The following is a 144,179-nucleotide window of genomic DNA, read 5'->3' on the forward strand; positions in this document are numbered from 1 at the left end:
GATTAGAGCTTCCCAGCAATGGCCCCAGAGCCATCAACCCAGGAGAAAACGAGTAGAAGACCCCCAAACAGCCAAAGAGCAAAAGTACAAAAATGGGGACTTAGTCAATTTTTCACTAATTTCCCAAATCACTCCGCGCGCGCTCTGCAGCTAGGCCCTAACTCCCCTCTGCCACCATGGATTTGCTTCAAACCTCTTGCAAAGTAAAGTATATATAGCCAGCAGTGAGCCCAGACCCCGAAACACACCCACAAACACCAGGAAGCCCCCCAAACAGGCCCCCGAAAACGCTACATTGAGCGAAATGTCAGAAATAGCCCAAAAAAAAATCGGCCTGGATTTTGTCCCAACCACTTCTACCCGGTATTAGACCATTCCAGGAATGCCCCAAGACCCGCCAACCCACCCGCCAAGAAGCATAACACCCCCAAACAGGCCAAAAGCAAAATCTCATACTTGCAATATTTCTCGGCCTTCGGTCCAAACGCGCTGCGTAGCTAGGCCATAAGTCGGGGTTGCCACGACGGATTTCCTGAAAAGCAAATGCAATCAAGATTAGAGTGTCCCAGCAGTGCTCCCAGACCACGAAACGGACCCACAAACAGACGGAACCCCCCCTAAGAGCACCTCAAAGGCAAGCAAGTCATCAAAAACAGAAACATTTTTCCGCCTGGGATTTGGTCCAAAACACTTTTATCCGGTATTAGAGCTTCCCAGCAATGGCCCCAGAGCCGTCAACCCAGGAGAAAACGAGTAGAAGACCCCCAAACAGCCAAAGAGCAAAAGTACAAAAATGGGGACTTAGTCAATTTTTCACTAATTTCCCAAATCACTCCGCGCGCGCTCTGCAGCTAGGCCCTAACTCCCCTCTGCCACCATGGATTTGCTTCAAACCTCTTGCAAAGTAAAGTATATATAGCCAGCAGTGAGCCCAGACCCCGAAACTCACCCACAAACACCAGGAAGCCCCCCAAACAGGCCCCCGAAAAGGCTACATTGAGCAAAATGTCAGAAATAGCCCAAAAAAAAATCGGCCTGGATTTGGTCCCAACCACTTCTACCCCGTATTAGACCATCCCAGGAATGCCCCAAGACCCGCCAACCCACCCGCCAAGAAGCATAACACCCCCAAACAGGCCAAAAGCAAAATCTCATACTTGCAATATTTCTCGGCCTTCGGTCCAAACGCGCTGCGTAGCTAGGCCATAAGTCGGGGTTGCCACGACGGATTTCCTGAAAAGCAAATGCAATCAAGATTAGAGTGTCCCAGCAGTGCTCCCAGACCACGAAACTGACCCACAAACAGACGGAACCCCCCCTAAGAGCACCTCAAAGGCAAGCAAGTCATCAAAAACACAAAAAAAATTCCGCCTGGGATTTGGTCCAAAACACTTTTATCCGGTATTAGAGCTTCCCAGCAATGGCCCCAGAGCCATCAACCCAGGAGAAAACGAGTAGAAGACCCCCAAACAGCCAAAGAGCAAAAGTACACAAATGGGGACTTAGTCAATTTTTCACTAATTTCCCAAATCACTCCGCGCGCGCTCTGCAGCTAGGCCCTAACTCCCCTCTGCCACCATGGATTTGCTTCAAACCTCTTGCAAAGTAAAGTATATATAGCCAGCAGTGAGCCCAGACCCCGAAACACACCCACAAACACCAGGAAGCCCCCCAAACAGGCCCCCGAAAACGCTACATTGAGCAAAATGTCAGAAATAGCCAAAAAAAAAGCGGCCTGGATTTTGTCCCAACCACTTCTACCCGGTATTAGACCATCCCAGAAATGCCCCAAGACCCGCCAACCCTCCCGCCAAGAAGCATAACACCCCCAAACAGGCCAAAAGCAAAATCTCATACTTGCAATATTTCTCGGCCTTCGGTCCAAACGCGCTGCGTAGCTAGGCCATAAGTCGGGGTTGCCACGACGGATTTCCTGAAAAGCAAATGCAATCAAGAATAGAGTGTCCCAGCAGTGCTCCCATACCACGAAACTGACCCACAAACGGACGGAACCCCCCCTAAGAGCACCTCAAAGGCAAGCAAGTCATCAAAAACACAAAAAATTTTCCGCCTGGGATTTGGTCCAAAACACTTTTATCCGGTATTAGAGCTTCCCAGCAATGGCCCCAGAGCCGTCAACCCAGGAGAAAACGAGTAGAAGACCCCCAAACAGCCAAAGAGCAAAAGTACAAAAATGGGGACTTAGTCAATTTTTCACTAATTTCCCAAATCACTCCGTGCGCGCTCTGCAGCTAGGCCATAACTCCCCTCTGCCACCATGGATTTGCTTCAAACCTCTTGCAAAGTAAAGTATATATAGCCAGCAGTGAGCCCAGAACCCGAAACACACCCACAAACACCAGGAAGCCCCCCAAACAGGCCCCCAAAAACGCGACATTGAGCAAAATGTCAGAAATAGCCAAAAAAAAAATCGGCCTGGATTTTGTCCCAACCACTTCTACCCGGTATTAGACCATCCCAGGAATGCCCCAAGACCCGCCAACCCACCCGCCAAGAAGCATAACACCCCCAAACAGGCCAAAAGCAAAATCTCATACTTGCAATATTTCTCGGCCTTCGGTCCAAACGCGCTGCGTAGCTAGGCCATAAGTCGGGGTTGCCACGACGGATTTCCTGAAAAGCAAATGCAATCAAGATTAGAGTGTCCCAGCAGTGCTCCCAGACCCCGAAACTCACCCACAAACACCAGGAAGCCCCCCAAACAGGCCCCCGAAAAGGCTACATTGAGCAAAATTTCAGAAATAGCCAAAAAAAAATCGCCCTGGATTTGGTCCCAACCACTTCTACCCGGTATTAGACCATCCCAGGAATGCCCCAAGACCCGCCAACCCACCCGCCAAGAAGCATAACACCCCCAAACAGGCCAAAAGCAAAATCTCATACTTGCAATATTTCTCGGCCTTCGGTCCAAATGCGCTGCGTAGCTAGGCCATAAGTCGGGGTTGCCACGACGGATTTCCTGAAAAGCAAATGCAATCAAGATTAGAGTGTCCCAGCAGTGCTCCCAGACCACGAAACTGACCCACAAACAGACGGAACCCCCCCCTAAGAGCACCTCAAAGGCAAGCAAGTCATCAAAAACACAAAAAAAATTCCGCCTGGGATTTGGTCCAAAACACTTTTATCCGGTATTAGAGCTTCCCAGCAATGGCCCCAGAGCCGTCAACTCACCTGCAAAGAGGTACAACAACACCCCCACAAGTGCTGAGTCTTTCTTCATTGGGCGTAAACCAGCCCTCTGGTTTGATGGAAATAGGAGTCTGGAGGAGGAGGATAGAGGAGCATGTTCTTCTGAACTTGTGAACCTGAGGAATGCAGACTACGGCAACTTCAAATCAATTAGCAAACCAGTGAAGACAGTTCTGCTGATGGGCTTGATTTTGTGATTATCTGATTAAAGTTTGAAATATATTAACTGTGCACAACAAAGAAAGACAGACACACAGGAATAAAAGTGAATAAGGATGAAAAAGAAAGTTATTGATTCGTTGTCTCATTTTCAGGGCTCAGTATCACGGTCCAGGAATAAGAATAAGGCTTCGTCATCATACTCTGCGATTTCAGGCAGGGTGAGCTCAGTGTCACCTGACAGAGTAGAAATTCCCTCATCTATGTTGCTGGCCACCTCCTCTTCATCCGGCACGCTTTCTCGTACTCTGAAATCTGGTGGTAAGAGGTGCTGATTCATCTTGATCTTGATCATTGTTAACCTCTCCACATTTTTGGGCGAGAGGCGGCTCCGTTTGGGAGTTACAATGCCACCAGCAGCACTGAAAACCCGTTCAGAAGACACACTTGCGAGTGGGCAAGACAAGTAGTTTAAAGGCAGGTTGGTGAGCTGTGGCCACAATTCTTTTTTCCCATGCCAATACGCCAATGGGTCAGAATTAACATAGACCTCTGTTGAGTCATTCAGATAGTCCTTCACCATCGACTCAAGGTCCTCATCCAAGGTTCCTCCACTTTGCTTAGCTCTTGCTGTGCCTCTGACCTTTTGAGAACCAAACCCACGCAGAGCTAGCCAATCCTCTTCAGCCTCCAATGTTTCTGTTGTGTCTCGTGCAGATGATCCGGTTGCCGGTGTCTTTAACGGCTGAGAGGTCACTTGTGCCACAGCCACAGGTGCAGAAGTGGATTGTTTTGACTGGGGATGGCCTGCTGATGTACTGCCATTTCCTTCAATTTCCAGCCGTTCTCTTTCAAACCTCTTGGCTGACAAGGCTAGCCAACGTTTGTACTTTGGAACATGTTCATCATCAAAAGGAAAGAATGCTTGGCCTGCCAGCGCCTTTTTGTAGCGTGGATCCAGAATAGTAGCACAAATGTAATGCTGTTCTGAGTGGATCTTTTTAAGACGTTCATCACCTTGTAGGAGCTCTAATAATTTCTCAGCCAGAAGCAAAGAGTCTTGGTTTTTGTAATCTTTTTCATACCCAGAACACACCTCCTTCAGTTGGTCCTCCAGCATGTACAACAATGGGATAGCTTTTCCCAAATTAGAGTCCTCCTTGCTGACTGCACGCGTGAAGAACTCAAAAGGACGAAGCATGCGTGTCAGGCTTTGAACTATGTTCCATTGCGCCGCACCCATCCTCAGCTCCTCTGTAGGAAATATTGATCGAGTTCCGTATACTGCTCATACAGACGCTCAAGCATGTAGAAGGTTGAGTTCCAACGTGTTACCACCTCCTGGATGAGTGCTTTCACTGGCATTTGATGTTGATATAGCAGGCTCCTCAGCTGCTTCCGGGCCTTAAAAGAATGGCTGAAATGCTTGCACATTTTTCGGCAGGTGTCCAATACACTGTACGCTGCACTGCCTTTATTACCCAAGAATTTTTGGACAACCAGGTTTATACAGTGCGCCAAACACGGCACTCTGAAATAGTCACCCAGCCTCATGGCCTTAACTATATTGGCGCCATTGTCCGTGGAAACATAACCAACCTGGCGTTTTAGTGGGGACAGGCAGTTAAGGACCTTTGTCTTAAAGACATCCAAAATGTTTTCTGCTGTGTGACGTTTCTCCAAACCAAACATGGCTAGTGTTGCATGTTTCCGAGCAGCTTTAAAAACAATGTCCGCGTCAACACCTGCGTTTAGCTTTGCTTTAGCCCCTGAAAAAGAGACCCAGTGTGCAGTGATGCACATGTAATCAGCGCCTGCGCCACTGGTCCACATGTCTGTTGTCAGATGTATAGTGTGAACAGCACTCTTCTGCAAAGCTGCCCCAATCACCTTCAGAACATCTTCATGTAGTGCTGGAACCGCAACTCGGGCAAAATAGAACCGGCTAGGAACCTTCCATTTAGGGCAGAGCGCTGCCACTAATTCTAGAAAACCAACCCCTTCTACAAAAGAAAAAGGGAGAAGGTCCAGAGCTAGCATTTTAGCCAGCTTAGTGTTATACAGACGCGTCAGTGGGTGGTTGCGTTCATATTGCGTTTCTGTAAACAACATCTTTTTAATGTTGCCCTGGACCAAGGATTTACGGGATGATGATGATATCTTCGACCCAGTTACGCTCGCTGATGAACTTTTCCGCATTGATGTCTCACTCTCTCCCACACTCTTAGTGTGCCTCACATGGGGTGTGCTGCTGACAGGGGTACTGGGTGTAAGTGAAGTGTTTGAATTGTCTTCTTCCTTCTCGTCATCATCAGATGAAAAATCAACGTTTTCATTACGTGCAATTCTGGCTTGCTTAAACGCCTCTAGGTGCGGAAACCATTGGACAGGGTGCGCTCTCTTAAGATGACCTCTCTGGCCTCCGGTACCATAGTTAGAACCAAGCTTACCACGACCAACTTGAACCTTACAAAGGCTACAAATGGCTATGTTTTCCATTTTTGGGCCAACACTAAAGAAGTCCCAAACTGGAGACTTGAAATGTCTTTGGGGGCCGGAGGAGGCGGCGATACTGGTGGTGGTGGTCCTGCTGCTAATGCCAGATGAAGTGGAGGATGTGGATTGCCGAACTTCAGTACGTTTTGCACTTTCACCACCACGAATTGAGGTCAAGGACGAGGTGGGTACCTTCTTGCGAGGAAGAAATATGGAAGCAGTAGGTTTTGGTGTACTACTTAACTCCAAATCTAATGATTCCATTTCCATTGCCTCCTCGTCGACATCATCATCACGCTCAGCAGCTTCTCGGGATAGGGTCAAAATGTCTCTTTGCTGCATGCCCAGTGGGGCTGCAGTGACCTTTGTGATGACTGGCTCGTCGTCATCGTGAGAGGCTTCATCACCAGCAGTATCTGTCACTTCTTGTTGAGCCTCATCACACTCCATAGGTATGAGTTTTTCGACGACCTTCCTTTTACGCTTAGGTACCTGTGTCAGATCATGGTGTGCCTCACTGTCAGACCGCAGTTGTGGTTCCCAAGACAGATCACTTGCATCAGAACAAGGTGGGCTTGAAGAAGATGTAGACACCCCCCTTGATATTTTCCTTGCTAGGGATGTGGAAGACAATGAATGATCATCAGGAGGAGTGGCTTCCAATGATACCTCGGCTTCATTGTCGATTTCCTGATGTGCCCCTACTTCGGGAGGAACAACTACTGTGGGCACTTGTGAACCTCCATGCACCTTTGCTTGCGCATCTCCTTTTGCTGCCTCTCCTTCCACATGTACTTGGGCGTGTACTTGCACATGGTGTTGTTGTTGCGGCTGAGGTTGTTTAACACGTGTCAGATGAGTTACAACAACCTGTGTTGATTCAGGGACATTGCTGCTACTTTCTTGCGATGAGCCAACATCACTGGTCAATGGTGATTGGAGAAGTACACTGACTGCCTCTGAAGCACTCAAGGGCTTTGACTTAAGTTGGCGTGGTGGTGGAGGCACTGAACCCAATGGAGCAGGGGTGCTGCTCCCAGCTTGGTCACCAGCAGATCCTGCTGCTGCAGGCGTACTTTTTTTTTTCTCCCAAAAAACGTGGCGGGTGGCAAACCAGCCTCCTTGGTAACTTGCTTCTTCTGCTCCTTACTAGCAACTTTCTTGCTAGAGGAGCTACGGAGACCTTTTTTTGGGGCCATCTTCTTCAGAGCAGGTCAGACAGCAGGCCGCAGTTGCACAAATTGTAGAGTTGTCTGAGGCCAGACGTGACGTCGCGTGACGTTATGCTGCACACACACACCGCTGCAGGACTTCTTCCTGGCACTGGTGGTTCTCTTGAGTCTTGTGCACCTAAAAACAATGGAAGACAGAGGAACATCAGTTCAGTTATACAGCACAAAAAAATCGAAAAACACTGCAAAATCAGCACAATCCAATTCCATCCATGCCCTCCATGATGTTTAAGTTCAAGACAGCCCACAGAAAGACTAGGCCCATGCTAGACTCAAATACCCCTGGTGAAAAGGCCACAAGTACAGGCCCAAAAAACGAAAATCACTGAAAAATCAGCACAATCCCAATCCATCCATGCCCTCCATGATGTTTAAATTCAAGACAACCTACAGAAAGACTAGGCCCATGCTAGACTCAAATACCCCTGGTGAAAAGGCCACAAGTACAGGCCCAAAAAACGAAAATCACTGAAAAATCAGCACAATCCCAATCCATCCATGCCCTCCATGATGTTTAAATTCAAGACAACCCACAGAAAGACTAGGCCCATGCAAGACTCACTACCCCTGGGCATAAATAAAGGTTGAAAAGTAGGCAAAATGGTTGCAGGCCTAACAACAAAGCCTGCATTCAAAAGGGCCACTTGCCTGCCAGCACATGGCCAGTGCCTGTAGCTGCACTCAAAATGGCCACCAGCCACATGGCCTGTCCCTCCCCATGAACACCCCCAAAAATCGAAAAACACTGCAAAATCAGTACAATCCCATTCCATCCATGCCCTCCATGATGTTTAAGTTCAAGACAGCCCACAGAAAGACTAGGCCCATGCTAGACTCAAATACCCCTGGTGAAAAGGCCACAAGTACAGGCCCAAAAAACGAAAATCACTGAAAAATCAGCACAATCCCAATCCATCCATGCCCTCCATGATGTTTAAATTCAAGACAACCTACAGAAAGACTAAGCCCATGCTAGACTCAAATACCCCTGGTGAAAAGGCCACAAGTACAGGCCCAAAAAACGAAAATCACTGAAAAATCAGCACAATCCCAATCCATCCATGCCCTCCATGATGTTTAAATTCAAGACAACCTACAGAAAGACTAGGCCCATGCTAGACTCAAATACCCCTGGTGAAAAGGCCACAAGTACAGGCCCAAAAAACGAAAATCACTGAAAAATCAGCACAATCCCAATCCATCCATGCCCTCCATAATGTTTAAATTCAAGACAACCCACAGAAAGACTAGGCCCATGCAAGACTCACTACCCCTGGGCATAAATAAAAGTTGAAAAGTAGGCAAAATGGTTGCAGGCCTAACAACAAAGCCTGCATTCAAAATGGCCATTTGCCTGCCAGCACATGGCCAGTGCCTGTAGCTGCACTCAAAATGGCCACCAGCCACATGGCCTGTCCCTCCCCATGAACACCCCCAAAAATCGAAAAACACTGCAAAATCAGCACAATCCCATTCCATCAATGCCCTCCATGATGTTTAAGTTCAAGACAGCCCACAGAAAGTCTAGGCCCATGCTAGACTCAAATACCCCTGGTGAAAAGGCCACAAGTACAGGCCCAAAAAACGAAAATCACTGAAAAATCAGCACAATCCCAATCCATCCATGCCCTCCATGATGTTTAAATTCAAGACAACCCACAGAAAGACTAGGCCCATGCAAGACTCACTACCCCTGGGCATAAATAAAGGTTGAAAAGTAGGCAAAATGGTTGCAGGCCTAACAACAAAGCCTGCATTCAAAATGGCCACTTGCCTGCCAGCACATGGCCAGTGCCTGTAGCTGCACTCAAAATGGCCACCAGCCACATGGCCTATCCCTCCCCATGAACACCCCCAAAAATCGAAAAACACTGCAAAATCAGCACAATCCCATTCCATCCATGCCCTCCATGATGTTTAAGTTCAAGACAGCCCACAGAAAGACTAGGCCCATGCTAGACTCAAATACCCCTGGTGAAAAGGCCACAAGTACAGGCCCAAAAAACGAAAATCACTGAAAAATCATCACAATCCCATTCCATCCATGGCCTCCATGATGTTTAAGTTCAGGACAGCCCACAGAAAGACTAGGCCCATGCTAGACTCAAATACCCCTGGTGAAAAGGCCACAAGTACAGCCCCAAAAAACGAAAATCACTGAAAAATCAGCACAATCCCAATCCATCCATGCCCTCCATGATGTTTAAGTTCAAGACAACCCACAGAAAGACTCAGTCCACCCACCACTGAGTACCCCTGGGCAAAAGGCCCCAAAACAGCCAAAAAATCGAAAATTCCAAAATTTTAGTTGCAGCAACTGTAATGCCCCAAACAAACTTACTTGTAAAATTTCTAATCCAACAGTGATCCAAAGAAAGTCAAAAAGGCCTCAAATCCAAAGATCCAGCAGCATCCACAAAAAGTAATCCTTCCAGCTCCAGATCCAAATGAAAAGTGACCAGGAGATGGACAAAGCACTGGGAGGAGCCTGCTGAACAGGAACAGGAAGTTGAAGACTGTGGGGCACTTCCTTCCTCCCACCCCCTCCCCCCCTCCCCAAAATGCACTCCTCGCTAAAAAAGTGCAGGCAAATGTCAACCTAAGGAGTTATTCAGATAAAAATCATCATTTCAAGAAGGTTTATGCTGCTTGCTGGTGGATTTCTTGTGCAGAATTGCAAATTTTATATTTTCGCTTGTGCGAGATTCTTGCTGCTCGCCGCATCTCAAATCTCGCAATTGCGAAGTACCGCAAGACGTGATCTCGCCGTACTCGCGTTGACAAACTATCGCTGGCAAGCCGCGATGACGTAATCGCGCTCGCCAATTCCCGCGGGATCACACAGCAAGATCCAAAATGGCGCAGCACTCGCAAACTATCGAGAAAAACAACTCGGCAAACGATGATAAACGCCGCGCGCCGCAAAAATTGTATCACCAACGCCGCGCGCCGCAAAAAAAATCCGCTGCGTGCGAATTTGCGGATTTTGCGGGAAATTCGCAAATCTCGCGGATTGCGAATTTCCCAAAAATCCGCAAAATCCGCGAGTGAAACGGATTTTCCGCCCATGCTTACACAGGTTGTCCTTTCACTGGTGTCAGCTGCAGAAGATCACCAGAACAATGATGTGTTTGCCACCAAATACCACATCATACTCTGTTTTAAGAACTTCCTGCATTCTCAAATGCACAAAGGCAAGCATGACATTGGAAACCATGCTTACTTCGTCAATGATAAGAAGTTTCATCTTCTTCAGGACTCTAGATACTTCACAACAAGCATCTCCCGATAACTTGTGGTATTGTAATTTGTTATCATGCTCCACTGGCAGCATCAGTAGCCGATGCAAAGTAATACCTTTAATGTTATGTGCTGCCAGTCCAGTTGGAGCCGTGACAACACAAGACAGCGATGACTCAGTCCTTTTCTGCAAATAACATGAAATTGCTTTAATGAGGAAACTTTTTCCAGTTCCCGCTTCTCCACTCACGTACAGTCGGACAGTCTTCAACGACGTACATGAGCACTCTTTCTTCTCATGACTTAATCCATGATCAATTTGGTTGGTAGCTTCGTCATATATTTTCCTCTGCTCAACGTTGAGTTGTCTTTCCAAGTCTTCTAAGTTAACCGCATCCTCCTGAGCATGTGCCATGGCTCTTTCCACTTCAATCATAGCAGTGGCAGCTTCATTTTCGATAACTGGTCCTCCTAGTGGATCCTGACTCAATGAAACAGAACTCTGACTGTCCTGAGAACTGTCTCTAGCAATCTCGGCAGCAATCGTTGCTTCCTGCTCGATTTCCGAATTTAACATTTCTAGATATTTGGGAAAAACAGGACATTCTATGGTCTCTTTGGCTGCATTGAAAGAGTCTTCGTAACAGAGGAAATCTCCAAGCAGTTCCTCTTCTGCACGCCAAGGCTTGAAAAGTTGCAAAAGAGCTAAATAGAAAAACTCTTTTATTTCAGGAGATTCACCACTCAATTTTCGATGATTTACCAATTGGCATTTTCTTTGCTTGACAAGACATCCCTCACTTCCAATTACAGCATACACTCCTTTATCAATATCTTCTTTGATGTTCCTTTTGAATATGTAATTTTGCAGAACCTCATACAGACAAACATTCTCGAGGTGACTGCTTCTATTTGGATAATATGTATCCAACATGTTGGTCTTCAAAATATCTGTACTGTTTGGCTCCTTTTCCGCAAAATACTTAATTTCCCGTACAGGTTTCAGAACTCGATTACGCGTTGCAGCAAGACCATGACTCGCCCAAATGATACTCCTGGATTTGGCATAAAGACTTGCTGAAGACAACCGGTCAGAACATTCGTAAGCTCTGATTTCTCGATGCGACAACATCTTCAGACTGAAACTGTACAACTTCTTACTGAGGCTCTTTTCATGGGAAATGTCCTCCCACATATCCTTCAATTCTGTCTTTTCTTTTTTGGTGATGTAAGATGTCACATACCGAGCCACAGCCATACAGTTATCAGCCACAAACTGTATATCCATGTTAGCATTCCACATGGACAAAATCACTGGGTTGTAATCGTTGATATACTTGGACTCTTCGTTCCTTTTCAAATTGTATGTATTTTTGGGTGATTTCCTCGTCACATTATGTCGCAGAGAAGACATCAAATTGTTAACTCTTCCTTTAGATATCACCAATCGTGGAAATCCAAAACGACATTTTGTATAGTACTTGTTCTTGTTTCTGAATTTACGACAACAGTACTTTCCACAACGATGGCTTTGAAACCGTAAAACTTGTTCTCTTAGACTTTTGTCTTCCTTTGTCTTTGGAACAGCACATGTAGAATACTGTTCTATGAAACTCATCACTAAGTCATCTGGATCTGTTCCAAATTTGGGAGCATCTTTGATCTACAGCAGCATATGTATATGAGGAGCAACTCTTGCTTGGTACTCCTTTCTCCACAAGAAATCCAACACCTCTCCAAGAGGTGGATTTTTCTTGTTCATGATGAAAGACATCATAGCTTAAAATCTACGATTGAAGTACCTGCATACATTCACTGGATCCAAAGAGCACATTTCTCCGGGTGTCTTGAATTTGATATTTTCAATGTTTCCATTTGCCTCTCGTAGAAATTCAAGTAAGTCTTCCCAGCCATACTCGGCACAGCTGAGAGTGAGGAACCATGTGGGAGTTCCTAAGTTCCTCAGCATACATTTTAAATCACCATGACAACGGTACCAGTACTCATTAGTACCACGCTGACACGCCATGAGATTAATCAGGTAAGAATCCAAAATACTATCTTGCACATTGACTTTATCCATAAAGTCACTTGCCGAGATGTTTTGCATCTGTACACCACTTTTCAAGATGTGGTTCACTGCATATGACAGTCCAGACAGATCGCTTTCAAACAGTAGATGAAACAAATAGGGAATGCATTGACAAAACCTAGAATCTTCTGCATACAATCGTAAAGTCCGGTATTCAGAAGCAGGAATTTGAACAGGTCGCTCATCATATCTTCCTCCTTGACCTGTTGGAAATAGCTGTGGGAAACACTGAGCTTCCAAACTTTCCTCCCAAACACTAATGGGACTCCCTTTGGCTTGTTTCATTTGAAACAACTCAATAGCATTCCCCATGACTTCCTTAGAATGCAAAGGATGAACACTATAATGTTCATATATTTCTTCATTTTTAGAGGGTTCTACTTTTTCAATTCGACCAGCACACAAATCGCTATCCTCTTCTTCACTTACTTCCTCTTTTGCAACATATACATTCTTGTAGTACTTATTGTTTTTCTTCAAATACAATGTTGCCTTTTTTACTTTCCTAACATCCACTAAATCTTGCCATATTTTCTTACTCTTTGTCGGAACCCCATTAACTAAGATAACCAGAGGTTCCTCTTCCACTTTCTCTACTCCAATTGTATTAATATTTTTTTTTAAATCTAGAGGCAAATAAACAACTCTTCCCTATAATCCTCTCTATAAATCTGATGGAGGCAATTTCCCTGTCTTTGGCTCCATTCTTACAATAGCCTGAAAGGGATGCACACTTTGAATCAAAATAGATTCATAAGTATTTAAATCCTTCAATTCAGAAGGAATGTCAACCAATTCCAGATTATTATGAACCGCTCTAGCAGGCATCCAGTTTTGATTTAATTTGTTACAACAATAAGTACACACACGTTGATCCAAACCCAAATCAAAACAATTTTCTACCATCAAGTATGTTGCAAAATCCTTCCATTCACTATTATTTTCCCTTTCACTTTTCGCATATAAATCCACTAACTTAGTCTGATTCTTATAATAGGTGCGTCGACAACACACACAAGTGAAATTAGGCCTCTCACTTGATTTCACCTGAAACATGGCAATTTCCTTTTAAAAATTATCTGTACTGGAAACCTGTAAACTAGCTTCCACATTACCTTCTTCTTCTGGGTCAATTTCAACATTCTCCTCTTTACTTGTAAAGTAACAAAACTCAATTTCTTCACAAATATTCTTCACATCTACTTCAGAACCATGCAAAAGAGCAGTGCATAATTGTTTAAGCATAATTGCTGGACTCTTACCATAATACAACATTCTAACTAACTTCCTCACTTTACTATGATGCACTGCTAGCATCCTGAAATGATGAAAAACACTCTGGCATACTCTCCTGGAAAGACAAGCCAGTGAATGACCTTGCAAACCTGTCACTTCTCTCACTCTGCAAGGATCTAATTCTTGCAACAATTTTATTTTCTGTTTTAAACTTTTCTTATTAAATGTCTGTACAAAATCACAAAGAAAATTGATGGAATCCTGTCGCACACTGCAAATAGAACTACACTTCCAGGTATACACTGGTCCCTTAGGACGTCTCCCTAAAACTTCATTACCTAACACCTCTTCTGCCTCTGTTGACACAAGTTTTTCTTTTTCAACAGGACAACCATCTTTCACCTCATAAGCTCGACCACTGGTGTCAACTGCATGCACCAATTCATTGTCCTGAAAGTAACTCTCCTCATTGAAAAATGCCTCACAACTTGAACTATGCATCCATTCTCCTGAGAAACCTTCACAAAAATGACTACGATTAACTACTCTCTTCCATCTACTATTTGATTTGAAATCATAAATTACCTTGTTTAGTTTCCTAATTCTATTGATTACCAAAATAAATAACTTTAGCTTAATTTCAAAAGCCTGATCAATAATTTTCTCTACATTTTTCTTTCTCTTATAAAAATCTACTTTCTGTTGACCTTTCTTTAAATTTTTTAACAAATTGCCAATTATCCTGTTGCGGAACATTCGTCTACGAATGTCCCTAAACTGATTTTTCCTTCTACTGCCATGCACAGAGTTATCTCCTGCTCTACCAGTAACATTTTTGATTGTCCTTTCATTTCCATTTAAATTGGCTCTCTTTTTCTGGACTAAAACTTGTTCTGTAGTTATACTTTTGTTTCTTCAAATGTTTCTAAGGAATGATTTTGTTCTCTTACCCGGAGATTTCTTTGTGACTTGACGAGATTTTATTGTAGAGGACTGCTGCAAGCATTTCATAATCTGCTGTCTTTGTCGTTTTGTAGCTTTTCGGATTCTATCCTTAGACGGCATTGTCTAATTTCGAAATGATCTGCAGTTGAATCTGTGGTAAAATATAATAAAAAATGTTATTAACCACTATTACCAAACAGTAAATCAATAACAGTAAGGATTTGATTCAGCAATGCCATAAAGATGATTCAGTGAAATCTTCTTAAATTTACTGTGTTAGTTTTACAGGGCTTTCATGCAAATGACTGCCCACCCTGCAACAAAACGCCCACATGAAACCTGACGCACGTTAAATTGTATACTTACCTGCAATAATCCATATGCAAGTGTTTAAGTCCCTCCACCCTGCCCCTCCCGCTCCTTGCCTCCCTGCCCCACCGTAACTCCCTCCACGGCCCGCAGCTGCTATCTTGCAACATGGTACATCTTGTAAATCACTGCTGCATTATAAAAGTGACGCAACAGCAGCACAAAAGAGGCGCACAGCCATCATAAATCTGCCCCTAACACTTTAAATGATTGATTCAGGATGACGATAAGGTGTGGACTATCTAGAGGTTTGTTTGAGGTGAGGCCTACTCAGGGCTGCAGATTAAATTTAGGCTTGTTGAGAGGTGATAATACATGTGCAGGCCTACAAAGGAAGTGAATCATGTCCACTGCACTCTTGAACAAAGGCCAGACCTCCTCTATCTCCCTGAACACGCCTAAACCTCATCTGCACAATGTGATGCATAATGTTAGGAAACACAAGTGATATAATTGAAAAATGTGCAAATATTTTTGCACATTTAACAATCACATCACCTGTATTTCTTCAGCTTAGTTATCTCATTGTGCAGATGTAGTCTGTGTACTATGTAGAAGCACACCCTATCAATACTTAAATTAGCCAAGCACACATGGGGGCGTATTTACAAGGACATTGCACCACGGGGAAATGTCTTAAATTAAAATGGGAAAAATAACATCAAAGGGACTCAAAGGCCTTGGAAATATGCCCCAAACAACATATGAAACACTAGCAGTACATATCAAGAAACCTAATTGATTTCAAAAAACGTTTTTAAACTTTTTATGTAAAACAATTATATACCTACATTCATGGGGAACTGACTTAAAATGCCCTAATACATATAAAAGCTTTTTTTTAAGGCCCTTGCACCTTTTTCCATCACTTTTAACATGGCTATGTAACTCAAACAATCAAAATCAAAATTTGCCAAGCACACATAAAGGCGTATTTACAAGGACCTTGCACCACGGGGAAAGTGACTACAAATGGCCAAACACACATGGGAACGTATTTACAAGGCCCTTGCACCAGGGGGAAGTGACTTGAAATGGCCAAGCACACATGGGGACGTATTTACAAGGATCTTGCACCAGGGGGGAAGTGACTTGAAATGGCGAAGCACACATGAGAGCGTATTTACAAGGCCCTGGCCTTGCACCAGAGGGAAGTGACTTGAAATGGCCAAGCACACATAACGGCGTATTTACAAAGAACTTGCACCAGAGAGAAGTGACTTAAAATTGCAAAGCACACATGAGGACATATTTAGAAGACCCTTTCCCCAGGGGGAAGTGACTTAAAATGACCAAGCACACATAGGGGTGTATTTACAAGGCCCTTGCACCACTTATGCATCACTTTTCACATGTATACTGTGGAGCACCATGGGGCAAAAACAACACAGATGCATCATGCATCTGTTCCGCAAAAGCGACGCATTGCAGGAGTCACATCGCAAGTAAATAAATTCTCATACATTTAAAAAGCATTCCTTTTCCTTAAAAACAATTTTCTGGTCATAATTTGAAAACACAGCACATCTCATATGTACAACCACACCTTGTCAGTACTAATATTTCACATTATCACCAATTGCAATTTGTAAAAGAAGCAAAATCTTCTTGGAAAACATAATGCAAACACTTGACACAAAACATCATTTTAAATGCACAGCTGGCTTCCTTATTTTCTCCAAAAAGCATACTAGTCTCTTTCTAAAGTAAAGGAACCATATCTCACCTTAGCAAATGCTTTTTGAATTTCAAAACAGTCTCAGAAACACACCAATTTTACAAAAGCATTTAAAAAGGTATGCACTCCAGAGGCTGGAACCAACAAAGGCACAGAAATGCTGATATTCATGGCACATATCTCTCATGTCACCCAATCAAAACTCTTCCCTCACTTTTTTCAAATCAACACCCTTCCCCCCTCTGCCCTTTCTGCCCTTTTTCCATAGCAACTACCTCCTGACAGACCTCTCATGTGTACAAGTTCACACAACAATGTTTCAAATGAAATCTGAACTCTCACTACACCTGCTAATCCACTGCAGTGTTTCTTAAAATCATTTTTTATTAACCATTCAAATTACATATTTCAAAGAACACATCCATGCACCCTAACTTTCTGTTTTCAGCAATGGAAATCCACCAATCACTGCTAATGAATCATTAGCACTCAAACTCCACAGTTTTTTTTCTTTACAAACTCCACTGTTTCAACTGACATTTCATTCCCACACTTCATCTGACTGCAGCAGAACCTCCTCTCGCCATGTTTTCTGTCTGGATTCTTGGACATAGCTACATCCACTGGGCTCACTGGTATGCAGATAACAGAAATTTACACAACCTCAATTTACAAAATGTGGAAATCAAATGGATTGGGCAAAGAGGATTGAGATGTCACCATTTGATACCATTGGTGAAAACCTTTTTGCATTTGCCAAACCCTGACCTCACAATAGTGCACTGTGGAGGAAATGATTTGGGCACTTTGACTGGGGTAGGTCTGGAAATGCTCTTAAAGGACAGATTTGAGCAATTGATGGCACTTTTTCCTCAAACTGCCTTGGTATATTCCAATATATGCCAAAGACAAAAATGGAGGTGGTCCAATCAATTGGAATGGGCTGCATCTACAACAATAACTTGCGTTACTACATGCAAGATATCTACAGAGGAGATGGCGTGCACTTCTCAGATGAGGGGAACAGAGTTTTCATACAAAATTTAAGACTGTGTATTGGTACCTACTTATAAGTACCTAGAACTTACACAGAACCCAAAAGCTCTTTTCAGAGCTACCTTAACTATAATTACTCTTTAAAAATTTCGAATGTACCTTTTTTCACTAATTTTCACTTATGTTCGCTTCACGGTTCGCTACCCGGTTCGCGTACCGACAGCTAACCGCGCGAAAAATTTAAAAAAAAAATCTTTTTTCTCTCACATATGGGACTCCTCAGCCACCCTCAGAAAACCGAGGGGGTCAGGATACGTCTACTGTGCCCCCTTCTACCCATTCTGAACATTATTTACCCTCCATCTTGTATCTCAATTCTACCGAAACACAAAATGGAGGACTCCCGTAATGCTGCAGGTTCGCGTACCGGGGCACGCACTGAGAAGCGCTGGCTTAAAAAAGGTGGGAAAGTAATTTACAGAAAAACCACTGGAGACACTTTCACCAAATATACATTACCTCATACTACATACCAATCCCTACCATTTTCACAAATTTGGTTGGAATTCGCGGGGCCCTTTTAAAGCCTCCACATCAAACCTAGGGGGTCAGGGAGGATCTACTATGCCCCCTTATGGTCATTTCCCCCTTTGTTTTGGCCTCCTCTTGTCTCTCGATCCTACCGAGAGACAAGATGGCGGCCGCTCCGGACTGTTTAGAATGTTGGCAGACACCGGAGAGCCAATCAGCTTCGCTTAGCGAAGTTCCATTACGCGTCAGGTACGCGAACCGGAGCGCTACCCGGAGCGCTGTCACAGATATATATATTTTTTTGAACGTTAATTTATCAAAATCCACTGGCGCACATATATTGAGACATAGCAAAGGCACATCGGGCTAACAGTCCCTACAATTTTGCCAATTTTGCCAAGTTTCGTGCAAATCCATTCAGCCGTTCGAGCTAAAAGTGAGGCCAACTGCCCTATGGAAATTAACATGGGAAAAACGCGTTTTGGGACACCCCTTTTTTCTCGGCCCCCCCTTGATGAACCCCCCCCCCCCAAATTATCAGGGGCTGCTCAGAAACAAAATGTTCCATTTTCCTGAAAATTTCAGCCAATTCTGTCCACAAACGCCAAAGTTATTAGACATAGAATTTTCAAAAATACCATAGAGAAAAAATCCTAACTATATATACCTACTGGCGACCGCCAGTAGGTAATATATATATATATATATATATATATATATATATATATATATATATATATATATATATATATATATACTAGGTATTTATAATTAGGACCTAGTTACCATAGGAAATCCCGAACATTCTATTGGGAATAACTTTGGCGCTGATTGAGGGATCTGCCTGTAATTTTCCTTACATTTGCCTCGCTGCGCTAAGTTCCTTCCCTGAAAGTTTCGGGGGATTCGTCAAGTGGGGGCTGAGAAAAAAGGGGGTCCTAAAACGTGTTTTCCCCATGTTAATTTCCATAGGGACATTCTGACATGGCTACAGCTCGAACGGCTGAATGGAATTACACCAGATTTGGCAAAATGTTAGGGACTGGTATGCAGAGGTGCCTTTTGTATGTTTAGTGTAAATCCCTCCAGTAGTTTTTGAGAAAATCGAATTTGAAATTGAGTCCAATGCAATTTTTCATAGGACCTTTAGACACAGCTACAGAAGGAACGGCTGAATGGAATTACTCCAATCTTGACAAAATGGTAGAGCCTGGTATGCAGAAGTGCCTTTTGTATATTTGGTGAAAATCCCTCAAGTAGTTGTTGAGAAAATCGAATATGAGCAAATTATATATCTATGGGCGGGACACCGTGCGGGCACGTCCGCGCACCCGTCCGCAGGCCTTAGCGTGCGCGCGCAGAATTCTGATTGGCTGTTGGATGTCTGTCAACATTCCAGTCAGTCGAAATGAGGAAGTGTTTTCCGCCATCTTGTTTTTGTGGCAGATGATAGTAGTTGTAAACAGAAGTGTAATAGTTGAAAAGGAGGCAGGGTAGAGATTCCTGAGCCCCCTAGGTTTTGTCATGGGGTCTCTAAATGACCCTGAAGGTTGAAAAAAAACTGTTAAAAAAATCACGGGGTCCGCACACCGTGCGCGGACTTCGGCTCAAAAAGACAAAAAAAAAATACATTAAAATAACAAGTTTCAGTGTTTAGATGTTGGTTGAGTGCAACATTGAGTGATGACTCTTTCACCTTTGGGTTTAGGTAGGTGTTTTGTGGAGAGTTAGTATGGTAATTGGTAGAGAGCATTGGGGGTATGTTGAAGATTATGTGAGTTTGAAAGTGTTGAAAATGTGAACCAATTAAAATGTTACTTTGGTTTTGATTTTGTGTGTGATAAAATTTGATTGGCTAGGTATCTGAATATGTATGAGAAATGAGAGGGAAACACAGCCATTTTGAGATTTTAGTGTTTGAGGTATACTTCTGAGGTGTGAGATTGACACAGAATTTACTGTTCAACAGTTTTCTAGAAGATGAGTTGTTTATTTGTAAGGAGAACTCTGTTGTTCACTTTAAGTTTATAGGAAAAATGTTTTCTGTTAGTTATTTAATGTTTCTCTGTTATACTTATGAATTGAGTAGGGCAACATCAGATACAGTGTTTTATATTTCTGATTCTTGCTTGATTCTATACACTGTCCAGGGAAACATGGCCATTTTGTGACTATAGTGTCTGAGGTACTTTTGTGAGGAAATGTTGGTGTTCAATTTCTGGTGTGAGATTTACACAGTAGTAACTCTTCTTATAGAATTTAATAGTTTTTCTCTGCCCTATCTCACTCTTCCCCTGCACCATCTCACTGTCTTTCTCTTTCTTTTAATAGTACACTAACATCAATAATGGTTGAAAATAAAGAGTCATTTGACATTGTTATAGACATTTTTGTGACTGTTATTGAGGATGTTCCTGTTGATGAGAGTAATCCTGAAGGAGAGCTTTATGATGGAGGAGATGGCATGGTCGATTTCTATGATGAATCCTTGGATTCAGATTTAATTGAAGCTTTGGAGTTCATTGAGTTTGAGGATTCTTTTTGGGAGATTTTCAATATTGACATTGCTGATAATGCAATCTTGGACGATCATTTACATTTTGTAAATTCACAACAATAAATTTAAATTTAGTAAATAAATATTGTATGAGAATTTATACTTAACTAAATGTAATTTATGAGGTAGTAGCAAACTGATCATTTTTTGTGTTACATAGTAGGATTACTCATAAATACTTCCCTTCTCCCCCCAAATTTTCTTAAATGTGTATTTGACATCTCTTCTTCATATCCTGCATCCTTTATCTGACTGTCTGTCTCTGATGCACATGATTGCAACATAAGTAAGTTTGAAGAACAGCAAGTGTGTGTCACCAGAGCAGGAAATCATGCAGTAAGCGCTGTTTTTCTTTCTTTTAATAGTACACTAACATAAAATGATGAATGAAAATGAGGAGCCTACTAACATCTTCGTTGGAATAACAGCAACGTTTATTGAAGCAACTTATTCTGTGGTCTATAATGTTCATATAGATGAAACAAATCATGAAGAAGATACCATGGTAGATTTTTTCGACGAAACACTAGATATGGAATTAATGGAATGTGTAGACATTGTTGAGTTTGACAAATCTTTTTCAGACACTTTGACGGATGAAATTCCTGATGAAGAAATGCTACAAGTTCTTTTAGAATTTGAAAATTCTGCTAAATAAATTTTAATTTAGTATAGTAAAGAAAAATTGTTTGTAAAACTATACGTATTTAAATGTAATTTATGAGGTAGTAGCAAAGTGATACCATTTTCCGGATCAGGTAATGTTAGATGTTCTTTTAAATTTTGAAAATTCTGAAGATTGAGTTTTATTTTTTTTTTTAAATTCCCGTAGGTCCGCGCACCGTGAGTGCTCGGTGCATGCACAGTGAGTGCTCGGTAAAAGCACGGTGAGCGAACGCTATCGCCGCCATTTTGTGGTTTCAGAAGAGAGTAAAAAATATACGTTGAAAACATTGAAAGGGGGTAGGGTAGAGTGTCCCTGACCCTTTAGGCCTTCTCAGGGGGTGCTTCAAGGACTTCAAAGGTTAAAAATAATGTTTATCTTTAAAAAACTAACAACAAAAAAAAGGTCCGTGCACGGGGAGTGCACGGAAGGTGCTCGGTGCGCGGACCTCAGTAAAAATTAATAAGAAAAATAAAGTAAAAAATCATATTTGAGTGTTTACATGTTAGTTGGCTCTAAAAAGAGCTGCTGTGTTCATTGTGTTTTTTTTGGGACCTACAAGTAAGTACCAATGCAGAGTCTGATGTTACAGAGAAAGACTCTGTTCTCTTCATCAGTGAAATGTACACCATCTCTCCTATAGATGCCTTGCATGTTGTAAGGCAAGTTGTTGTGATATAAACAACTCATTCCATAGTCTCTCATGTATGCAGAAACAGATTTATTTCCATGTTTCCTTGCTTTCTCAATCTGTGGACAAAATTGGAATAGACAAAGGCAGTTTGAGGAAAAAGTGACATCAATTGTCCAAAGATGTCTTTCAATAGCATTTCCAGACCAACCCCAGTCAAAGTGCATAAGTCATTTTCACCACAGTGCACAATTATGAGGTCAGGGTGTGGGAGATGCATGAAGGATTTCACCAGTGGTATCTATTGGTGACATCTCAATCCTCTCTGACCAATCCATAAAATATCCACATTTGGTAAATCAAGGTTGTGAATTCCTTGTAGAGTACCTTTCAGACCAGAAAATGAAGCTGTGTCCCACAATCCATACTGAAGGCATGTTCAAGGCAGATCTGGTTGTACTCAGATGAGGGCTGTAAATGAAATGACAGTTGGAAAGCTTTCAGTTTAGAAAGAAAAGAGGATGACATTCACTGCACTTGAAACTTAAGAAATGATTGGTGGTTTCTGAAAATGCAACACAGCATATTAGGGTGCATAGTTTTGTTTTTTAAAAGAAGCAATTTTAATGGTTCAGAAAAGGTCATTGAAAGGAACATTGCACATGATTAGCTGTTTTTTGAAAGCTCAAACACCCTTGCTGGATTCATTTCCAACATTGCATGATGACCTTTTAACCTGTGTTCTTCCTTAGGAGGGAATTACCATGGTAACAGGTTGAATGAGCAGTAGGGGGATGGGTGAATATTATGTGAGTTTGAAAGTGTGGAAATGTAGAACCAATTGAAATGTTAGTTTAGTTTTGAAATAGTGTGGGAAGACATTTTATTGGTTATGACCAGATATATGTGTGAAGACTGAATGGAAAACTGTGCCATTTCAGGTTCCAGTGTCTGAGCTGCATTTCAGAGATTCTGCTTAAGAAAATCTGCTGTGTGTTTGATACTGTTCTATATTTCCAAAAGTGATTTTAAAGGTGAGTAATGGTTCATTTAATATAGAGAGAGTGCTGTTTGCAGAATTGGGAAGCATAACAAGCATATTGGGCTTCATTACTGTTGTATTTTGAAAATGAGTCAGGTTTCTGCATTGTAATGTAGTGCTCATTTAAATGGGCTGTGCTCTGTGTGTAAAATGATTTACCAAATGTGTTTTGATAACATGTGTGGCTTAAAGATTTTTGACAAGGATCACAGTGATTGTCTGTGTGAATTAAGGGATTATATTTTCACCTTTTTCCATAATGTTACCTGTATTTTCTGACAGTTTGCATCTCTTAGCTTATACGGTATTGTTTCAATTTGGAATGTGTCTTATGTTAGTATGTAATGCTGGGAAAAAATGAATGGTGCATATTAGAAATGACATTTTGAAATGAGTTACCTTACTGCAATGTAATAAAGTGCATATTTAAATGGGCTGTGTTCTGTGTCTAAAACGATTTACCATGCTAAATGATTTGTGGTAAAATGTATGGCTATAATATTTTTCACAAGGGGCACACTGTGTGTGTATGTGAATTAAGGAATGATAGTTTCATCTTTTTCCATAATGTTAGCTGTGTGTGCTTACAGTTTGTATCTTTTAGCTTATAGGGTAGACTTCTTTTTAAAGTGTTTTTCATGCTTGGATTCAATGCTGGTATAGAGATAGTGTAATGGTTTCATTGGACTTGTAAATATGCTCCTTTATTACAAGCGCTTTGTGCAACCTTTAACATGGGTGCAAGCAGTGAATGTATGGAGAGGCTAAGGAATAGCAGATAGAAAACAATATGAAATGGTGTGTGAGATGTTATGTTATGTTATGTTAAAATTTACTTATTAAGCGCACATACGCCCGTAGGCTTCATGGCGCTATCGGAGAGAAACGTAACACTAGTAATTACTCTAACAGTAAGCCTGTTTAAAAAGCCAATTACTCTAACAGTAGGCCTGTTTAAAAAGCAAAGTCTTCAGAGAGCGTCTAAAAGTAAGAAGATCAGGGCTCTGTCTTATAGGCAGGGGGAGGGAATTCCAAAAGATGGCTGCAAGATGATCAAAACAGTTACCCCCTAGCTGTTTTTTTTTTTAAAGGAAGGAACAACCAAAAAGCTTTTATGCGCAGAGCGAAGGTTTAAAGATGGATTGTACCTAGAAACAAGATTCCTAATAAATTTTAGACCAATGTCCTGCAAGGCTTTGAAAATAATACATCCAGTTTTGAACTCAGTTCTTTGTTTTACAGGTAGCCAGTGTAATCTTTCCAGGCCGGGTCTGATGGACTGCCATTTAGATTGTCTGCAAATCAGCCTAGCTGCTTGATTTTGAACAAGCTGAAGTCTTTTCAACTGGCCAACTGGGAGTCCCAGATAAAGACTGTTGGAAAAATCCAGTCGGGAAAGAACAAGAGCGATGACTACCTGAATAAGAGCAGATTGTGTCAGAAACTGGGCTATTTTTTTATTTTTTTAAGTTGGAAAAAACTAGCGGAGACTACTGTTCCAACTTGTACCTTCAGAGAAAGATCTGCCCTCAACGTGACCCCCAGGCTTTTTACAGAGAGGGATTTTATGGGTGGGACTCCCATGTCAGATGGCCACAAACATGGGCCCCAACTCAATTCACTTTTCCCAGGCAAGATCAGCTCTGTCTTGACTGGGTCAAGTTTTAGGTGGTTGAGGTTCATCCATCTCTGTATATGTTTCATCGTATTCTGGAATTCTGTCACGGAGTCAGCAGTGTTGAGTGGAAAGACAAAGATGCATAAAGGATTTCACTAATGACATTAATTGAGATGGAATATAAGATAAAGAGGGGCATATTTACAAGCCTCTTGTGCAATGTTTAACATGGGTGCAGGCAGTAAATTCATGCAGAGTGATAAAATTGGCACACAGACAAGAATATCAAATGGTGTGAGACATGCGTAAAAGATTTTACTAATGGCATCAATTGAGATAGAATATAAAAAAAAAAGAGAGGCATATTTACAAGCCCTTGTGCAATGTTTAACATGGGTGCAAGCAGTAAATGCATGCAGAGTGATACAAATGGCAGAAAGACAAGAATATCAAATGGTGTGAGACATGCGTAAAAGATTTTACTAATGGCATCAATTGAGATAGAATATAAAAAAGAGAGGCATATTTACAAGCCCCTTGTGCAATGTTTAACATGGATGCAGGCAGTAAATTCATGCAGAGTGATAAAATTGGCACACAGACAAGAATATCAAATGGTGTGAGACATGCATAAAAGATTTTACTAATGGCATCAATTGAGATAGAATATAAAAGAAAAAGAGGCATATTTACAAGCCCCTTGTGCAATGTTTAACATGGGTGCAAGCAGTAAATGCATGCAGAGTGATAAAAATGGCAGAAAGACAAGAATATGAAGTGGTGTGAAAGATGCCTAAAGGATTTCACTAATGACATCAATTGAGATAGAATATACAAAAAAGAGGAGCATATTTACAAGCCCCTTGCGCAATGTTTGACATGGGTGCAAGCAGTAAATGCGTGCAGAATGAAAAAAATTGCCACACAGACAATAATATGAAATGGCATCAATTGACATAGAATATAAAATCATTTACGCATCTCTCACACCATTTCATATTCTTGTCTGCGCAAGGGGCTTGTAAATATGCACCTCTTTTTTGTATATTCTAACCCATTCATTCAGTAAGACACATTTGATCACTCACTCGTACATTCAGTCAGGTACCCACTAAATCTTTCATCCAGACACTTATACATCCACTCATTCTTCAATATGTAAAACATTTTTAAACTTTACAGAAACACACAGTCACTGGATGTATTTTCAGTGTCTAAGTTTTCATTATTTATAAGGTAAGTATGAGAATCAAAAATACGATTGTTATCACTCTTTTATTGTGACAGAATAACTGCCTCACTCTTTCTCAGTCCCTTGCTCCCTCTCTCTCTCTACATGTCTCTCCCATACAGTTAATCTCCTTTGCTCTCTCTTTCTACCACTCCTCCTCTTTACCTCAGTCAGTTTCCCTCTTTCTTTATTTTTTTAGGTTTGATCTTAATATCCTTCCTTCACTCTGTTATCTGTTTCTTACCTGTTAGAAAACCTTCATTTAGTGGCACTCCACTTCCTCCAGTGCACTTCCTTCTCTCTGTTTCTCACACCTTTTCCCTTTTGTGTTCACTTTTGTTTACACTTCTTTGTGTTGAAAACAGTGCCACAGGCCCTTAAATATTCGTTAGTTACCACTGAACACTATTCGGTGGTAAATAATGAATTCCTGTGTACATGCACATCTGTGCATGTACATTTGTGCCATATGGCACACATACATGCCCTAAGACAATGTATGTGTGTGACATGGCACACAAATCTGAATCAGGGGTGCAACATGGTGTCAAAGTGACAACCTGTCCCCTTTGACAATTTGGTAATTTTACCGAATCGGTATTTACTGATTCGGTAATTGCCATTGATTCCTATTGGCCTCAAGACCCATAGGAATCAATGGCAATTACCAAATCGGTAAATACAGATTCAGTAAAATTACTGAATTATACAGATTCAGTAATTTCAAAAGATAAATTACCTACATCCCATTTACCTACTCTTAAATATTGAAGTGGTATGATTTGTTATTTATGAGTAGGTAAATCGAGACTACGTACATCTGGCCCATTGAGTTGTAACATTCTTATATACATATGTTACATTTCAGTGCTTTGGAAGTACTACAGTATACTATAGGTAAACACCTTATAGGTTTATACTGTACCACATCCTTATAGTTTTGCACTTTGATATTCACTATGACAAACTTTTACATACAAACATAGAAATGTAGTACTTTTTTTTTAACAAGTAGAGGTAGTTCGAAAAAGAACAGTTTTTTTGTTTTTTGTTTTTGTTTTGCTGGAAAAACAATGTAAAAAAATAAACTTTTTAAGGCAGATAACTGTTCAACCAGAACAAACTATGAAAAATAAAGAAAGAAATTATGCGGTGCATCTGTGCTTCCTGTTTTTTTGCAGGATACCTTGAATGGACTCTTGTCCAAAGGCTATTAGTTTCTGGCAACGAATGCATTGCATCATCAAATTCTTAAGTTCAGGTTGGATATTTGCAACCATTGATGCTTGCATTGGTGGTGCTGTTGCTTGAGAAGAAGTGCTGGGAGCAGAGCCCTGCTCCTCTGATGATCTTTTCATTACAGCTTTACTCCATTTGCTTGGGTGTATATTCCGGACATGGCGTTCCATGCTATGAGTTCCAAAGCTGTACTTCTTCTGTGGATCTCCTCTGGAAAGTACTGTGCCACAGATTTTACATGTGACAAAAGGCGCATTTACCTTTGTCTGTCCTTCTGGGTATTTAAAAAATTTCCAAACTATGGACTCTTTTGGTGATCTAGGGGTTTCAGGAACAAACTCTTCTGAAGATGAAGTAGAAGAATCCTCAAGTTCCTGGTGTTCAGAATGCTTAGGTTCTTGGTCTTCAGAATGCTCAGGTTCCTGCTGTTCAGCCATTTCAGTAGATTTTTCAAGAGCAAAGTGCTGATGAAAAAAGGTGGTGCTTCCTCGAAAGCCAAAGAAGAATGATGAAGATGGGAGGGGTCTTTCAAGAATTGGAGTAGGAAGTATTATAAACCAATAAAATCTTCTGTTATGAGGTCACATGGTTGGACGTAAGCTTACGGAGCGTTTACGGAGCCCTTACGTAAGCTTACGTTGAGTTTATGTTATATTTACGGAGCGCTTACGTTACCTTAAGATGCGCTTACGTGGTACGCACCATCGCAAGATTTATAATTGCTTAAATAAAGTTACATATGGTCCTTAAAAGTTTAAAATAAACATGTTCTTTATTGTCCCAGATAATGTGTACCTTTACATTGTACAATGAATACGTAGATATAACGATTTAAAGTTTATAAAACTTTCGGGGGTAAGAGCTCCAAACTTTTACGGTGCGCGGACGGAGCTCTTACATTGCGTGCACGTGCGACGTACCCTCGCGAGATTTGGTACTACTTCAAAAAGTAATATACTGTTGTTAAAATTTTAAAAAAAGCGTTTTCTACATTAAAGCAGATATTGTCTACTTTTAAAATCTATGTTAAAAACGTAGATATTATGTTTTAGATATTTTTAAAAAAATGTCGGGGTAAGAGCACAGAGCGTTTACAGAGTGCTTACGGAGCACTCACGGTGCGCGGACCCTGTAATCATATACAATAAAAAATTGAAAATAAAAATTATATATATATTATATTTAATATATATATTCACTGAAAAAACCATAGGTTTCAAGCCTTACATAGTTAGGAATTAGCATTTAAAAAAACCTTGCAAATTCACTGAAAAAACAATAGGTTTCAGGTCATATATAGTTAGGTATTAGCATTTAAAAAACGTGCAAAATCACTGAAAAAACATAGGTTTCAGGTCATATATAGTTAGGAATTAGCATTTAAAAAACCTTTGAAATTGCACATATATAGTTAGTTGCACTAACTATATTTTGCGCACCCGCAATCCACTGCTGATGATGTCACATATTACATAATTCATGACATGGTCAGTGACATCACTGATGACATCACTGATGAATTTCAGTGAACATATATATATATATATATATATATATATATATATATATATATATATATATATATATATATATATATCAAACTCTTAATAGGAGCTAAGAGGGAATAAGGAAAGGGTCGCCCTCCATTCAAAACCTGTAATACAACAACAGACCCAGTCCAAAGGCGTCAAGGCATATCAGTGACTCTAAAGAAGGGGCAGTCAAAATATACTGCTGCCAATCGCTCTCTTATACACTTTATAAGGAGGTGATGCGCTGTACTCCGCCCACGTTAAAAGACACACCTGTTCTCCCCGACAGTACCACAGAACAACAAATATTGTGATCCAGAAGAGTTGGTCGCAAGAGTCCACACAATAGTGTAGGACTGAATTCTTAATAGAAAAAATGTGTGAGAAGCAAGTGACGCCTCACGGAAACACCACCAACGGGGTAACTAGTATGTAATTTCCAGACAAGCCCCTGTCTCATCATCGGTAGTCACTTGCTTCTCAAAGAAAATAAGAAGTAAGAAAAGAAGTGTCCAAAACAAACAACAAAAATTGTGACAGACAGTGGAAAGCAGAAGTCTCTGCCAGTGACAAACACAAACATAAAAAAGTTTGGATAAATAATCTAGACAGCATTGCAGACTTACATTCCCTCTACTCCATGAACCTCTTGAAATTGCTCAGAACAAATCCCGAGATTCTGTCCCTAAAATTTTGGTTTTAAAAACACCAGGTAAGAATTTTTAAGGTCAAAAGGCAATTTCTTTTTGAAAGTTAAAGCAGAATCGTTGCAGAATGACCAGCCGTTTCTGGACTTTAAATAAGTTGTGTAATGTCCTGATGTTGTTGTAGGACCGTCATGAAATATAATTGCTGCAGTTACAAAAATCCTTCCTGATATTGACAACTGCGAAGCAACAACATTTTTTATTAAAGTTGTCAATTTTGTTCCATCAGTCCTACATCGTTGGAACATTAAAATGACATACAGGCCATATCTTCATAAAAATAAGGTTGACATCATTTCAGATTTGCATTGGCTACACTCCATGTTGTGATCAGCTGCTTTTACTAGCTTATGAAAGGACACTGATTTACAGTCTGGCAAAGTTAAATATATAAATCTTTCAGAATCTACACTAGTACAATTCTCGCAGTCATGCTGCCATTGATAAGAAAGGCCAAATAGATAATCTATATCTACACCCTCATCTTGCAATACATCAAGCATATACATTAAAAACTCCTGACAATCCTGCTGAATATTTTCAGAGAATTCTGTTTGACCTGAACATTCGTCTAACAGAAAACGAATTTCAGACACACTTTCTACTCTCGTTTTATCAGCACTACATTTCTCTAACACAGAATTCAACAAACAGCATAAACTTTGTTCCGAATTGATCACAATCTGTTCTTTGAAAGTCTCTAGTGAAAAGAGAACATTAACCACTACATTAGCATAGCAGTTGACACCAGAACTATTTTCAAATTTAAAACCAATAACATCTTCAACAGAATCCATTTTCTTTCTGCTTATAATTTCAGGTTCATCAACTTTTCATCTTTTTGCTATAACCTCCCTACTATTGGTCACATTTCTTCGTTTCCGGCCTACCACACGTTTCTCAAATAAAGGATATTGAGGCAAATGTGGCGCATACTCTCTTCTTAACCTATTGTATTCCTTAACACAATCTAGATCTGCACAAATGTTTGTGACATCACAGTCAATCAAGTACAATCCCGATAAAGTTCTAACTCGTGACAATGCCACATATGCCATACCCTCCTTGAACACAGAACTGCCAATATTCACTAAAGCACTATCTATACTTAAACCTTGCGATTTATGGATTGTCACCGCATATGCCAAGCAAACAGGAAACTGCTTACGGCGCACATATAAGTCTTTTACAAGCAAAAATCAAAAAAATTAGCTTTACTTCCTCAATGCCATCAAATTTAATTTTTAAAAATTCAATACCATCTCTATTTCTGTATTTTTCAAAATCAACAACATTACCCATTGATCCATTTACCAGACCTCTTTCAACATGTAAATTCCTTCTCAAAATGATTCGGCAATTTAAGCACACATTCACAGTCTTTTCAAAACCCGCAGTTTTAGATATAGTCTTCTCTAATGAATCCAATTTAGATTTCAAATTCTCAGACAAAATAATTGTTGCTCCCATATGCTCTATTTTGTCAATAGCTTCAAGTTTCACAATCTCTTGTTTTTCTAAATTCAACATTTTGTTGTTGAAGATGGCACATTCTGCAAGAGTTAGCATCAAACATATTCCAGATTTCTTCTCAGTAATTTTCTTAAAAATATTCTCAGGCACAATGCCTTGTTCTGGATATAAATTTGACAGTAATCGTGCATGTAAAGCTTCTTTCGCATACTCGGTCACTTTTCCACTTTTCCAATTCTAACATCTTGTAAAATATTCTTGTAATCTTCATCCTTCGCCTGACGCATATTTTCATGCAGTTCAGCATAATTGCCAATGCTCCCTAGGCACTTCCTGGTATCTTCATGCGTGAGTATTTTGAACACAGGTTGTCCTTTCACTGGTGTTAGCTGCAGAAGATCTCCGAAAACAATGATGTGTTTGCCACCAAATAACACATCATACTCTGTTTTAAGAACTTCTTGCATTCTCAAATGCACAAAGGCAAGCATGAGATTTGAAACCATGCTTACTTCGTCAATGATAAGAAGTTTCATTTTCCTCAAGACTCTTGAAACTTCACAACAAGCATCTCCAGATAACTTGTGGTATTGTAATTTGTTGTCATGCTCCACTGGCAACATCAGTAGACGATGCAAAGTAATACCTTTAATGTTATGTGCTGCCAGTCCAGTTGGAGCAGTGACAACACAAGACAGCGATGACTCAGTCCTTTTCTGCAGATAACAAGAAATTGCTTTAATGAGGAAACCTTTTCCAGTTCCCGCTTCTCCACTCACGTACAATCGGACAGGCTTCAACGACGTACATGAGCACTCTTTCTTCTCATGATTTAATCCATGCTCAATTTCCTTGGTAACTTCGTCATATATTTTCCTCTGCTCAACGTTGAGTTGTCTTTCCAAGTCTTCTAAGTTAGCCGCATCCTCCTGAGCATGTGCCATGGCTCTTTCTACTTCATTCATGGCAGTGGCGGCTTCAATTTCGATACCAGGTTCTCCTAGTGGATCCTGACTCAATGAAACAGTACTCTGACTGTCCTGAGAACTGTCTCTAGCAATCTCGGCTGCAATCGTTGCTTCCTGCTCGATTTCCAAAGTCAACATTTCTAGATATTTGGGAAAAGCAGAACATTCGATGGTTTCCTTGGCGGCATTGAAAGAGTCTTCGTAACAAAGAAAATCTCCAAGCAGTTCTTCTTCTGCACGCCAAGGCTTGAAAAGTTGCAAGAGTGCTAAATAGAAAAACTCTTTTTTTTCTGGAGATTCGCCACTCAATTTTCGATGGTTTACCAAGTGGCATTTTCTTTGCTTGACCAGACATCCCTCACTTCCAATTACAGCATACACTCCTTTCTCAATATCTTCTTTGATATTCCTCTTGAATATGTAATTTTGTAGAACCTCATATAGACAAACATTCTCGAGGTGACTGCTTCGATTTGGATAATATGTATCCAACATGTTGCTCTTCACAATGTCGGTACTGTTTAGCTCCTTTTCCGCCAAATACTCAATTTCCCGGACAGGTTTTAGAACTCGATTTCGCGTTGCAGCAAGACCAAGACTCGCCCAAACAATACTCCTGGATTTGGCATAGAGACTTGCTGAAGACAAGCGGTCAGAACATTCGTAAGCTCCGATTTCTCGATGCGACAACATCTTCAAAGTGAAACTGTACAACTTCTTGCTGAGGCTCTTTTCATGGGAAATATCCTCCCACATATCCTTTAATTCTGTCTTTTCTTTTTTGGTGATGTAAGATGTCACATACCGAGCCACAGCCATACAGTTGTCAGCCACAAACTGTATATCCATGTTAGCATTCCACATGGACAAAATCACAGGGTTGTAGTCGTTGATGTACTTGGACTCTTCGTTTCTTTTCAAATTGTATGTGTTTTTGGGTGATTTCCTCGTCACATTATGTCGCAGTGAAGACATCAAACTGATTACTCTTCCTTTAGAAATCAAAGGTCGTGGAAAGTTGAAATGACATTTGGTGTAGAACTTGTCATTGTTTCTGAATTTACGATGACAGTACTTTCCACAACGATGGCTTTGGAAACGTAGAACTTGTTCTCTTAGGCTTTTCTTCTCCTTTGCGTTTGGAACAGCACACGTAGAATACTGTTCTATGAAACTCATCACTAAGTCATCCAGATCTGTTCCAAATTTAGGTGCATCCTTGATCCATAGCAGCATATGTATATGAGGAGCACCTCTTGCTTGGTACTCCTTTCTCCAGAAAAAATCCAACACCTCTCCAAGAGGTGGATTCTTCTTATTCATGATGAAAGACATCATAGCTTCAAATCTATGATTGAAGTTCCTGCATACATTCACTGGATCCAAAGAGCACAGTTCTCCGGGTGTCTTGAATTCAATATTTTCAATGTTTCCATTTGCCTCTCGTAGAAATTCAAGTAAGTCTTCCCAGCTATACTCGGCACAGCTGAGAGTGAGGAACCATGTCGGAGTTCCTAAGTTCCTCAGCATACATTTTAAATCACCATGACGACGGTACCAGTACTCATTAGTACCACGCTGACACGCCATGAGATTAATTAGGTGAGAATCCAAAATACTGTCTTGGACATTGACTTTATCCATAAAGTCCCTTGCCGAGATGTTTCGCATCTGTATATCACTTTTCAAGATGTGGTTCACTGCATATGACAGTCCTGACAGATCGCTTTCAAACAGGAGATGAAACAAATAGGGAATGCATTGTCGAAACCTAGCATCTTCTGCATACAATCGTAAAGTCCGGTATTCTGAAGCAGGAATTTGAACAGGTCGCTCATCATATCGTCCTCCTCGGCCTGTGGGAAATAGCTGTGGGAAACACTGAGCTTCCAAACTTTCCTCCCAAACACTAATGGGACTCCCTTTGGCTTGTTTCATTTGAAACAACTCAATAGCATTCCCCATAGCTTCCTTGGAATGCAAAGGATGAACACTATAATGTTCATAAATTTCTTCCTTTATAGAGGCTTCTACTTTTTCAATTTGACCAGGACACAAATCGCTATCCTCTTCCTCACTTACTTCCTCTTCGGCAACATATACATTCTTATAGTACTTATTATTTTTTTTTAAATACAATGTTGCATTTTTGACATTCCTAACATCCACTAAATCTTGCCATATTTTCTAAATCTTTGTCGGAACACCATTAACTATGATAACTAGAGGTTCCTCTTCCACTTTCTCTACTCCAATTGTGTTAATGTTTTTGTTCAAATCTAGAGGCAAATAAACAACTCTTCCCTTTAATCCTCTCTGTAAATCTGATGGAGGCAACTTCCCTGTCTTTGGCTCCATTCTTACAATAGCTTGAAAAGGATGCACACTTTGAATCAAAATAGATTCATAAGTATTTAAATCCTTCAATTCAGAAGGAATCTCTACCAATTCCAGATTATTATGAACCGCCCTAGCTGGCATCTGGTTTTGGTTTAATTTGTTACAACAATAAGTACACACACGTTGATCCGATCCCAAATCAAAACAATTTTCTACCATCAAGTATGTTGCGAAATCCTTCCATTCACTATTATTTTCCCTTTCAGTTTTTGCATATAAATCCACTAACTTAGTCTGATTCTTATAATAAGTCTGTCGACAACACACACAAGTGAAATTAGGCCTCTCACTTGATTTCACCTGAAACGTGGCAATTTCTTTCTGAAAATTATCTGTACTGGAAACCTGTACATTATCTTCAACATTACCCTCTTCTTCTGGGTCAATTTGAACATTCTCCTCTTTACTTTCAAAGTAACAAAACTCAATTTCTTCACAAATATTCTTCACATCTATTTCAGAACCATGGAAAAGAGCAGCACATAATCGTTTAAGCATAATTGCTGGACTCTTAGCATAATACAACATTCTAATTAATTTCCTCACTTTATTATGATGGACTGCTAGCATCCTAAAATGATGAAAAACACTCTGGCATACTCTCCTGGAAAGACAAGCCAGTGAATGACCATGCAAACCTGTCACTTCTCTTACTCTGCAAGGATCTAATTCTTGCAACAACTTCATTTTCTGCTTCAAACTTTTCTTATTAAATGTCCGTACAAAATAACAAAGGAAATCGATTGAATCCTGTCACACACTGCAAATACTACTACACTTCCAGGTGTACACAGGACCCTTAGGACGTCTTCCTAAAACCTCATTACCTAACACCTCTTCTGTCTCTGTTGTTACAAGTTTTTCTTTTTCAACTGGATATCCATCTTTCACTTCATAAGCTCGGCCACTGGTGTCAACTGCATGCACCAAATCATTATCCTGGAAATAACTCTCCTCATTAAAAAATGCCTCAGAACTTGAACTATGCATCCAGTCTCCTGAGAAAACATCACAAAAATTACTACGATTAATAATTCTCTTCCATCTACTATTAGTTTTGAAATCATAAATTACCTTGTTTACATTCCTAATTCTGTTGACTATCAAAATAAATAACTTTCGTTTAATTGCAAAAGCTTGATCAATAACTTTCTCAACTTTTTTTTCTCTTATAAAAAACCACTTTCTGTTGACCTTTGTTAATATTTTTTAACAAATTGCCAATTATCCTGTTGCGGAACATTCGTTTACGAATGTCCCTAAACTGTTCTTTCCTTCTGCTATCATGCACAGAGATATCTCTTGCTCTAGCAGTAACATTTTTGAATGGCCCTTCCTTTCCGTTTAAATTGCTTCTCTTTTTCTGGACTGAAACATTTTCTGTAAAAATACTTTTTTTACTACAAATTTTTCTTATGAATGTTTTCGTGGTCTTACCCGGTGCTTTCTTGGTGACTTGACAAGGTTTTTTTGTAGAGGACTGCTGCAGTAATTGATGGACCTGCTGTCTTTGATGTCTTGTAGCCTTTCTAATTCGATTCTTAGTTGGCATTTTCAAATTTTGAAATAATCTGCAGTTGAATCTGTGCTACAATATAATAAAAAATGTTATTAACCACTATTACCAAACAGTAAATCAATAACAGTCATCAAAAACTTAACACCCTGCTTGTTATTTTAACATAGAATAATTTTTAGTGCATTGGCAAATTTAGAAATCACGAATAGTAGCAATTGCTAATTGTTTTACCTGTGCTGTTTTATATGTGATTGTAAACTAATTTTATGAGCATATTTGATTATTTTAATAAAGACACTACACACATACTATTTTTGAACTATTGTTTAATTTGAAATGAAATGGTTTACATTTTTACTACATAGGCTCAAGCAGATCTGCTTCCCACCCTATATCATACAATTCTGACAAATCAGCATTCTCATCATATTCTTCATCATCCTCAGGATTTAAATGATCTAAAGGATCTACTTCCACTGACGTTTCAATGACAAGTTCAACGATAAGATCGAGATCAACTGATTGCTCATTATCACTCATGCTTGATGTTGTTGTTATCTTTAAAAAAAGAGAACAACAATGAGATGTTGGAGACTAAGACACAAATCTCAGAAGCTAGAATAGTAAAATTGTTTAACAAGAGAACCATATTGCAGCTATTATTTAGCCATGTCCAGCGATGCTGAAGAGGTGAGGCCTATGTCTAAGTCTTCAAAAAACAGGACTCATCTCTTCTTAACCTAGGATAAGCCTCACCGAATCTGTGTCCCCTACACATACTTAAATGTATAGGGGCAGATTTATATTAACTGACACATCCCCAGGAATGCACCAGTTAATGTGCACCACTGCTCTGCTACTCATGGTGTGGCACATTTACATTGTGGAACACCATTGAATAAAAACAGCACAGATGCGTCACGCATCGGTGCCGCAAAAGCAACACATTGCACAAGTCACGTCGTAAACACGACATGTCTACTGCAATGCACAGGAGGAAGCCACACATTGCATGGTGCTTCACTCCTTATGCCTGTTTCAAACAGCCATAAGGATTTGATTCAGGAATGCTATAAAGCTGACTCAGTGAAATCTTCTAAATTTCACTGTGTTACTTTTACAGTGCTTTTATGCAAATGAATGCCCACCCTGCAACAAAACACCTATATGAAACCTGACACAAGTTTCATGTGGGACAGGACTTTACAGCATGAGACATCTGTCTAGATGCATCAAGTTGAAAATATGTCGCCACATACCAAATCTTTTGCACCACCGCTGCAGAGTACAGAGGAGATAATACATGTGAAGGCCTACCAATGAAGTAAGTCATGTCCACTTCACTCTTGAACAAAGGCCAGACCTCTTTTGTGTCCGTGGACAGACCTAAACTTCATCTGCACAATGTTATTCATAAACTTAGGAAACACAGGTGATGTAATTGAAAAATGTGGAGTTTCTTTTCCTCATTGCACAATCACATCACCTTTGTTTCCTCAGTGACTTAAAATGCCCCAAGACACATGAAAGTGTTTTTTTAAAGCCTTTGCACCATTTTTGGATCACTTTTAACATGGCTATGTAAATCAAATAATCAAAATCTAAATTTACCAAGCACAGGTGGGAGCATATTTACAAGGAACGTGCACCACAGGGAAAGGTCTTAAATTAAAATGGGAAAAATAACATCAGAGACACTTAAATGACTTATAAATATGCCCCAAACAACCTATGAAGCTCTAGCAGTACATATCCAGAAATGTAATTGATTTAAAAAAAAACGTTTTTAAACACAACATATAAATCAATTGTATACCTACATTCAAGAGGAAATGACTTAAAATGTCCTTAAGACCCATGAAAGGGGTTTTTGATTGCCCTTGCACCATTTTTTGGGACACTTTTAACATGGCTATGTAACTCAGAGAATCAAAATCTAAATTTGCCAAGTACAGGTGGGAGCATATTTACAAGGAACTTGCCCCACGGAGAAAGCTCTTCACTTAAAATGGGAAAAATAACATCAGAGACACTCAAATGCCTTATAAAGAAGCAGACACCATTTTTTCCTTGTGATACATTTTAAAAGCATTCCTTTTCCTCAAAAAGATTTTCAAGTAATAATTTGAAAACACTGCACAGCTCCTATGTACAAAAACACCCTGACAGTGCTAATACTTCACATTATTTTCAATTTCAATTTCTCAAAGAAACAAAATCTATTTGTAAAACACTTTAGACAAAGCAACATTTTAAAAACACAGCTTTCTTCATAATTTTGTCCTTAAAGCATACTATAGTCTATCTAAATTAAATAAATCTTTTCTCACCTTAGCAAATTCTTTATGAGTTTCAAAACAGTCTCAGAAATACACCAAATTGTCTTCAGCAGAACAAAGAGTATGCACTCCAGAGGCTGCAGCTATAGAAAGCACAGAAATGCAGATATTCATTACACATATCTCTCATGTTAGCCAATCAAAACTCTTCCCTCACTTTTTTCAAATCAAAACCCTTCCCCCCTCTGCCCTCTCTGCCTTTTTTGCATAGCAACCACCTCCTGAAAGACCTCTGATGTTTGCAAGTTCACACAACAATGTTTCAATTGAACTCTGAGTGCACCTGCGTATCCAGTGCAATCTTTCATTAAATGTTTTTTCCTTGACCATTCAAATTACATCTTTCAAAGAACACATCCATGCACCCTAACTTTCTGTTTTCAGAAATGGAAATCCACCAATCACTGCTAGTGAATCATTAGCACTGAAACTCCACAGTTTTTTTTCTTTACAAACTCCTACTGTTTCATCTGCCATTTCATTACCACACTTCATCTAACTGCAGCAGAAACTTCTCTCACCATGTTTACTGTCTGGATTGTTGGACATAGTTACATCTACTGGGCTCAAAGGTATGCTGAGAACAGAAATTTACCTAACCTCAATTTACAAGATGTGGAAATTAAGTGGTTTTGCCACAGAGGATTAAAATGTCACCAATTGATACCATTGGTGAAAACCTTTATGCATTTGCCAAAACCTGACCTGTTAATTGTGCACTGTGGAGGTAATGATTTGGGCACTTTGACTGGGGTAGGTCTGGAAATGCTTTTAAAGGACACCTTTGAGCAATTAATGGCACTTTTTCCTCAAACTGCCTTGGTATATTCAAATATATGCCAAAGACAGAAATGGAGGTGGTCGAACCAATTTTGTCCACAAATTGAGAAGTCGAGGAAGCATGTAAACAAATCTGTTTCAGCTTACATGAGAGACCATGGAATGGGCTCCATGTACATTAATACCTTGCGTTACTGCATGCAAGATATCTACAGAGGAGATGGAGTTCACTTCTCAGATGAGGGCAACAGAATTTTCATTTTGAATTTAAGACTGTGCATTGGTACCTACTTATAAGTACCTAAATGTACCACAAATCCAAAAGCTCTTCTCAGAGCTACCCTACATCTGATCACTCACAATTATTATTTTACTCTAACTTTTTTCACTAATTTTCAACAAACTACGCTCCCCGGAGCGCTACCCGGTACGCGAACCAGAAGCTAACCGTGCGAAATTTGTAAAAAAAAAAAAAAAATTCTCGCACATATGGGCCTTCTCAGCCACCCTCAGAAAACCTAGGGGGTCAAGATACGTCTACCATGCCCCCTTCTACCCATTCTCAACATTATTTTCCCTCCATCTTGTATCTTAATTCGACTGAAACACAAAATGGTGGACTCCCGTAACGCTGCTGGTTCGCGAACCGGGACGCTTCCCGGGAAGCGGTCCAATAAAAAAGGTGAGAAAGTAATTTACAGAAAAACGACTACAAACACTTTCACCAAATATAGATTAGCTCATACTACATACCAATCCCTACAATTTTCATAAATTTGTTTGGAATTACATTTAGCCATTTAGCCTGTAGACCTCTCTCAATACCCTGAGGTAAATTACTTCACAAAACACATCTGAAGTGTTGGAATTGACAACCAATGAAAATGTTACTTTCATTTTCAATTTTTTTTACCTGACATTTGATTGGTTATGTACCTGAATATATATAAAGAAAGAGAGGGAAACACAGCCATTTCCACTACTACTTCCTGAACTACATTTCAAGAACATTTTCACCTCCCTGTAAAGTAAATTGATAATTTGTAAGGGGCACTTTAAATTAATTTGAAAAAAACTTTTTTTAATAATTATTTACTGTCCCCCTGCTATAGTTATAGCTACAGATAGGCTCCTCTGTTATATTTATTGATTGACTTACACTTCTCTGCTATAATTATGAATTTACTTACCTTAACTTCACTGTTAAAAAAACAGAACTACCTGTCTGAACTTAAACCCAACAGTGCCCTAACTCTTCTAATATAATTATTTTTTATGCAATTTACAGCAAAGAAATGGAATGGGAGCACGAAAATATCAATGTTTCCTTCGACATTACATCTGAAGAGATTTTAAATGAAGAATGTTTAGATGAAGATTTTATGGATCAGTCTTTTGATGAACAATTTATTGAATGCTTACAAGACATAGAAACATGCATGTTTGAGGAGATTCCAGATGAAGTAATGCTGGAAGTTTTATTGAACTATGAAAATTCTGACCAATACATTTTTATTTAATATTTAAAAATTGTTTGAAACATTATTAATTGTTATATCTAATTCATGAAGTACAACCAAAATTAATAAAAAATAAAAAAAAAACGAACAATCAATAAACATACAATAAGTTAAAAGTCAATCATTCTTTTTTCCTCATAGTACGCTCCCCGGACCTCTTTCCGGTGCGCGAACCGGGAGCTTTCCACGCAAAAAAAAAAAAAAAAAAAATTTTTTTTTTGCCCCGCGGGGCCCTTTTAAAACCTCCTCTTCAAACCTAGGGGGTCAGGGAGGATCTACTATGCCCCCTTATGGTCATTTCCCCCTTCGTTTTGGCCTCCTCTTGTCTCTCGATCCTACAGAGAGACAAGATGGCGGTCGTTCCGGACTGTTTAGAATGTTGACAGACACCGGAGAGCCAATCAGCTTCGCTTCGCAAAATTCCGTTACGCGAAAAGTACGCGAACCGGAGCGCTACCCGGAGCGCTGTCACAGATATATATATTTTTTTGAACGTTAATTTCTCAAAATCCACTGAAGCACATATATTGAGACCTAGCAAAGGCACATCGGGCTAACAGTCCCTACAATTCTACCAAGTTTCGTGTAAATCCATTCAGCCGTTCGAGCTAAAAGTGAGGCCAACCGCCCTATGGAAAACTCAATGTTAAAAACGCGTTTTGGGACCCCCCCTTTATTCTCGGCCCCCCCTTGATGAACACCCCCCAAATTTTTAGGGGCTGCTCAGAAACAAAATGTGCAATTTTCCTGAAAATTTCAGCCAATTCCGTCCACAAACGCCAAAGTTATTAGACATAGAATTTTCAAAAATCCCATAGGGAAAAAATCCTAACTATATATACCTACTGGCGACCGCCAGTAGGTAATATATATACTTATCGTGTAACGGAGCTTTGCAAAGCGAAGCTGATTGTCTCTCCGGTGTCTGTCAACATTCTAAACAGTCCGGAGCGGCCGCCATCTTGTCTCCCACTCGGATCGAGAGACAAGAGGAGGCCAAAACGAAGGGGCAAATGACCATAAGGGGGCATAGTAGATCCTCCCTGACCCCTTATGTTTGATGTGGAGGCTTTAAAAGGGCCCCGCGGGGCCAAAAAATAATAAAAATAAAAATCATTTTTTTTCGTAGGGTGCGCAAGGTACGCGCACCGGAATGCGGTCCGGGGAGCGTACTATAAGGAAACAAAAATGATTGACTTTTAACTTATTGTATGTTTATTGATTGTTCGTTTTGTTGTTTTTTTTGTTTATTTTTATTTACGTAGCAACATGTAGGTACCAATGCAGAGTCTTAAAATCAATAAACGCCGTCTCCTTTGTAGATATCTTGCAAGTTGTTTCTGAAGTTTTTGTGGTATATGGAATTCATACCATAGTCTGTCTGGAAAGCCGAAACAATATGGAGGTAGGAGATGATAAGGAGATGTTAAATACACATTGGAGATAATATAGTGGAAGAAAGGAAGTAACTATGAGCAAACTTAGTATGTAACACAAAAAAGTTGAACAGTATAATTAAAGTCTGACTTTACATTATAATCAATTTGCTACTAGTTTACAAAATACATATAAAAATGAATAATGTGTCAAACAATTTTTGAATTATGAAATAAAAATTTCTTTTTCTGATTCTTTTTCAAAATTTAAAAGAAATTCTAAAAATTCATTATCATTTTTTTTTCATTTTCCAGTAGGAAATCTACTGCTTCCACACATTGCAGAAGTTCATTGTTCTGTGAATCATCATTGAATTCATGGTCAATTTCTGAATCTGTTTTGGTTCCTGCTTCAATTTCCAAGTTATTTTTCTGTTGTCCTTCCATTTTGTATGCTGAAAAATGAATTTTTAAAAAATATATCAGTACAGATAGGGCACTGTTGGGTTTCAGTACATACAGGTAGTTTGGTTTTTTAAACAGTGATTTTTTCGTTGGGCAGTGTATGGTATCAAACTGGAAGTAGAAATATGAAACAAATTATGAAATAAACTCTTAGTCAATTCTGAATTATACAAGACAAGTCTAACTCCATCCATAACTAAAACAGAGAAGTCTATTTCATTCTATAGGAATTACAGAGTGATAGAATATAACTATCAGAAAATGTTTTCCTAATTAGCTTACAGTACAGAACATACTTCAGTTTTTAAAATAATATCTTACCTTTTAAATACAACTTGAAGTTATCAGTTGAAATGTAGTTGATATGCACTTCAAGAAGTAGTAGTCAAAATGGCTGTGTTTCTCTCTCTTTGTTTATATATATTCAGGTACATAACCAATCAAATGTCATGATATAATAGTAGAAATTTATAGTAATATTTTAATTGGTTGTCAATTCCAACACTTCCGATATGTTTTGTGAAGTAATTTACCTCAGGGATTTTAGAAAGTTCTACATGCTAAATGGCGAAATGGAATTTTAACCAAATTTGTGAAAATGGTAGGGATTGGTATGTAGTATGAGCTAATGTTTAATTGGTGAAAGTGTCTCCCGTGGTTTTTATGTAAATTACTTTCCCACCTTTTTTGAGCGAGTGCTTGTCAGTGCGTGTCCCGGTACGCGAACCTGCAGCATTACGGGAGTCCTTCATTTTGTGTTTCGGTAGAATTGAGATACAAGATGGAGGGTAAATAATGTTCAGAATGGTTAGAAGGGGGTACTTTAGACGTATCCTGACCCCCTAGGTTATCTGAGGGTGGCTGAGGAGGCTCATATATGTCGATGTCGAGAAAAAAAATTGAATTTTTTGCGCGGTGAGCTGCCGGTACGCGAACTGGGTAGCGAACCGGGAAGCAAACATAAGTGAAAATTAGTGAAAAAAGGTACATTCGAAATTTCAAAAGAGTAAATAAAGTTAAGGTAGCTCTGAAAAGAGCTTTCGGGTTCTGTGTAAGTTTTAGGTACTTATAAGTAGGAACAAATACACATTCTTAAATTTAGTATGAAAACTCTGTTCCCCTCATCTGAGAAATGCACGCCATCTCCTCTGTAGATATCTTGCATATAGTAACGCAAGTTATTGTTGTAGATAGCACCCATTCCATGGTCTCTCATGTAAGCTGAAACAGACTTATTTACATGCTTCCTCGATTTCTCAATTTGTGGACAAAATTGATTGGACCACCTCCATTTTTGTCTTTGGCATATATTGGAATATACCAAGGCAGTTTGAGGAAAAAGTGTCATCAATTGCTCAAAGGTGTCTTTTAGGAGCATTTCCAGACCTACCCCAGTCAAAGTGCCCAAATCATTTCCTCCACAGTGCACTATTATGAGGTCAGGGTTTGGCAAATGTAAAAAGGTTTTCACCAATGGTATCAATTGGTGACATTTCAATCCTCTTCAGCCAATCCATTTGATTTCCACATTTTGTAAATTGAGGTTGTGTAAATTTCTGTTATCAGCATACCTGTGAGCCCAGTGGATGTAGCTATGTCCAAGAATCCAGACAGAAAACCCGGTGAGAGGAGTTTTTGCTGCAGTCAGATGAAGTGTGGGAATGAAATGGCAGTTGAAATAGTGAAGTTTGTAATGAAAAAAAAACTGTGGAGTTTGTGTGCAAATGATTCATAAGTAGTGTTTGGTATATTTCCATTGCTGAAAACAGAAAGTTAGGGTGCATGGATGTGTTCTTTGAAAGATGTAATTTGAATGGTTATTTAAAAATGTTGTTATGAAACATTGCAGTGGATTGGCAGGTGTACTGAGAGTTCAGAGTTCATTTGAAACATTGTTGTGTGAACTTGTAAACATGAGAGGTCTGGCAGGCGGTAGTTGCTATGGAAAAAGGGCAGAAAGGGCAGAGGGGGGAAGGGTGTTGATTTGAAAATAGTGAGGGAAGAGTTTTGATTGGCTGACATGAGAGATATGTGTGATGAATATCAGTGTTTCAGTGCCTTTGTTTGTTCCAGCCTCTGGAGTGCATACCTTTAATCTCATAGATGCTATTAAACATTATTTCAAATTATGATCAGAAAATCGTTTTTAAGGAAAAGGCATGCTTTAAAAAATTATGAGAATTTATTTACTTGTGATGTGACTCCTGCAATGCGTCGCTTTTGCGGAACAGATGCATGATGCATCTGTGTTGTTATTGCCCCATGCTGCTCTACAGTGTATATGTGAAAAATTATGCATAAGTGTTGCACGGGCATTGTAAATACTCTCCTATGTGTGCTTAGCCATTTCAAGTCACTTCCCCCTGGTTCAAGGGCCTTGTAAATACGTCCCCATGTGTTTCTGGTCATTTGTAGTCACTTTCCCCGTGGTGCAAGGCCCTTGAAAATACGCCCCCATGTGTGCTTGAAAAATTTTGATTTTGATTGTTTGAGTTACATAGCCATGTTAAAAGTTATTGAAAAAAAGGTGCAAGTACCTTAAAAAAACGTTTTCATGTGTATTAGGGCATTTTAAGTCAGTTCCCCATGAATGTAGGTATATAATTGTTTTACAATTATATATTGTGAAATCAATTGCATGCACACCAGAATCGGTATTTTACCATCAAATTGGTTTTGATGGTAAAATACCGATTCATTAAGGCTCCTGGGACTCTAAAGAGTCCCACCTACATATGGGTGGCTTCAAATGGGTATATTTAGCGATGTTTTATTTTACCGAATCGGTAAAATTACCGATTCGGTAATTTTACCGATTCGGTAATATATTGCCCCCTACATGCCAAATTTTGTAAACCGGTCGGTAACGGCCGAAAATACAGTTTTTCGACCGTTACCAACCGACCTACATCTGGCCCTTAAAGTCTTAGGGGCAGATTTATGATGGTTGTGCGCCTCTTTTGTGCTGCTGTTGCGTCACTTTTATAATGCAGGAGAGATTTACAAGATGCACCATGTTGCAAGATAGTAGCCACGGGTGGTGGAGGGAGTTACGGTGGGGCAGGCAGGCGGGGAGGGGGAGGGGCAGGGTGGAGGGACCTAAACACTGGCATATGGATTATTGCAGGTAAGTACACAATTTAATGTGCGTAAAGTTTCCTGTGGGCTTTTTGTTGCAGGGTGGGCAGTCATTTGCATGAAAGCCCTGTAATACTATCACTATCACAGTAAAATTAAAAACATTTTACTGAATCATTTTTATAGCATTGCTGAATCTAATTCTTACTGTTATTGATTTACTGTTTGGTAATAGTGGTTAATAACATTTTTTTATTATATTTTTTATTATATTTCACCACAGATTCAACTGCAGATTATTTAGAAATTAGACAATGCCGTCTAAGGATAGAATCCGAAAGGCTATGAAACGTCAAAGACAGCAGATTACTAAATGCTTGCAGCAGTCCTCTACATTAAAATCACCTCAACGCACGAAGAAAGCTCCAGGTAAGAGAACGAAATCATTCCTTAGAAACATTTGTAGAAACAAAAGTATAACTACAGAACAAGTTTTAGTCCAGAAAAAGAGAGCCAATTTAAATGGAAAGGAAAGGCCCGTCAAAAAAGTTTCTGCTAGAGCAGGAGATAACTCTGTGCATGGCAGTAGAAGGAAAAATACATTCAGGGACATTCGTAGGCGAATGATCCGCAACAGGGTAATTGTCAATTTGCTAAAACAATTTAAGAAAGGTCAACAGAAAGTGGCATTTTATAAGAAAAAGAAAAATGTAGAGGAAATTATTGATCAGGCTTTCGAAATTAAGCGAAAGTTATTTATTTTGGTAATTAATAGAATTAGGAAACTAAACAAGGTAATCTATGTTTTCAAATCAAATAGTAGATGGAAGAGAGAAGTTAATCGAAATAATTTTTGTGAAGTTTTCTTAGGAGAATGGATGCATAGTTCAAATAGTGAGGCATTTTTTAATGAGGAGAGTTATTTTCAGGACAATGATTTGGTGCATGCAGTTGACAGCAGTGGTCGAGCATATGAGGTTAAAGATGGTCGTCCGGTTGAAAAAGAAATACTTGTGTCTGCAGATGCAGAAGAGGTGTTAAGTGATGAGGTTTTAGGGAGACGTCCTAAGGGACCAGTGTACACCTGAAAGTGTAGTTCTATTTGCAGTGTGCGACAGGATTCCATCAATTTCCTTTGTGATTTTATACGGACATTTAATAAGAAAAGTTTAAAACAAAAAATAAAGTTGTTGCAAGAATTAGATCCTTGCAGAGTGAGAGAAGTGACAGGTTTGCATGGTCATTCACTGGCTTGTCTTTCTAGGAGAGTATGCCAGAGTGTTTTTCATCATTTTAGGATGCTAGCAGTGCATCATAATAAAGTGAGGAAATTAGTTAGAATGTTGTATTATGCTAAGAGTCCAGCAATTATGCTTAAAAAATTAAGCAGAGCTCTTTTGCATGGTTCTGAAGTAGATGTGAAGAATATTTGTCAAGAAATTGAGTTCTGTTACTTTGCTGGTAAAGAGAACAATGTTGATATTGAACCACTAGAATAAGGTAATGTGGAAGACAGTGTACAGATTTTCAGTACACATAAGTTTCACAAGGAAATTTCCACCTTTATGGTGAAAACATGTGAGAGGCCTAATTTCACTTGTGTGTGTTGTCGACGGACTTATTATAAGAATCAGACTAAGTTAGTGGATTTATATGCAAAAAGTGATATGGAAAACAATAGTGAATGGAAGGATTTTGTCACATACTTGATGGTAGAAATTGTTTTGATTTGGGAGCACAGCAACGTATGTGTACTTATTGCTATAACAAATTAAACCCAAACCAGATGCCTGCTAGAGCGGTTTATAATAATCTGGAATTAGTTGACATTCCTTCTGAATTGAAGGATTTAAATACTTATGAATCTATTTTGATTCAAAGTGTCCATCCCTTCCAGGCTATTGTACGAATGGAGCCAAAGACAGGGAAGTTGCCTCCATCAGATTTACAGAGAGGATTAAAGGGAAGGGTTGTTTATTTGCCTTTGGATTTGAAGAAAAACATTAATACAATTGGAGTAGAGAAAGTGGAAGAGGAACCTCTGGTTATCATAGTTAATGGTGTTCCGACAAAGAGTAAGACAATCTGGCAAGATTTAGTGGATGTTAGGAAAGTCAAAAAGGCAACATTGTATTTGATAAAAAATAATGAGTACTACAAGAATGTATGTGTTGCAGAAGAGGAAGTAAATGAAGAAGAAGACAGCGATTTGTGTCCTGGACAAATTGAGAAAGTAGAAGCCTCTAAAAAGGAAGAAATATATGAACATTATAGTGTTCATCCTTTGCATTCCAAGGAAGTCATGGGGAATGCTATTGAGTTGTTTCAAATGAAACAAGCCAAAGGGAGTCCCATTAGTGTTTGGGAGGAAAGTTTGGAAGCTCGATGTTTCCCACAGTTATTTCCCATAGGTCGAGGAGGACGATATGATGAGCGACCTGTTCAAATTCCTGCTTCAGAATACCGGACTTTACGATTGTATGCAGAAGATCCTAGGTTTCGTCAATGCATTCCCTATTTATTTCATCTACTGTTTGAAAGTGATCTCTCTGGATTGTCTTATGCAGTGAACCACATCTTGAAAAGTGGTGTACAACTGTGAAATATCTCGGCAAGGGACTTTATGGATAAAGTCAATGTGCAAGACAGTATTTTGGATTCTCACCTGATTAATCTGATGGCATGTCAGCGTGGTACTAATGAGTATTGGTACCGTCGTCATGGTGATTTAAAATGTATGCTGAGGAACTTAGTAACTCCCACATGGTTCCTCACTCTCAGCCGTGCTGAGTATGGCTGGGAAGACTTACTTGAATTTCTACGAGAGGCAAAGGGAAACATTGAAAATATTGAATTCAAGACACCCGGAGAACTGTGCTCTTTGGATCCAGTGAATGTATGCAGGTACTTCAATCATAGATTTGAAGCTATGATGTCTTTCATCATGAACAAGAAAAATCCACCTCTTGGAGAGGTGTAGGATTTCTTCTGGAGAAAGGAGTATCAAACAAGAGGAGCTCCTCATATACATATGCTGCTATGGATCAAAGATGCACCCAAATTTGGAACAGATCCGGATGACTTAGTGATGAGTTTCATAGAACAGTATGCTACATGTGCTGTTCCAAAGACAAACGAAGACAAAAGTCTAAGAGAACAAGTTTTACGGTTTCAAAGCCATCGTTGTGGAAAGTACTGTCGTCGTAAATTCAGAAACAAGGACAAGTACCACACCAAATGTCGTTTTGCATTTCCACGGTCGGTGATATCAAAAGGAAGAGTTAACAATTTGATGTCTTCGCTGCGACATAATGTGACGAGGAAATCACCCAAAAACACATACAATTTGAAAAGAAATGAAGAGTCCAAGTACATTAACGACTACAACCCAGTGATTTTGTCCATGTGGAATGCTAACATGGATATACAGTTTGTGGCTGACAACTGTATGGCTGTGGCTTGGTATGTGACGTCTTACATCACCAAAAAAGAAAAGACAGAACTGAAGGATATGTGGGAGGATATTTCCCATGAAAAGAGCCTCAGTAAGAAGTTGTACAGTTTCAGTCTGAAGATGTTGTCGCATCGAGAAATCGGAGCTTACGAATGTTCTGACCGGTTATCTTCAGCAAGTCTCTATGCCAAATCTAGGAGTATCATTTGGGCGAGTCTTGGTCTTGCTGCAACACGTAATCGAGTTCTGAAACCTGTACGGGAAATTGAGTATTTGGCGGAGAAGGAGCCAAACAGTACAGATATTTTGAAGACCAACATGTTGGATACGTATTATCCAAATAGAAGCAGTCACCTGGAGAATGTTTGTCTGTATGATGTTCTTCAAAATTACGTTTTCAAGAGGAACATCAAAGAAGATATTGATAAAGGAGTGTATGCTGTAATTGGAAGTGAGGGATGTCTTGTCAAGCAAAAAAAATGTCAATTGATAAATCATCGAAAATTGGATTGCGAATCTCCAGAAAGAAAGGAGTTTTTCTATTTATCTCTTTTGCAACTTTTCAAGCCTTGGCGTGCAGAAGAGGAACTGCTTGGGGATTTCCTCTGTTATGAAGACTCTTTCAATGCAGCCAAGGAGTCCATAGAATGTCCTGTTTTTCCAAAATATCTAGAAATGTTGAATGCAGAAATCGAGCAGGAAGCAACAATTGCAGCAGAGATTGCTAGAGACAGTTCTCAGGACAGTCAGAGTTCTGTTTCATTGAGTCAGGATCCACTAGGAGAACCAGTTATCGAAAATGAAGCTGCCACTGCCATGATTGAAGTGGAAAGAGCCATGGCACATGCTCAGGAGGATGCGGTTAACATAGAAGATTTGGAAAGACAACTGAATGTTGAGCAGAGGAAAATATATGAAGAAGTTACCAACCAAATTGAGCATGGATTAAGTCATGAGAAGAAAGAATGCTCATGTACGTCATTGAAGCCTGTCCGACTATACGTGAGTGGAGAAGCAGGAACTGGAAAAAGTTTCCTTATTAAAGCAATTTCATGTTATCTGCAGAAAAGGACTGAGTCATCGCTGTCTTGTGTTGTGACCGCTCCAACTGGACTGGCAGCTCATAACATTAAAGGGATTACTTTGCATCGGCTACTGATGCTGCCAGTGGAACATGATAACAAATTACAATACCACAAGTTATCTGGGGATGCTTGTTGTGAAGTATCTAGAGTGTTGAAGAAGATGAAACTTCTTATCATTGACGAAGTAAGCATGGTTTCCAATGTCATGCTTGCCTTTGTGCATTTGAGAATGCAGGAAGTTCTTAAAACAGAGTATGATGTGTTATTCGGTGGCAAACACATCTTTGTTTTTGGTGATCTTCTGCAGCTGACACCAGTGAAAGGACAACCAGTGTTTAAACTGCTTACACATGAAGATACCTAGAAGTGCCTAGGGAGCATTGGCAACGTTAACATATGGTTAAACTTCAGTTATGTTGAGCTGCGTGAAAATATGCGTCAGGCGAAGGACGAAGATTACAAGAATATTCTACAAGATGTTAGAATCGGGAAAGTGACTGAGCGTGGGAAAGAAGCTTTACAGGCACGATTACTGTCAAATTTATATCCAGAAGAAGACATTTTGCCAGAGGATATTTTTCAGAAAATTACTGTGAAGAAATCTGGAATATGTTTGATGCCAACTCTTGCAGAATGTTCCATCTTCAACAACAAAATGTTGAATTTAGAAAAACAAGAGATTGTGAAACTGGAAGCTATTGACAAAATAGAGCATATGAGAGCAACAATTATTTTGTCTGAGAATTTGAAATCTAAATTGGATTCATTAGAGAAGACTATATCTAAAACTGCGGGTTTTGAAAAGACTCTGAATGTGTGCTTAAATTGGCGTATCATTTTGAGAAGGAATTTACATGTTGAAAGAGGTCTGGTAAATGGATCAATGGGTAATGTTGTTGATTTTGAGAAATACAGAAGTAGAGATGGAATTGAATTTTTATAAATTAAATTTGATGGTATTGAGGAAGTACAGCTAATTGGTCGTTGCACAGCAAGGTTTTTGCTTGTAAAACACTTATATGTTCACCGTAAGCAGTTTCCTTTTTGCTTGGCATATGCGGTGACAATTCATAAATCGCAAGGTTTAAGTGTAGACACTGCTTTAGTGAATATTGGCAGTTCTGTGTTCAAAGAGGGTATGGCTTATGTAGCATTGTCACGAGTCAGAACTTTATCGGGATTGTACTTGATTGACTGTGATGTCACAAACATTTGTGCGGATCTAGATTGTGTTAAGGAATACAATAGGTTAAGAAGAGAGTATGCGCCACATTTGCCTCAATATCCTTTGTTTGAGAAACGTGTGGTAGGCCGGAAACAAAGAAATATCAGTAATAGTAGGGAGGTTGAAGCAAAAAGACCAAAAGTCGATGATCCAAAAATTGTAAGCAGGAATAAAATGAATTCTGTTAAAAATGTTGTTGGTTTTCAATTTGAAAATACTTCTGGTGTCAACTGCTATGCTAATGTAGTTGTTAATGTTCTCTTTTCACTAGAGACTTTAAAAGAACAGATTGTGATCAATTCGGAACAAAGTTTATGCTGTTTGTTGAATTCTGTGTTAGAGAAATGTAGTGCTGATAGAACAAGAGTAGAAAGTGTGTCTGAAATTCGTTTTCTGTTAGACGAATGTTCAGGTCAAACAGAATTCTCTGAAAATTTTCAGCAGGATTGTCAGGAGTTTTTAATGTATATGCTTAATGTATTGCAAGATGAGGGTGTAGATGTAGATTATCTGTTTGGCCTTTCTTATCTATGGCAGCATGACTGCGAGAACTGCAGGCTATCAAGTACTTCTAGTGTAGACTCAGAAAGATTTATATATTTAACTTTGCCTGACAGTAAATCAGTATCCTTCAATAAGCTAGTAAAGGCAGCCGATCAAAACATAGAGTGTAGCCAATGTAAGTCTGCAATGCTGTCCACGTTAATTTTACGAAGTTATGGCCAGTATGTCATTTTAATGTTCCAACGATGTAGGCCTGATGGAACTAAATTGACAACTTTAAATAATAATTTTGTGGCTTCGCAGTTGTCAATATCTAGAAGGACTTTTATAACTACTGCAATTATATATCATGACGGTCCTTCAACTAATTCAGGACATTATACAGCTTATTTAAAATATGGAAACGACTGGTCATTCTGCAATGATTCTGTTTTAACTTTCAAAAAAAGATTGCCTTTCCACCTTCAAAATTCCTACCTGGTGTTCTTACAACCAAAATTTTCGGAAAGGAATCTTGGGATTTGTTTAGAGGAATTTCCAGAGGTTCTAATGGCTCCTACTCTATATGGCCTTGTGGATAATTGTAGTACAGAGTGAAAACTGTTTGTGTTTATAAGCTAAGTCAAGCAGCAGATCAAAATAAGGAGTAGAGGAAATGTAAGTCTGCAATGCTGTCCATCGATTTCAGGAAGAATATTTTCAACTGCAGCTATTATATATTATGATGGTCCTTTGACAACATCTGGATATTACACAGCTTATTTGAAATATAAAAAAGGCTAGTCTTTCAGCAAACATTACCAATTGAGTACGAAGCAATGTTGCCTTTTGACTTGTTTACTGAAGTGAGAATTTAGGGTAGGTAATTGGACTATAATGATTCTAGGTGTTGCTGTAATTTAGTGTGCTGTTTTAAATTGCTTTGTATGTCTCAGTTTTCTTAAAACGATGGAGTTTATCTTTCAGAAAGTGGCGGGCAGAAAATAGTAACAGCACAACAGAGTATAAGCTGTTCATAGGACATCCTTTGACGTCATAGAACGTAAGTTACTTTTGAGGAGTTCTGATTTCTGATTAGTTATATTATTTGGGTTTTTTAAACACAATAATTTTGATTGTGTTTGTTTTTCCCCGCTGTTATATGATGAATACCTTCAACTCACTGTTTTCAGTGAAATTTGATTTTTTCTGATAACAGCAAAAATAAACCATTAAATATGAATAATTAATTTTGTACTTTGAATTGTGATTAATAATATGTATTCATTTTGTCTCATGCTCACTCTTTTTTTACTACCTTGTATTAATGAAATTTTTTTTGTTCTTTCTTACACAGATTAAAAGTATAAAAATGATAATTGACTACATTAATAACAATTATAAGGTAAGTGTTTAGTACTCTTTACATTACATGTCTATCACATTTAACTTTTATTAGTTCCACTGCTTCATTTCTTTAACCTTTAGTTTCCTGCCTTTGCTACTTCCTTCATTTCTTTTTCTATTACTTATTTATACTACTCTTTTCACTCCTTTTATTAGTCCCTCTTTCAACAGTAACTGTGTGTTACTCCCTCTATTTGTCTTTTTTTTCACATTACTCTCTGTTTATTTACTCGTCTTTTTAAAAAAAAAAAAAAAGTTTTAGTTCGCTTCCGGTTCGCGTACCGGCGCGCAAACCGGGAAGCGAATCAAAAGAAATACAGGATGCTAGAGTGCTAAACATTCTAGCAATTTTTCTTAAAAGGGAAGGTAGTTCTGAAAAGAACTTTTTTTTATTATTTTTGTTGTTTTACATTTTTTTGTGTTTTTTTGGAGGGAGGGGAAACAAAAATGATTCATTACAAAGGGCTCAACAGGAGCAACAAAAAAAAAAGAAAATTTAGTTTCTGGGACGTTTTGAACATTGATGATGTTCATATGCTCTATTTATTAGAGTAACACTCCTCTCTCCACATTAAATTAATTTGCCACAAGCTAAACATGTCATTTTCATCTGTCCAAAGTTCTTCTGAAGATTTGGGACCGTTTCCCTTGCCTCTGATTCTGTCATGGCTAGTTCATTGGTGGATGTACTGGCAGGTCGGGGGTTATCCACCAAATCTCGAATTTGGGCAGCACTATAATTAATCGGGTGCCACCTCTCCATGTGTCGATGCATGGTATAATTACCATAACTATATTTTTTTCCGTCCCTCTGGAGAGTACATCGTGGCAGATGAGGCAGATAACGTACCTGGCATTTACTTTTTTTTCATGTGGAGGAAATGAAAAAAATTGCCAAATAAAATTTTCTTTACCATGGGACGTCCTTGGCTTTTCTTTCAAAAACACCCTTGTCCCTTGCTCCTGTTCCTCATCTTCCTCTTCTTCCTCCTCTTGTTGGAAGATGACCTGTGGAGTTGGTCCTCTCTTCCTTGGTGGTGGTGGGGATCCACCAGCCTCAGCTACTACAGATGCCATGACTAAACAAGCAGAAACAGGTCTTTCTCTCATAAAAATGAAAGTCGGAGTGAGGAAAAAAGGTGGACTTTGGGAAAAAAAAATGTTCTAAACCAATGAAAAGTGTTTATTTTACGTCATATGATCAAGCGTTCCATCATTAGGAAACTAAAAGTAAAATGAACCAATGAAAAGTTTTATGAACTAGTCACATGACCTGTTATGCTTACGTTACGCGCTCTGCGCCGCGCCTCGGATCGTTTCCGGGGCTCTGCGTTTCGCGCCTTGGTTCCCGTTCCAGAACGCTTCCGGGTGCGCTAACGCGGCGCATCATAAGGCGCATTACGCAGTAACGCGATACGTTGCGATTACGCGACGCGTCACGATGTGGCTTTCTAACGCGGTACTAACGGAACGTTTACCAGTTCGCGGACTGGCAGCGAAACAATAAAAAATTATTTAAATTATAATATAAATTAAATTTAAAAAATATCATACAAAAATATATAAAATATATTTTTGAATTAGAATAAGAATACATTTGACAGCTTTTGATATTTGCTATTAAAAAACCATTGAAATTCACTGAAAAAACCCTAGGTTATAGACCATATATAGTTAGGGATTAGCATTTACAAAACCTTGAAAATTCACTGAAAAAACCATAGGTTATAGACCATATATAGTTAGGGATTAGCATTTACAAAACCTTAATTTACTCGCACAAAACCATTGAAATTCGCATATATAGTTAGTTGCACTAACTATATATCGCGCACCCGCAATCCACTGCTGATGATGTCACATATTACATCATTCATGACATGGTCAGTGACATAACTGATGACATCACTGATGACATCTCACATGACATCACTGATGACATCACTGATGACATCACTGATGACATCTCATTTGACATTACTGATCACATCACTGATGATATTATTCATGTGATAATACGATAAACCTCTTCCGACTCTAATATAACCTTAGATACACTCAGTGTAAACAGACACTCACAGATTGTCACTCATCCATGGAGTTACTCACACACCTAGTCAGTCATGCAAAGAATCAATCACACCTCCATTTCCTCAACTATACAGTTATACACACCTTACTTATCAAGCATATACTAACACATATTTACTCTCTTATACAATCACTGATACAAGTTCACAATGATCCATACAGCCACTCACACATTCACTGGCTCTTATGCACAGTTATTTATATATGTCAACTCTCACATGTACTGTGTTTTACATATGTACTTACTTTGACATGTAGCACTGAGAAATCCATTCACTCACCAATACACTCATGCAGGTCAACCGCCCATACAGCTGTTTCCACATGCACTTTTGAACCCATAAATATAGTGAATCAACTACTCACACATCTATGCACAGAGTCACACACCTCCCAGCCACCCACACACACACTCAGTCTCCCATAAAAATACTTTGGCAACCAAATAATAACCCATATAGTTACTCATATAGCTACTGATCAACACATGCAGCAGTTTACAGAACAACAGACATAATGATGCACAAATTAAGACAGTTTAGTCACTAACCCATGCACTCAGTGAGACACATTAAATCACTCACTCATACAGTCAGTCATGCACCTACTAAATCCTTCATCCAGACACTTATACATCCACTTATTCTTCAATATGTAAGACATATTTTAACTTTACAGAAACATACAGTCACTGGATGTTGTCATCAGTGATGTCATCAGTGATGTCATTTGAGATGTCATCAGTGATGTCATCAGTGATGTCACTGACCATGTCATGAATGATGTAATATGTGACATCATCAGCAGTGGATTGCGGGTGCGCGATATATAGTTAGTGCAACTAACTATATATGCGAATTTCAATGGTTTTGTGCGAGTAAATTAAGGTTTTGTAAATGCTAATCCCTAACTATATATGGTCTATAACCTATGGTTTTTTCAGTGAATTTTCAAGGTTTTGTAAATGCTAATCCCTAACTATATATGGTCTATAACCTATGGTTTTTTCAGTGAATACATATATACATATATCCTACTGGTGGTCGCCAGTAGGTAGTTATAGTTAGGACCTAGTTTTCATAGGAAATCCGCAACATTCTATTTGGAATAACTTTGGCGCCGGTGGACGAATCTTCGTGAATTTCTCTAAGAAAATGGCCTGCTCGGTTCCGCTCCTTCCCTGAAGGTTTGGGTGCGATTTGTCAAGTGGGGGCTGAGAAAAAAGGGTAGTTCCAAAACGTGTTTTCCAATGCAATTTTCCATAGGGACCTTTAGCCAGGGCTACAGCCCGAACGGCTGATTGGGATTACACCAAATTTGGCAGAGAGGTAGAGTTCGGTTCTCAGATTGTGCTTTTTGTTAAATGGTGTAAATCCGTTCAGTAGTTTCTTTGAAAATTGCAAGTAAAACTCATAGCGATATCTAGAGCCGGGGTGCAGCACGCGTACGGAAATGTGTTCAATTACGAGCGCGAGCTGCATGCTGATTAGCTGTGTACTGTCTGTCAACATTCGAAACCAGGAAGTGTTGGTGGCCATCTTGTGCCTCGCTAGAACCGAGTCACAAGAAAACAGTAACATAAAGTTGAGAAACAAGGGAAGGGGGTAGGCTAGAAACATTCTGACCCTCTAGGCTTGTTAGGGGGTTGTACGTGGATGTTTAGGCTCTATTTTTCTTTTTTTTTTTAAGCGAAAAATCGCGGAGTACGCGTACGGAAATACCTAGAATTACGAGCAGAGCTGCATGCTGATTGGTTGTGAACTGTCTGAACACTCGATACCAGGAAGTGTTGGCAGCCATCTTGTTCATCGCTAGAAGCGAGTCACAAGAAAACAGTAAACAAATTTGAGAAATAAGGAATGGGGGCAGGGTAGAACCATTCTGACACTGTAGGCTTCATCAGGAGTTAGGTTTAGAATTTTTAGGCTATTTTTATTTTATTTTATTATGAGTAGAAAAATTGCGGAGTACGCGTATTTACGTGCACAAGCTGTATGCTGATTGGTTGTCGATACTCCAAACCAGGAAGTGTTAACAGAAAACAGTTAAAAAAAATGAGAAATAAGGAAAGGGGGCATGGTAGAAACATCCTGATCTTTTATGTTTGGTCAGTGGGTCGTTCATGGATTTTTAAGCTCTATATTTTATTTAGAAAAGAGAAATTGCAGAGTACGCGTATGCTGATTGGTTATCGACTGTCTGTCAAATGTGAGAGATTTATGGAAGGGGGCATGGTAGAAACATTGTGATCCTGTAGGGTTGCTCAGGGGGTAGTTTATGGATTTTTAAGCTCTATATATTTTTGATTTACAATGGAAAAATTGCGGCGTGCACGGACGTACAATCATCAGTTGCATGTTGATTGGCTGTCAACACTTCATGTTGTCGAGGGGGCGTACGTGCCCCGGGGTCCCCCACTTTCCTGGGGCAGTAATCTTTAAAGTAGGGTGTCCGTGAGGTTACGGATCTCCTAGCTCCGGGGGTTACCACTTTTCGGGGCTTTTTAATGTGAGAAGGGGGTAGCGTTGATTCCGTCCTGGAGCTCTTGATTGTCCTGGGGAGTCCTGCAGTGTTGCGGGGTGTGTACCCCCGGGACACTGCTGTTTGGTATGGTAGGGCGGGAGCGTCGCGGCTCCCACTTCTTCACAGCGAACCGGTTTTCTTTTTGAAAGGGAGAGCAAGTTAAGCTGCTGTGTCTTTCAAGTAGTACAAAAGGGGGTGGTGATGGCCAGATCATCTGAATCAATCAAACACTCACACCCAGTCAAAAGATCTGGGTTTAATCCATCAACGTTCTTTAGCCCACTCTGCCACCCCAGTTCAGACATGGCTATATGCAAATCGGTCTGACCCTGTGCCTCATGGGAGCAGTCCAGCCCGAACTGCCAAGTGTCTTTCAAGTAGGAATTAGATTGCATTTCTTTCGAGAGAAGCATATTAACTGTTCTTTTTCTTTACTTGTATTCCGTTTTATTTACAGTATGTTTCTACGTCTTTTCAGAGTGAGTTCCACAGGGTAGCATCTGTGGCAGTGTTGTTTTTTGTTTGCCTCCCTTCACCCTAATTGACAACGTAATGGGGGCACTTCTGTCGTGTCTGTTTTAACTTTGCAACACAGTAGGTAGGATAAATAAAGCACTTGACACAATTAGAGTGACACTATTTATTGTATTTAATTGTACAATGTTATGAAAATAGAATATACTCATGTACAAAATATGGTTTTATTTCAAAAATAAATATTTAGTATGAATCACCACATGAGCTGATAATATAGTATAGATAAAAAGAAGTGAGTATGTACACGTAGCTACAACAGAAGAAATTCAGTATGGAAAATCAACAACAGATTTTGAACACATTTTCGAAATTAGTAACAGTGTCACAGAAGAGCTGAACATACTTTAAGTAGCGAGAGGGAAGAGCAAGATATACATGCTGGAGATATTAGCTGTGATTTCCTAGATGAAAGGTTAGATGTTGATTTTTTGGAAGAATTATATGACATCTAGTATGATTATATGAGTTTTGAAATTGATAATGAGGTATATGAAATAAATGATGACATTATTTTAGGTCTATTAAGTTATGAGATGTTATAAGAATGCATTTATTAAAATGGCTGCAAGTGTGCAAATTACCCAGTGCCTTTAGCCGGGGAAGTAGTTACAACAAAAAGGCTCGATGAAGGGCCTTGACGTTCAATCAGAATGTGATATTGAAGAATAATTGATAATACCAGTCAAGAAAGGCAGAAAGTGTGCAGTTTAAGCACTGCTTTCGGCTGAGGTAGTTCATACTAATTAGAAGATAATGTCAAAAAAGTAATGTTGAGCATAGTGATGCTCCTGATCCATGCATTTTATTAGGTCGATAGACTGTTCCCCGTAAGACAAAAGTTCATCAACATAAATGCATAGAATGTTAATTTCATCGAGATGAGGAATAATTTGTGGTTGTTGATTGGTTGCTGAATGTGCTGCTGCAGCAATCGCTGAGCTTGGTGCAGCAGTAGGTGGGTTCTCTCTGTAAATGAAAAGGAGGACATTTTTCTGTCTTAGGCTCCATACGAATAAAAGCCTGAAATGGATGGACACATTTAATAAGAATAGACTCATAGGTATTTAAATTTTTCAGTTCAGAAGGAATTATTACAAAGTCTACATTATTATGCACAGCACTAGGAGGCATTTTGTTCTTATCCAATTTGTTATAAAAATATTTAGAAATATGTTGATTAGAATGCAATTCAAAACAATTCTGTGAGTAATAAGTTGCAAAATGTTTCGTCATTATTATTTTCCTTTTTAAATACACATGAACAGTACTGGTTTGAATTTTAAAACGAGTTTGTTGAAAACAAATGGAAGAATAATTTGGTGTTTTGGTGTTAGTTAAATCACCTAACTTTGTAATATGTTGCTCACAATTATGTACAATACAACATTGTACATTCGTTCCACATTTTCTTCTATTAAAATTTCAGTTTCTGCACGGTTTTCCTAAGGCCCAAAGTAACTAAGCTGAATTTCTTCAGAGACATTTGTTATATCTGATACAGATGCATGGAAAAGAGTACTGTTCAATTTTTTTCAACATTAGTGCTGGAATTTTTGCATAATACAATGTTCTGATTAATTTTCTGATTTGAGTATGATTAACTGATAACATTCTGAATTGGTGAAAAACACTTTGGTATACTTTTTTAGAAAGATAAGGCAGGGAATGACTTTGGAAAGCAGTATTTTCTCTCACACTGCAAGAGTCTAGTGCGTGCCACATCTTAATCTTTTGTTTAACCCTTTTGTTATTATAGTTGTGTAAAAACTTGCATAAGAAAATTAATAGATTCTTAACTTACAGTATAAATACTACTACAATTGGAAGTGTTCACTGTAGTTTTAAAACGTGTCCCTAAAAGTTCCTCAGGTAACGCTGCTTTTGCATTTGTAGGAACAATTTTGTTTGTCACAAAGGAACAACCATTTCTACCTTCATAGGTACGAATACTAGTGTCATCTGCAAATCATTACTCTGAAGATATCTTGTCATTAAAAAAGGCTTAGAACTTGATCTATAGTTCCATGCTCCTAGGAAAAGTGTCTGAAAAATGTGTTAGTTCTCTGTTGTCTATTTACTTTTGGCTTTCATTAAAGGGATCTATGAATGCAATGTTGTCACAGTTAACAGAATCTGTAGACACAGTACAATTGTCTGTCTTAAATAAAGCAAAGCTACATTCAATGTTGTCCGTAGTGTAGTTGGAAATGTGAATTGAAGTTGTTAATCCTCTTGTCCGTAGTGTAGGTCGAAGGCAGTAATTGACAGAGAAATGGAGGAATGCTTTCTCTCTTTTTTAATACAAAATCTCAAGACGTACAGTAGAAAAATCTATAATTTTAAGAAATGAAGGCTGAATTTAGTAATGTGCAAACTGTAAGGAAATGTGATTACATTTTGAAATTGTCTGTTTTAAATAAATCAAGATTGTATTGAATGTTGTCTGTACTACTGGTGGGATTGGTATCTAGTTGTGAGCTCCAGTGAGTGCAGAATTTATTGAAAGCTCTTTTTGGTAGACATAAGAGAAATTTACAAGCAAAAGTGATTTAAAGTTGTCAACCCTGCTGTCTGCAGAGTAGATTGAAGGCAGTTGTTGAGGCAAAGTTTGAAGAATTGTATTTAGTTAAAGATAACAGAATCTAAGGACATACAATTGTATATGTGATAAGGAAAGCAGTATTTAATGTAATACGGTCCTTCATGTAGAAGGAAAGCTCAATTGAAGTTGTTAACCCTGCTGTCTGCAGTGTAGATTGAAGGCAGTTGTTGAGACAAAGATTGAAGAATGGTATTTAGTTACAGATAACAGAATCTGAGGACATAGAATTATCTTTGTGATAAGGAAAACAGTGTTGAATGTAATGCGGTCCTTCATGTAGAAGTAAAGCTCAATTGAAGTTGTCAACCCTGCTGTCTGCAGTGTAAGTTAAAGGCAGTTGTTGAGACAAAGATTGAAGAATGGTATTTAGTTACAGATAACGGAATCTGAGGACAGAGAATTCTTTTTCTGATAAGGAAAAAGTGTTGAATGTAATGCGGTCCTTCATGTTGAAGGAAAGGTGAATTGAAGTTGTGAACCCTGCTGTGTGCAAAGTAGATCGTAGGTTGTTGTTGACAGAAAAATCGGTCAATGCAAGTTGTTAAGCCAGTTGTCCGCAGTGTAGATTGAAAACAGTGTTGAATGTAATGCGGTCCTTCATGTAGAAGGAAAGCTCAATGGAAGTTGTCAACACTGCTGTCTGCAGTGTAGACTGAAGGCAGTTGTTGAGACAAAGATTGAAGAATTGTATTTAGTTATAGATAACAGAATCTGAGGACTCAGAATTCTATTTGTGAGAAGGAAAACAGTGTTGAATGTCATGCGGTCCTTTTTATAGAAGGAAAGTTGAATTCAAGTTGTGAACTTGGCTGTCCACAGTGTAGATCGAAGGCAGTTGTGACAGAAAGATTGGCCAATGCAAGTTGGGAACCCAGTTGTCTGTAGTGTAGATTGAATAATTGCCTATCCCAGGCAAGAAAGGCAGGAAGTGTGCATCTAAAGCAAAAAAGTTTTGTGGAGTTTGCGATGAGGAGTGGTCGAAGGAGTACGCACTGGTAACATAGTGTTTCAACCCAATTTTTTGAATAAATATTGGTTGTTTATTTACAGAAGTAAGTTGAAGTATGTCTCTGAAAAGTTTGAGATATTTTTTACTAATTAGGTCACCTCATTCAATATGGTGATGTGGTGATGATTTGTGGTGCACTGAGTTAGAAATCTTTGGCGCTGAGGTTGAATGTAATGCGGTCCTTAATATAGAAGGAAATTTCAATTGAAGTTGTGAACTCTGCTACGTGCAGTGTAGATTGAAGGCAGTTGTTGAGACAAATATTGAAGATTGCTATTTAGTTACAGATAACAGAATCTGAGGACATAGAATTGTATTTGTGATAAGGAAAACAGTGTTGAATGTAATGTGGTCTTTAATGTAGAAGGAAAGCTCAATTGAAGTTGTGAACTCTGCTGTCTGCAGTGTAGATCGAAGGTAGTTGTTAAGAGAAAGATCGGTCAATGCAAGTTGTCAACTCATTTGTCCAAACTGTAGATTAAAGGTAGTTGTTGACAGGAAAATTGAAGAATGCTATTTAGTTACAGATAATAGAATCTGAGGACATAGAATTGTATTTGTGATAAAGACTTACTGCCAGTCACCGCTTTGAATCCCTTCATCTGCCGCTGTTCCCGCTACAGGAGTAGCATAGCTGCCTGTCAACTGCGCTGCTGAGAGTTTGAGAACGCGAGGCCGCAGAGGAGGACGAGGCGCCAGCCCCAGGACTGCGAGGACCAGCATTCACCATCATCAGCTGGTCCTCTTCCTGTAACAGCCGCGCCCCCTTCCAGTGCCCCGCCCCCAGCGAAGCGCTACAAAATCTCGCGGCACCCGCTGCGCGGGTGCCACTCGTGGATAAAGACTTACTGCCAGTCACCGCTTTGAATCCCTTCATCTGCCGCTGTTCCCGCTACAGGAGTAGCATAGCTGCCTGTCAACTGCGCTGCTGAGAGTTTGAGAACGCGAGGCCGCAGAGGAGGACGAGGCGCCGGCCCCAGGACTGCGAGGACCAGCATTCACCATCATCAGCTGGTCCTCTTCCTGTGAGAGCCGCGCCACCTTCCAGTGCCCCGCCCCCAGCGAAGCGCTACAAAATCTCGCGGCAACCGCTGCGCGGGTGCCACTCGTGGATAAAGACTTACTGCCAGTCACCGCTTTGAATCCCTTCATCTGCCGCTGTTCCCGCTACAGGAGTAGCATAGCTGCCTGTCAACTGCGCTGCTGAGAGTTTGAGAACGCGAGGCCGCAGAGGAGGACGAGGCGCCGGCCCCCGGACTGCGAGGACCAGCATTCACCATCATCAGCTGGTCCTCTTCCTGTGAGAGCCGCGCCCCCTTCCAGTGCCCCGCCCCCAGCAAAATGCTACAAAATCTCACGGCACCCACTGCGTGGGTGCCACTCGTGGATAAAGACTTACTGCCAGTCACCGCTTTGAATCCCTTCATCTGCCGCTGTTCCCGCTACAGGAGTAGCATAGCTGCCTGTCAACTGCGCTGCTGAGAGTTTGAGAACGCGAGGCCGCAGAGGAGGACGAAGCGCCGGCCCCAGGACTGCGAGGACCAGCATTCACCATCATCAGCTGGTCCTCTTCCTGTGAGAGCCGCGCCCCCTTCCAGTGCCCCGCCCCCAGCGAAGCGCTACAAAATCTCGCGGCAACCGCTGCGCGGGTGCCACTCGTGGATAAAGACTTACTGCCAGTCACCGCTTTGAATCCCTTCATCTGCCGCTGTTCCCGCTACAGGAGTAGCATAGCTGCCTGTCAACTGCGCTGCTGAGAGTTTGAGAACGCGAGGCCGCAGAGGAGGACGAGGCGCCGGCCCCAGGACTGCGAGGACCAGCATTCACCATCATCAGCTGGTCCTCTTCCTGTGAGAGCCGCGCCCCCTTCCAGTGCCCCGCCCCCAGCGAAGCGCTACAAAATCTCGCGGCACCCGCTGCGCGGGTGCCACTCGTGGATAAAGACTTACTGCCAGTCACCGCTTTGAATCCCTTCATCTGCCGCTGTTCCCGCTACAGGAGTAGCATAGCTGCCTGTCAACTGCGCTGCTGAGAGTTTGAGAACGCGAGGCCGCAGAGGAGGACGAGGCGCCGGCCCCAGGACTGCGAGGACCAGCATTCACCATCATCAGCTGGTCCTCTTCCTGTGAGAGCCGCGCCCCCTTCCAGTGCCCCGCCCCCAGTGAAGCGCTACAAAATCTCGCGGCAACCGCTGCGCGGGTGCCACTCGTGGATAAAGACTTACTGCCAGTCACCGCTTTGAATCCCTTCATCTGCCGCTGTTCCCGCTACAGGAGTAGCATAGCTGCCTGTCAACTGCGCTGCTGAGAGTTTGAGAACGCGAGGCCGCAGAGGAGGACGAGGCGCCGGCCCCAGGACTGCGAGGACCAGCATTCACCATCATCAGCTGGTCCTCTTCCTGTGAGAGCCGCGCCCCCTTCCAGTGCCCCGCCCCCAGCGAAGCGCTACAAAATCTCGCGGCAACCGCTGCGCGGGACGCGCGCGGGACGCAGCCCGGGGCGAAGCCCGGGCCAAGGGCGGGCCCGTTGTTGCCCGTTAGTGCCCGATAGAGACCGGACCGGGCCATCTCTCTTTCAACAATGACCCAGCAACAAACAATCATGCCGCCCAAAACAAGAAGTGCCTCCAAACCTAAATCTAAACACGCGCAGGAGGTAGCACAGGTAACAGGCCCTATTGACCTATTTATATCACGGGTAAATGAGACGATAAATCAAAGTATAGCTTTAATGGAGAAGAGAGTTTTAATGGACCTTATGAGCGCAAACGCGAAGCGCTCATCATTAGGCGCTATAGCAAACGCCGCCTCCCCAATCAACTTAAATACCCAAAACAGTTCTCTTCCTGTGATTCTTTCTGCTTTAGACCTAAATACCGTACCATCAGTAGTTGACCTGTCGGTCACGCACTCCGAGTCGGATCCCTCAATAACAATGGACGACTTGGAAGCAACTCCCGACCTAGCTGGCTGCCAAACTGAAGGAGACATCCAATCCACCGATAATTTGTCCCAGCAAGGCGAGAGAGAAGGGGCAATACCGAAAACTCGATCAACAAATAATGAAGGCACACACAGCTCACCCTGCCAGGAACATAAAACGACCCATCCAAACTCCTCAATTTCTAACAGCATATTACACATTTCTGATTCAACTCTCCCACACAAGGCAATTCCGAACGATAATAGGCCGGAGCAGTGTAAGACCTGCAGAATCACCTCACAAGTTCTCACCACAACCAAGGACTTACTTTATCAATATCTAAAGCCTATCCAATTAAGTATCAGAAACCTCGAAGCACAACTAACAATAATCTCGGCTACCCTCTTAGATACAAATACACAGATTGACGTAAAGGGTCAACGTAACATCTCGCACCCACCAAAAAAGCAAAACCAATCACACCCACAGAAAATGGATTTGAACTTTCGACGACAGTATTTTCCACAAACATGGGTTTGAAAGCGTAAAACTTGATGCCTTAAATTGTTTTCTTCTGTACTTTTCGGAACAGCACATGTAGAATACTGTTCAATGAAACTCATCACTGTGTCATCCGAATCTGTTCCACATTTGGGTGCATCTTTAATCCATAGCAGCATATGTATGTGAGGAGCACCTCTTGCTTGTTACTCCTTTCTCCAAAAGAAATCCAAAACCTCTCCAAGCAGAGGATTTTTTTTGTAATAAAAGACATTTTAGCTTCAAACCTATGAATGAAATACCTGCTTACATTAACTGGATCCAAAGAGCACAGTTCTCCAGGTGTCTTGTATTCAATATTTTCAATGTTTCTATTTGCCTCTCGTAGAAATTGAATTAAGTCTTCCCAAGCATACTCAGCACAGCTAAGAGTGAGGAACCATGTCGGAGTTCCTAAGTTTCTTAGCATACATTTCAATTCCACATGATGACTATACCAATACTCGTTAGTACCACGCTGGCATGCCATGAGATTAATTAGCTGAGATTCCAAAACACTGTCTTGCAGTTTCACTTTATCCATAAAGTCCCTTGCTGGAACATTTTGTAGATGTACTCCACTTTTCAGTATATGGTTCACTGCATAAGAAAGTCCAGAAAAGTCACTCTCAAACAGTAGATGGAACAAATATAGAATGCATTGACGAAGCCTTGGATCTTCTGCATATAATCTTAAAGTCCGGTATTCAGATTCAGAAATTTGAACAGGTCGGTCGTTATATTGTCCACCTTGACCTGTTAGAAATAACTGTGGAAAACAACGAGCTTCCAAACTTTTTTTCCCATACACTAATCGGACTTCCTTTTGCTTCTTTCATTTGAAACAAGTCAATAGCAATCCCCATTACTTCTTTGGAATGAAATGGATGAACACTATAATGTTCATAAATTTCTCCACTTCTAAAGACATCAACTTTTTCAATTTGCCCAGATGAGAAATCACTGTCCTCTTCTACAGTTCTTTCTTCTTCTCCTACATATACATTTTTGTAGTAGTGATTATTTTTTACCAAATACAATGTTGCCTTTTTGACTTTCCTAACATCCACTAATTCTTGCCAGATTTCTTTACTCTTTGTCGGAACACCATTAACTAGAATAACCAGAGGTTCCTCTTCTACTTTTTCTACACCAATTGTATCAATATTTTTTTTTAAATCTAGATGCAAATAAACAACTCTTCCCTTTAATCCTCTCTGGAAATCTGAAGGAGGCAATTTCCCTGTCTTAGGCTCCATGCGAACAATAGCCTGAAAAGGATGCACACATTGAATCAAAATAGACTCATAGGTATTTAAATCCATCAATTCAGAAGGAATGTCTATTAACTCCAGATTATTATGAACAGCTCTAGCAGGCATTCTGTTTTCATTGAATTTATGATAACAATATTTACAAATACTTTGATTAGAACACAAATCGAAACAATTTTCTACCAACAATTAAGGTGCAATATCCTTCCACTCATTATTATTTTCCATTTCACTTTTTACATATAAACCAACTCACCTAGTCTGATTCTTATAATGAGTTCTTCGACACCACACACAAGAAAAATTCGGCCTTTCACTTGAATTGACCTTAAACTTTGTAATTTCATGTTCAAATTTTTCTGTACTTGAAATCTCTACATTCTCTTCCACATTACCTTCTTTTACTGTATCTTTTTCTACACTGTCCTCTTTTTCACCAAAGTAACAAAACTCAATTTCCTCACAAATGTTCTTTGCATCTAATTCAGTTCCATGCAAAAGAGCAATGTTTAACTGTTTTAGTTTAAGTGCTGGACTTTTTGCATAATACAGCCTTCTCACTAATTTCCTCACTTTATTATGATGCACTGCTAACATCCTAAAATGGCGAAAGACACTCTGACATACTTTTCTTGAAAGACAAGCCAATGAATGCCTATGGAAACCTGTTTTTTCTCTCACTCTTTAAGGATATAACTCTTGCAAAATCTTCATCTTTTGTTTTAGACTTTTCTTAGTATATGTCCTTAAGAAATGGAGAAACAAATCTATTGAATCCTGTCGCACACTACAAATACTACTACAATTCCAAGTATACACTGGAGCCTCAGGACATCTCCCTAAAACTTCATCAGCTAACACCTCTTCTGTATTTCTAAGCACAATTATTTCTTTTTCAACCGGACAACCGTCCTTCACCTCGTATGCTCGACCACTAGTGTCAACTGCATGCACCAAATCATTATCCTGAAAGTAACTTTCTTCATTAAAAAACTGGCTCACACTTGAACTATGCTTCCATTCTCCAGAAAAAAACATCAAAAAAATAAGTCAGATTAATTACTCTCTTCCACTTGCATTTTGATTTGAACACATTGATTACCTTATTTAGTGTACAAATTCTATTGATTACTAAACCATACCATTTATTTTTTACTTTAAATGCCTGATCCACAATCTTCGCTTTTTTAACTTATAAGAAGCAGTCTTCTTTTGATACATCTTTACATTTTTTAATAAATTTGAAACTATTCTATTATAAAACATTCGTCTACGAATGTCAATAAATTGATTTCTCCTTATATTGCTATAGAAAATATAATCTCCTTCTACAGGTCTAACATTTTTTGAGGGGCACAGTTTTTTCTTTCTATTTACAGATGGGTTATTTTTCTTTGAAAGAATATCTTTTATTTTGACATTTTATTAACTTTCTTAAAAACCTCTTAGTTTGCTAAACAGGGGCATTATTTTTTTCACTGAAGATTGTGTTTTGGATGAGTCTTGTATTTGTGCTTTCTTGGACCATAAATCTTGTTTATATTTTTTTGTCATCTTTCCTTAGTCGGCATATTCTTTTATCTTTCTATAGATGATTAAAATCTGTTGTAAAGAAAAAAATAACATATTATAGACCACTACAAACATACTACATAACAATTACAATAAGTAAATAATATAAAACTAGTTTACAACATAAGTTAGTTTATACCACAACAACTGTATCACAGCAACCGTGCAGTACAGTTTCATTATTAATCTTACTCTCTGCCTGCACCATCTCACTCTGTGCCTGTGTCTTGTCACTCTGTGCCTGTGTCTCATCTCACTCTGTGCGTGTGTCTCATCTCACTCTGTGCCTGTGTCTCATCTCAGTCTCTGCCTGCCCCATCTCTCTCTTTCTGTGTGTCATTTCTCTCTTTGCATGTCTCATCTCACTCTATGCCTGAGCCTCATCTCACTCTGTGGCTGTGTCTCATCTCACTCTGAGCCTCTGTCTCACCTAACTCTGAACCTGTGTATCATCCCACTCTGTGCCTGCCTCATCTCTCTCTCTTTGTGTGTGTCATTTGTCTGTTTGCTTCTGTCTCATCTCACTCTGGTAAATGTTTCATGGTAAAAAGTTTGGCTTTAACATTTTTGACAAGGATCACACTGAGTGTCTGTATGAAATAAGGAATTATATTTTCACATTTTTCAATAATGTCACATGACCAGGATGTTACATGTAATCTACAATGTCTGTCTCTGCATGCAATATGAGTGTCTCTGCTCATACTATATCACTGTCTCTACTGGCATAACATTCCTTTTTCATTTCCACGGCACATCCTGGATCTTGATTGCACAACCTAGAGCCCATTTGTAAAGTAAGAGGCCTAACAGACATGCTGCCTAGGATTCCCTACTAGTACATATCCTAAAGCCTAACTGACTTCAAGAATACATGTATTGCCATACTTTTAAACACATCAACTGAGCAAATTATTCACCCAGATCCATCTAAAATCAAGCTTGACTCACAGTGTGATCTTAGGCACATGATCAGGATATTTCATGTAATCTACCATGTCTGTATCTGCATGCAATATCTGTGTCTCTGCTCATACTATCTCACTGTCTCTACTGGCAAGAAACAGACCACATATATATAAGCAAGACATAACATTCCATTTTCATTTGCATGGCACACCCTGGATCCTGATTGCACAGCTTGGAGCCTATTTGTAAAGTAAGAGGCCTAACAGACATGCTGCATAAGATTCCCTACTAGTACATATCCTAAAGCCTAACTGACTTCAAGAATACATGTATTGCCATACTTTTAAACACATCAACTGAGCAGATTATTCACCCAGATCCATTTAAAATCAAGCTTGGCTCACAGTGTGATCTTAGGGCATGACCAGGATGTTACATGTAATCTACCATGTCTGTCTCTGCATGCAATATGAGTGTCTCTGCTCATACTATTTCACTGTCTCTACTGGCAAAAAACAGACCACATATATATAAGCAAGACATAACATTCCTTTTTTATTTTCACAGCACATCCTGGATCTTGATTGCACAGCTTAGAGCCTATTTGTGAAGTAAGAGGCCTAACAGACATGCTGCCTAAGATTCCCTGCTAGTACATATCCTAAAGCCTAACTGACTTGAAGAATACATGTATTGCCATACTTTTAAACACATCAACTGAGCAAATTATTCACCCAGATCCATTTAAAATCAAGCTTGACTCACAGTGTGATCTTAGGCACATGACCAGGATGTTACATGTAAGCATGGGCAAATTTTGCAAATCTGGCGTTCGCGAATATGTGTATTTGCGAACTCACAATCCGCAAAATCCACGAATTCTCGCGAATATTTTTGTTTTTATTGTGTTCGCAAGGATTTCTGCCTGTTCGCGAGGATTTTGTACCAGTTCGCAATTGCGAACTTACTTGTCGGCACGCAATGGTCGCGACTATGTTGTTTCTACGTCTGGTTTATCATCACAGGCTCACAGCACCCTCTGTTTCAACACTGCCACCCTCTGTTTCACCCATGCCACCCTCAGGTACATCAATGCCACCCTCTGGTTCATCATCATCACTGTAGATTATGGGGGGAAAAAGCAAGCACACCTGCCCTGCTTCAACTGACTTGAATTAATTTGGGGTTGATTTATTAATGTGTCACTGTTTTAAAATTCCAGTCTGGCACCTGCTTCCTTATCTGTCATTTGCTTTCTGTTGCAGTGCAATTTTTTTTTCCAGGACCTTTGTGGCCTACTTGTAGCTATTCTATGATCCGGCTGTGAGGGTCAGACCAGGGTCATACAATTGTTGCAACTAGCAACTGAACTCTGGAGGGGCCCCAGTCAGGAAGCACTACAGGGGATTGTTTCTAATGATGAATTTGAACTTTTGCACCTGCTGAGTGCTTTCAGTTTAGCAAAACTCGTTTTTCTGCAGAACAGCAAATGTAATGCCCCAAACAAACTTACTTGTGAAAGTTGATTTCTAATCCAAAAGTGATCCAAAGAAAGTCAAAAGGCCTCATATCCAAAAAAGGGCAGGCAAATGTCAACCTGAGAAGTTATTCTGATAAAAATCATCATTTTCAGAAGGTCTATGCTGCTTGCTAGTGGATTTCTTGTGCAGAATTGCAAATTTAGTAATTTTGCGAGTGCGAGATTGTTGCTGCTCGCCGCACCTACATGTTCACAATTGCGAACTTACGCAGCACGCCGTAAAAATGTATCAACAAGAAAAAAAAATCCGCTGCGTGCGAATTTGCGGATTTTTGGTAAATTCGCGAGTGTTCGCGGATCGCGAATTTACTGAAAATCTGCAAGCGGAACAGATTTTCCGCCCATGCTTAATTACATGTAATCTACCGTGTCTGTCTCTGCATGCAATATGAGTGTCTCTGCTCATACTATTTCACTGTCTCTACTGGCAAAAAAGAGACCACATATATATAAGCAAGACATAACATTCCTTTTTTATTTCCACGGCACATCCTGGATCTTGATTGCACAGCTTAGAGCCTATTTGTGAAGTAAGAGGCCTAACAGACATGCTGCCTAAGATTCCCTACTAGTACATATCCTAAAACCTAACTGACTTCAAGAATACATGTATTGCCATACTTTTAAACACATCAACTGAGCAAATTATTCACCCAGATCCATTTAAAATCAAGCTTGACTCACAGTGTGATCTTAGGCACATGACTAGGATTTTACATGTAATCTACCATGTCTGTCTCTGCATGCAATGTGAGTGTCTCTGCTTACACTATTTCACTTCTCTACTGGCAAAAAACAGACCACATATATATAAGCAAGACATAACATTCCTTTTTCATTTGCACGGCACACCCTGGAACTTGATTGCACAGCTTAGAGCCTATTTGTGAAGTAAGAGGACTAACAGACATGCTGCCTAAGATTCCCTACTAGTACATATCCTAAAGCCTAACTGACCTAAAAAATACAAGTATTGCCATACTTTTAATTACATCAACTGAGCAAATTATTCACCCAGATCCATTTAAAATCAAGCTTGACTCACAGTGTGATCTTAGGCACATGATCAGGATGTTACATGTAATCTACCATGTCTGTCTCTGCATGCAATATGAGTGTCTCTGCTCATACTATCTCACTGTCTCTACTGGCAGAAAACAGACCACATATATATAAGCAAGACATAACATTCCTTTTTCATTTCGACGGCACACCCTGGATCTTGATTGCACAGCTTAGAGCCTATTTGTGAAGTAAGAGGCCTAACACACATGCTGCCTAAGATTCCCTACTAGTACATATCCTAAAGCCTAACTGACTTCAAGAATACATGTATTGCCATAATTTTAAACACATCAACTGAGCAAATTATTTACCCAGATCCATTTAAAATCAAGCTTGACTCACAGTGTGATCTTAGGCACATGACCAGGATGTTACATGTAATCTACCATGTCTGTCTCTGCATGCAATATAAGTGTCTCTGCTCATAGTATCTCACTGTCTGTACTGGCAAAAAACAGACCACATACACATAAGCAAGACATAACATTCCTTTTTCATTTCCACAGCACACCCTGGATCTTGATTGCACAGCTTAGAGCCTATTTGTGAAGTAAGAGGCCCCACAGACATGCTGCATAAGATTCCCTACTAGTACATGTCCTAAAGCCTAACTTACTTCAAGAATACATGTATTGCCATACTTTTAAACACATCAACTGAGCAAATTATTCACCCAGATCCATTTAAAATCAAGCTTGACTCACAGTGTGATCTTAGGCACATGACCAGGATGTTACATGTAATCTACCATGTCTGTCTCGGCATGCAATATGAGTGCTCATACTTTCTCACTGTCTCTACTGGCAAAAAACAGACCACATATATATAAGCAAGACATAACATTCCTTTTTCATTTCCATGGCACACCCGGGATCTTGATTGCACAGCTTAGAGCCTATTTGTGAAGTAGGAGGCCTAAGATTCCCTACTAGTACATATCCTAAAGCCTAACTGACTTCAAGAATACATGTATTGCCATACTTTTAAACACATCAACTGAGCAAATTATTCACCCAGATCCATTTAAAATCAAGCTTGACACACGGTGTGATCTTAGGCACATGAGACACATGTCATGACACACAGACAAAAAGAGAAATGACACACAAAAAAAGAAAGATTGTGCATGTGCCAAGTGACATGAAACACAGGCACCGAGTACCCTTTAAGCTAAGAGACGCAAACTGTCAGCAGACACAGGTGACATTATTGAAAGATCTGAAAATATAGTTCCTTATTTCACACAGACACTCAGTGTAATCCTTGACCAAAATTTAAAAGCCAGAAATTTTACTAGAAAACATTTTCAATAGTAAATCGTTTTTGACACAGAGCACAGCCCATTTAAATGACCACTACAAAACAAGTCAGACACCTAACTCATTTCCAAAATACATTTCCAATATGCAACATTACATTTTTTAACAGCATTACAAAAAAAATGACAAACAATGCAAGAATAAAGAAGCACAATATGCTTCTTAATCTTTCCCATAGTGCATACAGTAGTCTATCTTTATTAAAAGAATCATTACTCACCTTTTAAAATGCTTTGGAAGATTTAGAACAGTGTCAGTCACAGACACCAGATTATCTTAAGCAGAATCTCTGAAATGCACCTAAGACACTGCAACTAGAAATGCCTCTGATTCCCTGGTATTCTTGGGACATATTCCTGGAGTTAACCAATTAAAATTCTTCCCACACTATTTCAAAACCAAACTAACATTTTAATCGGTTCTACATTTCAACACTATGAAACTCACGTAATATTCACCCATCCCCCCAGTGCTCATTCACCCTGTTACCATGGTAACTCCCACCTACCTTAGCACAGAGTTGAAAAGTTCATCAGACTATGTTGCAAAAGAATCCAGTAAGGTTGTTTGACCTCTCAATGTAGTAGCTAATCATATGCAATGTTTCTTTCAATTACTTTTTCTCAACCATTAGAATTACTTCTTTAAAAAAACAGATGCATACACCCTAATTTTCAGTGGAGAATGTTAAGAAACCACCAATCATTCCTTGTTTTTCAAGTGCACTGAATCTCAACCACTTTTTTTTTCATAACTCCTACTTTCAAACTGCCATTTCAATTCCACAACTCATCTGAATACAAGCACATCTGCCTTCAAGATGCCAAAAGTCTGGTTTGAGGGTCACAGCTTTGTTCACTGGAGTGAAAAATTGCAAGTATCAGAGGTATTTGCAACCTTGATTTACCAAATGTGGACATTGTGTGGATTGGACAGAGAGGATTGAGAAGTCACCAATTGATACCATTGGTAAAATCCTTTATGCATCTACCATACCCTGACCTCATAATTGTGCACTGTGGTGGCAATGACCTGGGCACTTTGAGTGGGGTAGGTCTGGAAATGCTGTTAAAGGACATCTTTGGGCAATTGATGTCACTTTTTCCAAAAACTGCCTTGGTATTTTCTAATATATGCCAAAGGCAAAAATGGAACTGGTCCAACCAATTTTGTCCTCAGATTGAGAAAGCAAGGAAACATGTGAATAAATCTGTTTCTGCTTTTCTCAGAGACTATGGTATGGGTTCCATATACCACAACAACTTGCATTACAACATGCAAGGCATCTATAGGAGAGATGGTGTACACTTTACAGATGATGGGAATAGAGTCTTTCTCTTGAATTTGAGACTCTGCATTGGTACCTACTTGTAGGTACAAAAAAAAACCACATAACACAACAGCTCTTTTCAGAGCTACCCTACCACTAAACACTCTAAATTTGTTTTAACTCTAATTTTTTACACTGTTTCCTCCTGGTGCGCTTAGTGTGCGCGTACCGGGAAGCGTACATGGGAACGCACCCAGCGCTTATCCCGCGAAAATTAAAAAATAGTTTTTTATCCCTTCAGGGTCCTTCTAGGCCCCCCACAGAAAACCTTGGGGGTCAGGGGGTGTCTACCCTGCCCCCTTTTAATCATTTCCCCCTTTTTATTTTCACCTCTTGTGTCTCGATTCTACCGAGACACAAGATGACGGACTCTCCGGACTGTTTAGATGTTCACAGACACCCGAGACCCAATTTGCTTTCCGCTTGTGCACTTCCGTGTCGCACCGGGTGCGCTCCCCGGTACGCATACCGGTAAGCGCTGGAAGCACGCATATAGATATATATGTGTTTTTTAACCTAATTTTTGTAAAAACCACTGGAGCAATTTTCACCAAATATAGAAAAGGCACTTCTGCGTACCACTCCCTAAAATTTTGCAAAGTTTGTTGTAATTCTGTTCAGCTGTTTGGGCTTTAGCCTTGTCTATTCGTCCTATGGAAATTAACATGGGGAAAACACGTTTTGGTACCCCCCTTTTTCCTCAGCCCCCGCTTGATGAATCCCCCCGAAACTTCCATGGAAGAAGCAGAGCGGAGCTGGCCTAAATTTTGGAAAATTACACGCAAATTCCTCCACCGGCGCCAAAGTTATTCCCAATAGAATGTTGCAGATTTCCTATGGTAGCTAGGTCCTAACTATAACTACCTACTGGCGACCGCAAAGCAAACAGCAGCAGATTGTTGGAACATCTGCCTTCTTTAATGAAAAAGGTCCTGCCCCTCTGAGCGTGATTTCCAATCAGCCAGTGCTGTGTGCCGCTAAGCACTCTGGTACTGGCCCCCCTGGTCCTGTTGAGCCTTTGTTTTCAAAGACTCTGGAGCCGATGAAATCACGGCGGGGCATTTCTAACTATAACGGGGGAATTTCAATGGTTTTGTATGAGTAAAATGACCAGCTAACTATAACTGGTGTGAAACTTATGGTTTTTTCAGTGAATTTCAAAGGTTTTTTAAATGCTAATTCATAACTATAACGTGTGTGAAACCTATGGTTTTTTCAGTAAATTTCTAAGGTTTTTTAAATGCTAATTTCTAACTATAACTTGTGTCAAACCTATGGTTTTTGCAGTGAATTTGCAAGGTTTTTTAAATGCTCATTTGTAACTATAACGTATGTTAAACCTATGTTTTTTTCAGTGAATTTGTAAGCTTTCTTTAAATACTAATTTCTAACTATAATAGGTCTGAAACATATGGTTTTTTCAGTGAATTTCCAAAGTTTTTAACATGCTAATTTCAGTATCAATTTTTATATTTTTTATATATTTTTTTTCACAAACTGCCTTTGTATATTATAATAGATTGACTGTGTCTAGTATTATGCAATGGCACAGCTAATTTTTAAGATTTTGTTATAGTTGAACAGTATAGTCTACATCTTTAACACCTTGACTGCTAGCGGTTTTCCCGCTGTGTGCTGGGATTTCCAAAATTCCGAGTAACATGACGAGCTCAGCTCGTCATCAGCATACGAGCGCTATAGCTGATGACGAGCTGAGCTCGTCATCAGCATCGAAGGGGTTAATCAACAATAAACACTCAAATTTATTCTTTTCTTTTTTTTTGTTATTTTTTTCAACGTGCGTGCACCCGCAAATTAAAAAAATATAAAAATGTTTTTTTGGGCCTTTGGGGTCCTTCAGGGACCCCATCAGAAGGCCTAGAGGGTCAGGGAGTCTCTAGCCTGCACCCTTTTCAGGTTCCCCACTATTGTTTTTGAGTTACTTCTGCCTCGAGAGTGCGCGCAACATTCGCGCACCTCGCGTGTGTTTTTTTTATTGGGATTTTGTTGCCCCTTGGGGTCCTTCAGGGACCCCCTGAGATGGCCTAGGGGCTCAAGGAGTCTCTTCCCTGCTTCCTTTTCACGTTTTTAAACTGTTACGAAAATCGGGCAAAACTCCATTTTTATGCAACGGTCGCGCACCCGTGCACGCACTTAAAGTCATGTGACTTGAAAACAACACTTTTGATTGGTTTATAGTAGTTTCTGTTCCAGAATCTTCAAAAACACACCCACTTCCCTCACTATCTCTTTCACTTCCTTTGGAGAAGGAGCTTTGGTTGTTTGTTCCAGCTTTGGAGTTTTCTTTAAAGATTTCTACAGAAAAGATGGCGGGCGCTGGATTCCTCTAAGCATGAGCGAATTTTGCGGATCTCGCGTTCGCGAATTTTGCGGATTTGCGGATTCGCAATCCGCAAAATCCGCGAATTCCCGCGAATTTGCGGATTTTTTTTTTTTGTGTTCGCCCGTGTTTCTGCCAGTTCGCGAGGGTTTTGTACACTTTCGCAAATTGCGAACTTACCTGTCGGGTCGCAAGTTTCGCGAACTTGTTGTTTCTACGTGTCCAGCCTGTTTGGGACACTCTTCTTCATCACTGCCACTCTCTGTCACCACTGCCACTCTCTGACTACTCATGCCACCCTCTGGCCCACCCATGCCACCCTCTGTTTCATCACCACACCCTCTGGTTGTCCAGTGTACATTATTTTCGGCAAAGCAAAGCACACCTTCCCTGCCTCAAGTGACCTGAATTAATTTGGGGCTGATTAATGTGTCACAGAATATTTTTTTAGCTGGCACCTGCTTCCTTAGTGCGCCCTGATTAGTGATCTTTTGCACTTGCTAAGTGCTTTCATTGTTGCAAAATTAGTTACAACACCTGCCCTGCCCCAACTGACAATAATGAATTAGGGGCTGATTAATGGATTTTAACTTCCAGCCTGGCTCCTGCTTGTCTCCCTTAGCTGTAATTCAGGACCTTTGTGGCATATGTGTAACTATTCTGAGGTTCAGAGCAGGGTCACATAATAGTTTCAACTGGCAACTGAACTCTGGAGGGGCCCCTCAGGAAGCACTACAGGAAATGGCTACTAATGATGAGCCTGAACTTTTGAACCTGGTAAGTAGTTACTTTCAGTTTTGCTAAAATCGTATTTCTGCAATTTTGCACTTATTCGCGGGGCGCGAACTCACGCGAACTCACGCGAACAGTGCGAGCAGTGCGAGCAAAATCCGCTGCTCGCGGATTTGCGGATTTTGCGGGAGATTCGCAAATCTCGCGGATTGCGGATTTCCCGAAAATCCGCAAAATCCGCGAGCGGAACGGATTTTCCGCCCATGTCTAGATTCCTCCTCTTCAGAATCTGATGTGGACATGGCTCAACAACAGCCACCTTCCAAGAAGAAGCAGGACCCATTTATTTGGAAGTTCTTCAGCTTTCCTGAGGGGCAAAAAAAGGTGAAGAATGCACCCAAATTAACTTGTACTCTCTGTCACACTGAGCTATCAAGGGGAAACCCACAAAAAAATATTCTTTTAGTATAAATACTATGTTGCTTTATGTTAAAAATAAACAACCTCACCAATATGCACAGGCTGCAACAAGAGCTCTTGCAACGCAAGTTCCACCTGCTCTTCCCAGTACTTCATCCGGAGCACCACCAGCTTCTGCTTCAACATCTGCATTAGATGTCAACCCTCTTTTGAGCAAAGTCCATATGAGATGCAATTTGTGCTATGAAATACTTTGTTATGGAGAGCAGAGTCTCAATCTGATCGAAAACAGGATTAGGCAGCACCAATGCTACAGAAAGTATTTTTTTTTATTTGATTTACTTTGTTACTGTTGAGCAGTTTTTTGTTTACTGTTTTTTTTGTACACAAAATATAAAACTTCAAAAAAGAAAAAATATATAAAATTGTTTAAAAACAAAAAAAAAGAAAAAATTATTTTCAGAACTAACCTCACTTCTCAAAGAAGAGCTATATCTTTTATATACTGTGTCATACTTTTTTTGAATGAATGTGTAGTGTATAAATGAATGACTGAAATGACTGAGTAAAAAGGAGGAAAGGATTGATGGAATGAGTGAGGAAAGGGTAGTATGGTGAGTGAGGAAAGGAGAGTCAAAGAGTGACTGAAACAAGGGGACTAAGGGTAGGAAAGTGAGGTAAGTGGAGAGAAAGGGTAAGGGAAGGGCAGTAAGGAAAGAAAAGTGAGAGAGGAGGAATGAGAAAACAGGAGCATGGAACAGAGACAGAGAAGGGGAGTAAGAGATGAAAAAGGAGAAGTAGAGCAGAGTGAAGGGAGTGAAGGTAAGAGAAGTTGACTGATGGTGAGGGAAGGGTGTGAGGGTGAGGGAAGGGGGTAATGGAAAGTGAGAGATGGGAAGTGAGGGAGAGAGAAGTGGAGTGAGGGGATGCAGGAACTTAGAAAAGGGGAGTAAGAGAAGGGGAATAAAGAGTGGAGTGAGAGAAGGAGAGTGAGGGGGAGTGAGGAAAAGGGAACTGAAACGTGAAAAATACAGACAGGAGAAAGTGGAGTGGGGAAGGGTAGTGACGGTGAGTGAAGGGCAGTGACACTTAGGAAAGGTGTATGAGGATGAGGGAAGGGAATTTAGAGAGAAGGAAGGAGATTAAGAGAGAGGAAAGGGTACTGAGGGATAAAGTAGGAGTGAAGGAAACAGAAAGAGAAAGACAGGAAAAGTGAGGGAGAGGAAGAGAGAAAGAGAGGGAGAGAGAAAGAGAGGGAGAGCAAGTGACTGGGAGGGACTAACTCTCAAACTTGTTATTTAACTGTCTTTTTTTGTTGTTTTTTTCCACAGTGCGCGCACTGTGGTACCCCCTGAGAAGGCCTAGGGGGTCAGAAAGAATCTACCCTTCTCCCTTTTCATGTTCTCCACTTTTGTTTTTCACTCTCTTCTGGAACAACATGAAATGGCGGCTGAAGGGTGCGAGCACCGTGCGCAAACCTCGCAATGTTTTTTTTTAAAAAGGGTTTGGGGGCACTTTGGGGTCCTTCAAGGACACCCTGAGAAGGCCTAGGGGGTCAGAGAGTCTCTACCTTAACCCTTTTTCACGTTCTCCACTTTTGTTTTTCACTCTCTTGAGCATCAAGGTTGCATGCACCGTGCGCACACCTCGCAATTTAAAAAAAAAAATTATAATTCTTTTGGCCTTCGGGATCCTTCAGTAACCCCCCCGAGTAAGCCTAGGGGGTCAGGAACTCTCTAACCTGCCCCCTTCTCATGTTCTTCACTTTTATTTTGCCCTCTATTCAGCCTCACACTGACAAAATGGCAGCCAACATTTCCTGGTTACCACCGAATAGAATGTTCACAGACGTCTAACAGCAAATCAGAATTCCGCTCGCGCACACTCGATGCGCGCACGGTGCGCGCACGGTGCGCGCACGGTGCGTGCTTATAGATATATAATTTTTTTTCAAATTCGATTTTCTCAACAACCACTGGAGGGAATTACACCATTTAAACAAAAGGGCGATCTGAGAATCAGACTCTACCATTTTGCCAAATTTCTTGTAATTCCATTCAGCCATTCGGGCTGTAGCCGTGTCTAATCGTCCTGTGGAAAATGACATAGGGAAAACACGGTTTAGGAACCCCCTTTTTTCTCAGTCCCGCTTGACAAATCCCCCCAAAACTTTCAGGGAAGGAGCGGAGCGGGCCATCTTCTTTGAGAAATTCACGAAGGTTCGACCACCAGCGCCAAAGTTATTCCAAATAGAATGTTTTGGATTTCCTATGGAAACTAGGTCCTAACTATAACTACCTACTGGCGAACGGCAGTAGGTAATATATTTATATATATATATATTCACTGAAAAAACCATAGGTTATAGACCATATATAGTTAGGGATTAGCATTTACAAAACGAAGAAAATTCACTGAAAAAACCATTGGTTATAGACCATATATAGTTAGGGATTAGCATTTACAAAACCATAATTTACTCTCACAAAACCATAGAAATTTGCATATATAGTTAGTTGCAATAACTATATATCGCGCACCCGCAATCCACTGCTGATGATGTCACATATTACATCATTCATGACATGGTCAGTGACATCACTGATGACATCACTGATGACATCTCAAATGGCATCACTGATGACATCACTGATGACAACACCCAGTGACTGTCTGTTTCTGTAAAGTTAAAATATGTCTTACATATTGAAGAATGAGTGGATGTATAAGTGTCTGGAAGAAGGATTTAGTAGGTGCATGAGTGAGTGAGTGATTAAATGTGTCTCACTGAGTGCATGGGTTAGTGACTAAACTGTCTTAATTTGTGCATCATTATATCTGTTGTTCTGTAAACTGCTGCATGTGTTGATCAGTAGCTATATGAGTAACTATATGGGTTATTGATTGGTTACCCAAGTATTTGTATGGGAGAGTGAGTGTGTGTGTGGGGGTGGCTGGGAGGTGTGTGGCTCTGTGCATAGATGTGTGATCAGTTGATTCACTAGATGTATGGGTTCAAAAGTGCATGTGGAAACAGCTGTATGGGCGGTTGACTGTCTCCATGAGTGTATTGGTGAGTGATTGGATTTCTCAGTGCTACATGTCAAAGTAAGTACATATGTAAAACATAGTACATGTAAGAGTTGACATATATAAATAACTGTGCATAAGAGCCAGTGAATGTGTGAGTGGCTGTATGGATCATTGTGAACTTGTATCAGTGATTGTATAAGAGAGTAAATATGTGTTAGTATATGTTTGATTAAGTAAGGTGTGTATAACTGTATAGTTGAGGAAATGGAGGTGTGATTGATTCTTTGCATGACTGACTAGGTGTGTGAGTAACTCCATGGATGAGTGACAGTCTGTGAGTGTCTGTTTACACTGATTGTATCTAAAGTTATATTATAGTCTGAAGAGGTTCATCGTATTATCACATGAATTATATCATCAGTGATGTGATCAGTAATGTCAAATGAGATGTTATCAGTGATTTCATCAGTGATGTCATTTGAGATGTCATCAGTGATGTCATTTGAGATGTCATCAGTGATGTCATTTGAGATGTCATCAGTGATGTCATCAGTGATGTCACTGACCATGTCATGAATAATGTAATATGTGACATCATCAGCAGTGGATTGCGTGTGCGCGATATATAGTTATTGCAACTAACTATATATGCGAATTTCTATGGTTTTGTGCGAGTAAATTATGGTTTTGTAAATGCTAATCCCTAACTATATATGGTCTATAACCAATGGTTTTTTCAGTGAATTTTCTTGGTTTTGTAAATGCTAATCCCTAACTATATATGGTCTATAACCTATGGTTTTTTCAGTGAATTTCATTGGTTTTTAAAAGCTAATATCTATAGCTGTAACATATATTCTTATTCTAATTCACAAATATATTTTATATATATTTGTATTATATTTTTTTAATTCAATTTATATTATAGTTTAAATTATTTATTCTTGTTTCGCTGCCGGTCCGCGAACCGGTAAACGTTCCGTTAGTGCAAATACCGCGTTAGAAAGGCACATCGTGACGCGTCCCGTAAACGCAACATATCGCGTTACTACGTAATGCCCCTTATGACGTGCTGCGTTAGCGCACCCGGAAGCGTTCTGGAACGCGAACCAAGGCGCGAAACGTAAAGCCCCGGAATCGATCCGAGGTGCAGCGCGGAACGCGGAACGTAAGCATAACAGGTCATGTGACTAGTTCATAAAACTTTTCATTTTACTTTTAGTTTCCTAATGATGGAACGCTTGATCATATGACGTAAAATAAACACTTTTCATTGGTTTAGAACATTTTCTTTTCTCAAATGATGAAAGTCCCACCTTTTTTCCTCACTCCGACATTCATTTTTATGAAAGAAAGACCTGTTTTTGTTTGCTAAGACATGGCATTTGTATTAGCTGCAGCTGGTGGATCTCCACCACCTCCACCACCACCAAAGAAGAGAGGACCGACTAGCCAGGTCATCTTCGACCAGGAAGAAGAAGAAGAGGAAGACGAGGAACAGGAGCAAGGGACAAGTGGCTTTCTGAAAGAAATGCCAAGAACGTCCCATGTGAAAGTGAATTTTATCTGGCAATTTTTTTCTTTTCCTTCTCATGAAAAGAAAGTTAATGCCCCCCCCCCAAGCGCCTTGAGACCCTACGGGTAAGTAGTGCGCTCTATAAATGTCTTTGATTGATTGATTGATTGAATGCCAGGTACGTTACCTGCCTCATCTGCCAAAAAAAACTCTCGAGAGGGAACGAAAAAAAATATAGCTATAGTAATCATACCATGCACCGGCACATGGAGAGTTGGCACCCTCTTAATTATTCTAAAGCACAACTTCGAGATTTGGTGGATAACCCCCGACCGGCTAAAATATCCACGAATGACTTAGCAATAAGTGAGTCAGAGGCAAGGGAAAGGGTCCCAAATCTCCAAAAGAACTTTGGGCAGATGAGATTGACATGTGTAGCATGTGGAAAATTAATTTCATGCGGAGAGATGAGTATTACTTTAATAAATAGATCATTTGAAAATCATCAATGTCCAAAACGTCCAAGAAAGTAATTTTTTTTTTTGTTGCTCCTGTTGAGCCCTTTGAAGTGAATCATTTTTGTTTCCCCTTCCTCAAAAAAAAACACAAAAAAAATAAAACATCAAAAATAATAAAAAAAAGTTCTTTTCAGAACTACCTTCCCTTTTAAAAAAAATTGCTAGAATGTTTAGCACTCTAGCATCCTCTATTTCTTTTGATTCGCTTCCCGGTTAGCGTTCGGGTACGCGAACCGGGAGCGAACTAAAAAAATTATTTTTTTTAAAAAGACGAGTAAATAAACAGAGAGTAATGTGAAAAGAAAGACAAATAGAGGGAGTAACACACAGTTACTGTTGAAAGAGGGACTGATAAAAGAAGTGAAAAGAGTAGTATAAGTAAGTAAAATAAAAAGAAATGAAGAAAGTAGCAAAGACAGGAAACTAAGGGTTAAAGAAAAGAAGCAGTGGAACTAATAAAAGTTAAATCTGATAGACATGTAACGTAAAGAGTACTAAACACTTACCTTATAATTGTCATTACCGTACTAAATTATCTTTTTTATACTTTTAATCTGTGTAAGAAAGAACAAATTTTTTTAATTAATACAAGGTGGTAAAAAAAGTGTGAGCATGAGACAAAATGAATGTTAAATGTTAAATGTGGTATACTTGTAAAGCGCACAGCTGCCCCAGCAAAGAGGCGTCCCGGCACTGTATACCGCTGGGGAACCCATCCTGGCTTTCCCTGTGAGATGGTCCCTCCTGGGCATACCCAAGGTGAAGCCAGGCATCCCCGGCGCTGATGGGGCCGTTAGTAGAGATTAAGCAAGCTATTGCCCAGAGTTGCTGAGTGGGTCCATGGTTGGAGTAGGCACCGAGGCGAGAATTATCGAGTCCGCTGACCATGGCCCAAGACCCTGCCACGTCAGGAATCGAACCCTGGTCACGGGCCGACCTCTGCTTCCAGGTCTGCCGCCTCTAACCAGTGAGCCACACCAATCCATATACATATTAGAAATCACAATTCAAAGTAGAAAATTAATTAAACATATTTAATGGTTTATTTTTGCTGTTATCAGAAAATATCAAATTTCACTGAAAACAGTGAGTTGAAGGTATTCATCATATAACAGCGGGGAAAAAAAAACACAATCAAAATGATTGTGTTTAAAAAACCCAAATAATATAAATAAGCAGAAATAGGAACTTCTCCAAAGTAACATACTTTCTATGACGTCAAAGGATATCCTATGAACAGCTTATACTCTGTTGTGCTGTTACTATTTTCTGCCCACCACTTTCTGAAAGATAAACTCAATTGTTTTAAGAAAACTGAGACATACAAAGCAATTTAAAACAGCACACTTCATTATAGCAACACCTAGAATCATTATAGTCCAATTACCTACCCTAAATTCTGACTTCAAAAATCAAGTCAAAAGGAAACATTGCTTCGTACTCAATTAGTAATGTTTTCTGAAAGACTAGCCATTTTTAAAATTTCAAATAAGCTGTGTAATATCCAGATGTTGTCAAAGGACCAGCATATTATATAATAGCTGCAGTTGCAAATGTTCTTCCTGAAATCGATGACTGTGTTGCCCAAATTTTTTTAATTAGACTTAACAAGTTTTTTTTCATCCAGTTTATGTAGTTCAAATTGTAAAATGACATTTCACCCATAAGTTTCCATAAAAAATATGGACAGCATTGCAGACTTACATTTCCTCTACTCTTTATTTTGATCTGCTGCTTGACTTAGCTTATAAAAACAAACAGTTTTCGCTCTGTACTACAATTATCCACAAGGCCATATAGAGTAGGAGCCATTAGAACCTCTGTAAATTTCTCTAAACAAATCCCAAACTTCCTTTCCTAAAATGTTGGTTGTAAGAACACCAGGTAAGAATTGTGAAGGTGGAAAGGCAATCTTTTTTTGAAAGTTAAAACAGAATCATTGCAGAATGACCAACCGTTTCCAGATTTCAAATAAGCTGTATAATGTCCTGAATTAGTTGAAGGACCGTTTTGATATATAATTGCAGTAGTTATAAAAGTCCTTCCTGATATTGACAACTGTGAAGCCACAAAATTATTAATTAAAGTTGTCAATTTAGTTCCATCAGGCCTACATCGTTGGAACATTAAAATGACATACTGGCCATAACTTCGTAAAATTAACGTGGACAGCATTCCAGACTTATATTGGCTGCACTCCATGTTTTGATCGGCTGCCTTTACTAGCTTATTGAAGGATACTGATTTACTGTCAGGCAAAGTTAAATATATAAATCTTTCTGAGTCTACACTAGTAGTACTTGATAGCCTACAGTTCTCGCAGTCATGCTGCCATTGATAAGAAAGGCCAAATAGATAATCTACATCTACACCCTTATCTTGCAATACATCAAGCATATACATTAAAAACTCTTGACAAACCTGCTGAATATTTTCAGAGAATTCTGTTTGACCTGAACATTCGTCTAACAGAAAACGAATTTCAGACACACTTTCTACTCTGGTTCTATCAGCACTACATTTCTCTAACACAGAATTCAACAAACAGCATAAACTTTGTTCCGAATTGATCACAATCTGTTCTTTGAAAGTCTCTAGTGAAAAGAGAACATTAACAACTACATTAGCATAGCAGTTGACACCAGAACTATTTTCAAATTTAAAACCAACAACATTTTCAATAGAATTCATTTTATTCCTGCTTACAATTTTGGGTTCATCGACTTTTGGTCTTTTTGCTACAACCTCCCTACTATTACTGATATTTCTTCGTTTCCAGCCTACCACACGTTTCTCAATCAAAGGATATTGAGGCAAATGTGGCGCATACTCTCTTCTTAATCTATTGTATTCCTTAACACAATCTAGTTCCGCACAAATGTTTGTGACATCACAGTCAATCAAGTACAAACCCGATAAAGTTCGGACTCGTGACAATGCTACATAAGCCATACCCTCTTTGAATACAGAACTGCCAATATTCACTAAAGCAGTATCTACACTTAAACCTTGCGATTTATGAATTGTCACCGCATATGCCAAGCAAACAGGAAACTGCTTACGGTGAACATATAAGTCTTTAACAAGCAAAAACCTAGCAGAGCAACAACCAATTAGCTGTACTTCCTCAATGCCATCAAATTTAATTTTTAAAAATTCAATTCCATCTCTACTTCTGTATTTCTCAAAATCAACAACATTACCCATTGATCCATTTACCAGACCTCTTTCAACATGTAAATTCCTTCTCAAAATGATTCGGCAATTTCAGCACACATTCAAAGTCTTTTCAAAACCTGCAGTTTTAGATATAGTCTTCTCTAATGAATCCAATTTAGATTTCAAATTCTCAGACAAAATAATTGTTGCTCCCATATGCTCTATTTTGTCAATAGCTACCAGTTTCACAATCTCTTGTTTTTCTAAATTCAACATTTTGTTGTTGAAGATGGAACATCTAAGTGGTGAAGATTCCATCTAAGTGGTCGCTCCCCTCTCGCTCTCTGACCACGAAATCAGCCCGCTTTCCCAGCTGTTAAAGCGTCTTCCGAACTGCTTGGTATCGTTACCCTTAGAATCTTCGCTGTTAATTCATCTGTTGACATAGCGCCTAATCGTATTTTTATCACAGCATAGCGCGCGTGTAGCTTTTTTGAAGAGCGCTTAATTGTATTTCAATTTATTTTAATCATTCACGTAGCGCAAGGAAACCTAGCACTTAATTGCCTTGTTGTGACTATTTGGCGCCAGACTGCATTGCTTGAAAAGTTTAGCGCGTGTCTCAAAAGCAAGTTTCATACCTAGAGCCCGACTGCTTTCACTGGTAACATCTTACATTGGTAACGCTTGACTGCATTACATAGAAAGTTGACGTAATTGTGGCTGCTGCTGCCATCTGCTCTGTGAATTTCTAATGCTGCCTTACTGGGTACATTACTTGGAAATAGAAATTAGTTTTAGCCGAGCTCTGTTTTCACTTTCCATTCTCCATTTGGTGTCTGGTTTGTTGTGTGTTCCCTTGGCCCGCCTACCCTCCCAGCTGACGCTCCCACGCTCCGCCCCCCCAACTATCCATTTAAGACGGATATCCCAACGCGCAGCGTCCACGCGCTTCGGCCGCGCCGAAGGTGCGCCAAAGGTAAGCCCGTCTACGCCCGCCCGCGCCTGGACCGCGCCCAGCGCCAGACCCCCTGGTTCTCTTAATTCCCATCCCACCCGCATTACTTATGATTCCTCCTCCCTCCTTGCGCTAAACCCCGGGCAACTCCCCAACTGCGCCCAAGCCGCACCTGGACACACCCATGGACCATTCACATGCAACTCCTGCAAGTTTGACGGCACAAAAACTAATTCCTCTTCCTCTAACACCAAACATAGATCTGACGCCAACCACCTAAAATGCATCCTACTCAACACCCGATCGGTCCACAGCCACGGCATCAACCTTTGGAATCTACTAGACACCATCTCCCCAGACGTCACCTTCCTAACAGAAACTTGGATGAACGCCTCTTCAGCCCCATATGTAAATGTAAATGTATTTGAGCTTATATAGCGCACAGCTACCCACAAAGGGTTTCCCGGCGCTTGCTTAGGGAACCCGTCCTGGGATTCCCCTGTGAGATAACCCCGGCAGGGTATCCACAAGGTGAAAGCCAGGCATCCCGCCGCGAGGGGCCGTTGTGGCGATTAAGCAAGCTATTGCCCAGAGTCGCAGAGTGTGAACCCGTGAGTTGAGAAGGCACCGGAGCGAGAATTATCGAGTCCATGGAATTTTTTTAGCCCAAGACCCGCCGAGGCGGGGAATTGAACCCTGGTCCAGGGCCGATCTCAGCTTCCGGGTCTGCCGCCTCTAACCCCTGAGCCACACTTCTCCACACAGCCCCAGACATCACCATAGCCATCCCGGAAGGCTACAAGATCATCCGAAAAGACCGCACCAAGCAAACAGGAGGAGGCATCGCTATCGTCCACAAGAACACCATCCGTGTCTCAACCAGCTCAGACGACAGCCTCACTAGTACCGAACACCTTCACTTCCAGATCCACACCGACCCCAAGACCACACTCAGAGGCACTCTCCTCTACAGGCCACCAGGACCCTGTGCACAATTCACTGAAGACTTCACTGATTTTATCACCCAACACGCCCTTTCCTCCTTCCTCCGAGGACTACATTCTATTGGGAGACCTCAATTTTCACCTGGAAAAGAGCAACGACAACAACACCAACACCCTCTTGGACAATCTCGCCAACCTGGGACTCAAACAACTTGTTAATACCCCCACTCACCACGCAGGACACACTCTCGACCCTATCTTCACCTCAAGCAAACATATTTCCTTCAGTCACACCACAGTTCTCCAATGGACGGACCACAGCTGCGTTCACTTTGTTTACAATAAGGCCACAACCCACAACCATCCTCAACCTACCCTGCGAAGAAACTGGAACAAAATCACCATCAACCAGATCTCCACATCGCTTCTTCAGAACCCCGCTGCCTACTCATCGAACACTGATCAAGCAGCCATTAACCTCACTCAATGGCTAACCAACACTGCCGACAACCTAGCACCTTTGAAAAAAAGTCAAATCAAACTAGGCAACAAAATCGCACCCTGGTTCAACGATGATCTTAAGAAATCCAAGAAACTCTGTCGCTCCCTTGAGAAGGCCTGGAAAAAAGACCCAAACACCAACACCAGAGACGCCTTCAAAAACGCCACCCGCATACACCACCAATTGATCCGGACTGCCAAGAAAACCGCATTCAAAGACCGACTCGACAAAAACGCCCATAACAGCAAGGAATTATTCAACATCGTCAAAGAGTTTACCAACCCCACTGCCAACTCCAACAACATCACTCCATCTCAAACCCTCTGCGACTCCTTAGCTTCATTTTTCCACGACAAAATCGAAGACATCCACAACAGCTTCAACAACCAACCCGGAAGCCAACCCACTCAACGTTCTACTGATCCCTCACCACCCCTGAACACCCTCAATAACTGGAACCCAATCTCCACTGATGACACCATCCGCCTGATGAAGTCCATCCACTCAGGATCCCCCACAGACCCATGCCCTCACCACATCTTCAACAAAGCAGACTCTATCATAGCACCACACCTCCGAGACGTCATCAACTGCTCCCTCAACTCCGGCACCTTTCCAGAAAGCTGGAAACACGCCGAACTCAGCGCCCTTCTGAAAAAACCCACAGCTGACCCCACCGAACTCAAAAACTACCGCCCCATCTCGCTCCTTCCATTCCCGACCAAAGTCATCGAGAAAGCAGTCAACAACCAACTCGCCGCCTTCCTTGAAGCCAACAAATCCCTCGACTCCTCACAGTCCGACTTCCGAGCCAAACACAGTACAGAGACCGCACTCATCGCAGCAACAGACAACATGCGAACTCTACTGGACAATGGAGACACAGTCGCCCTCATCCTCCTCGACCTCTCCGCAGCCTTCGACACAGTCTGTCATGACACCCTGCTACAACGACTCAGAAACATCGGAATCCAAGGAAAAGCTCTGGAATGGATCACCTCATTCCTTGCCGGAAGAACTCAAAGAGTACGCCTCCCACCATTCAAGTCAGAGGACACTGAAGTCATCTGCGGCGTGCCACAAGGATCTTCACTCAGCCCCACCCTCTTCAACGTATACATGAGCCCCCTCGCGACCATCGCACACCAACACAACCTCAACATCATCTCCTATGCTGACGACACCCAACTGATCCTCTCACTCACCAAAGACCCTAGCATCGCCAAAACGAACCTACATGAAGGAATGAAAGAGGTAGCCGAATGGATGAAGCATAGCCGTCTGAAACTGAATTCAGACAGAACAGAAGTCCTTATCTTAGGTACCTCCCCCTCCGCCTGGGACGACTCTTGGTGGCCAGAAGCCCTTGGAAAAGCACCCATCCCGACGGATCACGCACGGAACCTGGGCATCATCCTGGACTCCTCACTCTCGATGACCAGACAAGTCAACGCCGTCTCTTCATCTTGCTTCAACATTCTTTGCATGCTCAAAAAAACATTTAGCTGGATCCCCACCGAAACTAGAAAAACGGTCACCCACGCATTGGTTACAAGCCGCCTGGACTACGGAAACACCTTTACGCCGGTACCACCGCAAAACTTCAGAAAAAACTCCAACGCATCCAGAACGCATCAGCCAGACTCATATTAGACATCCCGCATAAAGAACACATTTCTAGTCACTTGAAAAACCTCCACTGGCTTCCCGTCAATAAGAGGATTACTTTCCGCCTCCTCACCCACGCACACAAAGCTCTTTATGAACTTGGACCCGAATGCCTCAATACACGTCTCTCCTTCTACACCCCCTCCCGCCAACTGCGCTCTTCCAACCAAGCCCTCGCTGCTATTCCCCGCGTCAACAAAACCACAATGGGAGGAAGATCATTCTCCTACCTAGCGGCGAAAACCTGGAACTCACTTCCCATGCACCTTCGCCTCACTCAAAACCACCTAGCATTCAGAAAACAACTTAAAACTTGGATATTCGAGAAGTAATTCCCCACCTCCCCTCAAGCGCCTTGAGACCCTCTGGGTATGTAGCGCGCTATATAAATATATTGAATTGAATTGAATTGAAGAGTTGGCATCAAACATATTTCAGATTTCTTCAAAGTAATTTTCAGAAAAACATCCTCTAGCAAAACGTCTTCTTCTGGATATAAATTTGACAGTAAGCGTGAATGTAAAGCTTCTTTACCACGCTCAGTCACTTTCCCGATTCCAATATCTTGTAGAATATTCTTGTAATCTTCGTCCTTCGCCTGACGCATATTTTCACGCAGCTCAGCATAACTGAAGTTTAACCATATGTTAACGTTGCCAATGCTCCCTAGGCACTTCTTGGTATCTTCATGTGTAAGCAGTTTAAACACTGGTTGTCCTTTCACTGGTGTCAGCTGCAGAAGATCACCAAAAACAATGATGTGTTTGCCACCGAATAACACATCATACTCTGTTTTAAGAACTTCCTGCATTCTCAAATGCACAAAAGCAAGCATGACATTGGAAACCATGCTTACTTCGTCAATGATAAGAAGTTTCATCTTCTTCAGGACTCTAGATACTTCACAAGCATCTCCAGATAACTTGTGGTATTGTAATTTGTTATCATGCTCCACTGGCAGCATCAGTAACCGATGCAAAGTAATCCCTTTAATGTTATGAGCTGCCAGTCCAGTTGGAGCGGTCACAACACAAGATAGCGATGACTCAGTCCTTTTCTGCAGATAACATGAAATTGCTTTAATAAGGAAACTTTTTCCAGTTCCTGCTTCTCCACTCACGTACAGTCGGACAGGCTTCAACGACCTACATGAGCACTCTTCCTTCTCATGACTTAATCCATGCTCAATTTGGTTGGTAACTTCGTCATATATTTTCCTCTGCTCAATGTTAAGTTAAGTTGTCTTTCCAATTCTTCTAAGTTAACCGCATCCTTCTGAGCATGTGCCATGGCTCTTTCCACTTCAATCATGGCAGTGGCAGCTTCATTTTCAATAACTGGTTCTCCTAGTGGATCCTGACTCAATGAAACAGAACTCTGACTGTCCTGAGAACTGTCTCTAGCAATCTCGGCTGCAATTGTTGCTTCCTGCTCAATTTCTGCATTCAACATTTGTAGATATTTTGGAAAAACAGGACATTCTATGGACTCCTTGGCTGCATTGAAAGAGTCTTTGTAACAGAGGCAATCCCCAAGCAGTTCCTCTTCTGCACGCCAAGGCTTGAAAAGTTGCAAAAGAGCTAAATAGAAAAACTCTTTTCTTTCGGGAGATTCGCAATCCAATTTTCGATGATTTATCAATTGACATTTTTTTTGCTTGACCAGACATCCCTCACTTCCAATTACAGCATACACTCCTTTATCAATATCTTCTTTGATGTTCCTCATGAAAGCGTAATTTTGAAGAACATCATACAGACAAGCATTCTCCAGGTGACTGCTTCTATTTGGATAATATGTATCCAACATGTTGCTCTTCAAAATATCTGTACTGTTTGGCTCCTTCTCCACCAAATACTCAATTTCCCGTACAGGTTTCAGAACTCGATTACGCGTTGCAGCAAGACCAAGACTCTCCCAAATGATACTCCTAGATTTGGCATAGAGACTTGCTAAAGATAACCTGTCAGAACATTCGTCAGCTCCGATTTCTCGATGCGACAACATCTTCAGACTGAAACTGTACAACTTCTTACTGAGGCTCTTTTCATGGGAAATATTCTCCCACATATCCTTCAGTTCTGTCTTTTCTTTTTTGGTGATGTAAGATGTCACATACCGAGCCACAGCCATACAGTTGTCAGCCACAAACTGTATATCCATGTTAGCATACCACATGGACAAAATCACTGGGTTGTAGTCGTTGATGTACTTGGACTCTTCGTTTCTTTTCAAATTGTATGTGTTTTTGGGTGATTTCCTCGTCACATTATGTCGCAGCGATGACATCAAATTGTTAACTCTTCCTTTTGATATCACCGACCGTGGAAATGCAAAACAACATTTGGTGTAGTACTTGTCCTTGTTTCTGAATTTACGACGACAGTACTTTCCACAACGATGGCTTTGAAACCGTAAAACTTGTTCTCTTAGACTTTTGTCTTCGTTTGTCTTTGGAACAGCACATGAAGCATACTGTTCTCTGAAACTCATCACTAAGTCATCCGGATCTGTTCCAAATTTGGGTGCATCTTTGATCCATAGCAGCATATGTATATGAGGAGCACCTCTTGCTTGATACTCCTTTCTCTAGAAGAAATCCAACACCTCTCCAAGAGGTGGATTTTTCTTGTTCGTGATGAAAGACATCATAGCTTCAAATCTATGATTAAAGTACCTGCATACATTCACTGGATCCAAAGAGCACAGTTCTCCGGGTGTCTTGAATTCAATATTTTCAATGTTTCCATTTACCTCTCGTAGAAATTCAAGTAAGTCTTCCCAGCCATACTCAGCACAGCTGCGAGTGAGGAACCATGTGGGAGTTCCTAAGTTCCTCAGGATACATTTTAAGTCACCATGACGGCGGTACCAATACTCATTAGTACCACGCTGACAAGCCATGAGATTAATCAGGTGAGAATCCAGAATACTGTCTTGCACATTGACTTTATCCATAAAGTCCCTTGCTGAGATATTTCGCAGTTGTACACCACTTTTCAAGATGTGGTTCACTGCATAAGACAATCCAGAGAGATCACTTTCAAACAGTAGATGAAATAAATAAGGAATGCATTGTCGAAACCTAGGATCTTCTGTATACAATCGTAAAGTCCGGTATTCTGAAGCAGGAATTTGAACAGGTCGCTCATCATATCGACCTGTGGGAAATAACTGTGGAAAACATCGAGCTTCCAAACTTTCCTCCCAAATACTAATGGGACTCCCTTTGGCTTGTTTCATTTGAAACAACTCAATAGCATTCTCCATGACTTCCTTGGAATGCAAAGGATGAACACTATAATGTTCATATATTTCTTCCTTTTTAGAGGCTTCTACTTTCTCAATTTGTCCAGGACACAAATCGCTGTCCTCTTCTTCACTTACTTCCTCTTCTGCAACACATACATTCTTGTAGTACTTATTATTTTTTATCAAATACAATGTTGCCTTTTTGACTTTCCTAACATCCACTAAATCTTGCCAGATGTTCTTACTCTTTGTCGGAACACCATTAACTATGATAACCAGAGGTTCCTCTTCCACTTTCTCTACTCCAATTGTATTAATGTTTTTCTTCAAATCCAAAGGCAAATAAACAACCCTTCCCTTTAATCCTCTCTGTAAATCTGATGAAGGCAACTTCCCTGTCATTGGCTCCATTCGTACAATAGCCTGGAAGGGATGGACACTTTGAATCAAAATAGATTCATAAGTATTTAAATCTTTCAATTCAGAAGGAATGTCATCTAATTCCAGATTATTATAAACCGCTCTAGCAGGCATCTGGTTTTGATTTAATTTGTTATAGCAATAAGTACACATACATTGGTCCGCTCCCAAATCAAAACAATTTTCTACCATCAAGTATGTGGCAAAATCCTTCCATTCACTATTGTTTTCCATATCACTTTATGCATATATATCCACTAACTTAGTCTGATTCTTATAATAAGTCCATCGACAATACACATAAGTGAAATTAGGCCTCTCACTTGATTTCACCATAAACGTGGAAAATTCCTTGTGAAACTTATCTGTACTGAATATCTGTACACTGACTTCCACATTACCTTCTTCTAGTGGTTCAATATCAACATTGTTCTCTTTACCAGCAAAGTAACAGAACTCAATTTCTTGACAAATATTCTTCATATCTACTTCAGAACCATGCAAAGGAGCTCTGCTTAATTTTTTAAGCATAATTCCTGGACTCTTAGCATAATACAACATTCTAACTAATTTCCTCACTTTATTATGATGCACTGCTAGCATCCTGAAATGATGAAATACACTCTGGCATACTCTCCTAGAAAGACAAGCCAGTGAATGACCACGCAAACCTGTCACTTGTCTCACTCTGCAAGGATCTAATTCTTGCAACAACTTTATTTTTTGCTTTACACTTTTCTTATGAAATGTCCGTATAAAATCACAAAGCAAATTGATGGAATCCTGTCGCACACTGCAAATAGAACTACACTTCCAGGTGTACCCTGGTCCCTTAGGACGTCTCCCTAAAACCTCATCACTTAGCGCCTCTTCTGCATCTGCAGACACAAGTATTTCTTTTTCAACCGGATGACCATCTTTTACCTCATATGCTCGACCACTGCTGTCAACTGCATGCACCAAAACATTGTCCTGAAAATAACTCTCCTCATAAAAAAATGCCTCAATATTTGAACTATGCATCCATTCTGCTAAGAAAACTTCACAAAAATTACTTCGATTAACTTCTCTCTTCCATCTACTATTAGATTTGAAAACATAGATTACCTTGTTTAGTTTCCTAATTCTATTAAATACCAAAATAAATAACTTTCACTTAATTTCGAAAGCCTGATCAATAATTTTCTCTACATTTTTCTTTTTCTTATAAAATGACACTTTCTGTTGACATTTTTTTAATTGTTTTAGCAAATTGACAATTACCCTGTTGCGGAACATTCGCTTACAAATGTCCCTGAATATATTTGCCCTTCTACTGCCATGCACAGAGTTATCGCCTGCTCTAGCACAAACTTTTTTGACGGGCCTTTCCTTTCCATTTAAATTGGCTCTCTTTTTCTGGACTAAAACTTGTTCTGTAGTTATACTTTTGTTTCTACAAATGTTTCTAAGGAATGATTTCGTTCTCTTACCCGGTGTTCTCTTCGTCCGTTGAGGTAATTCTAATGTAGAGGACTGCTGCAAAATGTTAGTCAACTGCTGTCTTTGACGTTTCGTAGCCTTTCGAATTCTATCCTTAGACGGCATTGTCTAATTTCCAAATAATCTGCAGGAGAATCTGTGGTGAAATATAATAAAAAAAATTATTAACCACTATTACCAAACAGTAAATCAATAACAGTAAGAATTTGATTCAACAATGCTATAAAAATGAATAAAATAAAAGAATTCACAAGGGTGCAGGGGGGATCACTTTGACACCCTCTGGCACTCTCAAAACAGGCACAGGTGCCATGTGGCAGGCATACCAGCCCTAAGGGCAGGTCTGCCTTTCACATGACATAGGTGTGCAAGCACACATGTGCATGCACACCGGAATCGGTATTTTACCATGAAGTTTGATTTCATACTAAAATACCAATTCGTTAAGGCCTTTGGGACTCAGAAGAGTCCCCCCTACATAGCAAATTTACAGAATCGGTAAAATTACCGATTCGGTATTTTACCGAACCAATAATTTTTCCAATTCTGTAAATGTAGATTTACCTACATGTGGCCTTGGATTTAGGCCCCTACATACCGATTGGCCATTTACCGGTCGGAAACGGCCGAAATCGGCCGAAACTGGTCGGTAAATGTCCTGAAACGACCACCTACATCGGGCATTTGATTTCAAAAAAAGTTTTTAAACCTTTTATGTAAAACAATAATACACCTACATTCATGGGGAACAGACTTAAAATGCCCTAATACACATGAAAACGTTTTTTAAGGAACTTGCACCTTTTTTTCAATAACTTTTAACATGGCTATGTAACTCAAACAATCAAAATGAAAATTTGCCAGGCACACATGGGGACGTATTTACAAGGCCCTTGAACCCGGGGGAAGTGACTTGACATTGCTAAGCACACATAGGAGGGTATTTACAATGCCCGTGCAACACTTATGCATCATTCTCTTTTAACATGGCTATGTAACTCAAACAAATAATCATTCCTATGGACTTTGAAGCCCATAGGAATGATTAGGCATTATCGATTCGGTATTTACCGAATCGGTAATTAAAGAATTCACAAGGGTGCAGGGGGTATCACTTTGACACCCTCTGGCACCCTCAAAACAGGCACAGGTGCCATGTGGCAGGCATACCTGCCCTAAGGGCAGGTCTGCCTTTCACATGACATAGGTGTGCATGCACACATGTGCATGCACACCGGAATCGGTATTTTACCATGAAGTTTGATTTCATGCTAAAATACTGATTCGTTAAGGCCTTTGGGACTCAGAAGAGAACCCCCTACATAGCAAATTTACAGAATAGGTAAAATTACCGATTCGGTATTTTACTGAACCAATAATTTTTCCGATTCTGTAAATGTACATTTACCTACATGTGGCCTTGGATTTAGGCCCCTGCATACCGATTGGCCATTTACCGGTCGGGAACGGCCGAAATCGGCCGTAACCGGTCGGTAAATGGCATGAAACGACCACCTACATCGGGCCCTAAGAGTGCATGCATTTGATTTCAAAAAAAGTTTTTAAACCTTTTATGTAAAACAATAATACACCTACATTCATGGGGAACAGACTTAAAATGCCCTAATACAAATGAAAACGTTTTTTAAAGGAACTTGCACCTTTTTTTCAATAACTTTTAACATGGCTATGTAACTCAAACAATCAAAAAGAAAATTTACCAGGCACACATGGGGGCGTATTTACAAGGGCCTTGCACAACGAGGAAAGTGACTTCAAATGACCAGACACACATGGGGACGTATTTACAAGGCCCTTGATCCCAGGGGAAGTGACTTGAAATTGCTAACCACACATAGGAGAGTATCTACAATGCCTGTGCAACACTTATGCATCATTTTTTACATATACACCGTAACATTAACAACACAAATGCATCATATATTTGTTCCGCAAAAGTGACGCATTGCAGGAGTCACATCATTTTACCATCAAAAACAATTTCACTGATTCTGTAAATGTAGATTTACCTACATGTGGCCTTGGATTTAGGCCCCTACATATCGATTAGGGGCCATTTACTGGTCGGAAACGACCGAAATCGGCCGTAACCGGTCGGTAAATGGCCTGAAGCGACCACCTACATCGATCCCTAAGTGTGCATGGATTTGATTTCAAACAAAGTTTTAAAACCTTTTATGTAAAACAATAATACACCTACATTCATGGGGAACAGACTTAAAATGCCCTAATACACATGAAAACGTTTTTTTAAGGAACTTGCACCTTTTTTTCAATAACTTTCAACATGGCTATGTAACTCAAACAATCAAAATGAAAATTTTCCAGGCACACATAGGGGCGTATTTACAAGGGCCTTGCACTACGAGGAAAGTGACTTCAAATGACCAGACACACATGGGGATGTATTTACAAGGCCCTTGAACCCGGGGGAAGTGACTTGAAATTGCTAAGCACACATAGGAGGGAATTTAAAATGCCCGTGCAACACTTATGCATCATTTTCTTTTAACATGGCTATGTAACTCAAACAATCAATCATTCCTATGGGCTTTGCAGCCCATAGGAATGATTAGGCATTACCGATTCGGTATTTACCGAATCGGTAATTAAAGAATTCACAAGGGTGCAGGGGGTATCACTTTGACACCCTCTGGCACCCTCAAAACAGGCACAGGTGCCATGAATCGGAATTGGTATTTTACCATGCAGTTTGATTTCATGCTAAAATACTGATTCGTTAAGGCCTTTGAGACTCAGAAGAGTCCCCCCTACATAGCAAATTTACAGAATCGGTAAAATTACCGATTCGGTATTTTACCGAACCAATAATTTTTCCGATTCTGTAAATGTACATTTACCTATATGTGGCCTTGGATTTAGGCCCCTAGATACCGATTGGCCATTTACCGGTCGGAAACGGCCGAAATCGGCCGTAACCGGTCGGTAAATGGCCTGAAACGACCACCTACATCGGGCCCTAAGAATGCATGCATTTGATTTCAAAAAAAGTTTTTAAACCTTTTATGTAAAACAATAATACACCTACATTCATGGGGAACAGACTTAAAATGCCCTAATACAAATGAAAACGTTTTTTAAAGGAACTTGCACCTTTTTTACAATAACTTTTAACATGCACAGCTCCTATATTCCATCACACCTTGTCAGTACTAATACTTTACATTATCTACAATTACAATTGGTAAAAGAATCCAAAATCCCCTTTGAAAGCAGAATGCAAACACTTGACGCAAAACATCATTTTAAATACACAGCTGACATTCTTATTTACACAAAAAAGCATACTACTCTTTATGTAAAATATATAAACGATAACTCACCTTTACAAATTCTTTTTTAAATTCAAAACAGACTCAGAAACACACCAATTATTCTTTAGCAGAATTAAAGGTATGCACTCCAGAGGCTGGAACCAACAAAGGCACCGAAACACTGATATTCATCACACATATCTCTCATGTCAGCCAATAAAAACTCTTCCCTCACTTTTTTCAAATCAACACCCTTCCCCCCTCTGCCCTTTCTACCTCTTTTCCATAGCAACTACCGCCTGCCAGACCTGTCATGGTCACAAGTTCACACAACAATGTTTCAAATGAACTCTGAACTCTCAGTACACCTGCTAATCCACTGCAATCTTTCATAACAACATTTTTAAATAACCATTCAAAATACATCTTTCAAAGAACACATCCATGCACCCTAACTTTCTGTTTTCAGCAATGGAAATACACCAATCACTGCTAATGAATCATTTGCACTTAAACTCCACAGTTTTTTACATTACAAACATCACTATTTCAACTGCCATTTCATTCCCAGACTTCATCTGACTGCAGCAAAAACTCCTCTAGCTATGTTTTCAGTCTGGATTTTTGGACATAGCTACATCCACTGGGCTCACAGGTATGCTGATAACAGAAATTTACACAACCTCAATTTACAAAATGTGGAAATCAAATGGATTGGTCAAAGAGGATTGAAATGTCACCAATTGATACCATTGGTGAAAACCTTTTTACATATGCCAACCCCTGACCTCATAATAGTGCACTGTGGAGGAAACGATTTGGGCACTTTGACTGGGGTAGGTCTGGAAATGCTTTTAAAGGACACCTTTGAGCAATTGATGACACTTTTTCCTCAAACTGCCTTGGTATATTCCAATATATGCCAAAGACAAAAATGGAGGTGGTCCAATCAATTTTGTCCACAAATTGAGAAATCGAGGAAGCATGTAAATAAGTCGGTTTCAGCTTACATGAGGGACCATGGAATGGGCTGCATCTACAACAATAACTTGCGTTACTACATGCAAGATATCTACAGAGGAGATGGCGTGCATTTCTCAGATGAGGGGAACAGAGTTTTCATACTAAATTTAAGAATGTGTATTGGTTCCTACTTACAAGTTTCTAGAACTTACACAGAACCAAAAAGCTCTTTTCAGAGCTACCGTAACTTAGTTAACTCTTTTGAAATTTCGAATATACCCTTTTTCTCTTATTTTCACTTAAATTTGCTTCCCGGTACGCTACCCAGTTCGCGTACCGGCAGCTAACCACGCGAAAAAATCTATTTTTTTTTCTCGACCTATATGAGCCTCCTCAGCCACCCTCAGAAAACTTAGGGAGACAGGATACGTCTAAAGTACCCCAATCTACCCATTCTGAACATTATTTACCCTCCATCTTATATCTCAATTCTACCGAAACACAAAATGGAGGACTCCCGTAACGCTGCAAGTTTGCGTACCGGGAAACGCACTGACAAGCACTCGCTCAAAAAAGGTGGGAAAGTAATTTACAGAAAAACCACTGGAGACACTTTCACCAATAACACAGTAGCTCATACTACATACCAATCCCTACCATTTTCACAAATTTCGTTGGAATACCATTTAGCCATTTAGCATGTAGAACTCTCTAAAATCCCTGAGGTAAATTACTTCACAAAACATATCGGAAGTGTTGGAAATGACAACCACTTAAAATATTACTTTCAATTTCTACTATTATATCATGACATTTGATTGGTTATGTACCTGAATATATATAAACAAAGAGAGAGAAACACAGCCATTTTGACTACTACTTCGTGAAGTGCAGAACAACTAAAAATCAAGTGACAACTTCAAGTTATATTTAAAAGGTAAGATATTTTTTATAAAACTGAAGTATGTTCTGTACTGAAAGCTAATTAGAAAAACATTTTCAGACAGTTATATTCTATCACTCTGTAATACTTATAGAATAAAATAGACTTCTCTGTTTTAGTTATGGCAGGGCCAGTCCAAGGATTTGCGAGGCCCTGGGCTGAAAGGGAACGTGCGCGAGGCCCCCTCCAAATTACATAAGTGGCCACTTGCAAGGAGAACATTCACAGACACTGTGGGGGCCCCATTGTCCAGCATTTTAACGCCCCCACAGTTTTAACTTTTAATCCACACGCATTTCTCACACCTTCATAGGTGTGGGAATTGATTGTGGTCTAAAAGTTAAAACTGAGGGTGCGCCAAAATGCTGGGCAATGGGCCCCCCACAGTGTCTGTGAATGGTCTCCTTGCAATTGAGGGAGCATCTCCTTCTCCCTCCCCCATACCTCCTGACACCATCCATGAGAGGTCCAAGGAGGGGGCCCCCTGCAATAGACCTTAATTGCAGGCGACACCTTTCTTTGTGATAGATCTCCAGGAAAACAAAAGGACACATCACCAGTGCGTGGCACCATGCTGGTGGGCTAAGTGCGAGGTCCTGAACGGCAGCCCACGCTGCCCATGCCTAGCGCCGGCCCTGAATTAAGGATAGAGTCAGACTTCTCTAGTATAATTCAGAATTGACTAAGAGTTTATTTGATAATTTTCTTCATATTTCTACTTCCAATTTGATACCATACACTGCCCAAAGAAAAAAACACTGTTTAAATAACCAAACTGCCTGTCTGTACTGAAACCCAACAGTGCCCTATCTGTACTGATATATTTTTTAAAAATTCATTTTTCAGAATTCAAAATGGAAGGACAAGAAAACAACTTGAAAACTGAAACAGAAAAACAAAAGGAGACAGAAGTTGACCAGGATTTCCACGACGATACAATAAACAATGAACTTGTGCAATGCGTAGATGCAGTACATTTTCTACTGAAAAATGAAGAAAAAAATGATCATGATTTTTTAGATTTTCTTTTAAATTTTGAAAAACAATCTGAAAAATAAATTTATATTTCTTAATTCAAAAATTGTTTGACACATTATTTATTTTTATATGTATATTGAAAACTAGTAGCAAATTGATTATAACGTGAAGTCAAACTTTAAATATACTGTGCAACTTTTTGGTGTTACATACTAACTTTGTTCATAGTTACTTCCTTTCTCCCACTATATAATCCCCAATGTGTATTTAACATCTCTTTATCATCTCCTGCCTCCATGTTGTTTCGGCTTTCCAGACAGACTATGGTATGAATTCCATATACCACAATAACTTCTTTAACAACAAGCAAGATATCTACAAAGGAGACGGCGTTTATTAATTTATAGACTCTGCATTGGTACCTACATGTAGCTACGTAAATAAAAAAAAAAAAAAAAACGAGCAATTGATAAACATACAATAAGTTAAAAGTCAATCATTCTTGTTTCCTTATAGTACGCTCCCCAGACCGCTTTTGAGTACGCGTACCGGGCGCACCCCACGAAAAAAACATTTTTTTTTTGCACTGCGGGGCCCTTTTAAAGCCTCCACATCAAACCTAGGGGTTCAAGGAGGATCTACTATGCCCCCTTAAGGGCATTTGCCCCTTCGTTCTGGCCTCCTCTTGTCTCTCGATCCTACCGAGAGACAAGATGGCGGCCGCTACGGACTGTTTAGAATGTTGACAATTACCAGAGAGCCAATCAGCTTCGCTTCGCAAAGCTCCGTTACGCGAAAAGTACGCGAACTGGTGCGCTATCCGGTACGCTGTCACAGATATATCTGTTTTTTTAAACGTTAATTTCTCAAAATCCACTGAAGCACATATATTGAGACCCAGCAAAGGCACATCGGGCTAACAGTCCCTACAATTTTGCCAAGTTTCGTGCAAATCCATTTAGCCGTTCGAGCTAAAAGTGAGGCCAAACGCCCTATGGAAAAATGAATGGGAAAAACACGTTTTGGGACCCCCTTTTTTCCCGGCCCCCCCTTAACGGAACCCCCCCAAATTTTCGGGGGCTGCCCAGAAACAAAATGTGCCATTTTCCTGAAAATTTCAGCCGATTCCGTCCACAAACGCCAAAGTTATTAGACATAGAATTTTCAAAAGTTCCATAGAGAAAAAATCCTAACTATATATACCTACTGGCGACCGCCAGTAGGTAATATATATATTCAAGCTTCAGGTTTGCCCCACAGACGAGAACGCACTCAGGCTGCAGTGATTCCCTTTAGACCTCCACACACTGCGGGATGTAGCTGATGCGTTGCGGAGTAAATTCCTTCTTCACAGGCTCGTAACCACAGTTCACAGCGTTTCTTACCACACCTTTTATTCAATTACAAGCCTCCTGATAGGCCGATAAGCGAGCTATAGCCCAAGGTCTTATGGGACATGTAGTGCGGTAATTCTACCAAGATGGGTGCAGCATTCTGTGGGTCCCCAATCACTAGCCCACTGATGGGCACTGGAGTGTGCAAGGTCTAAATGCTCGGTACTGCTTCCCCATGTAGAGAGCCCGACAAGATTTCAAGCTCCATGGCCCGCTGTTCATACATGTGGTGGTGCGTTCTCCACGGCCGGGCCGTCGTGTATAAATTCAAGCTCCACGTTTGCCCCACAAACGAGAACGCACTCAGGCTGCAGCGATTCCCCTCAGACCTCCACACACTGCGGGATGTAGCCGACGCGTTTCAGACTAAATTCCTTCTTCATAGGCTGGTAATCACAGTTCACAGCGTTTCTTAACACACCTTTTATTCAATTACAAGCTAAGCTCTTCCAATGAGCTATCGCCCAAGGTCTTATGGGACATGTAGTGTGGTGATTCTACCCAGATGGGTGCAGCGTTCTGTGGGTCCCCAATCACTAGCCCACAGATGGGCCCCGGAGTGTGCAAGGTCTACATGCTGCTCGGTACTCTTTCCCCATGTAGAGAGCCCGACAAGATTTCAAGCTCCATGGCCCGCTGTTCATACATGCGGTTATGTTATGTTAAGTTATGTTAAATAAATGTATTAAGCGCGACTAACACCATTAGGTTTCTTGGCGCTTTTGCTGAGGGAGCGAAGAAGAAAAAAGAAAAAGGTGAGATAACAACTAATTATAAGACTCGGTGAAAAGGAAGGTTTTAAGAAGAGATCTGAACCTGGAGTTCGGAGAAGACAGCCTGAGGGGAAGAGGTAGGGAGTTCCAAAAGGATGGGGCTAGGAATGAGAACCTGAGGCCGCCATGTTTCTTTCTCTTGAATCTGGGTACTGATAGCAGGGCCATCTGAGATGACTGAAGATTGCGAGGAGGGACATACGGGTGGAGAAGGGAGGAAATAAAAAGGGGGCTGTGACCTGCAAGAGATTTAGAAATAATGCAGCCAAGCTTGAATTTACAGCGGGCAGATACCGGGAGCCAATGGAGGCTTTTTAGAAGGGGGCGAACATGTTGATCTCTGGGTTGGTGATAAATCAAGCGAGCAGCCTGATTTTGGATCAACTGAAGTCTCCTGAGTTGGTAAGCAGGAATGCCTACATACAGTGCATTTGCGTAGTCAAGCCTAGACATGACTAACGCAAGCAAGGTCAAAGTAAGGGCCTCGGTAGTAAGTAGGCGAGAGATTTTACGTATTTTCCTGAGTTGGAAGTGGCTAGAGGATACTACTGCGCTTATCTGGGGCATCATAGAGAGGTCACTACTAATGACGACTCCCAGGCTTTTGGCTGAATTAACAGGGCAGGGAGGACTGCCCAAGCTTGCGGGCCAGAAAGAGGGGTGCCAGGGGTTGGAAGATCCCCCGACAAGAACCAGCTCGGTCTTGTCGGGGTTGAGCTTCAGATGGTTGGACCTCATCCAATTACTGATGAAGCAGAGCGTATTTTTGAAAGTGGTGATTGATTCAAAAGAGGAATCAATAGTAAAAACCAGTTGGATGTCATCCGCGTAATTAAACGCGGTGACATTAAACCTGCAGAGGGACTGTATTAACGGAGCCAGGTACAAATTAAAAAGGAGGGGAGATAAGGAGGAGCCCTGTGAGACACCACAGGTCAGCTCGACCTGGGTTGCGGAGAACTGGGACAGCCTGACGGCTTGATGGCGTTGAGTCAAGAAAGACCGAACCCAGTCCAGGGCGGTACCTAGGATGCCAGCCTCTCTGACGTGGTGCGTATAAATTCAAGCTCCAGGTTTGCCGCACAAACAAGAATGCACTCAGGCTGCAGCGATTCCCCTCAGACCTCCACACACTGCGGGATGTAGCGGATGCATTCCGGACTAAATTCCTTCTTCACAGGCTGGTAACCACAGTTCCCAGCATTTCTTGCCACACCTTTTATTCAATTACAAGCCTCCTGATAGGCCTGTAAGCTGCTTCAATGAGCTTTCACCCAAGGTCTTATGGGACATGTAGTGCAGTGATTCTACCCAGAAGGGTGCAGCATTCTGTGGGTCCACAATCACTAGCCCACAGATGGGCCCCGGAGTGTGCAAGGTCTACATGCTCGCTACTGCTTCCCCATGTAGAGAGCCTAACAAGATTTCAAGCTCCATGGCCTGCTATTCATACATGCGGTGGTGCGTTCTCCACGGCCGGGCTGCCGTGTAAAAATTCAAGCTCCAGGTTTGCCTCACAAACGAGAATGCACTACGGCTGCAGGATTCCCCTCTGACCTCTACACACTGCAGGATATAACTGACAAGTTTCAGAGGAAATTCCTTCTTCACAGGCTAGTAACCACAGTTCACAGCGTTTCTTGCCACACCTTTTATTCAATTACAAGTCTCCTGATAGGCCGGTGCGCTGCTCCAATGAGCAATCACCCAAGGTCTTATGGGACATGTAGTGTGATGATCCTACCCTGATGGGTAAATCATTCTGTGGGTCCCCAATCACTAGCCCACAGATGGGCCCCAGAGTGTGTTCTCCACGGCCGGGCCGGGCCGCCGTGTATAAATTCAAGCTCCAGGTTTGCCCCTCAAACGAGAACGCACTCAGACTGCAGCGATTCCCCTCAGACCTCCACACACTGCAGGATGTAGCTGACGCGTTTCGGAGTAAATTCCGGGCTAGTAACCACAGTTCACAACGCTTCTTGTCACATCTTTTATTCAATTACAAGCCTCCTGATAGGCCGGTAAGCTGCTCCAATGAGCTATCGCCCAAGGTCTTATGGGACATGTAGGGCGGTGATTCTACCCAGATAGATGCAGCGTTCTGTTGGTCCCCAATCACTATCTCCCAGATGGGCCCCGGAGTGTGCAAGGTCTACATGCTCGGTACTGCTTCCCCATGTAGAGAACCGGACAAGATTTCAAGCTCCATGGCCCGCTGTTCATCCATGCGGTGGTGCGTTCTCCACTGCTGCTCCTGGGTGAACCTCTGTATAGCCAAAATGGTTGTCATCCAGAATCTGTAGTGATATAGCTCCAATGACGAAAAATAATTGAAAAGCTTGACCCGCGCAGTAAAAGTCACTCCTTCCTGAAGGAGTGACTTTTACTGCACGGGTCACTCTATTTAGTTGTCAGGCATTTGTGACCCGTACCTTTGGAGAATATACGACACAATGTGGATCGTACCTTGAATGTGAAGGAGTGACTATATTACCTACTGGCGGTCGCCAGTAGGTAGTTATAGTTAGGACCTAGTTTCCACAGGAAGAGCATTTTTTGTTTCGCTTATAACTTTGGCGTTGTTTGATGAATCTTCATGACATTTTCCAAACTATTTCTTTGTTCATACCAGCTCCTATGTTAAATCTGCAGTGAGACAGTGAAGGGGCAGAGGTAGTAAGGCTAACAGAAAGACAGTGAAGAAAGAGAAGTGAGGATGTCAGAGTTCAAAGGGAGTGACAGAAGGAGTAAGTGAAGTGGAGTAAGGTGAATGAGGGAAGGTTAAGAGTAAGGGAGCAAAAGAAAGAAAGAGAGGTGGGGGGGAGTAAATCAGATGAACTGAGAAAAGGTAAGTGAGGGAAACAAGAAAGGAGAAGGGGAGTGAAAGATAGGAATAAAGGGTACTGAGGGAAGCAGCCTAACGAAACAAGGGTGACATGAGTGAGAGAAGGACAGTGAAGTTGAAGAAAGACAAATGATAGAGGGTGGATATAGTCGAGTGAGCGTGAGACAATGGGAGTGAGTGATTGACTACACACAGGGAGTGAAGGAAGGAGTGATAGAAGGAGACTCAGTGAGATATCAAAGAACGGAAAATGAGGTAGTATAGGTGAGGGAAAAGAAGAGACAGAAAGAGGTGACGGAGAGAATCACGCTAAGAGACAGGGAGCGATGGAAGGATGGACAAAAAGAAAAAGAAAAAAGTTTTTGGGGTCAGTCGTACTTACCTTATAAATTAAATATCTGTGGAAACAAGAAGACAAATCAGTTATAATACATTATTCATATTACAAAAGACAAAGCAAGAGAAAAAGGAAAGAGGAGTTAGGGAAGGGAAGGGAAATGAAGGAGAGGGAAGGGGGAATTAGTGCATGTGCATTAACAACAGTGAGTCTAAGAGAGAGGGAGTGATGGAAGAGTATAGAGGACACAGGGAGTTTTCTAAAGGTGTGTTTGAAGTGCAGTAAGGTGAGTGACAGAAAGGGAATTAGTGAGTGAGCAAAGGAAGGAAAGAGAGGTCAAGGGGAATCAAACAGAGGGACCCATTTAACATGAGTGGGTGAGAAGACTAAGAAATAGGGGAGTGAATTATAGGGAATGAGGATAAGTAAAGGAAGCACAATAAAGGGACAGGGGTGACGTAGGGTAAAAGAATGACAGTAAGTTTGACAAAACAGAGGTGATAGAGGATGATTAAAGACAAATGAGCATGAGACAAGAACAGTAAAAGAGTGAGGAAATAGAGGGAGTGAAGCAAAGAGTGAGAGAAGGGGACTGAGTGAAGGAGCAAAAAAAAGTCAGTGACAAAATGTGGATGAGTTAAAGGGAGTAAACATAAGAGAAAGGGAGTGAGAAACTGAAGGGATGAAAGCAGTGAAGTTAAGAGAGAGGCAGTAAGAGAAGGAAAGAGGGAAACAGAAATAAAAAAGTAATGAAAATGTATTTTTTATTAGTCAAACGTACCTTATAAATGTAATATCAGTGGAAGAGAGTAAACAAATCAGTTATAATATATATTTTACAATACAAAATACAAATTAACTTGTACACCACGTTATATGGTTTATTTTTGCTGTTCTCAGAATATATTGATTTGCACTAAAAACAGTGAGTCCAATACTACTCATCATATCACAGCGGACAAAAAAAAACACAATCAAAATGATTGTGTTTAAAAAACCCATAAAACGTAGAAAAAAACTTATCTTAAATGTTTTCTTCTAAACAGCAATATCTAAGATACAATATCTCATTATTATACTCTCAAACTAAAGTGATATAGAAACATATATTAACCACATTTACCAGAAATACGTATTCTTCATTTGAATACCTTTCCACAAGGCCAAATGGTATACAGAAAGTCCTGTTTTTTGAAATTACTTAATAGTAGTTTTAAACTTTCATTTACCCAACTTTCTGAATGAAAGTCTAACATCTATGTCATCATCTAACAATAATTATATTTGCACCTTTGACTTACTCTTAATTAACATTTCCTATAATACTGATATCACTCAGTATGTGATACACTTACACTACCTCTATGACAACTACCAGTTTACTAATTATCTTGATCACTTTCACTCACAAACTAATTTTGAACAACACACTTACTTTTATTAACTGCTCCAATCTTCATTGTCCAATTACTTTCACTAAAATTTTGGTTCTAAAACACTATGTAAGAATTTGTTAAGTCACAAGGCAAACGTTGTTTAAAAATCAATTGAGTATAATTACAAACTTATGTAAAAACATATATTGTGTGGGAGGGGAAGATGGCGGCTGGGTAGGACGCTCAGCCGATGTGCTCCTGACTCAGTGATCTATGTGGAGACGATGAAGAGCCTGATAAACACCACGAAAGCATGAAAAGAAAGTAAAGAGGATATACAAAAAGATGACAAGGGATTTCTTACTTTTTGGTGGCCACGGAATGGTAAATTTTTGGGATCTGGCGTCCGTGGTGGAAGAAAGCTTGCGCTGCGGAGAGCAGGAGAAGGCGGAGCCGAGTTACTGCTTGAGTCTCTGGGCGGCTGCGGGAGCTAGGTCGCGCTCCTGCCGAGCCCGCGGAAGGCTGAACTTCCAATTCTGGGGCATAAGCGGCAGAACAAGCGGAGGAAGCGGCGAGCTCCCGTCAGTTCACAAGGGGGAAAGTGAAGGTAAAACCGTGCACCAAGAGTTTGGGAGTTTGAAAGCTAGATAAAATTACACGGAGGGGAAGAAGATTTTAAAAAGTAACAACAGTAAACATAGTCAAAGACAAAACAGTCAGTCCAGAAAGGAGACACAATTTTGCAGTGGAATAGAAGCACCAGCCCTTACAGAGGGGTCTAAAGAGTGGTTAATCGCTAACAGTTTAAAGAGAGACAAGTTCTTATTAGTTGTGTCTACACGCTTAACTGCTGCAAACTTCCCTCAAAACTCACTAACCTCAAACATTAATAAACTAAGATATAGCACAGACAAACAGCCTATGAGTGACTTGTTAAGCACAGCAGAGGAGTGTGGCAAAAAAGACTATAGTAAATCGGAGAAGTCCCCCCCTCAATCAGAAGCAGCAGAAGCAAAAGCCCAGGAAGGACAGCTCTTAAAAACACAAGGGAAGCAAGTCATATTCACTTATAGTCTGCGAAATAGAAATTTCCTGAAGCAAGAGCAGTATCCTAAAGGAATATCCCCAAGAGAGTTAAAAAAAAGCTCAGAAAACAGACCAGAGAGAACAACAAGGCAGTTCCTGAAGGTGGGTTGACCACCCTTAAGGAAAAATAGTATCCTCGTTTCAAACAAAAATAAAAGTGACACCTTCTCTAAGATCCTATTTTAAAATACAACAGCAACAAGGTACTCAGAACTATAAGCAGGCTCAACCTCTATCACAAAAATAAAAGTGACACCTTCTCTAAGATCCTATTTTAAAATACAACAGCAACAAGGTACTCAGGACTATAAGCAGGCTCAACCTCTATCACACGACCAATTACTTACGAGGACGGAAGAAGAAAATTTCTCCCCCAACACAATATTACCATTAACTCTGGCTGAGACCCCCACAGACATTGTTGGAATCGGGAAAAGGAGCCCCAAAAAGTACAAAAAAGGAGAACAGAAGTAAGAACAAAAGCGGGGTTGAACCAAAGTGTTTGGAGGATTTTTGGAGGAGTGACAAGGAAACCAAGCTGGGAAAGGAAATTAAGCCCCAAGAAGCACACATGGCGGAGGGAGGAGAAAAGGAGAACTGCGTAGAAATAACACAGGATACAACAGAACATGTGGAGGGATCACAAGGGGGGCAAAAAGAGTCTCAGAATTCTCAGAAAAACCAAACAGAGGAGTTCCTAGAAAAAATATGGACAGAAATGAAAGAAAAATTCTCTATCTCTGAAGCTAAACAAGACAAAATTCAGGAAGCTTGTGAAAAGCTGGACAATAAACTAAACGCTTTGGGCAAGAGAGTGACGCTGGTAGAAACTGAAGTGGCCGCCCTGGACAAAAGGGTGGAAAAAAATCGGAAAGAAATAAATTCTCTGAGACAAGAAAGTAAAATAATGAATGAAAAGATGGAGTCATTGGAAAATCAAGCAAGAAAGAACAACATCAGGATTTTGAATGTTCCGGAAAATCAAGAGGGATCGAACATGAAGAAATTTGTAGTAGCACTACTGGCAGAATATTTTCCTTGGGCAGACGAGGCACTCCTACACGAAGACATACAGAGAGCACACAGAGATCCATTTGGAAAAAACAAGGAGAGGAAAACTCTGAGGAAGGTACTCGTCAACTTCAAAACGTATGTGCTAAAAGATAAAATCTTGGGAGAAGCTTTGAAAAAAGGCAACTTTAATAAAGAGAACTGGACCTTCAGAATAAGATCTGACATGTTGAAGGCTTCCCAAACTAGACAATGGGAACTAGGAAACCTAATGTCTGAACTGCAACAGCTAGGTGCCACGGTACAAATGAAATTCCCACCATCTCTTAGGATAATGTGGCGGAACAAAATGAGAAATATGAAAGAACCGGAAGAAGTTAGAACAGTCATTGAATTTATGAGAGATCAGAGAAGATCAGAAGAACCACTGAGCTAATGAGAAATCCCTTGAATATACAATATTGATCAAAAGTGAAAAATACAGAGTTGTAAGGTTATAAAATGTTTATTACACACAAGTTAGAAATCACGGGGCAGGAAAGCACAACGGGTTATGAAGATAACCGAAGAAAAAGAAGAAGGAGGCTTCCCCAGGGAGGGTAACACACAAACAGAAAAAAGAAAACACAAAAATATCACGGAAAAGAAAAAGGGTGGGGCGCAAAATAGGGAAAAAAAATAAAAATCCTCATACGCTGGAGCAGAAGGAGAAACAAAACGGAGTTTTCAAACAATGATGTAAATTTCGCACAGAAGTGGAATAATGGGGAGCATAATTAAAGACATCAAAATACTCTCTTGGAATGTAAACGGGTTACGGACGAAGAGTAGGAGGAACAAAATATTAGAATATATCAAAACATCAGAATGTGAAATAATAATACTGCAAGAAACATATCTCCTGAAAGAAGAATGGGCTCAAATAACAAAGACCCTAAGCTGGATAGATACATATGTTTGTACCACACAACAATGCAACATCAAAGGAATTATAATAATTATAAAAAAAGTCTTTAAAAGCTGTTATTGACTCAGTAGAAGTGGACAACAAGGGGAGATGGGCGATAGCTAAAATAAAGATTGAAAACAAACTGCTTACGATCGCAGGATATTACGGCCCAAATTTAGATGACGCAGACCCCTTACAAAAACTATATTCACAGTTATTATTAGCCACCTCATCTATAATTCTAGGAGGAGATTTTAACTTAGTAATGGATGCCAAACTAGATAGGTCACCACCAGGAAGACAGGCAAACCTGCCAAAAATGAGAGAGTGGATAGCCTTTAACAAAAAAGATCTTGAGCTGATTGATATCTGGAGAGAAAAAGGAGAAACCAAACAACCCTTCACTCTGCACAATAAAAAACTAGGACACAGGTCGAGGATCGACTATTTTCTTATCAATCGAGAACTATCCAAAAGCGTGGAAAGCGTAGTACATCTACCAGCTCATATTTCAGATCACTCGGCTGTGCTACTAACCTTACAGATCAAAAAAACAGGAACAATAAAAAGATTTACAGTAGAAAGGGCAATATTACAAGATGAACAAATGATAAAGGAACTAGAAAATGAAACATTAAATTTCTTTGAACTTAACAAAACTAGCACCACAAAACAGATAATTTGGGACATGTATAAAGCCGTGGTAAGGGGAAAGTTACTGAGCCTAGGAGCCTATAAAAATAAGAAACTAAAGCGTGAAATCTCAGATCTGGAAACTAACATCAGCACTCTTGATACCTTAATATTAAGGGAACAGGAAACGAGCAGAAAAGAAGAATTACAGGAAGAAAGACAGCACGAGAGAGAAAAACTAGAAGACATCCTGGAAGGGAGAGTGCAAAAAAAATGGGAGCCAAGCAAATTAGAAAAGCACGAATATGGGGAGGGATGTGGAAAGTGGCTGGCGTGGAAACTCAAAACAGACCTAGCCAAAAATAAAGTAAGGAGTATACATCAGGAAGGTCAAACAGTACAAAGCACGGATGAAGAGATAATCAAGCAAGAATTCAGACATTTTTTTGAAAATCTATATACCGAAGATACAAACCCGCAAGATAAGCTGATTAGCTCCTATCTTGAAGATGTTCCATCCTTGGCATTAACAGAAGAAGAAAAGAGAGAATTAAACAAGGAGATTCTAACAAGCGAAGTAGAGGAGGCCATTATGAGTTTGAAGAAAGGAAAGGCAGCAAAACCTGATGCTTTACCAAACGAGTTTTATATGGAACTAAGAAATATTTTGCTCCCACACATCACGGACCTGGCAAACTTGATTCTCAAACAGGAAAGTAGTATACCAGATTCCTGGAACGATGCGGTAATTACCATAATCCTAAAACCCGGAAAGGACCCTGCCAGATGCGAATCCTATCGTCCAATATCGCTGCTAAATACAGACTATAAAATCTTCACTAAAATCACGGCAGCACGGTTGGGACCATTTTTGCCGAAACTTACAAAGACGGATCAAAACGGTTTCGTCAAGGGGAGACAATTGCATGAAGTTACACAAGAGCTTCTGACTGCAATAGACATAGCCTCGCAAAAGAATGTACCCCTCACCATACTAACTGTCGATGCCGCAAAAGCATTTGACAGAGTGAACTGGGCCTTTCTAGAGAAAGTTATGATTAAAAACAACATAGGGCAGCCCTTCATGCATGTTGAAAAACAAATATATAAGACACCAAGATCCAAAATTCTAATTAACGGTAGCCTCACGGATGATGTGAAGATAGGCAGAGGAACAAGGCAGGGGTGCCCCCTCTCGCCCCTGTTCTTCAACCTATACATTGAACCGCTTGCAAACAACTTAAGGAAAGCTAAAAGAATCACTCCATTTAAATATCAAACATGGGAGAAGAAGATTGCATTATATGCGGATGATCTAATGATTTTCACGGACACTTATCCGAAAGCCAAAGTCACGATTGAAGTGCTTTTGGGAAGGTCTCGGGCTACTTAGTGAACCACACAAAAACGGAAATTATGTCCTGGAACACCCAATTTAAAAGTTTAAATATTAAGAAAGAAATAAGATATTTGGGAATCTTAGTAAATCATGATCTAAATAAAATCATGCAACGCAATATAAATAAAGTGGCAGGAGAGGTGAGAAAACTGCTTAAGGTATGGTCCACCTTACCACTTAGCTTGATAGGAAGATCCAACATCATCAAGATGTCAATTATACCAAAATATAAATTTCTGTTCAATTCAATCCCTTTGGAATTCGTGAAATCATTGTTGAAAAAGCCACAAAGGGAAATTGTAAGTTTCATATGGGCCTCGAAAGGCACAAGGATCTCACTAAAAAAAACTTCGAAGGAGAAAGCAAGACAGTGGACTGGCTAGCCCAGACCTAGTGGAGTATCATAGGGCTTTCTACTTTAAAAACATCTGAGTGCTATTTAAAAGCCATGAAAACTACCCATTACATTTACAAGTAATGACAGAATCAGCTGACCACTTCTTATTCAAATTTGGACACCCCAAGTACTTCAAAAAGATAAAACTGAAGATTTTAAGGGAGGCAGCAAAAGTTTGAACACAAATAAGAGGAATCTTAAACATCTCGTATTATAGCGAAAAGGCCCCTATTTGGTGTTCACCAGGGACTCCAGATTGCCTAAAGGATACACTGGCAACTCCTTTAAAACTTGCAAACGTAAACTACTGGGGACAGTTATTGAATGGCTCAACTTTGAGAACATGGGCAGAACTTCAAAAGATTACTAATAACTCAATTTCCAAATTTAAATACTATCAAATTCTAAGTTGGTCTAAAACAATACCTACATAAAGCAAAGAAAATGAAAAACTACTAAAAGAAATGGTAAAGATCACACCGATACCAAAAGAAGTGGCAAAATGGTACTGGGCGTTAATAACAGCTGGAGACAGAAACATAAACATTGAAGGTCAAATTTGGGGGAAAGATTTATTCACAGCAGACTTGGATTTAATTTGGGAAAAATCAGTGGGGAAATGCTGGTCGACACTTAAATCTGCGGCACTGAAAAGGAATCATTTATATACCATTCACCGAGCATACTGGACCCCAAAAAAACTCTCCAAATTCAAAAATGCAGGAATAGAAAAATGCCCGAAATGTGGGGAAGAAAAGGCAGATGACATTCACATGTTCAGAAGCTGCCCCATACCAAAGGAATTCTGGAATGGAGTTGGTAAGACCCTGAGCAAAATCATGAATAGAGAAATAACTGTAAGTACCACTCTTACTCTTTTTGGGATCGAAGATACAGTTAATAGAGGGGGTCTAAACAAAAGTCAAGAAAATTTACTCTTTGTATTAATTGTACTCGCAAGAAGGGAAATCTGTACTGAATGGGTAGGTGCCTCTCCACCAACACATGGAGAATGAATGAACTCGGCAGTAAGAATAAACAAATTAGATAGAAAAGGAAATAATTGTAAGAGATTTAAGTATTGGGAAAGTTTTGAAAAACATCTAAATCCTAGCACAGAGTAGAAACATCAGTCCTATGATTAATGCGAAACAACTTCTGGTGAACAAGTATGGTACTTGTTGAGTAGCTATAATAGCTAGCTCCCCCACGTCTCGAAACCGAAGTTTAAATTAAGGGTACTCCTCTACACTCCCCAGAAAAGAGAGACCAAGGGGTAGAAACGGAACAGAACAATAAAAACTGGAGGTAGACACCAGAAACTCCGAGCACATAAAGCTTCGCAATATGAGGACAAAAAAGAAATAAAATAAAAAAAACATATATTGTCAACATTTACCCGAGAATCTCATTTTTCATTGATATATTTTCCCACATGGGCAAATAGTACGTAAAAATTCCTTGGTTTGGAAATACTTTATAATACTCTTGACCTTCCAATTCCCAAACTTCTGCATGAAAAGCTCCAACGTCTTTCGTAACACCTAACAATATTTATATCTCCTCCCAAGGGTGTGTATCATGTTCATAAAACCTTAAACAACGAGTAAACTATCAGAATCTTAACGTCATATAGTATCCTGATGACTAACCTTTATTAATTCCTTCAATCTTTCCAGGTTAATTACTTTTCTGAAAATTTAGGTTGTAAAAACACTAGATACGAATTTTTTAAGTCAAAAGGCAAACGTTTTTGGAAAGTCAAAACAGTATCATCACAAAAAGTCCAGCCTTTTTGACATTTTAAATAAGCTGTATAATGTCCAGATGTTGTTGAAGGACCATCATGGAAAATAATTGCTACAGTTACAAAGGTTCTTCCCGAAAGTGATAATTGAGAAGCCACAAACATTTTAATTAAAGTTGTTAATTTAGTTCCATCAGGTCTACATCGTTGTAACATTAAAATTACGTACTGTCCAAACTTTGTATAAATAATGTAGATAGCATTGCAGAGTTACATTGGGTACAAACCATGTTTTGATCAGCTGCTCTAAATAGATTATTAAAAGTCACTGATTTGCAGTCTGGTAAAGTCAAATATATAAATCTTTCAGTACCTACTGTTGTACTACATGAAAAGGAACAATTATCGCAGACATGTTGCCATTTATAAGGAAGGCCAAAAAGATTTTCAACATTTATACCTTCCTCTTGCAATACAATAAGCATGTACATTATAAATTCCTGACAGTCTTGCTGAATATCCTGAGAAATTGAGTTATACCAGAACATGTGTCTAAATTATTTCGAATATCAGAAACACTTTCTATATTTGTTCTATCACTGCTGCATTTCTCAAACACAGTATTCAACAAACAACAAAAACTTCAAACAATCTGTTCTTGCAAACTTTGGAGAAAGAAAACCAACATTAACCACTACATTAGCATAGCAGTTGACGCCAGAACTGTTCTCAAACTGAAATCCAACAATATCTTCAACAGAATCCTCTTTGTTTCTGCTTACAATTACTGGTTCGTCTTCTTTTCTTTTTTTTGCAACAGCCTTGCTCCAATTTTTCTCATTTCTTCTTTTTAGGCCTACCACACACTTTTCAAATAGAGGATATTGAGGTAAATTTGGAGCATACTCTCTTCTTAACCTATTATATTCCTTTACGAAATTTAGATCTGCACTAATCTTTGTCTCATCAAAATCAATCAAGTACAATCCAGATAAAGTTCTGACTCGAGATAAAGCAACATATGCCATACCCTCCTTGAAGACAGAACTTCCAATATTCATCAAAGCACTATCTACACTTAAACCTTGAGATTTATGAATAGTTACTGAATATGACAAAGAAACAGGAAACTGTTTTCGGCAGACATATAAATCTTTCACAAGCAAAAATCGAACAGAACAACAACTAAACTGTTGTACTTCTTCAATTCCATCAAATTTAATTTTCAAAAATTAAATTCCATCTCTACTTCCGTAATTCACAAAATCAACAACATGACCCATTGCTCCATTTACTAAACCTCTTTCCACATTTAAATTCCGTCGTAAAATTATACAACAATTTAAACATACTTATAGTGTCTTTTCAAAACCAGCAGTTTTAGAAATTGTCTTCTCTAAAGAAACCAACTTTCATTTAAACTTTTCTGACAAAACAATAGTAACTCCTTCGTGCTCTATTTTATCAATAGCTTCCAGTTTCACAATCTCTTGATTTTCTAACTTTAGCATTTTGTTGTTGAAGACTGAACATTCTCGAAGAGTTGGCATCAAGCATATTACAGTTTTGTTTTCAGCAATTTTCTGATAAATAATCTCTGGGAGAATATTTTCCTTTGGAAACACATTTGAAATTAATCGTAACTGTAAAGCTTCTTTGCAATATTCAGTTACTTTTCCAATTCTTACATCTTGTAGAATATTTTTAGAATCTTCATCCTTTGCCTGTCGCATGTTTTGAAGCAGTTCTGCATATTTAAAATATAACCAGATATTCACATTTCCAATGCTTCCTAAGCTCTTTCTTGTATCTTCATGCATAAGCATCTTAAACACTGGTTGTCCTTTCACTGGAGTTAGCTGCAGTAGATCTCCAAAGACAATGATGTGTTTGCCTCCAAATACAACATCATACTCTGTTTTAAGAATTTGTTGCATTCTTAAATGCACAAAAGCAAGCATCACATTTGAAACCATGCTTACCTCATCAATGATAAGAAGTTTCATTTTCTTCAGGACTCTACCAACTTCACAACAAGCTTCTCCAGACAGCTTGTGGTATTGTAATTTATTATCATGCTCTAATGGCAGCATCAATAAACAATGTAATGTAATCCCTTTATTGTTATGTGCTGCTAACCCAGTTGGAGCAGTAACAGTACAAGACAGTGATGACTCTGTACTTTTTTGCAGATAAGTTGCAATTGATTTAATCAGAAAAATGTTCCCTGTCCGGCTTCTCCACTCACATACAGTCGGACAGATTCAAATGACGTACATGAGCACTCTTTTTTATCATGACGAAAACCATGCTCAATCTGTTCTGTGACTTCATTATATATTTTTTTCTGCTCCACGTTTAGTTGATTTTCCAAATCTTCTAAATTAACTACATCCTCCTGAGCTTGTGGCATGGCTTTTTCCACCTCTTCCATAGCAGTGGCAGCTTCCTTTTGGATAATTAGTCCTCCTAGTGGATCCTGACTCAACGAAACAGAACTTTGACTATCTTGAGAACTGTCTCTAGCAATCTCTGCTGCATTGGTAGCTTCTTGCTGTATTTCATTGTTCAACATTTGCAGATAATTTGAAAAAACAGGACATTCTATGGTATCCTTGGTTGCATTGAAAGAATCTTCAAAACTGAGAAAATCTCCAAGTAGTTCCTTTTCTGAACGCCATGGCTTAAAGAGTTGCAAAAGTGCTAAATAGTAAAATTCCCTTTTATCATGTGATTCGCAACTCAATTTACGATGATTAATCAAATGTCCTTTTCTTTGTTTCACCAGACATCCTTCAGATCCAATTACAGCATATACTCCTTTATTGATATCTTCTGTCATATTTCTCTTAAAAGTGTAGCTTTGCATTACTTCATCGGGACAAACGTTCTCAAGATGACTACTTCTATTTGGATAATATGTATCCAACATGTTTGTCTTAAAAATATCTGTACTGTTTGGTTGAAACTCCGCCAAATACTCAATTTCTTGTGCAGACTTCAAAACTCAGTTTCGTGTTGCAGCAAGACCTAGACTCACCCAAATGATGGATCTCGATTTGGCATACAGACTTGCTGATGATAACCGATCTGAACATTCATATGCTCCAAATTCTCGATGCGACAACATCTTCAAACTGTAACTGTATGATTTCTTACTTAGGCTCTTTTCATGCGAAATATCCTCCCACATTTCCTTCAGTTCTGTCTTTTCTGATTTTGTGATGTAAGACGTTACATATCGAGCCACAGCAATAGAGTTGTCAGCAACATATTGAATATCCATGTTAGCATTCCACATGGACAAAATGACTGGGTTGTAGTCATTTATGTATTTGGACTCTTCCTTTCTTTTCAAGTTGTACGTATTTTTCGGTGATTTTCTTGTCACAGTATGTCGCAGTGAAGACATAAAATTGTTCACTCTTCCTTTAGATATTACTGGTCGTGGAAATCCAAAACAACATTTTGTGTAGAACTTCTGCTTGGATTTGAACTTTCGACGACAGTACTTTCCACAGCGATGGGTTTGAAAGCGTAAGGCTTGATGTCGTAAATTGTCTTCTCCTGTACTTTTTGGAACAACACATGTTGAATATTGTTCAATGAAACTCATCACTGTGTCATCCGAATCTGTTCCAAATTCGGGAGCATCTTTGATCCATGGCAGCATATGTATGTGAGGAGCACCTCTTGCTTGATACTTCTTTCTCCAAAAGAAATCCAAAACCTCTCTAAGTGGAAGATTTTTTTGTTTGTGATGAAAGACATCATAGCTTCAAATCGATGATTAAAATACCTACAAACATTAACTGGATCCAAAGAGCACAGTTCTCCAGGTGTCTTGAATTCTATATTTTCAATGTTTCCATTTGCCTCTCGAAGAAATTCAAGTAAGTCTTCCCAGGCATACTTAGCACAGCTAAGAGTGAAGAACCATGTAGGAGTTCCTAAGTTTCTTAGCATGCATTTCAATTCCCCATGACGACGGTACCAATACTCATTCGTACCGCGCTGACATGCCATGAGAATGATTAGCTCAGATTCCAAAATACTATCTTCCACTTGGACTTTATCCATAAAGTCCCTTGCCGAAACCTTTTGAAGATGTACTCCAGATTTCAGTATATGGTTCACAGCATAAGACAGTCCAGAGAAGTCACTCTCAAAAAGAAGATGAAACAAATATGGAATGCATTGACGAAATCTTGGATCTTCTGCATATAATCTCAAAGTCCGGTATTCCAATGCAGGAATTTGAACAGGTCGGTCATCATATCTTCCACCTTGACCTGTTGGAAACAATTGAGGAAAACAACGAGCTTCCAAGCTTTCTTCACATACACTTATGAGACTTCCTTTGGCTTCTTTCATTTGAAACAACTCAATAGCATTCCCCATTACTTTGTTGGAATGCAGAGGATGAACACTATAATGCTCATAAATCTGTTCACTTCTAGACACATCTACTTTTTCAATCTGTCCAGCTGATGAATCACTGTCCTCTTCTACAGTTGTTTCCTCTTCTCCTACATATACATTTTTGTAGCACTGATTGTTTTTTACTAAATACAACGTTGCCTTTTTGACTTTCCAAACATCCACTAATTCTTGCCAGATTTTCTTACTATTTGTCGGAACACAATTAACTAGAATAACTAGAGGTTCCTCTTCCACTTTTTCTACGCTAATGGTGTCAATATTTTTCTTTAAATCTAGAGGCAAATAAACAATTCTTCCCTTTAATCCTCTCTTTAAATCTGAAGGAGGCAATTTCCCTGTCTTAGGCTCCATGCGAACAATAGCCTGAAAAGGATGCACACATTAAATCAGAATACACTCCCAGGTATTTAAACCCATCAATTCAGACGGAATCTTTACCAACTCAAGATTATTATGTACAGCTCTAGCAGGCATTCTGTTTTCATTTAATTTATTATAACAATATTTACAAATACATAGATCAGAACCCAAATCAAAACAATTCTTAACCAACAAATAAGTCGCAAAATCCTTCCATTCATTATTTTTTTCCATTTCACTTTTAACATATAAATCAACTAACCGAGTCTGATTCTTATAATGAGTTTGTCGACAACACACACAAGACAAATTTGGCCTTTCACTTGAAATGACCTTAAACTTTGTAATTTCATGATCAAAATTTTGAGTACTTACAATCTGTACATTCTCTTCCACATTACTTTCTATTACTGTATCATTTTCAACAGTGTGCTCTTTTTCACCAAAGTAACAAAACTCTATTTCTTCACAAATCTTCTTTATATCTAATTCATATCCATGCAAAAGAGCACTATTTAACTGTTTTAGCTTAAGTGCTGGACTTTTTGCATAATACAACCTTCTCACTATTTTCCTCACTTTAGTTTGATGCACTCCTAATTTCCTAAAATGGTGAAAAGTACTCTAACATAATTTTCTAGAAAGACAAGCCAGTGAATGCCCTTGCAAACCTGTTTTTTCCCTCACTCTGCAAGGATCTAAATCTTGCACTATCTTAAACTTTTGTTTTAGACTTTTCTTACTATATGTACGTAAGAAATTGCAAAGCAAAATAATAGAATCCTGTTGCAAACTACAAATACTACTACAATTCCAAGTATACACTGGAGCCTTAGGAAATCTCCCTAAAACTTCATCAGCTAACACCTCATCTGCATTTCTAGGCACAATTTTTTCTTTTTCAACTGGACAACCGTCCTTCACCTCATATGCTCGACCATTGGTGTCAACGGCATGCACCAAAACATTATCTTTAAAGTAACTCTCATCATTAAAAAATGGCTCACAACTTGAACTTTGCTTCCCTTCTCCCCTAAAAAACATCACAAAAATTAGTCAGATTAATTCCTCTTTTCTACTTACATTTTGATTTCAAATCATTGATTGCCGTATCTAGTGTACGAACTCTATTGATTACTAAAATATACCAGACACACTATGATCTCCTCGTACCGTTATACCATTTTTTAGTGACCTCTGCTTTTTCTCTATATTTAGACTTTGTTTTTTTTCATAGAAACACTTTCTTGACTTTTTCTGCATTTTAACAATTTCCTTAAAAAATTATTGGTTTGCTTACCAGGAGCATTTTTTCTTTTCTCTGAAGATTGTCCTTTGCATGAATCTTCTAATTGAGTCCTCTTGGTCGATAAAACTTTCTTATAAAGTATTTTTTGGCGGTCTTTTGTAGGCATAATGTATTATGACTCTGTAGATATTTACAATCTGTTGACAAGAAAAATGTGACATATTATAGACCACTTCTAACATAGCACATAGCAATTACATTAACTAAACATTATAAACACTAGTTCACATCTCTCTTTGTGTGTCTCATATCACACTCTGCCTTCGCCATCTCCATCTTTGCTTGCCTCATCTCACTCTCTCCTTCCACCATCTCTCTGTTTGTATGTGTGTGTCATCTCAATCTCTGCCTACACCATCTGGGCCTCATTATGATTGCGGTGAATCCGCATACTCCGGGCCGGCGGAAGCCACCGCCGTCCCGGAGTATGCGGATTCACCGCTGCAGCCACATAGAACACCCATCGCCAGATTAGGATGGCGGTGGGATTGCGGATGGACCAGCGGCGGACTGCAGGTCCGTCCGCCACTGATCCACGGGGAGGGGAGGGCTATTTGGAGACGGTGTCTGCAAGACACCGTCAGCCAAATTAGGATTTGCACGGAGACATGCTTTTCGGCGGCGGCTTTTCCGCCGTGGAAAAGCATGTGGACTTTTGCTTTTGGGGGCCTGTTGCGGGCCCCTAGGGTGTCGGGGGGTGGGGGTGCACATGGGGGGTACCTATGGTACCCCCCAACATTTACATGCACAAAGCGGCAGGCACCGTGCGGTGCCTGCCTCTTTGTGCATGTAAATGTAAAATGTAATACATGTATTTTTAACATTGCGGCGGGTGCAGCTTGAAGCTGCACCCGCCGCAATGTTAAAAATAGAGGATGTGACCGCCACCCTGGCGGTCACATCCTAATCTGCATGGAGGGACCGCCGCTGCCCCTGCGGACGGTCCCTCCTTCTCTATGGTGGCGGACGGACTCAGGTCCGTCCGCCATCATAATCGGCCCCTCTGTCTGTTTGTGTGTATGTGTTATCTCACTCTCTGTGTCTAAAACAATTTACCATGCTAAATGTTTTTTGCTGAAATGACTGGCTTTAAGATTTTTGACAAGCATCACACTGAGTGTGTATATGAATTAAGGAATTATATTTTCATCTTTTTCCATAATGTTAGCTGTGTGTGCTTACAGTTTGTATCTTTTAGTTTATAGGGTAGACTTCTTTTTAAATTGTTTTTCATGCTTGGATTCAATGCTGGTATAGAGATAATACTAATGGTTTCATTGGGCTTGTAAATATGCTCCTTTTTTACAAGCGCTTTGCGCTACCTTTAACATAGATGCAAGCATTGAATTGTATGGAGAGGGATAGGAATAGCAGATAGAAAACAATATGAAATGCTGTCAGAGATGCGTAAAGGATTTTACTAAGGGCATCAATTGAGATACAATATACAAAAAACATAGGGGCATATTTACAAACCCCTTGCGCAATATTTAACATGGATGCACGCAGAAAATGCATGCAGAGTAATAAAATTGGCACACAGACAAGAATATACATTACGCAAGAAGTTTGTAAATATGCCCCTCTTTATTTTTTATTCCATCTCAATTGGTACCATTAGTAAAACCCTTTACACATCTCTCACAGCATTTCATATTCTTGTCTGTGTGCCAATTTTAACACTCTGCATGCATGTACTGCTTGTACCCATGTTAAACATTGCGCAAGGGGCTTGTAAATATGCCTTTCTTTTTTGTATATTCAATCTCAATTTATGCCATTAGTAAAAACCTTTACGCATCTCTCACACCATTTCATATTCTTGTCTCTGTGCCAATTTTAACACTCTGCATGCATTTACTGCTTGTACCCATGTTAAACATTGCGCAAGGGGCTTGTTAATATGCCTTTCTTTTTTGTATATTCTATCTCAATTTATGCCATTAGTAAAATCCTTTACACATTTCTCAAGGCATTTCACATTCTTGTCTGTGTGCCAATTTTATTACTCTACATGCATTTTCTGCTTGTACTCATGTCAAACATTGCGCAAAGGGCTTGTAACTACCCCTCTCTTTTTTGTATATGCTATCTCAAATGATGCCATTAGTAAAATCCTTTACACATTTCTCAAGGCATTTCATATTCTTGTCTGTGTGCCAATTTTAACACTCTGCATGCATTAACTGATTGTACCCATGTTAAACATTGCGCAAGGGGCTTGTAAATATGCCTTTCTTTTTTGTATATTCTATCTCAATATATGCCATTAGTAAAATCCTTCACACATCTCTCACAGCATTTCATATTCTTGCCGTGTGCCAATTTTATTACTCTGCATGCATTTTCTGCTTGTACTCATGTCAAACATTGCGCAAAGGTCTTGTAAATATGCCTTTCTTTTTTGTATATTCTATCTCAATGTATGCCATTAGTAAAATCCTTTACACATTTCTCAAGGCATTTCATATTCTTGTCTGTGTACAAATTTTATCACTCTGCATGCATTTACTGCTTGTACCCATGTTAAACATTGCGCAAGGGGCTTGTAAATATGCCTTTCTTTTTTGTATATTCTTTCTCAACTTATCCCATTAGTAAAATCCTTTACGCATCTCTCACACTATTTCATATTCTTGTCTGTGTGCCAATTTTAACACTCAGCATGCATTTACTGCTTGTACCCATGTGAAACATTGCGCAAGGGGCTTGTAAATATGCCTTTCTTTTTTGTATATTGTATCTCAATTTATGCTATTAGTAAAATCCTTTACACATCTCTCACACCATTTCATAATCTTGTCTCTGTGCCAATTTTATTACTCTGCATGCATTTTCTGCTTGTACCCATTTACAACATTGAGCAAGGGGTTTGTAAATATGCCTTTCTTTTTTGTATATTCTATCGCAATGTATGCCATTAGTAAAATCCTTTACGCATCTCTCGCACCATTTCATATTCTTGTCTGTGTGCCAATTTTATTACTCTGCATGCATTTTCTGCTTGTACCCATTTACAACATTGCGCAAGGGGCTTGTAAATATTCCTTTCTTTTTTGTATATTCTATCTCAATTTATGCCATTAGTAAAATCCTTTACGCATCTCTCACATCATTTCATATTCTTCTCGCAACCTGGGCTTCATCCTGGACCCCTCCCTCTCCATGACCAGACAAGTCAACGCCGTCTCCTCGTCCTGCTTCAATATCCTGCGCATGCTACGTAAGATCTTCCGGTGGATCCCAACCGAGACCAGGAAGACAGTCACCCAGGCCCTCGTCACTAGCCGACTGGACTACGGCAACGCTCTCTACGTCAGAACCACCGCCAAGCTCCAGAAGAGACTCCAGCAAATCCAGAACGCCTCAGCGAGACTCATCCTTGACATCCCCCATCACAGCCACATCTCCGGACACCTGAGAGACCTGCACTGGCTCCCGGTCAACAAGAGAATCAACTTCCGGCTCCTCACCCACGCACACAAAGCCCTACACAACCAAGGCCCGAGTTACCTCAACAGCCGCCTCACTTTCTACGCTCCCATACGCCAGCTCCGATCGACCAGCCACGACCTCGCCGCCGTCCCCCGCATCCGAAGAGCCACCACAGGAGGAAGGTCCTTCTCCTACCTGGCCGCCAAGACCTGGAACTCCCTCCCGACTCACCTACGCCTGACCCAAGACCACCTCGCCTTCAGGAAGCAGCTCAAGACCTGGCTGTTCGAGCAGTAGCGGACCCCCCCTCCCAAAGTGCCTTGAGTTCCTCCGGGTGAGTAGTGCGCTATATAAATGCTATGATTGATTGATTGATCGACACCATTTCATATTCTTGTCTGTGTGCCAATTTTAGCACTCTGCATGCATTTACTGCTTGTACCCATGTTAAACATTGTGCAAGGGGCTTGTAAATATGCCTCTCTTTTTTGTATATTCTATCTAAATTTATGCTAAATTTATGCCATTAGTAAAATCCTTTACGCATCTCTCACACCATTTCATATTCTTGTCTGTTTGCCACATTTATTACTCTGCATGCATTTTCTGCTTGTACCCATGTTAAACATTGTGCAAGGGGCTTGTAAATATGCCCCTCTTTATCTTATATTCCATCGCAATTGATGCCATTAGTGAAATCCTTTATGCATCTCCCACACCATTTCATATTGTTTTCTATCCGCTATTCCTATCCCTTTCCATACATTCACTGTTTGCACCCATGTTAAAGGTTGCGCAAGGCGCTTCTCAAAAAGGAGCATATTTACAAGTCCAATAAACCATTACACTATCTCTATACCAGTATTGAATCCAAGCATGAAAAACAATTGAAAAAGAAGTCTACCCTATAAACTAAAAAATACAAACTGTAAGCACACACAGCTAACATTATGGAAAAAGATTAGAATATAGGGGCATATTATCAAGCCTGTGCGCTAAAATTATTGCCGCTTTATCGGCCGAAAACGGCTGAAAAAGTGGCGATAATGGGCTTGATAATATGCTCTATGGAATTCCAATCGAAGCACATGTTAGATGTGAAGACATCTAACATGGGCTTCGATTGGAATTCCACAGAGCATATTATCAAGCCCATTATCGCCGCTTTATCGGCCGTTTTCGGCCGATAAAGCGGCGATAATTTTAGCGCACAGGCTTGATAATATGCCCCAAAATTCCTTAATTCACATACACACACAGTGTGACCCTTGTGAAAAATATTATAGCCACACATTTCAGCAAAAAATCATTTAGCATGGCTAATCGATTTAGACACAGAACACAGCCCATTTCAACATGCAATACATTACATTGCTGAAGCCTAACTCATTTTAAAATGTCATTTCTAATATGCACCATTCAGTTAACATTATGGAAAAAGATGAAAATATAATTCCTTAATTCACACAGACACTCCCTGTGATCCTTGTCAAAAATCTTTAAGCCACACATTTTATCAAAAAACATTTAGCATGGTAAATCATTTTACAGACTGAGCCGAACCCATTTAAATAAGCACTACACTACAATGCAGAAACCTGACTCATTTTCAAAATACAACAGTAATGAAGCCCAATATGCTTGTTATGCTTCCCTATACTGCAAACAGCACTCTCTCTATATTACTCACCTTTAAAATCTCTTTTGAAAATATAGAACAGTGTCAAACACACAGCAGATTTTCTTGAGCAGAATCTCTGAAATGCAGCTCAGACTCTGGAACCAGAAATGGCACACGTTCCCACTCATTCTTCACACATATCTCCGGTCTTAACCAATGAAATGTCTTCCCACACTATTTCAAAACTAAACTAACATTTCAATTGGTTCTACATTCCCACACTTTAAAACTCACACAATATTCACCCATCCCCCTGGTGCTCATTCAACCTGTTACCATGGTAACTCCCACCTCAGAAGGACACAGGTAAAAAGTTCATCATACAATGTTGTAATTGAATTCAGCAAGATTCTTTAACCTTTCAATATAACAGCTAATCATGTGCAATGTTCCTTTCAATGACCTTTTCTGAACCATTAGAATTGCTTCTTTTAAAAAACAAAAACTATGCACCCTAATATGCTGTGCTGCTTTTTCAAAAAGCACCAATCATTTCTTAAATTTCAAGTGCAGTGAATGTCATCCTCTTTTTTATCTAAACTGCAAGCATTACAAATGCCATTTCATTTACAGCCCTCATCTGAGTACAGCCAGATCTACCTTAGTACTCCTTACAAATTAACAACTCACCTTCTAGAAAACTGTTGAAAATACCCCAATGCTCTCCTTCAATTACCATACTAACTCTCCACAAAACACATACCTAAACCCAAAGGTGAAAGAGTCATCACTCAATGTTGCACTCAACCAACATGTAAACACTGAAACTTGTTATTTTAATGTATTTCTTTTTTGTCTTTTTGAGCCGCAGTCCGCGCACGGTCCGCGGACCCAGCGATTTAAAAAAAAAAAATGTCAACCTTCGGGGTCCTTTACAGACCCCATAACAACACCTGGGGGGCTCAGGAATCTCTTCCCTGCCTCCTTGTCAACTATTACACTTCTGTTTACAACCACTAGCATCTGCCACAAAAACAAGATGGCGGACAACACTTCCTCATTTCGACTGACTGGAATGTTGACAGACGTCCAACAGCCGATCAGGATTCCGCGCGCGCACGCTAAGGTCCGCGCACGTGCAAGGACGGTGCACGCCTGTGCGCGCTCCGTGTCCCACTTATAGATATATAATTTGAAAAAAGTCACTTTTCTGAACAATTACTGAAGGGATTTTCACCAAACATACAAAAGGCACTGCCGCATACCAGTCCCTACCATTTTGCCAAATCTGGTGTAATTACTTTTTTCTCGGCTCCGCTTGATAAATCCCCCCCCCCCCGAAACTTTCTGGGAAGGAGCGGAGCGCAGCAAGGCAATTTAAGGAAAATTACAGGCAGATCCCTCAGTCGGCGCCAAAGTTATTCCCAATAGAATAACTAGGTCCTAACTATATATACCTACTGGCAGCCGCCAGAAGGTAATATATATATATATATATATATATATATATATATATATATATATATATATATATAATTACCTACTGGCGGTCGCCAGTAGGTATATATAGTAAGGATTTTTTCCCTATGGGATTTTTGAAAATTCTATGTCTAATAACTTTGGCGTTTGTGGACGGAATCGGCTGAAATTTTCAGGAAAATGGCACATTTTGTTTCTGAGCAGCCCCTAAAAATTTGGGGGGGGGGTCGTCAAGTGGGGGCTGAGAAAAAAGGGGGGTCCCAAAAACGCGTTTTTCCAATGTTAATTTCCATAGGGCGGTTGGCCTCACTTTTAGCCCGAACGGCTGAATGGATTTGCACGAAACTTGGCAAAATTGTAGGGACTGTTAGCCCGATGTGCCTTTGCTAGGTCTCAATATATGTGCTCCAGTGGATTTTGAGAAATTAACGTTCAAAAAAAGATATATATCTGTAAGCGCGCTCTGGGATGCGCTCCGGTTCGCGTACTTGACGCGTAACGGAACTTCGCGAAGCGAAGCTGATTGGCTCTTCGGTGTCTGTCAACATTCTAAACAGTCCGGAGCGGCCGCCATCTTGTCTCTCGGTAGGATCGAGAGACAAGAGGAGGCCAAAACAAAGGGGGAAATTACCATAAGGGGGCATAGTAGATCCTCCTTGACCCCCTAGGTTTTATGTGGAGGTTTTAAAAGGGTCCAGCAGGGCAAAAAAAAAAAAAAATTTTTTTTTTGCGTAGGGAGCGTCCGGTTCGCGATCCGGAAAGCGTTCTGGGGAGCGTACTAAAAGGAAAAAAGAATGATAGACTTTTCAAATACTGTATGTTAATTGATTGTTGGTTTTGTTGATTATTTTTTAATTTCTTTTTTTTTAGTAATTATTTATTATTGTGATTCAAAATTTATTAAACTTTCTAACATTTCACTGTCTGAAATGTCATTATTTTCATTGAACATAGTTTGTAATTTCTGAGGGTGTAAAATGTCCTCATTTTAAAGGAGGTCATCTACTGCTTGCACACATTGCAGTAGTTCTTGGTCCCAAGTTTCATCCATAAATTCAATATAATTTGGATCAATTATTTCTTGACTGCTCTCTTGCAGGACAATTTGAAATTCAACTTTGTGTTCGCCTTCCATTTTGCCTGAAATTTGGATAAAAAAAATATATATTAGTAGAGACAGGACACTGTTGGGATTAATTTTAGATAGGCAGTTTTTATCAGTGAATTTATCTTTGGGCAGTGTATAGTATCAGAGTGGAAGTACGAATATAAAAAAGTGTATGTGATTTAACGTAAGTAAATTCATAATTATACAAGAGAAGCCTAACTCCATCCATAACTATAACAGAGAAGTCTATCTAAATCTATAACTACTACAGAGGGATAGTATATAACTATCAGAAAAAGTTTACCATATTAACTTATAGTGCACAATATACTTCAGTTTTAAAAATAACAACTTACCTTTACAAAGAAGTTGAAGTGATTAATGAAAATCCAATTGAAATGTACAACAAGAAGTAGTAGTCAAAATGGCTGTGTTTCCTTCTCTTCCTTTATATATATTCAGGTATATAACCAATCAAATGTCAGGTAATAAAAGTAGAAAATGAAAGTAACATTTTCATTGGTTGTCAATTCCAACACTTCAGATGTGTTTTGTGAAGTAATTTACCTCACGGTATTTAGAGAGGTCTACAGGCTAAATGGCTAAATGAAATTTCAATCAAATTTGTGAAAATGACAAAAAAGTGACATCATCATCAGTGGATTGCGGGTAACAGTATCTCTAGTTCACTCCTTATAGGTGTCTTTTTTTTAACATAACTGTCTGTTTCCTTCCCTTATACTTACTGTTCTTTTTTTAAAAAAAAATAATTTTTGGTTCGCTCCCGGTTCGCGTACCGGACAGCGAACCCGGAAGCGAACTAAAAGAAATAGAGTTTGGCAGAGTTCCAAATATTCTACCAATTTTTTTATAACGGGGAGGTAGTTCTTAAAAGAACTTTTTTTATTGTTTTTGTTGTTTTATATTTTTTTTATTATTTTTCTGAACTTTTTTTAGTTTTTTTGTATTTTATGAACGTTTTTATATTTTTTTTGTTTTTTTGGGGGGGGGAACGAAAACGATTCATTGCAAAGGGCTCAACAGGAGCAACAAAAAAAAAAGAATTTATTCTTTGGGGCGTTTCGGGCACTCATGATTGTCAATAGCTCTGTTGATTAGAGTGATGCTACTTTCTCTGTAGCAAATCAACTGATTGCAACGCACGCACACTTGTTTGATTTCCCCAAACCTCATTTGTATATTAGGGACCATCTCCCTCGCCTCTGGTCCCGTCACTTCCTGCACTACTGATCTTCTGGCCATCGAAGGGGGATTATCTTGCTCGTCACGTAACTGCGCAGCACTGTAGTTGATAGGATGCCACCTACTCATGTGCCTATGCATTGTGTAGTTGCCGTAACTGTACTTTTTGTCGGTCCCTCTGGACAGTCTATCTTTGCATATAAGGCAAGTTACGTATCGTGCATTGACTTTCTTTTGGCCCCGGGGAAATTTAAAAAATTGCCAAATATAGTTTTCTTTCCGATGAGACCTCCTGGGCTCCTCAGTCAAAAACTGCCTTTCTTCCTGCTCTTCCTCCTCTTCTTCTTCTTCCTCTTCTTGCTGAATTATAACTTCAGCAGTTGGTCCTCTCTTCCTTGGATGTGGTGGAGGTGGTGGGGAAGAACCAGCTGAAGCTACTAATGAAGCCATTGCTCACTAATAACAAAGGGTCTTTCTCTCACAAAGATGAAAGACAGAGTGAGGAAAGAAGGAGGGGTTTTCATCATTTGGGAAAAACAATAGTTCTAAACCAATGAAAAGTGTTAATTTTAGATCACATGACCTAGTCTTACATCATTAGGAAACCAAAAGTGAAATGAACCAATGAAAAGTGTTATAAACAAGTCACATGACCTGTTCCGCTTACGTTACGCGCTGCGCGCCGCGCCCCAGATCGCTTCCAGTTCGCGGCCCGGAGCACTTCCGGGAGCGCTAACCGCGGCGCGTCATAAGACGCATTACGCGACAACGTGATATTTGGCGTTTCTGCGACGCGTCACGATGTTGATTTCTGATGCGGCAGTTGCGCAAACGGAACGTTTACCGGTTAGCCGACCGGGTCGCGGCATCAAATTGAGCTAACGGAAAGCTTACCGGTTCGCGAACCGGCAGCGAAACAAAAAAATAAAAATAAAAAAAATATATAATTAAAAACATTAAATTACAAAAATGTTAAATATATTTTTGAATTATAATAAAAATACATTTTACAGCTACAGATATTAGCTTTTAAAAAACCATTGAAATTCACTGAAAAAACCATAGGTTATAGACCATATATAGTTAGGAATTAGCATTTGCAAAACCTTGAAAATTCACTGAAAAAACCATAGGTTATAGACCATATATAGTTAGGAATTAGCATTTATAAAACCATATTTTACTCACACAAAACCATTGAAATTTCATATATAGTTAGTTGCCCTAACTATATATCGCGCACCCGCAATCCACTGCTGATGATGTCACATATTACATCATTCATGACATGGTCAGTGACATCACTGATGACATCACTGATGACATCTCAAATGACATCACTGATGACATCACTGATGACATCATTCATGTGATAATACGATGAACCTCTTCAGACACTAATATAACCTTAGATACACTCAGTGTAAACAGACACTCACAGACTGTCACTCATCCATGGAGTTATTCACACACCTAGTCAGTCATGCAATGAATCAATCACACCTCCATTTCCTCAACTATACAGTTATACACACCTTACTTATTCAAACATATACTAACACATATTTACTCTCTTATATAATCCCTAATAAAAGTTCACAATGATCCATACAGCCACTCACACATTCACTGGCTCTAATGCACAGTTATTTATATATGTCAACTCTCACATGTACTGTGTTTTACATATGTACTTACTTTCACATGTAGCACTGAGATATCCATTCACTCACCAATACACTCATGCACACAGTCAACCGCCCATACAGCTGATTCCACATGCAATTTTGAACCCACACATCTAGTGAATCAATTGCTCACACATCTATGCACAGAGTCATACACCTCCCAGCCACTCACACACACACTCAGTCTCCCATACAAATACTTGGGCAACCAATCAATAACCCATATAGTTACTCATATAGCTACTGATCAACACATGCAGCAGGTTACAGAACAACAGACATAATGATGCACAAATTAAGACAGTTTAGTCACTAACCCATGCACTCAGTGAGACACATTTAATCACTCACTCATACAGTCAGTCATGCACCTACTAAATCGTTCATCCAGACACTTAAACATCCACTCATTATTCAATATGTAAGACATATTTTTACTTTACTGCAACATACAGTCACTGGATGATATCATCAGTGATGTCATCAGTGATGTCATTTGAGATGTAATCAGTGATGTCATCAGTGATGTCACTGACCATGTCATGAATGATGTAATATGTGACATCATCAGCAGTGGATTGCGGGTGCGCGATATATAGTTAGGGCAACTAACTATATATGAAATGTCAATGGTTTTGTGTGAGTAAAATATGGTTTTATAAATGCTAATTCCTAACTATATATGGTCTATAACCTATGGTTTTTTCAGTGAATATATATATATATATGCCAGCAAATCCTCGAACCTCCAAGCCGACGGCGTGGCGAAAGAAGAAGCAGAACCCCACGTTTCAGGCAAGATGTTATATTTTATTGCAACCTTTCAATGACGCGTTTCAAGTACGATGTACTCTTGTTCACACACCGGTAAAATGGTCAGCCTGTTTTTTATAAGCTTTTCCCTGACCCTTCCCAAGGGCCACACCTCCTGTTGTACATCACATGACCAGATGTATGGACATAGAAAGGGTACATTGTATTTTGTAAACAGGCGACATTTTTTGGTTCACAGAAATGTAAATAACATCCCCATAGTCTATGCAATATAAATAACATTGTAAATTTGTTATTTTAAAATTATATTGCGTCCCTTGTCATTGAAAAAAATGAATAAATACAAATTTTTGAAATTTTCATTTCCTACCCTGAGGCATTGTACACATTTTAAAATCATGGCTCTGATACATATCATGACTGCTTGAATGCAGATTGCCCGATAGCCTGGTTATTAAAGTGACTGGTGCCTATGTTTTACTGCGTGAATGCAGATATCAAAAAGGATAATAAATACCTATTGCAAATTCATATTAGCCGGTCACCAGAGTGATCTGTATTAATGGAGTCTAGATTGCCCTGGTCATATAATGTACACATATTGCTAGCCACTCACATTGTGATACCCATGAGCTGAAATCTAAAATATTTATTAAAACTCATATTTAATGAATTTACATATTTCATAAATATTAAGACTTTAAGTGCTCATATATACAAAACCATATAGTGTAAAATAACCACCAATGATTTGTGCTCCTATTTATAAGTGAGAAAAATTGTGAATAAAACAAAAAAACGGTGAAAAATTGGGAAATGAAACACTATGTACAATGTTGTTGATAAAAGCGAAAAGCAGCAGATTCCATGCGCACACCTGTAGTCTGAGTATCTCCCAGAGTTGTAACCGCTCTTATTTCTTGTTTGTGCGCAATGGAATAGGTAACTCAGTGGGTTTATAAATGCCATAAATGATGCTAGTATCAAATAAACAAAATCAAACTAAAATAATCAAGACATGAAAATTCCAACACCCTGTACAGCTTCACTGGTCCCAGCGAGAAACAGGAGGAGATGTTATAAAAATTTGTGTAAATCCTCTGTGGCATTGAGCCCATATGGCTGTTTACTGTTTAATGACACAATGTATTGGGTTTCCAATTTCCTAAGGATTTTGTCCCTGTCCCCTCCCCGTTGCAGTGGGGGCACGGCATCGATAACGAAATAACTCAAACACGACAGATCCCTGGCATGTACTGCATCGAAATGCCGTGCTACGGGGTACGTTGTGTCGTGATTCACAATGGCACGGAGATGCTGCAATATCCTCACGTGCACCTGCGACCTGGTACTACCCACATAGTTCAAGCCGCAGGTGCAGGCCAGGACATACACAGCAAACTCCGTGCGGCAATTGAAATTGCCTCTTATTGCTTTTTTGATACCAGAGAAACGATCAACATAGTGTGTAGTATTTAGCCCAAACTTGCATGCACGGCATGAGGTGCATTTGAAAAAAACCTTTCCTGACGAGCCAATCACTGCCACTGACTAGCTCCGGACTGGACTTTACTAACTTGCTATGCATGCTGTAGGCCTTCTTAAAGGTGATAGTGGGTTTGTCTGCCACTCTTGAATTGAGTACACCATCTGTTTTTATGATGGGCCAATGCCTGTTAATGATGGACCTGATTTTTCTTTTTTGACGGCTATAGGAAATAATTAGTCTAGGTGACTGAACAGAATTTGACAATTCAGGAGTTTGTGTTTTCTAAAGTGATGACCTTGATCTATCCTGAGCTTTTGCAAAGGCCCTGGACAGAATGGTTTCACTATAACTCCTGGCCCTCAGTCGTTCCATCATAGCTTTGGCCCCCTCATTACATTTTTCATCGTTATTGCAGATACGTTTTAACCTCAAGAGTTCCCCCAACGGTATGCTCTCAATTACGTGTCGGGGGTGTCCACTGCTGCTGTGAAGAATACTGTTGCCAGCAGTGGGTTTACGGTATAAAGAGTTTATGATTTTGTTCTCAATTATGTCAATTTAAACATCTAAGAATTGGGCCGATTGTCTGCTTACACTAGAGGTGAAAAATAGATTACTGTTATTGTTATTAAGAGATTGGACAAACTCTTGTGCACTTGTCATATCACCCTGATAAATACAAAAAACATCATCAATAAATCTCATCCAGTAAAGGACATTGTCATATCCTGGAGTTGCCATGAGATCCCCCTCCTCCCACCAGCCCACGTGTAAACACGCGTAGCTGGGGGAGAAGCAGGATCCCATGGCCACACCTCTGATCTGTTTCCAAATGTCTTTTTGCCATACATAAAGAAGTTGTTGTTGAGACACCAATTTATCAGGTCACACAACATTAGATTGTGACCATAATACTCACAAGATCTATGTCCAAGATAATGTTTAATGGCTTCAATACCCTTGCAATGTTCATTTCATTTCATTTCAATCTTTATTTCGGCATGAATACCATAAAAGAACAATTACATAGATACAGTAAAACATTTCTTTTAACCCCTTCCGTGCGGCCGCGATTTTCCCCGTGTGCGGCCGCCGGCAGAACACGGGCGGGCCATGACGAACCCCAGCCGTCATCAGCACACGAGCACTGTAGTGCATGACGGCTGGGGTTCGTCACCAGCATGGAAGGGGTTAAAATGCAATGTTCAATGCAGGTGTATAGCGATTCGATGTCCAATGTAATCATACACCAAGAGGCTTGCCATTCAATCGTACTGAGTTTGGACAAAAAATCACCAGTGTCTTTTATGTAACTAGCAAGACCTCGAACATGGCTCTGCAAAAAATAATCAATATAGCAAGAAACATTCTCACCCATACTTTGGATTGCAGAGATGATTGGTCTGCCTGGAGTGGGTTGGCGCATTTTATGTACTTTTGGAATTAAGTACAAATGCGGCATTACCGGATTTTCCACATGTAAAAAAGTGTACTCTTCCAATGAAATTAGATGTTCCCGTTTGTATGACAATAAATTGCGTTTTAATGTTTCACGGGCTCGTTTGTACTCCATGCCATTGCTTGCAACGTAACAATTATTGTCCCTCAATTGTCTCAATGCTTCTGCTGTATATTCTTTTTTCTGCCAAAGCACAATGTTGCCTCCTTTATCCGAGGAGTTGATCACTATGTCCTGATTTTTACTCAATTTTTCCATCAATTTGTTTTACTGGATAGATTGAAAATTACTTTTGTTGGTCCGTTTCTGTCTCTGTATTTGTTTATTGAGAGTTTTTAAATCTTTTACCACACACTCGTGGAATATGTCCACAGCATCCTTAGGCATGACTGGGACAAATGTACTTTTTACTTTAAAGGGACTTTCCCCAGCTCCCCTCTGTGTGACGCTGATGGCGCGAAGCTGGTCCTAGGTGTTGGATGTAATGTTGTCATCTTCAGTGCTGGAGGAGAATATATATATATATATATGACGAAAAATCCCTCAAAAGAACAAATCAGAGGCCAGAGGGGATATCAGGGCAGGTAAGGCGCTTTATTCAAATTGTCTCCCCCTAATGCTATCGGTACACCTGTGAAAGTTTGTGTGAATACGTTGAACTTCATGTCCCAGAAAGCACTGTATCGGCAAGACTGAGCTGGTGGCGTGGTGGAGTGAGTAACAACAATAGGTCGGTGCTTGCCTGCAGGTGAGTGGTGAAGGGATCCTCAGGGCAAGAAGAAGTCCATGGCTGCTGCCTTGAGTCCCCTCGTACTGCTACAGCCAGTCCTCACAGGTCCGCGATTGGGCAGGGGCTGTCAAATAGAGACTCCGTGCCCAATAGAGATGAAATACCTCGATTCACCAATGCCGGCCTGTAGTTCCTAGCCGACTCTGAATATATCGATTCCTCGATCCTGATGGCGCTGAGAACAGCGTGGTGCCAGTATAAATCCGGGTCATTTAGTGTAGCAGGGCCCTCTGTGCTGGGCTCCTGGCAAGCGCAGTAAATATGACGAAAAATCCCTCAAAAGAAGAAATCAGAGGTAGAGGGGATATCAGGGCAGGTAACACGCTTTATTCAAATTGTCCCAGTGGCGGCGAAGGCATTTCGGCAAAACTGCCTTCCTCAGCACCCTGCACTGTAGCGAGTCCTTCTCCAATTAACTCTATCCTGTTTTGAATAAGTGCTCATACCCTAATCTCCTCCCCCTAATGCTATCGGCACACCTGTGAAAGTTTGTGTGAATACGTTGAACTTCATGTCCCAGAAAGCACTGTATCGGCAAGACTGAGCTGGTGGCACGGGGGAGTGAGTAACAACAATAGGTCGGTGCTTGCCTGCAGGTGAGTGGTGAAGGGATTCTCAGGGCAAGAAGAAGTCCACGGCTGCTGCCTTGAGACCCCTAGTACTGCTACAGCCAGTCCTCATTGGTCCGTGACTGGGCAGAGGCTGTCAAACAGACACTCCTTGCCCAATAGAGATGAAATACCTCGATTCACCCATGCTGGTCTGTTGTTCCTGGTGGACTCCGAATATATCGATTCCTCGATCCCGATGGCACTGAGAACAGCGTGGTGTCAGTATAAATCTGGGTCATTTAGTGTAGCAGGGCCCTCTGTGCTGGGCTCCTGGCAAGCGCAGTAAATATGACAAAAAATACCACAAAAGAAGAAATCAGAGGCCAGAGGGGATATCAGGGCAGGTAACACGCTTTATTCGAATTGTCCCAGTGGCGGCGAATGCATTTCGGCAAAACTGCCTTCCTCAGTGCCCTGCACTGTAGCGAGTCCTTCTCCAATTATCTCCATCCTGTTTTGAATACGTGCTTGCACCCTAATCTCCTACCCCTAATGCTATTGGCACACCTGTGAAAGTTTGTGTGAATACATTGAACTTCATGTCCCAGAAAGCACTGTATTGGCAAGATTGAGCTGGTGGCGTGGGGAAGTGAGTAACAAAAATAGGTCGGTGCTTGCCTGCAGGTGAGTGGTGAAGGGATCCTCATAATTCTCTTAAAAAATACAAAGTTTACAGGGACGTTAACTTAAGGCTTTTAAATTCTATTTAACAACTATAATGCCCATGTAACCTATGATTTTTTAATTACATTTGTAAGGTTTTTTATGTTTATTTTCTATCTAAAATGGCTCTATAAGTTATACATTTATAAGTTTGAATTTTCTTCAGTGGATTAATATGCTTATTTTTCATTCCTTTTTTTATATTGACAACGATGTTGCAATCTTCGCAGACTCTTCGTGAAAACAGAAAAGAAACTCAGACATTCCCGCAGCGGGAGCACCGATAGAGCGCCGAAGGTGCGCCAAAGGTAAGCCCGTCTGCGCCCGTCCGCGCCTGGACCGGGCCCAGTGCCAGGACCCCTGGCCCCCTCAGACACCAGCCCACCCGCCGGACCTATGACGCCACCACCCTCAACGCACTCAACACCGGCCAAATCCCGGGATGCTACTGAGCCACCCCGAGACAAACCCACGGACCCTTCAGCTGCCACTCCTGCAAGTTCACCTGCATCCGGACCTGTCCCGCACCAACACCCGCCAAGCCGAGCACCAGCAGCAACCACCTGAAGTGCATCCTCCTCAACACCCGCTCCGTCCACAGACACGCCATCGAACTCTGGAACCTCCTCGACACCACAGCCCCTGACGTCGCCTTCCTCACGGAAACCTGGATGAACGACTCCTCAGCGCCGGGCATCGCCATCGCCATCCCGGAGGGCTACAAGATCACCCAAAGGGACCGCGTCAACAACACAGGAGGAGGCATCGCCATCATCTACAGGGACACCATCCGCATCACGACCAACACCGACGACACCCTGACAACCGCCAAACACCTGCACTTCCAGATCCACACGGACCCCAAAACCACCCTCAGAGGCACCCTGATCTACCGACCCCCGGGACCACGCACTCAATTCAGCGAGGACATCGCCGACTTCATCAGCCTGCATGCCCTCCCCTCCGCTGACTACATCCTCCTGGGAGACATCAACTTCCACCTGGAGAACAACAACGACCGCAACATCATCACCCTGCTCGACAACCTCGCCAACCTCAGTCTCAAGCAGCTAATGTCCACCCCCACCCACCTCGCCGGACACACACTCGACGCCGTCTTCTCATCCAGCAAAGACATCGCCTTCAGCCACGCCACCGGACTCCACTGGACGGACCACAGCTGCGTCCACTTCACCTTCAAAAGAACGACGATCCACCACCACCAACAACAGGTTGCTCGAAGAAGCTGGAACAAGATCACAGCCGACCAGCTCGCCGCTTCCCTGAGCCAGCACCCTCCTGCCAGCTCAGCGAACCCCAGCCAGGCCGCTGACAACCTCACGAAGTGGATCAGCAACTGCGCGGACGAACTCGCCCCACTGAGGACCCCGCCCAGCAGACCCGGCAGCAAGAAGGCCCCATGGTTCACCGACGAACTTAAGAGCTCCAAGAAGAACTGCCGAGCCCTCGAGAAAGCCTGGAGAAGGGAACCAACTCCGGACAACATGACCACCCTCAAGCTTGCCACCCGGAAGCACCACCAACTGATCCGCGCCACCAAGAAAACTAGATTCAAGGACCGGCTGGACAACAACGCACACAACTGCAAGGAACTCTTCAACATCGTGAAAGAGCTCTCCAACCCCAACGCCGGAAACAACGACATCACCCCATCGCAAGACCTCTGCAACTCCCTCGCCTCCTACTTCCACAACAAGATCGCAGACATACACAACAGCTTCAGCACTCAACCAACGCACGCCACGACCGAACCACCGCCCCCCACCACCACCCTCCGCGCCTGGACTCCGATCAGCACCGAAGACACCGTCCGCATGATGAACTCCATCCACTCCGGATCTCCAACCGACCCCTGCCCTCACCACGTCTTCAACAAAGCCGACGCTGTCATCGCACCCTACCTGCGGGACATCATCAACACATCCTTCGACACCGCCACCTTCCCGGAGAGCAGGAAACACGCCGAACTCAGCGCCCTACTCAAGAAACCTACAGCGGACCCCACCGAACTCAAGAATTACCGCCCCATCTCGCTCCTCCCGTTTCCAGCCAAAGTCATCGAGAAGACTGTCAACAAACAGCTGGCCGCCTTCCTCGAGACCAATGGATCCCTCGACCCCTCACAGTCTGGCTTCCGAGCCAACCACAGCACCGAGACCGCCCTCATCGCTGCCACCGATGACATCCGAGCCCTGATGGACAACGGAGAAACAGCGGCCCTCATCCTCCTAGACCTCTCCGCGGCATTCAACACTGTCTGCCACCGCACCCTAGTGCAGCGCCTCAGCAACGTCGGAATCCAGGAGAAGGCACTGGAATGGATCATCTTCTTCCTCGACGGAAGAACACAGAGAGTCCGTCTACCACCGTACAAGTCAGAGGCCAAAGAAGTCATCTGCTGCATCCCTCAAGGATCCTCGCTGAGCCCCACCCTCTTCAACGTCTACATGAGCCCCCTTGCGGCCATCGCACGCCAACACAACCTCAACATCATCTCCTACGCTGACGACACCCAGCTGATCCTCTCCCTGACCAACGACCCCGCCGCCGCCAGAGCCAACCTTCATGAAAGATGTAGCCGAGTGGATGACGACCAGCCGCCTGAAACTGAACTCAGACAAGACGGAAGTCCTCATCCTGGGCTCCTCGCCCTCCGCCTGGGACAACTCCTGGTGGCCCCCCGCCCTGGGCACCGCGCCCAAGCCGACAGACCACGCACACAACCTGGGCTTCATCCTGGACTCCTCCCTCTCCATGACCAGACAAGTCAACGCCGTCTCCGCGTCCTGTTTTAACATCCTGCTCATGCTACGGAAGATCTTCTGGTGGATCCCCACCGAGACCAGGAAGACGGTCACCCAGGCCCTCGTCACCAGCCGTCTGGACTACGGCAACGCCCTCTACGCCGGAACCACCGCCAAGCTCCAGAAGAGACTCCAGGGGATCCAGAACGCCTCAGCCAGACTCATCCTCGACATCCCCCGACGCAGCCACATCTCCGGACATCTGAGACCTGCACTGGCTCCCCGTCAACAAGAGAATCACCTTCCGTCTCCTCACCCACACACACAAAGCCCTACACGACCAAGGCCTGAGCTACCTCAACAACCGCCTCAACTTCTACGCTCCCAAACGCCACCTCCGATCGACCAACCACGCCCTCGCCGCCGTCCCCCGCATCCGAAGAGCGACAACAGGAGGAAGGTCCTTCTCCTACCTGGCCGACCGACCTGCGCCTGACCCAAGACCACCTCTCCTTCAGTAAGAAGCTCAAGACCTGGCTGTTCGAGCAGTAGCAGCACCCCCCCACCCCCCAAGTGCCTTGAGACCCTCCGGGTAAGTAGTGCGCTCTACAAATGTCTTTGATTGATTGATTGATTGAATGACCACCAACACATCCAAAAATAATATGTAAAATATTCCATTCGGAACATTGCAATACACATATTACTGTATGCATACTTCTTTCAAAGCATGTTTAAACTCGTATTTTTGTACTAAGTTTATTTAAAGCGATCTTTCAGACCTTTTTCTGTTTTTACAGTTATTCAGGAGATCGTGATGATGTTGTTTACCGCAACGATCGCGCCTTTTCCATCAAGTCTAAAACACAGATATCCACACATATATATTTTACATACTCTAGATTTTTTGCAGTATTCTCTAAAGTCATGTTTTTCTAGAAAGTTTCCATAAAACCCATCTCTAAAATCTATTTCATATTTTTGCTGTGAGTCCAGAGACTGCAATGATGTTGGTAATCGCGATCCCCGCGGCCACGGAAACGGTAAACAAAAGCAGTCATTCAATGGCCACCAACACTTCCAAAACTTAGAACTATATAATTAATTCTAACCATCACAGTAGATAGCTCACTATATAAACAACTCTATAAAACCTTGACCAAAATCTCAATATGTGATACACAGAGGGCCGCGCTGGCCAACACGAAGTCATCGCAAATATTGCATGCCATCAAAAAAATCAGTTTTTGACTCATAACTTGTGTCACTAAACCTTCATTTCTCAACCATGGGAGTCATAGTTTCTCCTTCCTGACCCCTTATGTGGGATTTCACACAAACTTTCAGCCTCAGGGACCATTCTCGATAAATAAAATGAAGGCTGCAACTTTCTGTTCAGGTTCCATTCAGCCAATCAGAGCATTTCCGTTGGCATGTGCGTTCGTGATTCATCGTGAAACCTTTGCAAATTATCCACAGCCAGAGATATCACTTTTACATTTTGGCTTACATTTCTCAAAAACTACTGAACGTATTTACACTTAATAGGCAAAAGGCACTTCCTTGTACCGACATCAACCTCCCTGCCAACTTTTGTGTAAGTCCGATCAGCGGTTCGGGCTTTAGGTGTGGCTAAATGTTCCTATGGGAATTAACATTACAAACACAACTTTATTTTGTGCCCTATATTCTCGGTGCCCACTGTACAGATCACCCCTAAACATTTCATGACAACCAGAACCTACATCAACACTTTTAAAAAAAAAATCATGAAGATTGGTCAAACTATGCCAAAGTTATAGCCAAGTCAATCACTTAATCAATAAAATCTTTATTTAATCTCTTAAATAAAGATCATAAAAGCACAATTAGAATCAGTGATCAACAATGAGCCCCAGTTCATAACAAGTAAAAATCCTACAGCAAGTAGAATTACCTAAAAAATACATAAAATCATTTTTACAGGACATTTTGGAACATAAAGTGCATTGTGTGCCTGATAGACCGAATCCAGTTGGTTTACATCCAATTACTAATTTCTAGATATTTGAAACCATTAAATGTTCTGTCCGCCTCAAGCCTTTCTCCTTTTCATATCGGCCCACAAGAAGGAGCCTACTGATAAACAGACAAAGTGATCAAGTAGAGATTTTAAATAGTAAAGTGCCACCCGGCATTGTTTAAAATTGTGGCGCCCTAAAATTGGAAACATTCTGTCTTATAAAACCCACAAAACAAGACTAGTTGCAGGTCAGATTGGTGGGAAAGGTTGTCGCAGGGGCACAGCATAAGATCTGAGTGTTTGAATCTTTTCTATGGATAACCTAACATAAAGGGGAGGAGGTTCAGGTGAAATCTCAGTAATATGTATCTAGGCTGTGCTATTGTGGTATGTGCTAGATAGCAATGTCCTTCCTCTAGCCTTGGGGGGGATCAAACCAAATGTGAGGGCTGTGTTTTTTCCATATTTCCCTTCCCTGCGAAGATAATGAGCCTGCCACATAAAAATCTCAATTAGTTTCTGTTTTGAAATCTTCCTGCATGCTGTTGGATCATTAAAGATTCTCCCAACCCAATTGCCATCAATTCTGATTCAGAATATTGTCCAGAGAATGACATTCTCTGACCAGTCTTTTGGCATGTTTAAATTTGAGCACCTGCTCCTCCCTCCAACCCATATGTAGGTTGGCATAAGCAGGTGCCCATACCCATGCCCCTCATTTGTCAGAATGTCTGTTTGCCGAACATGAAAAAATTATTTTCCAAGCACCATCAAGCAATTTCAATTAACATCTCTGAATGTTGATGTAAGCCAATTGGTGTTAAATTTAGAAAGTGTCTCATGGCCCTGTGTCCATCCGCATGAGAGATGCTGGTATATAGTGAAGTTACAGTGAGTATTATCAGAACAAAAGACTCCTCCCATGGAATATCATAATCACTCCTCAGAAAATCCTCGGTATCCCGAATAACAAAAGAGAGAATATTAACAAATTCTTGCAAAAAGTGTTCTATGTACTTGGGAGGTGGCCTGAAATAAGCCTCTAATGGCTGAGATAATAGGTCTCCTAGGTGGAGTGTCCGGATTTTTGTGTATCTTGGGGATTAGATACAGTATGGGTGTGGTGGGAAAATCTACTTCAAATACAGGTATTCACTCTGAGAAATTCACCTAACTAAATCTTTGTGAAATCCATTTTTACCTCTACCAAATTAGTTTGTGATACTTTTTGATAACACTTGATGTCCCACAGCTGTGTTTTTATTTTATTTATTTTATTTTTATGATTTTGGAACTCAAAAGAGATCCACATAAAAAGAAAAAGAAAGAAAAAAAAGATGAAGCATACATTCTCAAACAGTAAAATATGATTTACAAATGCACTAAATATTATAAAACATCAGATAAAATAAATATTATTAATCATGACATCCATATAAAGTTTTAATACATATCTAAAAACACTTAAAAAAGTAAAAAATCCTATGACAAAACATTTCATTTGGTGGTTTATAGATGACGTCAATTAATGCAGAGGCAGAAAAAATGGATAAGTGTAGACAGATTGGCCTCATCCATTTACGTCGATATAATAGTAGAGCGGGAAGATAAAGAGCACATGGGTAACATCCTGGATGGAATTATTACACAAATTACAGACTGGGGAGGAACCGTACCATTTAGATAATACATTATTTAG

Source organism: Lissotriton vulgaris, chromosome 9, assembly GCF_964263255.1.
Source record: "Lissotriton vulgaris chromosome 9, aLisVul1.2, whole genome shotgun sequence".
Taxonomy (NCBI): Eukaryota; Metazoa; Chordata; class Amphibia; order Caudata; family Salamandridae; genus Lissotriton; species Lissotriton vulgaris.